The 143,318-nt window shown below is 41.2% G+C and overlaps 3 protein-coding genes across 4 annotated transcripts; 2 read left to right on the top strand and 1 right to left on the bottom strand.

The window, feature by feature from the left end:
* The first annotated feature begins 19,041 nt into the window (after positions 1 to 19,041).
* SLN (sarcolipin) lies at positions 19,042 to 20,154 on the top strand. Its single transcript, XM_080815321.1, has one exon. It carries the CDS (start codon positions 19,109 to 19,111, stop codon positions 19,202 to 19,204), a length of 96 nt encoding a protein of 31 aa, XP_080671447.1. The 5' UTR covers positions 19,042 to 19,108; the 3' UTR covers positions 19,205 to 20,154.
* Positions 20,155 to 57,236: 37,082 nt separating this feature from the next.
* On the top strand, positions 57,237 to 57,618 carry LOC308351830 (cytochrome c-like). The gene has a single exon (XM_080817773.1). It carries the CDS (start codon positions 57,266 to 57,268, stop codon positions 57,581 to 57,583), a length of 318 nt encoding a protein of 105 aa, XP_080673899.1. The 5' UTR covers positions 57,237 to 57,265; the 3' UTR covers positions 57,584 to 57,618.
* Positions 57,619 to 59,761: 2,143 nt separating this feature from the next.
* On the bottom strand, positions 59,762 to 120,922 carry ELMOD1 (ELMO domain containing 1; the record flags this gene model as incomplete). 2 transcript variants are annotated; one of them, XM_080815323.1, is made up of 12 exons in its annotated part: positions 59,762 to 61,159; positions 68,949 to 69,082; positions 70,313 to 70,363; positions 73,786 to 73,854; positions 77,175 to 77,308; positions 83,077 to 83,206; positions 86,786 to 86,883; positions 87,721 to 87,749; positions 87,893 to 88,076; positions 92,606 to 92,740; positions 99,397 to 99,498; positions 120,787 to 120,922. In XM_080815323.1, 9 exons carry the CDS (start codon positions 88,035 to 88,037, stop codon positions 60,987 to 60,989), a joined length of 963 nt encoding a protein of 320 aa, XP_080671449.1. In that variant the 3' UTR covers positions 59,762 to 60,986. The 2 variants fall into 2 exon arrangements, with proteins under 2 accessions (XP_080671449.1, XP_080671448.1); XM_080815322.1 differs by lacking the exons at positions 92,606 to 92,740; positions 99,397 to 99,498; positions 120,787 to 120,922 and having other exon boundaries at positions 87,893 to 88,166.
* Between the last annotated feature and the right edge of the window lie 22,396 nt (positions 120,923 to 143,318).

Genomic DNA, 143,318 nt, shown 5'->3' on the forward strand with positions numbered 1-143,318 from the left:
CATGCATTTATACTTTTGCTCATGTATGTATTATATAATTGTATTTTCACTGCTCATATGTAATGATATAATTTATAGAAACAGTAACACAGTATATAGGATTCTGAAATTTGCTTTCTAAAAACTTTGATGGCAAGCAATACTTCAGTGAACCACCTTGGGGGGTGTGTGTGTGTGTGTGTGTGAATTTCTTGAATTATCTATCTATCTGTCTACCCATCTATCACCTATCTCTGATTATGTATCTAGATATGGAATTAATTGCTGGGTCGTTGAGCATTTTCAGCTTTACTCTACATTGTCTTATTCCTTGCCAGAGTGGGATTCTTGGTTGTTCTATCTTCATCCACAATTCTTATGGTTAGAGTTTAAAATTTTTATAAATCTGATTGAGGTGGAACACTTGTTATCTTCATGTTTTATTGTGCATTTTTTAATTGACAATGATCATTTTTCATGCATTAATTGGCCATTAAATTTTCCTGTCTGTTGTGAATTGTCTACTGATATCCTTTGCCCATGTTTCTGTTGGGTTATGTCTTTTTCTTCTTGACTTGCAGGAATTTCCTGAACTCTGGATAGTATTTCTTTGCTCGGATGTGCAGTTTATATTTTTTCCTCAGTCTTTGGCTTGTGTTTTAACTTTGTTTATAGAGTCTTGCTTTTACAGAAATTTTGCCTTTTTATGTAGTGAAAATTAACAGTCTTTTCATTTGTAAGGAGGCTGACCTACACCCTTACACCACATCGAGGCAAGACCGAGTAAGCCGCAGTCATTTCAGTGTCCTCCAGGCTGCCGGCGAACAAGTCGTTCGGCCCAAGTAGGCTCGTGATGGGACATCTTGTGATAATTAGCAGCGGTCAGTCCGTCTCAGGTGTCAGGACGCTCTTGCCTTCTGGAAGGAGCTTTGGATGAGGAGTCCAGTCCCCTGCTGGCTCCGTTTCTAAGGCTGTGACTTTGGTAGAGGAGCTGAGGTGCGGCAGAATGAGCGGTGAACGTGACTCCCGCAGACCCACCTTCCAGCGCTCCTGCTAAGTCCACTCGAGCCTCAGGGTCCTGATATAGGAAGGAAAACGGCGCTGCCTCACAGGGCTGGATGGGGTGAAAATGCTTTGTGAGATGAGAGAGAAAAGCAACATGCCGTCATGTCTTACTTCTGTGGGCTTCGGGTTTATCTCTGTAGAACAAGAGTTACTGAAGTAGGTTTTCCCTCTGTGGCTCAACAGTAGCCTGCGATTCTGTGACTGGGATGGAAACAGACCGCCCGGATCAGAGGGGTAGCGGGCGGCCTCTGGAGATTTAGGACTCTTGGTAAGGCCACCTTCTGGCACGAGGAGTCTTACGAGGCCAGTGAGATCATCTAGCATCTCTTCCTCCCTCCATCGTTTCTTCCATTCTTCCCGTCCTCCTGTCCGTCCATCCATGCGTCTTCTTCCTCTCTCCTTCCTTCCATTCCCCGCACTTGCTATACTTCCTGGAACACTGAGTCCCACGCTTCCTGGCTAACTTCTGTTCCTTCTTCAGATGTTCTTTGTCCCTCTGGGCAGCGTCCCCTTGGAGGCTTTTCCTGACCCCTCAGATTCTGCGTGCGATGCTCTTCCCATGGGATCCCGTAGTGTGCTCACAACCCTTACCATGGCACGAGTCACACTTCCTTTAACTGTCTGCAACCCCAAATAGAATATACGCCTGGCAGCGTGGGAGGCCATGCCTTGTTCACTGCTGTATCTCCAGAGCCCATTCTAGTGCCTGGAACATAACGAATACTGAAATCCAGTTGAATGGATGAATGAATGAATGAATGAATGTATATACAGGCACTATGCCAGCAGCATGGATACAGAAATAAATAAGGCAAAGCCTTAGCTCTCTCAAGAAACTAAAAGTCTTCTTTTTTTTTTTTTTTAAGATTTTATTTATTTATTTGACAGAGAGAGTGAGAGAGCACAAGCCCGGCGGACAGTGGGGAGAGAGAGGGAGAAGTAGACCCCCCACTGAGCTGGGAGCCCGATGCGGGGCTTGATCTCAGGATCCTGGGATCGTGACCTGAGCTGAAGGCAGATGCCTAACCATCTGAGCCGCCCAGGTACCCCAGAACTAGAAGTCTTGTAGGGAGGACAGACATGCAAGTAACTACAAGGTTGTGATGCACCAACAAGCTACAGAAATGTGTTAAAAATGCAGATAAATAGAGAGGAAGGAGTTGAGTGGGTCCAAGGAAGCTGTACGAGAGGGAAGTGAACTGAAACTTGAAGGATGAGCAGGAATGTGTTAATCTGAGAAAAGTCAAGTGTGTGCCAGACAGAGCTGCAACATATTTATTCAGGAGTTTACTCAACAAATATTTGTGGAAGTCCTACTATGTGCCGAGCACTGCTGCAGGTGTGGGGGCGGGGAGTAAACACAAAGGGAAACAGCCCCCCCCCATCTGGGAGTCCCTCCCCTCCTCATCCTCTGTCTGACCCATATCGTCCTCTTCTCTGCGCGATCTTCTGCGGTGTGGGTGTTTACTGCATATGGAGTCCTATGGAACAGTCGGCATGCCTTTCCTTGATCCAAGAGAACAGGGTCCTGGCTGGTTTTTAAGTATGTGGACGTGAGGGTTTGTGTGTCTCAGTGTTTTGATCAAAGGCACACAGCTGTTACGTGAGAACGCCTTGGAAATGTAACCCGAGTCCCCGAGGGCACCTCACCATCTGTCTCAGGCCACAGTTTGAGGACTATCTTTGGCCCAACGCCCCTTGTATGGGTCAAATATTAACACAGACGTTTGTTAGAGGGAAAGAACAAAGTAAGAAAAAATACAAATGGAATGAAGCGTGGAAGAAGTTTCAGAACTCAACGTATGTGATGATGCAGGGCTTTTATAGAGATCGGTGGAAAGAACTAAGGACAGCTATAAACGGGTGAAAGAAAAATCATTAAGAGGTTGTCTTGTGCTAAGACTAGAATTTCCATTTCCTGCCAGTTTGGGGCCCATTTATATAGAGTGCTGGAAAGGAAATGATTTTCTTCATTGTCTAATTGAGTTCTGCTCATTTACCAGCGTAAGTCAACTTGTTCTTTAAAACCACCCCTCCTTCCAGCTGATTGGCCAGAGGGGTTGGCATAAGGTTTACAATGAGAGAGGAAACACAGAGAGAAGAGAGGAGAGGGAAGAGGAGAAGAGGAGAGAGAGGGAGGATAAACATGTTATACTATGCAGAAACACTGATCTATGTTTTATTTTATTTTTTAATTTTATTTTTTTACAGAGGGAGAGAGAGCATGTGTGCACAAGCAGGGGATAGGGACAGAGTGGGGGGCGGGAGAGAGAGAGAGAATCTCAAGCGGACTCCACACTGATCATGGCGTGCGGGGCTCAATCTCACAACCCTGAGACTGAGACCTGAGCTGAAATCAAGAGTCTGATACTTAACTGACTGAGCTACCCAGGGACCCCATCTGCATTTTAATCTTTTAAGTTATACATGTCCTAGTGCAAGGTGACTGATGACTTTACAACGTCCCAGAGTAGCTCTCTGCTTACCCCCATGTCTCCTCCCTCAGAAGCCAACATCTCCACCTTTTTGCTGATTCATTTCACATTTACTTAAATATTTTTTAATAACGTGTTTGCATTACTCCTTGATTTTTCAACTTTAAGCATTATGTTGACTTCTTACTATAGTAGAAAAGCTTATTTCCTTTTACTCTTCTCTCCTGCGTGTCCCAGTAGAGTTATGCCTTAATCTTATCTAGCTCAATATTCATTTTTTACATTAGTGAGGTGGAAATGCTATTCATAGTTGAGTCATGTAATAAACTGTGACTACTTTTCATTTTCTGTACAAAATTTAATTTTTTTCCCTGTTGGTAAGAATTGACATCTTTTGTTTGCTTGCTTGCTTTTCTAATACAGAAGAGTTATTCAACTCCAAATTTTTCTCATTCTCTAAAACTCTTTTCAAGATATTCAGGCAAATCAAGCCAGCAGTTTGCACTTTCCAGAAGGCGTCTCTCATGGCTGCTGACCTACTCCAGTGCAGACCAATGGCTCTTTATTCCAAGGTACCCAGACATCACTTTGCCACATCCATTCACAATTATCTTGGCATCCCCTTGGAAGTGTGGTTTCTTGGATCTCATGTCCTTCTTCATGGGTAACCCCCTCTTTTTTGTGGAGCACATCATGTGGGGCTGAACTAATGGGAGGTGAGTTATTTGAAGCCAAGCATGTCTGAAAATATCTTTATTTACCCTTTCCCTTGATGGATAGTTGACTGGGGATAAAATTCTCAGTTGGAGATAGTTTTTCTTCAGAATTTTGAAATAATTTCTCCATTGCCTACTATCTTCCAATGTTGCTGGTGAGAAATTGGACACCAATCTGATTCCTTCTTTGCATGTTTTCTTCTCCCCTGTATGATTTCTGTCTCCTGCAAGTTGCTTTTCTTCTGTTTATTTGGGGCTCTAACTTCTACTTTTTCTGCTAATATTTAAGCATGTGGACTAAAAACTGTGAAGACTCTTTGAGGACACGAGTTAGGTTTCCAATGGTACAATTCTCTATAAGATGAGCTGTTGGGGCCTTTTCTTTTCTTCTTCATCTTTTCTTTTTCTAAGTTTTTATTTTAATTCCCTTTAGTTAACATGCAGTATTACATTAGTTTCTGTTGTATGGTATAGTGATTCAACACTCACATACAACATCTGGTGCTCATCTTGACAAGAACACTCTTTCATCCCCATCACCTATTTCTCCCATCCCCCTGTCCGCTTTCCCTCTGGTCACCTCAGTGTGTTGTCTATAGTTAAGAGTCTGTTTCTTGGTTTCTCTTTCTCTTTCTTTTCTCTTTGCTCATTTGTTTTGTTTCCTAAACTCTACATATGATTGAAATCATATGACTGAAATTAGTCTTTCTCTGGCAGACTTATTTCACTTAACATAATACTCTCTAGCTCCATCCATGTTGTTGCAAATGGCGAGATTTAATTCCTTTTCATGGTGGCAATATTCCATTGTAGATGTAGACCACATTTTCCTTATTGATTTGTCAACTGATGGACACTTGGACTGCTTCCATTTCTTGGCTACTGTGAATAATACTGCTGTAAATATAGGGATATGTAAACCCCTTTTAATTAGTCTTTTTTAATTCAAAATACCCAGCAGTGAAATTGCTAGTTCATAGGGTAGTTCTATTTTTAAATTTTGGAGGAACTTCCATGCTTTTTTCCACAGTGGCTGTACCAGTTTGCATTCCCACCAAGAGTGCTCGACGGTTCCTCTTTCTCTGCATCCTCGCCAACACCTGTTGTTTCTTGTGTTTTTGATTTTAGCCATTCTGACAGGTGTGAGGTGCTATCCCTCTGTAGTTTTGATTTGCATTTCCCTCCCACATCTTTTCATCTGTCTGTTGGCTGTTTATATGTCTTCTTTGAAAAAATGTCTGTCCATGTCTTCTGCCCATTTTTTAACTGGATTATTTGTTTTGGGTTGTTGAGTTTTGGAAGTTCTTTATACATTTGGACACAAATCCTTTATCAGATAAGTCACTTGCAAATGTCTTCTGTCATTCTGTAGGCTGCCTTTTAGTTTTGTTGGTTGTTTCTTTTGCTGTGCAGAAGCTTTTTATCTTGATGTAGTCCCAGTAGTTTGTTTTTGCTTTTGTTTCCCTTGCCTCAGAAGACATTTAGTATGAAGTTGCTATGACCAATCAGAGGAGTTACTACCTCTTCTAGGAATTTTGTGGTTTCTTGTCTCACATTTAAGTACTTAAATAATTTTGAGTTTATTTTTGTGTATGGTGTAAGAAAATGGTCCAATTTCATTCTTCTGCATGTTGCTGTCCAGCTTTCCCAACATCATTTGTTGAAGATACTCTCTCTTTGCTGTTGGATATTCTTTCTTGCTTTGTCAAGAATTAATTGACCATATAGTCATGGGTTTATTTCTGGGTTTTCTATTCTGTTCCACTGGTATTGAGGCCTTTTCACTGGGGAATTCCAATGTCAGTCTCCCTTCCTCTTGGGCTGCCCAGATTCCTCAGAGAAGGTTCTTCTCATCTTTTGCCTGGGGCTTCATGTGAAGGCTTAACTTCTACTCTTCTGGAACCTGAGCAGGAGAAGAGGGGTTGGTTGGGAGATAGGTTCACCATATAGATGTATGTTCATTTAAATCCCCCTGTCAATAGGATACTTCTTTCTTTAAGTGTGCTTGTGGTTTCTCAGTCCAGAGACTCTCTCCAGGGAATAAAACTCCAGCCTTCTGCCTAGGTGGGGGAAGGGCAACTGTTGGCTGTACCAAAGCTGGGGGAAGGGAGAGATCTTGGCACCTAACAATTTCTTGAAAAACTCTCAACCGGTTCTCATTCTCCTTATTTTAGACACCCCACTTTTTATCCCCACTGCTGCCAATCTGTAGAGTCTAAATCAGATCGGCTCTTGGCTTTCTCTACTACCAGTTTAGGATTCAGCTTTCTTAGCTTAGCTAAGTTGGTTACACCCGTCCTTTTGCTTTACAGCTTCTAAAATTTATTTGCTGCGTTTTCCTTGATTCTCCTGTCCTTATGGCTTTATGTCTTTAAAAAAAATCCTCCTACTGTTATTTTAGTAGGGTTTGGAGCGGGAGCAAAATCAGATGCATATGTTCAATCTGCTTTCTTCACCCAGAAGCCCAGAAATCTTTTAAATTGAGGGTAAAGGGATGCTATTCTTATTACTGAATCTTGAACATCTATCGAAGCCAGGAAATTAGCAACCAGATAGCATAAGGATTCAAAGCTTAGACCCTGGGATTAAAACTGGGATTGAGCCCTGTGTCTGCCACTTGCTGGGTTTCTGACCTTTTGACATTTACCTAATCTCTCCTAGCCTCAGTATTTTTAAAATCTTTATAGTAGAGATAATAATACAGCCCCTTGGGGTGCCCGGGTGGCTCAGTGGGTTAAGCCTCTGCCTTCGGCTCAAGTCATGATCCTAGGGTTCTGGGATCGAGACCCACATCGGACTCCTTGCTCAGTGGGGAGTCTGCTTCTCTCTCTGCCTCTGCCTGCCACTCTTCCTGCTTGTGCGCTCTCTCTCTCTCTCTCTCTGACAAATAAATAAATAAAATCTTAAAAAAAATTTTTTTGGTAAGTGTTATAAAGGGAAAGAACAGAAGGCTATGAAGGAGAATAACCAGGGAGAATTACTTCGGGTCAGTCTGTTGGGAAAAGCTTTTAATGTCTGAGAATAATCCTTATGTCGAATCCAGATGAGTGTCAAAATGGATCAATAAAATGAACATACCTTTTAGCTATTCAAAGTAAATTAATATTAACCTATAACACATAGGTGAAAGGGATTAGAATGATCTTTTTGTCAAGTCATTTAGCTTCCCTTGGCCTTGATTTCCTCATCCATAAAACAGAGATTAGACAGAATAATCTCTCAACTCACAGCTTCTACAATTCTGTACAAATTTAGGAGGGTAAGAATATTATAAATGAAGTTAATTATAGAGAAGAGAAAAAGAAGAAAATTGTCTGGCAACAGAAGCCAGAAAAGAGTGCAGTTATTGCTTCAAAGTACTGAGAGAAAACAAATGAAAACAACATTTGATACTTGGAAAAAATCACAAAAACATTAAATGGACAATTTTCTAGTAATAGAGTAAATTTCCAGAATTGACTTAAGAATAAACAGAAAACCTATAACCATGAAAAATCATAAAATCAGTAGTCAAAAATTTCCTCTTATACTCCAAAAAGGTCACCAGGCCCATACAGTTTAGGAACTGGTAGTTCCAAATCTTAAAAAAGAAAAAAAAAAGATAAGGCCTATTTTACACAAACTGTTTCAGAGGAGAAAGAAAGAGGGAAACCTATCTACCAGACTAGCATAATCTAGATGCTAAATCTAAAAGGTTTAATTATAGAACTTGGACTGTACCCCAAACTCATAGCAGCTGTTTTATTGAGGGAGATGGGAAGGAGCATAGCATTGACGGTTCAATGGCACCTCAGCTTTATCAATCATATTTTAATTCCCTTATTTAAAAAAGACATGAAACATTATGACAAAGGTATTAAGAGTTGTTAATTTTGTATGGTACGCACATTTGAATTATATTTTACATTGCTCAATTAAAAAGTTTTCTTCTAAAAAATCTATAACAGGGCGCCTGGGTGGCTCAGTGGGTTAAGCTTCTACCTTCAGCTCAGGTCATGATCTCAGGGTCCTGGGATTGAGTCCCGCATCGGGCTCTCTGCTCTGCAGGGAGCCTGCTTCCTCCTCTCTCTCTCTCTCTCTCTCTCTGCCTACTTGTAAACTCTATCAAATAAATAAATAAAATCTTTAAAAAAAAATAAAAAATCTATAACACATTATGTTGCTGCTCAGCTTCAGTAGAGGGAAAATCATCCCTTTAAAGCATATTATGTACCAACCTAAAAAATAGCTGTCAGATCTGGTCAGTGGTAAGAAGCCTAGAATGTACTATTTTTAGATCAGGAAACCCTAAGTGGTTCGAATTACTCCAGGTCTTGTGAACATCATCATCTTTTCTCACATAAATTGTTGAAAGGTTAGAGAGTTTTGTTTATTTATTTATTATATTATTTTTTGAAGAGATTTATTTATTTATTTTGGAGAGAGGGAGTGTGTGAGCGCGAGGAAGGGCAGAGGGAGAGGGAGAAGGTCTTACTTAAGGAGAAGCCACACTGAGCTGGAAGCCCCAGCTGGGACTTGATCTCAGTACCCTGAGAGCATGACCTGAGCCAAGCCAAGAGTCCCACGCTTAACTACCTGTACCACCCGGGCACCCGAGAGGCTTATTTTTACAACATTCATTGGCCCGTGACTCTCCAGAGTTGAACAGTTATTAACCAACCCATCATTTTTGCATTCAGACATGTTTTTATTCCACAACCTTCTGTGGGGCCGTCCACTACATTCTTTACACTACCTGACTGCACTGCGTCCGCAGGGGGAGAGGTCTGATCCCCGTTCTTAAGTCAGGGAGATGGACAAGAAGGCCCACGTTGAGAGTAGGCTGGAGTTAGTAGTGGGTAAGGCTCCATAGATCCCAGCCTTAAAGACCTGGGCATGTGATGCTGGATTTGATTCTGGTACCATTGTTCATCATCAAGAATGTGAACTTCACCCGGGAGTTACAGGAAACTGCTGACACACAAAATAGTATGCTTTCTGTCTGGAGCGCAGAGAAGCCAATTCCTGCTCCGCCCTCCATGGAGGGATGTTTGGCGGCAAGCGCCGCGCGCTACAGGGTCTGTGCAAGGGAGCGGGAGCGGGAGCGGTGTGTGGGGCTGCATCTCAACAGCAGACCGGGAGAGGTTGGTTTGCTCTGGAAACTTAGCCTCCTGCTGAGAGACAATTCATCCTAAGAAAAGGAAAGTTCAGTGCCAAATGCTATTAGTGGGAGAGGAGAGCTGAGTCTGAGATGAGAAGATGCGTCTGACTTCTACGTAGGGCCCGGCTGGACTTCCCCATGCACTCATGTCTGGAGCAAGAGCAAGGAGGTGTCCCTTCGGTATTCCTCAGCCCACAGAAGGCACCCTGCCTCACCGCCCCCTCATCTTGCTCCAGAAGTGAGTGTAACTCCAGGACCGCGATGGTCAAAATCCGTGGTACCCAGGAGAGGAGGCTGCCGAAGAGAGGGGTCTTGTAGTCAGAAGCCAAGCCACGGGGTGGGGAGGGGTGCTAGGGAGATGCCAGAGAGGAAGTGGCAGGAATGTCTCTGCTTGTGTCAGTGCTCAGCGGGCCTGGTTGGCTGGTAAGGGCTTGGCGAGCATCTAGCAAAAAGAGGGGGGACCGAATGGGAGGAGACAAAGAAAAAGTTTGCTGGCTGGGTTTTTGTTAATGCCCATGGGATACCCCCATGAGGACACAGATACAACTGGCCTGAGGTGTGGGGGCCTCCTTTCCTCTTCGACACTGACACCTGAGGCCAAGAACCAGAGAAATGTAAGCTAAGAGGAGGCCTAAACCACCTCTCCCAGATAAGCTGCCCAAATTCCCAGAATATGAGCCCCTGGCAATTCCACATTACTTACTGTAAAAGTGTAAACGGTTAGGTTACTCCCCAGGGTCTAGAGCAAGTGCCCAATTGCTCTCAGAGAGAGCACATCCCTCATCCAAAAGGAAACCTAGCCTCAGCGTGCACCCAGCTAACCTCCCACATTACTGCAATGAGGCGCTTGGGTTGTGCCATTGCCTTCACGGAGAGCAGAGTTAGATTTTCAGGATTCATCACGATGTTCTTCTCTCGGCTTCCGTAAGCCGTAGCTAAAGCCCGATGTACTCGTTCACAGAGAACAAGCCATTTTGCCCGAGCCTTATTATTCGAGTTGAAATTGCAATTGTGTTATTCTGACTGACAGATTCTCAAAAGAGACTCAGTGAACTCCTCGATCAAATTCACCAGGAAACAGCAGGTTTCAAGTAGGCGTGCCTGGCCCGTCTCCCTGAACGACTCAGTAACAGCACATCGAAAGACGGCCGAATTCTTATTTCCCATCAGGAAAAATAACAAAGCCAGGCTGAAATCTGGGAGTGTTTTGAGGGCAGATGGTATTAGCCTAGTAGTAAACACATTTTTGGCTGCTTCTTTTTTCTCCCTGGCTGCTTTGTTTAATGCGCTGAAAGAAAGCTGTTTGCTTGCAGAATCTTATTATAGAGCAGAAATACGCTTGTTCCAGAGAAGAGGAATTTAATTGGTTCCAAGTCAAATGATGGTAACAGGTGTCATGTCCCCAAACCAGGATGTGAAATGGGTTATTATAAAAAGGACTAATACATATTTTTTTCCCTGGTTCTTGCTGCCACCTGATATGCAAGACGGCCTGCCCCCTTCATGTTCCTCCTGATCATTTCCAGCAGCGTGAGGAGGTGGTTCACGCGGCCCCAGGCGCAAGAGCCGCTGGCTACCGCACGGTGCTTGCATTTCCTTTGCCTTCTGCTTCTGCTCCCCTGCGCTAGTGTTTGCTACTGAGGCCTGCACAGCTGGCTGCGAAGTGCAAGTTGGTCTTGATCCCTACGGCGGCTTTTCAGCCTCCGTGACCCTTCACGGAAGGAAGGAAGGAACATTGCTGATTCCCTCGATGCCGCAGTCCGCGAGATGGCACAGGTCAAGGGAGCATCTCTCTCTCTCTGGCTCAGTGCTACGAGCTACAGACAGTTTTTATCCTTAGCTCTCTCTCCTCTAGGCGGCAGACCCCAGGCTGTAGTGAAGCAGGATGGGTAGCGTATGGGTAAGGGGCCGTGAGAGGGTGCCTCTCACCGACAGCAACGACGTCGAGGTGGATCCCAGCTGAAGTCATGATCGTGACCACACTGAAGCCGTGTGCCCCGGGGGCTCTCCCGGGCAATGGCTGAGCGTGGGAGGGAGACCAAGGCCAGCTTCTCCCTGAGAGACACGGGATGTCTCTGACACGTGACTGTGACTTGAGGCTTCCTAGCAGCCGGGTCAAACTTCCCTTAGAACGGAATTGCGGTCTGAGATGCTTCTACCCAACCTCTCGTCCATTTCCCCCCGTCTCTTTCTCTTGCCGTTTGATGGCCCTCGCAGTCTCTCTCTCTCTCTCTCCATGTTTTCTCTCTCAGGCATTTCCGCTAATGTATTTTCCCTTTGTACGTTTAGTCCCACCTTGACATCCACATCTCATGGGACCTGGCTAGCCAGATGTGTTACGTGTAGTGGAATGACCACCTATAGTTTCCCTGTTGCTGAACCACATGTAACTTTTTGATCACTTCCTTTCAAAGGAGTTTTCCGTCCCAGGTGGTGTCTAGATCCTTTGATGAGTAGAAGTGATGTCGACCTCAACTTCCCCCACTCATGTTTGCTGGGCACCCTCAGACATGTCTGGCTCTCAGTAGGAGAGGAGCAAACTGAGCCCCTTGCTATACATTCTAGAGCATCTATTATGATATTTCGTTGGTTCTATGCACAGCTAGAGGACAAAAGAAATACAAAAAACCATCCCTGCCTTTGAAATGCAATCCAGTGAGTGAGACAAATAAAATCACACATAAACCAAAAACGATTGAGAATACAGGTAATGACCATGACTTTTTCAAGGACATGGAAAGAGCTTCAAGAAATAGGGTTTCCTCTTCCTTCGGGCTTGCATTGGTGTTTGGGTTAATGAGAAAGCATAGCAGGAAGCAGTTTCTTTCCTTTTGAGCAGCTCCATGGGCAGCTGGATGTGAAGATGCAAAGGTGAGAAAGGCATCGTCCTCATCATCATATTCGTCCCCGTGATGTGCTAAGAGCTTATCACCTTTCATCAGGCCTTGCTGATTTCTTCCATCATGTCATAGACTTGGCCCAGAAGTCATGGACTGACCTGAGGTGTTCAGTTTTTGCAAAGTATAACGGTGGATGAAAATGGGGAATAACCAGGCACAAGAGCTCAGCATTGATTCTTAAAGGGTATACTATACCGAAGGATGGGTACCTAAGGGCCGAGCAGATCATCAGTATCAATGTCAGTGTGAACATTATTTACTTGACATTTTTTAAAAGTCCTTTTTTAAAGATTTTATTTATTTATTTGACAGACAGAGATCACAAGCAGGCAGAGAGGCAGGCAGAGAGAGAGGAGGAAGCAGGCTCCCTGCTGAGCAGAGAGCCCGATTCGGGGCTGGATCCCAGGACCCTGGGATCATGACCTGAGCCAAAGGCAGAGGCTTTAACCCACTGAGCTTCCCAGGTGCCCCAACATTTTTAAAAGGATTGTATTTATTTACTAATTTGGCAGAGAGAGAGAGAGAGAGAATAAGCAGTGGGAGCAGCAGAGGCTTGGAGAAGAAGCAGGCTCCTCACTGAGCCGGGAGCCCAATGCAGGGCTCCATTCCAGAACCCTGGGATCATGACCTGAGCAGAAGGCAGACGCTTAACTGACTGAGCCACCCAGGTGTCCCTTTACTTGACATTTTTGGCCTGTGGCTGAATTCTACATTAATAGGCATAGAAATAACCTCAAAAGATTTTCTGTTAAGTCTTGTTGATGGGTGGAACAGCATCTTGAAAGAAAGTTGAGAAGGAATGCGAATGCATGCTGTTAAGTCTTGGGAACTGCTCACAGAAAGGAAAGTAGCAGCAGACTTCAAGGAAGGTTAATTGAAAGGGATGCTTTTGCTTAGGCACTGAGGTTTGAAATCTGTTATTCTCAGGTTCTTAAAGGAGAGACAGTAATGTTGATTTATTTATTTATTTATTTATTTGAAAAGACCTGCAAATCCTCAGGGCTAAACTATCCCCATAGGGCTTGAATAGTTGTCCGGTGACTTCGGGTGGCTTGCATATTTTTCTGGAGAGGGTCAGGTCAAACTGATAACAAGCTAAATTCTCAATGTAATCCCACTCTCTCATGACATCACAGGATAAGCCCCTACTATGCAGAAGCTTCTGAGCCTCTGTCTGGGAATTTGTCAATGTCCCGGGCAGAGTAGTCCCTGGTACAAAGTGGATAGACTTCAGTGGGACAACCAAGCACGCCAACTGAAATGACTTATGAATAGGCAATAGGGTTTTCCCTCCCAGTTGCGTTGACATTGGCCCATTTCACCAAACTGACCGTGTTGGCCAGCTGTTTTAGAATATGTTAACATTCCCCCATTATATATAATGTTTTAGAGATTGCACAGCTAATCCTGTTTTGAACATGTACAAAATATATGCTTGTCCCCTACACACAATACCAGTCCCAAGGCATAGTATGAATTTGATTCTACGTGACTCCAAAAAGATAACGGTTTTCCAGGGATCAGATCCCTTTACCAAAAATATCTTGGGAATTTGAGATTGTGTCTGTACAGCCCAAACACGAATAAAAAGTAGTAGAAAGGATTCCCCCCCCTTTGAGTGATGAGATTAATAGCTAATAGAAATTTTCTTTATGATTTATTATTTTCAAATGCTGTTTAATAAATGTATAACTTTTTGATTGCCCCCAACATAATTTTGAGTGGTTAAAAAAAGGTACGGGCGTGGCTTGGTGACTAGGAAAACACTCCTAGCTTTTGAAACGCTCTGGCAAGGGCTCAGAGGCAAAAGACAGAAATCTGACTACATTCGAAAGGGTTTGCCAGATGGCAACACGTCAGTGCCAATGTTCGATTGAGCTATAATTAATATATACTATCTGTCACTTCACCAAGCTATCTTTTTACAAGGCATGTGGCGACAGAATGTTGTCTTAACATTATCTGTCAGTGGGTTTATGTTGAAAATGAAGAAAAGGATGGAAAGTCTTTTAGTAACGTCTCTGCAGTATGAGGCGCGGCAGGGAGAGGACTGACAATGAACACAACGAGAGGGAGAATTTTGCTGGCTTATGCCTTCTGGAAATGCATTATTTTGATTGACCCTGAATTTGGGAATTCAGAGGGGAATTTGCTCTATTATCTGTAAGGAAGGGATTTGCTGAGCAAACAGTTGCTGGGGTCCCGGGGAAAGTGTTTGGCTGATGCGCTTTCAAGTTCCGTTAAGTAGTTCAGGGCTCCATTTACCTCCAGACCTCGGGAATGTTGCTTGTAAACTCATTGTAGCAGCCTAGTTTTAGTTTGCGTTTATAATCGACAGTTACACGCTTCTGTCTCTTGCAGAGAGGTTCCATAACTCACCATTGAGCTAGTGTCCACCATGTCTCCTTTTACCCCCCGGGGTCTCTCCGAAGGACTGACTTTTGCTGTATGAGTTTGCTGCGGGATTAGCTTACTGACAGAGAGACATAAACCATGCCTTCCACAGCTGTCTCGGATGAAACTGTATATTAATGTGTAAACTTCCAAAATATGGCTTAGCTGGAATGTTATGCAGAGCAGGTGACCGAGGAGATAGCTTTCACTGCTTGGATGAAGGTCAGTCTGGAGGAGCTGGAGAATTCAGGTGCCCGTGCGCTTTGGGGTGTGCTTGGGCAAGGCAGAGAACGCTGCACATTTCGGATAGTTAAGGACACGGATGGGAAAACGAAGTTGTATTTTTTTGTACCCTCGCGTGATGAGTAGGGTGAATGGCCCATTTCAGCACTGATCTGTTAATATTGGCCTATTGCTCTGGGTTTGTGGTGTTTGAAACACATGTTAGAGCTATTCATGAAGATGTGTAAGATAAGTTTAAAATCCACATTAATCATGCCTACAGTCAATGGGAAGGGAAGACGTTAGGTCTGTGTGGTGTTCGTACAAAGAAGCAGCCGGAGGACTAGAGTCTTAGTCAACAGACGTCTATATTCCCCCGAAACACAAATAGCCTCAAACCGTTGGAGGTGGTTCCTTTGAGATGTTTCATCAGTGACATCACAGTGACTGCCACCGCCCTCAGACTACTTTAGGCCCTGCCCAGAATCCAGGAGTCCAGAGAGCCTGGGAGACACGCAGGAGTGGGAGCCTGAGGTGGAGAGAGAGAGAAGAAGCCTACAACAGCCAGGTGTGTCCTTGACCCTCTTCAGGTGAAAGCAGGATTTTTATACTTAGCAGAGAGAGAGAGAGAGAGAGAGTGTGTGTGTGTGTGTGTGTGTGTATAAGCTACAAATGAGAAACACAGAGGTGTATTTACATTTCTTAATGAAATAGGCAATACCTATTGCGTCCAGTATTTTTTAAGATGTATAGAGTATTATTTATTCTTATTTGCTTTTTTTCTTTCATCTCGTGGTATGCATTTCTCCCTTCCTCATTCTCAAAGCCTCCATTCAAAGAAGGTCAATGTCAATGCATTCAGGGCTTTCCTGGCTCTGGCAGTCACTTTGGATCATATGGTGGGACCTTGACTCTGGGGAATATTTACAACGAGGCCACAATCGTCTTTGTGGGGAAACAACAGACAAATGGAAGGTTGCTGATCTGAACATCTGCCTAACCTTGGTATAAATGTATGTGATAGTAAAGTCCATTTCCTACTGTTAGCATGAGCGTTGATTCAACTGCATTCATTACAAATTCTCACCTTCACTATTTGTGTTCTATTCATTTAAATAATATACTACACAACAAATATTCAAGTTCACCATCAAAGTGCGAGTGATAGTAAGAAGTAGACTGTAGGAAATAAAGAAGTATATGAGGTAGCCTGCCAATTCAGAGAAGACTAGATAAAAATGCAAAGAATCATAAAACATATTTTGGACAATAATTATAAGGCAGCACCTGTATGCTGTCACCCAGGTCAAGAACGAGATCATTGATGGCACCCCAGAAGTCCATTCTTGATTATCTCTCCCTTCTGCCCCACCATCTTGATTGCTGAGATAAACTTGTTTGTTCTCTTCCTTATAATTTTACCACCTAGGTCAAGATTCCTAAACAACATGATTAAGTTCCCCATTCTGGGTTTTGTATAAATGGAATCACAGTCTGTTTGTCTTTTGTAAATTCTTCTTTGGCCGGACAGTTGTACCTGTGACAGCCATCTTGTTGTGTGTTGCTGTAGTTCATATATTTGCTTTGCTCTATAGCATTCAAATGTATGAATGTACCAAAATTCATCATCCATCCCCTGGATGTTGATGAAGACCTGAGTGGTTTCCAGTTTGTGGATATTATGAAATGTGGCTGTGAACATTCTTATATATGGATCCTGGTGCACACATGCTTGAGTTTCTAAGGGCAAAAGTGAAATAGTTAGGTAATAGTTAGCATTAACAGCCTTAATAAAAAATGTGAAATTGTTTTCCCAAAATGTTGAAATTTTATACACGCTTTGTGCAGTCAGGACAGTTAGTTGGAGTAATAACTCATTCTTGTAATCACTCCAGTATCGTAACCACAATTCTAACATCTAGTTCCAGTCTGCCAGTTCTGGTTCTGCTCTAAATTGCTATGTCCCATCACGCAAACAACGTATCTCATCTCGCAGCTTCTCAGCTATAGTCATGGGAGAGAGAAAAATCGTGGTAATATTTGCCAGAGTTGTGAAGGTCACAGATCTGTGAATGTCACACAAACAGAGCTGTGGACGGCTTTCAATAACATTTTCTGAGTATGTTCCTGTTGGGCCACTCCCCATGGATCCCTTTATTTAAGAGATTAATCTAAAAAGCAGTTTGGGTGGGATAGTGATTTTGCCCTCCCTGAACTGGGTTGTTTTGATCATTATAAATAGAGTCTCTCTCTCTCTCTCTCTTTGCATATCTCTGTATTTCTCCAAAATGCACCCAAATAAATTAGTGTTTGGACCAGCACTAGATTTTATTAAGAGGGAAGGGTCTGCCTATGATTCCCATTCCTTTGACTCCAGGCTCCTGGCCTGGATTCATCACCTTCCTGTTCCTCTCTGCTCTTGTACACCTTCTAACACATTCCCTCTACTTCTTTTATCCATTTATTTTCTTCAGTTTACTTTCTCCTTCAAGCAAACCTTTGTGAAGCATTTCATTGGAATTCACTGTATCCTGAATGTGGAGGGTCGAACGATGGGTAACGATTAAAAGGAAAATGATACAGAGATCATCATTATCGGCCATTTTTTGAAGCCAGATTCTGACAAGCTACTAGTTGACACCATGTCCTTAGAACCCGTGTGTTAATTACACCAACCATTCCATAAAATGAGGAACGATCATTTAGTTGGTGTGTACAACTAATAATTCCACCCATTACTAATATAATAAACATGGTAATTACAATTAATAATTCAGTCCGGTTAGATGGTTAAAAAACGCCATTCAGGCCGAAAGCACACTAACAACACTTCCTACCCCCTGAACTCCTACCCTTAACAGATAAACAAAACACGCCTTCCCCCTAAACTTTTTCACTGCATAGTATCTAAAATTTCATCTTTAATCTTTAATTTCGTTCGGTTTGCAAACACAGACTACTCATTATGCCACATCACCGAAGGCAATAATCTCATGGATTGCATTGCATATGTTCTCGAAATACGATTTCCTGCACGTACGATCTGCACACACTCTAACCATACCATCCCTGCTCTGTGAAGTGTTTACAATATAGGCACATCCTGCACTTGACTAAAAATAGCTGGCAGAAGCCCTTTTTGAAATAGAAGTACCCATGAGGTTAACACTTGCTCTGTCAACTGAGTGCCTGTTGTGCGAGGGACTTTTGTTGACCCGGTGGGCCCGTGCCCGGTGCAGGGCTTAGAAGAGGCCAAGCAGCTGTTGCAAGACCTTCATGCAGTCGCGCGCTTGGATGGAGACCTGTGGCAGCCCAGCCCTTGAGAAATGACAGGGCCCTGCTCCTGCACGCAGATCCAAGCAAGAACAAATACTAAACCATACCACTTTTAGGCTTTATTTTGTTTCGGCGACTTTGCTTGCTGGTACCCCACATTAGCAAGGCAAGCACATACATCCTGGGAGAGAGAAAATACAATATTTTGTGTTTTATCCAGAGGATCTACATATTCATCCCAGGAAAAAAAAACTAGGACTTTGTTGGTCTTTTTGACATTGGGCAGAAAACCCAGGTTCTTATTAGTTAGGGTTCTTCAGGCAAACAGAGCTAGTAGGGTGTGTGTGTGTGTGTGTGTGTGTGTGTGTGTGTGTGTGAGACCCACATGTATATGTGAATATCGAGTCAGATGTAGGTAGATCTATGGATAAAATTGGCTTAGGTGATTGTGGACGCTGACAGGTCCGGAATCTAGAGGGGAGGTCAGCATACTGGAGACCCAGGAAGAGTTGCTGTTCTAGTCCAAAGATAGTTCGGAGGCTAGAAATTTAAAAAGAAGGTGTTGGCAGGGTTGATTCCTTCTGTGGCTTCCCTCCTTGTTTGGTAGATGACTGCCTTCCCTGCCTTCACACAGACTTCCTTCTGTACATGTCCGTGTCCTCGTCTACTTTTCTTAGAAGAACACTAGCTATTGTGGAAGAGGGCGCAACTTAGTGGCCTCATGTAAACTTAATTACCTCTTGAAAGACCCAATCTCCAAACACAGTCATATATTGAGACGCAGGGTGTTAGGGCTTCAACATATAAATTTTGTTGGGGCCACCGTTCAGCCCATAACACTCTGCTTTTCCACAGCTAGGACAGCACCCTCACGAATCTCCCCATTTTTCTTCATTACTTCCCACTAGGTGAGGACAAGCAGGAGGTCTTTGGCGTGCCCTCCAAAGTCCACCGTCCGTTCTCATCGAGCCAACTTGGAGAATGGGGATATCCACTCGAGAGCTGTTTCTCAACTTCACTATTGTCCTGATCACCGTAATTCTTATGTGGCTCCTTGTGAGGTCCTATCAGTACTGAGAAGCCATGTCACGCTCCTGGGATTGACTGCAACTCTCGAGCTGCCTGCTGGATGTCCTGAGCGCCCACTGCTGTCATGGGATGCCTTTCTCAGCACCCCAACTCACCTCTGACCCACAAGCACACTGTCTGAGGTCCTCTACTGTTAGGATCGATTGTGTGTCCTCTAAAGATGCTGTCCACAAGGGCTGTCAAGTATCTGCCAGTGAGCATTAGATCTGTTCCTCAACTCTTCCTGCAAATGTGTTAGACAAGCCACAAGGTTAAAATTAAATGATTCATGATGACGTAGAATTGTAACAAACCCCTGATCTGTCTTCCCGTACGTCCCTTCTCCCCACACTGTCTGCAGCCAAACTCTCCATCAACGCTTCAGAAGAAAGAAATGTTAGAGGAAGTCATTGTCAACCCCTATAGCTATCATGTGAATAAAGTGAAGTCAACTGCAAAATGACTTCTGGGGTTTATTTCGGCTTCTACTTGTGGTGCTGCATTTGACCCTTGGCTGGGATTGAAGTGACAAATGTTACAGTATTTCTGGCATTTGAGATAAGCCAAGATGCTTCAACTGCTGGGGATTTGAAACCACATCAATTAAGATTTGTCACATTTCAAATAATTCTGTTGACTCAGTGTTCCTCAGACTTTCCCTCTAGAGTAGTCCCAAGGACTGAGGGAGAATAAATTTCAGTAGGAGGTCTGGGGCATAGCCTGAAGTGTCCCCTTCAAGCAAAAAAATTTCTTTGAAGTCTTGCATTTTATCTTTAAAATTTACAAGAAATGGATATTGTACCCTATAACATCCCCTTGTTTGTTTTAATGTAAATATTTAAAATCATTGCCAAGGAGTAAAAGTAAGACACGAGTCACAACTCTAAGAGCGCCGTATTTCAGCTTATTACACATGATTATGCACATAGATCTAGTCTTTAATAAACTACAGTTATAACAAGGAGAAAAACAGAAAATACAAATTTACATATGTGTGTATGAAATAGACATTTCTTTTTTTTTTAAAGACTTTATTTATTTGACAGAGATCACAAGCAGGCTGAGAGGCAGGCAGGGCAGGGGTTGGGGGGAAGCAGGCTCCCCACTGAGCAGAGAGCCCAATTCGGGGCTCGATCCCAAGACCTTGGGATCATGACCTGAGTCAAAGGCAGAGGCTTTAACCCACTGAGCCACCCAGGCGCCCCTGAAATAGACATTTCTTAAACATGTTGCTAGGAGGCCCCATACTAGAGAGACCATACTTGTTCTTTCTGCCACTTCTGAGAAAAGAAACGTTGATTCACCTCGTCTTTCCGAGCTCCCTCAGGAAGGTGCTCCCAGCTGAGAATTCAGTCCATCTCTGGGGCAGTGCCTGCCTAACATCGTGGTTCTCAGCCCTGGCCGCCCAACTTATGTGCTTAGGGGTGACTTTTCAAAATATTTATTCGTGATCCTTTTCGGACCAATTAGGTAGAAGCCTTAGGGGGTAGAGCCCAGGCATCTGTATTTTCCCAGATTCCTCTAGATGATTCTGTTGTGCAGCCAGAGTCGGGAATCCCTGACCCTCACTAGAACTTCTCAAACCTTGATGTGATTATGGATCATTGGAAGTGAGGATTCTGATTTGTTCCGATTCTAATTCAGTCTGGACTGGGGCCTGAGATCCTACATTTTATTTTTTTAATTATTATTTTAAAAAATACTTTATTTATTTATTTGACAGAGCGAGCATAAGCAGAGGGAGCAGAAGAAGGAGAAGCAGGATCTCTTCTGAGCAAGGAGCCCGATGCAGGACTTGATCCAAGGACTTGGATCATGACCTGAGCCAAAGGTAGACGCCTCACTGACTGAGCCACCCAGGTGCCCCAAAAGGAGATCCCATTTTAAACAATCTTCTTGGTGAGGCTGGTGCTGTGGTCCAGGGTCTGCACATGAATCAACGCATTAGAATCACCTGGGATCTTCAGAAAACCATCCAAACTTGAGCCCCCTTCCCAGGAGTGTGCAATCTAATTGGTCTGGGGTGAACCCGAGCATTATTCTTTTTCAGAAGGATTCCAGGTGATTCTTCTGTGCAACCAATTATGAACCCGGATATAATTAAGGGAAAAATGGTTTTTTTGAAGGGTTCACAGCAAAAGTTAGGAAATAGCAGTGTATGGTCCTCAATGTCCTGTTCCTCATTTTATTTCATTTCTTTTGAGATTTATTTATTTATTTTGGAGGGGAGGGGCAGAACGAAAGGGGGAAGGAAAGCAGTGGACACCTCCCTCGCCCCACCCAGCCTTGAGCTCCGAGCCTGGTGAAACTCACGCAGGGTTCCATCTTAGGACCCTGAGATCGTGACCTGAGCCAAAATCAAGAGTCGGTCCTGAGCCAGGTGGCCCTCCCGTTCCTATGTTAGAGTCAGACTACACACAGGGATGTGCAGTCGTTAATAATTTAGTGTGCAGTGCGCCTCCTCCTAGACACGGGGCTCACGCTAAGAAGACCTCAGACAATCTACGGCTGTTTGTGTCTGTGTTTGAGAAGGTGTGTGTATGGAAGTGGAGTGGGGAGTGGACAAAATGAGTGACAAGTCTCATCACCTCAGTCAGTGCTGGTGCCGACACTTGCCAGAGCCGCCCTGTACGGAGTCTGCGGTATATGAAGTCCCGTACTGGGCACTTTCCATGTCTTAACACCATTTTGTAGATGTGGGAGCTGAGGACCACAGACCTCACTCGCCAGGGTGACAAAAGCACCATGCTCTTCTCTGTCGGGACTGCAAACAAATCATGCTTTATTATAGATCTCCAAACCATTTGATTATAAGTTTTTACCTTCACGTTCTTTAGCATTCTAGAACGTCACGCTAATGAGATAAAGGTAACAGCTGTAATTCTCTATGTAATTTCTCTGCTCTCCTGCCTTTCTCTTCCTCACTTGCTGTGACTGGATCTCCTGATGGGACCCATTTGCGGACCACATTATGGATCGCCTCTGCGGGCGTAGAACAGCCATTAGCAAATGTATCTGATTTTATCGAGGTTCGGGAGTCCTAGTCATTATACCTAAATTCCCATTTGACTTGTAAGTCTCCTTTCCCTTTTTTTTTTTAAACTTTATTTATTTGAGAGAGAATGGGCAAGAGAACATGAGTGGGGGGGAGGGGCAAAGGGAGATGGAGAAGGAGACTCCCCACGGAGCAGGGAGCCCAGTGTGGGTTCGATCCCAGGACCCCAGGATCATGACCTGAGCTGAAGGCAGACACTTCATCGATGGAGACATCCAGGCGTCCTGTAAGTCTCCTTTCATGTACAACCTTCCCTGAGGCCTCAGGTACCTGAATCATCACAGTTCCCTCAGTGTTGGCCTCACCCACTGAAACAGGGTGCTAGTTCTCCGCAACCAGAACGCTGGATCCTACTTGTTATTCCAGCTCAGGAGCTTGAACCATCACGAGCTTTAGTTTAGTTCGATCAATTCGACAAGTACCTATATGGAACTAGAATGTGTTGGGCGTTATACCACCACTGGGGATAAAATAGCTAATAAGATAGGCAAGTCCCCTGCTCAAGGAGCATTTCATTTACTGGGGGAGACAGATATATGACTGTGTGGTTATAATGGCATAAGTTCTGCAATGAGAGGATAGGGTGGGTGTTGTTGGAAGAAATTCCAGGCAGAGGGAATAGTAAGAATAGAATTTCAAAGGTCAGACAGCATGGCAATTCCAGGAAATTGAAAGTGTCATCACAGCTAAAGCACAAAGAACCTCTCCAACCAGACTGAAGTTATACCCCATGAGGGCGTGTCTCAAGGTTCTGACTGCCTCTGATATCCAAAGTTGGACTGTTTCTGGTTTTCCTCACCGTCATGCCTCCTCACTCAGTGGGAGGGATCTCCTGTCACCAACAATCATCTGAATCATGTCTGGGCTTACACAGGAACCTGACACTGGGCCTGGGAACACCTGGCCACATGTACCCCAGCAGTGAGGAGAGTTCTCCCCACTTACCATCTCATCCTTGGGATGGCTCTCTGTTGGGTAATGGTCTCTTCTCCTAATGAACCCCAGACTGCCCATTCAAGTACCTTATAAAGCTGAGCTGCTTATAGTACAGTGACAACCAACCATATAAATTTTAAAATGAGTATGGAAGTTTTCCTTCCATGTCCATTTTTTGGAACAGTTTCAGGAGAATAGGTATTAATTCTTCTTTAAATGTTTGGTGGACTTCCCCTGGGAAGCCGTCTGGGCCTGGGCTCATGTTTTTTTGAGAGACTTTTGATTACTACTTCAATTTCCTTGCTGGTTTTGGGTCTGTTCAGGTTTTCTATTTCTTCCTGGTTCACTTTTGGTAGTTTATACATTCTAGGAATGCATCCATTTCTTCCAGATTGTCAAATTTGCTCATAATATGTTCTTATAATTGTTTGTATTTCTTTGGTGTTGGTTGTGATCTCTCCTCTTTCACTCATGATTTTATTTATTTGGGTCCTTTCTCTTTTCTTTTTGATAAGTCTGGCCAGGGGTTTATCAATCTTATTAATTCTTTCAAAGAACCAGCTCCTAGTTTTGTTGATCTGTTCTACTGTTCTTTTGGTTTCTATTTCAGTGATTTCTGCTCTGATCTTTATTATTTCTCTTCTCCTGCTGGGTTTAGGCTTTCTTTCCTGTTCTTTCTCCAGCTCCTTTAGGTGTTAGGGTTAGGCTGTGTACTTGAGACCTTTCTTGTTTCTTGAGAAAGGCTTGTATCGCTATATGCTTTCCTCTCAGGACCGCCTTTGCTGCATCCAAAAGATTTTGAACAGTTGTATTTTCATTTTCATTTGTTTCCATGAATTTTTAAAAATTCTTCTTTAGGGGCGCCTGGGTGGCTCAGTGGGTTAAGCCGCTGCCTTCGGCTCAGGTCATGATCTCAGGGTCCTGGGATCGAGTCCCGCATCGGGCTCTCTGCTCAGCAGGGAGCCTGCTTCCCTCTATCTCTCTCTGCCGGCCTCTGTCTACTGTGATCTCTCTCTGTCAAATGAATAAATAAATAAATCTTAAAAAAAAAAATTCTTCTTTAATTTCCTGGTTGACCCATTCCTTCTTTAGTAGGATACTCTTTAGCTTCTTTTGAAAGAAGTTGAGTTCTTTCCAACTTTCCTCTTGTGACTGTTTGAGTTTCAAAGCATTGTGGTCTGAAAATATGTAGGAAATGATCCTAATCTTCTGGTATTGGTTGAGACCTGATTTGTGATCCAGGATGTGATCTATTTTGGAGAATGTTCCATGTGCACTAGAGAAGAATGTGTATTCTGTTGCTTTGGGATGGAATGTTCTGAATATATCTGTGATGTTCATCTGGCCCAGTGTGTCATTTAGAGTTTTTTTCCTTGTTGATCTTTTGCTTAGATGATCTGTCCATTTCAGTGAGGGGGGTGTTAAAGTCCCCTACTATTACTGTATTATTGCCAATGTGTTTCTTTGATTTTGTTATTAATTGGCTTATATAATTGGCCCCATGTTAGGGGTGTAAATATTTACAAATGTTAGATTTTCTTGTTGGATAGACCCTTTAAGTATGATATAATGTCTTTCTTCACCTCTTATTATAGTCTTTGGTTTAAAATCTAATTTGTCTGATAGAAGGATTGCCAACCCAGCTTTCTTTTGATGTCCATTATTAGCATGGTAAATGGTTTTCTGCTGAGGAATCCTTCTTTAGAAGGCAGTCTCACATGAAAAGGTAGAGGTTGGATGTGCAGTTTTATTTTCTTCCACCTTCTTCCTATTCTTATTTGTTTAGAGTCAAAAGAGCAAGATTCACAGAAAAAAGGCGTTTCTTGTTCCTTGGAGAGAGAAAGAGAAAGAGAGAACAAGCAGTGGAGAGGGAGGGAGAAGCAGACTCCCTGCTGAACAGGGATCCTGACGCAGGGCTCCCTCCCAGGACCCTGCCATCATGACCTGAGCTGAAGGCAGCCACCGAACTGACTGAGCACCCCAGGTGCGCATCCCTAGGACACAATTCTTGTGCCATTCCCCATGCCCACTAGCCATTTGGGTGCGTGAGACCTGTCATTCCTGTATGGGATCCCAGAGCCTTCCTCAGCAGGCGGGTATGTGTATTACCTCCTTGAGACCTCACTACCCAGAATCTTGTCCTGAATACCTAGAGTACCCCCATTAGGTAGGGATCAAATAAACTAAACTGGTTCTGTGCCTCTTTCCTCCAAACACATTAACCATCATTCTCCTGCATGTGTTTCATCATTTTCTTGCTTTTAGAATGTCTTTTAAAAATGTTTGGCACGGAAGACCTTTTTGAGCTGACTTATGTCTACCTGTATCTTCTTTTCTGTTTACCTGTCCCATGTGCCCCACTCCACCCCTCATTTCCCACTGTCTCTTACTATTTGTAGTTTTCAAGTATGCCATGCTCTCTTACAGTGCTGTGACCTTGTACATCTCTTCCCTTTGTCTGAACTTTCTTCTCTTTCTTTTCCTGGCTAATGCATTTGTTAAGATTGCCATTAAGTGTTATTACCTCTTGGAGGTTATCCCCAGATGATTCTCTTTATGTTTCATGCCTCACGTGTTCTTAGCTCTTATCCCATTGCATAGTTCGTTGTTTGTCTCTCTTGTTTCTTTTTAGTCCATGGGTGATGGAGGGGGGGTGGTCTCATTTCAAAGCTAAATTTTAGTTCCTAGCTGGTGGACCATCATCACCAGGTAAGTATCCATTGAATCCATCAAGAAATGCTTGGCTGGATGTAATAATCCTGGGAATAGACATGTACCTGTTTCTTTGATTAGACACATGATATCTGCTCACCACAGTATAAGAAAAGAGGGGCATGAAATCTGTGCTCTGAAAACTCTCTCACAGTAATGAACAAAGCAAACTTCCTTTAAACTTTAGACAGTTGAAACAGCTTTTCCAAAGGCAGTTTGCGTCTTTATGAAATATTCATGGGGCTTGCTTCTTTTAATCTATCTCTGTCACCACCGTGAACAGTTTGACAGTATTTAGAGATGACTCAGCAAAGCCCAATGTGTTGAGCACATATTTGAGTTCATCTACACAAACAGGGTGATACTGAAGAAATTTCCATTTTTCAAGTTGTATAAAGTTAGGGTTAAACTTCATTTATAAACACCATAGTTAAACAAAACCTACAGTCTACCTACTGTGTGTAAATAAGAGAAACTTACTTCTTTTACCTTGTTAAGTATCCATTTTCGTTCATACCTTAAGAGTGAGAAGCCTGGACAGAAAGGACAGAAGGCTCAGAAAGGACAGTTGATTAGTCCTAAGACAGAGCTAATGAGAGGTGGAGCTGAGAGGCAAATCCAGTTCTTTCCAGCTCTGACTGCAGAGAGCTCTTTTGAATCACAGGGCTGCCCCTTTGCATTATCAGATGAGTGAGTCTAGGGGAGAAGGCACAATCCCTTAATCTGGGCTGAAAGTGCCAAAGGATAGTATATATCAGAGATCTCCAGGCAAATAATTTAATTACTCTATAGGTCAATCATACAGGGTGTGTAACGTACACAACTCTATTTCCTAAGAGTTTGATACAAAGTCCTGAAATCATCTTTTCTTTGTTAGTCAACTGAGCAGTAGACAAGAAAGGACAAGAATATTGATGGGTGATTTAAGCTATTTTCAATGTGTCAGTGTTATCTATGGGGATTAAGTAGAAATGACAGCTTGTCTACAACATTAGCCTCTTATACACACTTGTAGGAATTTGTCACATGAAGATGTTTTCATCTCCCATTCATTAGATCATTTAAAAATAAAGCACTGGAAAAAGTACGGTCTTTGGATTCACAGACTATATTTTGTGTATTAACCTGTGACCCCAGATAAGTTACCAAACTTTTGTGAGCCACAATTTTCTTAGGCAGAACAATAGAGAATAATATTTTCTTTGTAGGAAGTTTAGACATTATTTAGATATCCTGCGTTTAATTAGAGTGCCTGGAAATTAGCAAATACTCATTAAACAATAGTTAATATTGTAACATAAATAATGTGTGTATAATGTTTGGAACATTGTAACCCTAAAAAAGTGTTAAAGATTTGTGGTAAGGAATTCCACTAAGATTTCAATGCTATTTCTTTTAAGAGGGAAAATGAAACACTTTGTAAAGTTTGATTTTTTTTTTTTCAAAGCAGAGGAAAGGGATAGGAGAATGGCTGATTCCTTTACTCCAAAAGAGTACAGTATTTTTCTCAAAATGCGAGGACCATTTGATGATACCTGGATTTCTGTGCCAACCCCAAAACTACTGATGGAATCTCTAGGAGTAGGGTCTGGCTTGCTACCTTTTAAACCTGCTCCCTAGATGATTCTTATTTCCCTAAAGCTTGAGAACCACGTATCTGCAACGTCCACACATGCCAACCCACACGATTTGCATCTCTAATACTATTAAGGATTTGGGTGCTGGCTGGACTCACAAGTTCTCCCAGTTTCACTTTCTCAGAGGAATCACAGAATTCTCACTCCATCCCCTTGAACTGCTAATATATGTTCTTTTTTTTTTTTTTTTAAAGATTTTATTTATTTATTTGTCAGAGAGAGAGCGGGAGAGAGAGCGAGCGAGCACAGATAGAGGCAGAGGGAGAAGCAGGCTCCCCGCCAAGCAAGGAGCCCGATGTGGGACTCGATCCCAGGACGCCAGGATCATGACCTGAGCCGAAGGCAGCGGATTAACCAACTGAGCCACCCAGGTGTCCCGCTAATATATGTTCTTGTTCCTCCTCCTCTTTACAGGGAAAGCTCTCCTTGCACCCTCTATACCCTATTCTTAATCGTTCCCACACTGAATCTATAGATTCTCTCTCAAAAGCATTTGCTGCTTTGTACCTGCAGATTCAGATGCTCTCTACACCTCTACTACTACTACTACTACTAATAGTATTTCTAAACCTGAGGTTATGTAGTGTGTTAGCTTGTATACAAGAGTTCTATTTGGATACATTTTCAAAGAAAATGTTGGAACTGTCACTCAAATTTTGAAGCATTACAACCATAAACATCAAGAGATCTTCCAAATTATGTTCCCATTTGATCCTCACCTTCTTCCTGGCAATGAGACTGCACCCAAGGCTAGAACATCAGCGGAAAGCAGTCTTCTCATTAGACCTCAGATTTTAAAAAACGCAGAAATTTGTTACGTTCTCCCTGTGTGGGTAAAGTGAAAATGACTTTTCTCAGCAGCAGCTGTTTCATCCAGGGTCTGCCTGATGTGATACTGGTCTGGTAGCAATGTTCACAGGCTCCAGACAATACTGTCTGACCCAGATCCACCTGCGAATCGTTTCTCTTCCAACCACTTACTCGCTTTAGAGTCCTCTGACACAGACTCAAAAAGGCCATGGAGGGAAAAAAAAAGTCTATTTTCAACACATGCTGGGTCTACAGTGACATGCAAAGTGATACCCAGCCCCCCCGTCCATGTCCTGCCAAGTCCTAAGGTGATTTGTCTTCTCAATGCAACCTGTCTTAAAGCCACTAACTTTAACGATGGTTCTGGACCAGTTCATTTTGAATACCACTTATGAAAGATCATATCATTGACATTGATTATTATTGATGATTAGCCTCTAAGCCATAATGTGTTCTCTTCCTGAGAACGCATATTTCACAATAGATATCATGAAATATATTTTCCTTGAAGACGTCTGTACTTGTTCCCATCTTTTCTATCTTCTCCTGATATTTTCAGGAACTTATTTTTATACCATAATGATTAATATGACTATTGACTGAGGCTGTATTTAATCTGTAAATCAATCCCCCAAATAAAAGCACATTTTTTTCTATTTACAGTGAAAAGTCAAAGCAAGCCCCATCTTTAGTCCTAGCTATATAAACCACACGACCCCTCCTCTATGGAGATGAGAATGAAGGAATATCTCCTATGGGAGAAAAGGATGCAGTAGTACCCAATAATAAGGCATGTATTTTGATAAGTACTATTTTTTATTTGCAATTCAAAGATGTGCTTCTGAATATTAGATATGATGACTTAAAAAAAAAGTAACGGGGGCGCCTGGGTGGCTCAGTGGGTTAAGCCTCTGCCTTCAGCTCAGGTCATGATCTCAGGGTCCTGGGATCGAGTCCCGCATCGGGCTCTCTGCTTGGCGGGGAGCCTGCTTCCTCCTCTCTCTCTCTCTGCTTGCCTCTCTGCCTACTTGTGATCTCTCTCTGTCAAATAAATAAATAAAGTCTTAAAAAAAATAAAAAAAAAAGTAACAGAAGTCTTTTTCTACCTGGGTGCCAATCAAAAAAAGAACTCAGTCCTTTTTTTTTTTTTTTAAAGAGTGAAATGCTGGGTGGCAGTTTTATGGTTTTATTAACACAAATGTGATATGCATACAAGCTGTCTATTCATTTTCTTCACTGCACAGCCTGGCGTCGAGACTGGTGACTCTGATTGCCAGCTGGGCTGTTTTGTCCACAGTAGCTTTGTGGTTCTTGGAGGAGACATTGTGAGCAGTCTCTGCACAGTAAGCTTTGTTGCACATCAACAGCACTTCAAGCTCCTTGACATTGTGGAGTAGGAACTTCTGGAAGCCACTGGGCAAATGCGCTTTGTTGTCTTGTTTCTTCCGTAACCAATGTTGGGCATCCAGATCTGGCTCTTGAATCTTCTGCACACCCTATTGTCAATGCTTCTGGGTTTCCACCAGTTGTGCTTAATTTGGACATATTGGTCTGACGGGTGCTGGATGAACCTCTTGGTTCTCTTTTTAATGATTTTATGCTTCACCAGAAGTCTGAGGGCAGCCATGATGCCATCGACTCGAAGCTCATGGTGGTCGGTCGGTTTTGTTAGGTGGTCAGGCCACAGCAGCAACCCCAAGACCAGAAAACCAGTAACAGATGGCTGTTACCTCCGCAGGCAGCGCCGAGGAAGAGAGGGGAAGGAACTCAGTCATTTTCAAAAAAATTTTAAAATTTGAATTATAGTTAGTTAACAGCCAGTGCAATATTGGCTTCAGAAGTAGAATTCAGTGATTCGTTACTTATATACAACACCCAAGGCTCATTATAACAAATGAAGAACTCAGATCTGAAATATGAGTTTTATATCTTACTATACTATTTAATTAAAACTGGTTATAACACTTCATTATAATGTCTTATATTTTCTGGAAAGAGAAATTTATTCAAATTTTGTTTAGCTGGAGTTTCCCTGAGGCTTTTGGAACTCTTTGGTAAAGTGAGTGGTCTTAAGCTACTCTTGCACTAAGGGAAACAACATGGAAATAGTGTTGACAAAAAATAAAGTTTCTAAAAAAGGAAGAAAGAAAGAAAAAATTAGAAACCTTTCAAATGAAGTCTTCACGTTGGGCAGCATCCAATGATGATACTTAAACTAGACCAAGTGATATAGGCATGAACTTCAATGGAGAGGCAGGAGAGGTTCCCCCACAATAATTTGGGGCTAATCTCAAACATAGGGAGTCATTTTCTCTTCACTACCAGACCGATAAATTTTCTGGAATGTTTCAGCTAGAGAGAATTTCAAAGATACTTGGCTCAACCGTGAAATTTTAGGGTGGGCAACCAAGCTTAAAAAAGTTAAGCAACTGGGGCACCTGGGTGGCTCAGTGGGTTAAGCCTCTGCCTTCGGCTCAGGTCATGATCCCAGAGTCCTGGGATCGAGCCCCACATCGGGCTCTCTGCTCAGCAGGGAGCCTGCTTCTCCCTTCCTATCTGCCTGCCTCTCTGCCTACTTGTGATTTCTCTCTCTGTCAAATAAAAAATTAAATAATTTAAAAAAAAAAGTTAAGCAACTACTCTTGATCTGTTAGTTGCAATTTGGGGACAAGAAGCCACATATCCTGATGTTTAGGCCACCAGTTTTCAACTGACACCACCAAATAATTGGATTTCTGTGATGGAATCTCTCTTCATAGGTCTCAGAATGGGGGGAGGGGCAAAATCCAGTTCTTTTAGGTGGTGGCCCAAAGAGTAGATCTCATTCTGTTTGTATGCAACTGGAAATATGTGATTATGTGGCTCCCCAAGGCCAAGTTTGCCTTGCCATAGGCCAGAAAATACAATGGGACTTCATCCTGGCTAGATGTCCAGGCCTGTCTGCACAGAATTCAGCTAAGAGTGCAGTTACCCAGAAAGTGTGGGCTCAGGGGTGTTGGATCAGAAAACTGCAGAATCTCCCAGAACTTTTCTTTAGAGTCTTTAGCCTTTATTATTATGGCTGGAAGGAGGAAAATGTCAGCAAGGGTTAAAATTTTAGCCACAGGGAGGAACAAGCAGCTCCTGTGACCTCTGAGATTTCCTACAATATCACTGGATGCTTTCCCTGAGAACTTTCTTTACAACTCAGATGCTAAAACCAGCTGCTTTCAGATATCTTTTGCTACTCTCAAGGAACATGATCTAAATATGAATCATCACAGGCACCAAGACCTTGGCTAGAAAATCTTCCTAGTGACATAGTATCCTATTCCCTGAGTGATGCCAGAGGAATTCTTTCCACAGCTTCTTCCTCAGAAGAGAGGCAATAGGGCATAGTGAAAAAAGCACTGGCTTTGGCTACCGCTGAAGTATTCATCCTGACTCAGCCATTTATGGGCTGTGTGACCTATGCTAAGCAAAATAATTTCCCAGAGCTGCAATGTCCAATCTAAAAATGGAAATAATGTTACGTACCTCCGAAGGTAGTGAAAAAGTAGAAATAGTACATCTCAAGTATTCTAATACAGTAGATTCTAGATAAATTATAACTTGTAACTATGACGCATAGGTTGAGTGTGATTACCATCTCTTTATAAATTAAGCTTGTGAGATTTACTACCCCACCAAGTCCTACACATGGATCAGAGCATGTGTGTGTTGGGGGTGGGAGTTTATATGAGAGAAGGCAAGAATAAGAAATAAGATCTGCGGCGCCTGGGTGGCTCACTCAGGTAAGGGTCCAACTCTTGATTTTGGTACAAGTTATGATCTCAGGGTGGTGTGACTGAGCACATGGGCTCTGTGCTGAGCGGGAGGGGAGGGTCTGCTTTACTCCCTCTCTCTCAGCCAACGCCCCCAAATAAATAAATAAATCTTTTAAAAATTATTTATTTATTTATTTGACAGAGATCACAAGTAGGCAGAGAGGCAGGCAGAGAGAGAGAGGAGGAAGCAGGCTCCCACTGAGCAGAGAGCCCGATGCGGGGCTCGATCCCAGGACCCTGAGATCATGACCTGAGCCGAAGGCAGAGGCTTGAACCCACTGAGCCACCCAGGTGCCCCAAATAAATAAATATTTTTTAAAAAAACAAGAAAGACCTAATTTTCACCTTTTTTACTAAGGTGTTAGTATTCTCTTTTCCCCTTACCTTTCTTGTTACTTACTTTACTGAGAATGCTTCTGTAGTTTCCCCATTAGATATGATATTTGATGTAAATTTCTGGTAGATAACTTTTACCTCATAAGGAAAATTTCTTTTCTTTTTAAAATTTCTTTTCTATTTTGAATTTGTTAATTAAAAGAATCAGGGTATGGATTTAGCTTTACCAAATGTTATTCCTTTGAGATTATCATCTAAGTTTTTTTTTCTCATTTGATCTGGTAATTAATTAATCTACTTACATTCCAGGGATATATCCTACCTGATCAGAATGTATCACTCTTTCACTGTACTACCAGTTAGGGTGGCCAGTAATGCTGGCGGCAAATATTTGCACAAAAATGTAGAGCAATAAGCAGGGCAGAGTTTATTTACTCTCCAAGGGTGGAAAGAGGCCAGGCATGGAGGGAGATGTTGGCCCTATGTTTGTTAGGCTGGGCCTTTAAAGGGATTTTATGATGTGGGTTGCAGTTGCACCCACAGGGGAGGGTTTGTGAGGAGGGTCAACTCTTGGCCAGGTAGAGCACAAGTAACAAGTTTCAGAGTTGGGGGTGGAGGGGTAGGGGTGGGGAAGCCTCTGTCCAGGGACCTTCCAGAATGTGTGTTGTGGTCTGGCTAGAGAGGAATATGTTTTGTAGTTGTCTATTTTCTGAGGATGAGGGGCTCCGTGACCTGGAAAAACAAAGAGTCAGGGCCAAGTACAGACACCCGCAAGTTTTATCAGTAAGCTCTGCTGGGGAGGGGGCTTTGAATAGAACTCTCGCTACCAGAGTCAGAGTCATAGCGGTTCATGGAGAGCTCAAGAAGTGGCTTCATACACAGAATTAGGGCCTTCATTTCTTCAGTTCTTACTCTTCTGTGATTTTTCCAATATCCCCTAGCTCTCAAGAGCAACTTTTCATGGTCCTTAGAAAGCTGGAGTTAGAAAGCAGGAGTACTGTTGTAGTTGTTGTTTTTCCATGCAGTTGCATACTTTCCATAGCTGGGTCTGGCTCAGGAACAAAGGGTAGAAACAAAAGAGGGAGAAAACAATAGAGTTTCCTTCAACACTGTTCAGATCACAGGGACTCCTTTTCTCAGTTCTCATGTAATAAAGAAGGATTTTCTCCGGGTTTTAGGTGCCTGCACCTCATCACAGCTGCTTTGTTGCAAGAGTTGTGGCTTTAAGACTACACAGGGCAGGGTCAGGAGATTAATAAAAGAAAAAAGTGGGAGATTTTCTTCAAATTCACAATCCCCTACCTGGTCCTCTGACTAGAAAATAGAGGTTTCTCTGGGAGCTAGTCTGTTGACACATGCTGTGTAGTTCCAGGATTTGGGCTTGTCCTAGAGTCTGAATTAAAAGACTGGGGTAGATAAATAAAAACCAGAAAACTCACTATTTTAATAGTTGTTAGATGATTTTAGAGAAAGATATAGAGTGAGGTTTATTCATTTTAGGCAAAAGCAGAAGTTCCTGAAGTCTAGATTTGAACCATCTAACCCGCTGACCAGATTAAGATGATAACAGATTCTTAGTGGGGCAGTGGTCTGGTGGAGCAAATGAAAACCCTTTTGGGAGAGACTCTCTCATAATCCTAGAGCTCCACTTATTTTTATAATTTCTGATATGGAATATCTGCACTCAATTAAAAAAAAGGCACATGAAGAGACACAAGAAGATGATAAAAAACGAGAAACAACGGACAATAAAGAAGACCCACAGAGAACAGACACGGACTTTGAAATAACCGCTAACATGGTCAAGGAAAAAATATATAGTTATAAAGTTGTCCCTTATATTCTGCTGCGGCTGCCTTTTTGTTTTGTTTTTCCCTGCGAAAACATTTATTTTTCCATTTGGTCCAGGTGTGGGAGAGGTCTCGCGCGTGGCTGAAAAGCTGTCTAGTGGCTGCACTGAGAGGCTCAGGCAGAAGCTCCGACACCAGGGGGACAGGAGGGGGACACTACAGGGGCCCCTCAAAGCCTGCTGGGCTCCAGAGGCTCTGGTTGTGCTTGAGAGCTGAGTCAGGGGGCCGCCATCTTCCTGACGGGGTCACCTCCTCGCCCCGGAAGTGGTTCTCCGGAAGCTCACAGACACGGGGGGGCCTGCGCCGGCAGGGCACGCCCGAGGGCTCTGGCTCTGGGCGGGCGCCCCTCACGTTCTTCTCCAGAACCACCACCGTGGCCTCCACGGCGGCCTCGGGACTACCCCCCTTTGTCGGTGGAGGCCTCGTGCGGGTCCTGGAAGAGGGCGCAGCCCCGTGTTGGGTTGGCGCCTTCCAGCGACGCCAGCGTCCTCGCGCTTCTCCTCCGGCGATCCTGAAGAAGTGGCCGCGCGGGGCAGAGCCACGTGGAGGCGGCGGACACCGGAGCCCCGAGACAGGTAGGCTGGCACCCGGCCGGTGAGCGTCGCGAGCGGGGTGCACGCGGGCTCCGCCCGGCCGGACTAGTCCTGACGTATCCGGGTGTGCGAGCTTGGCGGGCTCGAGCGAGCGCGTGGGCCGGGGCCGCGGGGAAGGCTGGCTGCGGACGGGCTTCTCGAGGTCGCGCCTGGGAGGGAGGGTGGCGGGTGGTCGGAGGCCAGACCGAGGGGCGTCTGGGGTCTGTGCCGCCCACACCCTGAGAAAGCCGGGGGCAGACGGGCCTCACTATCGGGCGCACTGCCCGCCCTTCTACTAAATGGGTTGAGTTCGCTGTATGGGAGTGTGGGGGGATCCCTTTAGAAGAAAAGAATGTGGGATGCGTGGGGGGCTCAGTGAAGCGTCTGCCTCGGGCTCGGGTCCTGGGATCGAGCCCCACACCGGGCTCCTTGCTCGGCGGGGAGCCTGCGTCTCCCTCTGCCTGCCGCTCTCCCTGCGTGTGCTCATTCCGTCTCTGACTAAATCTTTAAGGGGAGAAAAAAAAAAAAAAGGAGGGAAAAGTGTTACAAAGTCAGCGACCTTTCCAGAATAAACAGTACTATGGGCTGTCTGGAGGTTAAAGAACTAGTTAGAGTCACTTTTACTTGGCCCGTATTTTTATTTCTAAAACTGTATTTACTTCCATATTTTGAGATTTTACTTTTAAATAATCTCTACACCCAAGGTGGGGCTCAGGCTCATAGCCCGCGGATCAACAGTCGCATGCTCAATGGGATGAGCCAGTCAGGCGCCCCTAAAGCTAAATCCAGACTTTTTTTTTTTTTTAAATTATAGTCTCCAGGTTATTCGAGTGCCCTCTTTTTTTGAGAGTACATTTTCTTCAGAGAATGTTACCTTTGTTTGGTGATTTGTTTTGTCTTAATCTTCCCTTCTGTCCTGCCTCATCTTAATTTTGCAAATTTTCTTCTCCTATCCCTTGAAAAGGCTTAGGGTTCCCCTAGAGGTGGCCCTCTTACTTGCCTCAGGTAACACTAAAAAGGGAAAAGGTTTTTAAATTTACTCAAATTTGTTGCTGCAGTTACAGATCTATCATATATCCTGGTGAATGTCCACTGTCGATTTCAGTCACAGTTCAAAGGAACTGATACTCCAGCAGTAGCAGAATTCGAGTACTGTGCTTGGCTCATCTTGCTCCTGGCTTTGGGTCTTCAGGGCATGAAGTGTGGCTGTAAGAGCATAGCACTGCCACGTCATGGGACTTTGTTCGTAATAGAGGTGACTGAGAAGAGGCGAGTGTCTGTGGAGCACTGTACATTGAGTTATTTCAGAGCAACATTCTTTGAATATGGTTTCTCTTATGTAAAAACAGGTACATAACCGGAAATGCATCTCCCCACTCCCATTGCCTTTCTTACCACAGTGTCCAAACAGTATCTACTGATATATAAATTATATACTCTTTTCAGACAAATGCAGTATTTTAAATAATTTGCTGCATGATTAATTTTAATTTTTTTATCCCTTCTGTTTGAACATTTTCTTTACAGTTACATGGTTAATCATGGCACATGATGTGATTTATGTGCTTTACAGGGGCATTGCTCAGAATTTTTTCTCTCGATTGAGGTACTTCTACATCCAGGTGTCTTTAGCTAAAATCCCAAGTGATGGACACGTCCCATCTATATGTTGCTTTCTCACTTTCTTTTTAGAGGATTTTCAAACATGGGAAGGTGTGGAGTACTGTGAGCTGTCCTTCCATCTATGCTACCACCTCTCTTTCTTTTATTATTCCATTATTACTTATGAAGGGCTTATTTATGATCTAAACAAGATATAAAACCTGAGTCAGGGATGCCTGGGTGGTGCAGTCATTTAAGTGTCTGACTCTTGGTTTCAGCTCAGGTATTGACTCAGGGTTGGGAGATTGAGGCCTGCATGTAGCATCCAGCTACATGCTCAGTGCAGAGTCTGCTTGGGAATCTCTTTCTCTCTCTGCCCATTCTACTTGTGCGCTCTCTCTCTCTCTTTCACTCTCTCCACAATAAATAAATAAATAAATAAATAAATAAATAAATTTTTTTAAAAAAGTTAAACCCAAGACAAAACATGTTGTTTTTTCAAAAAACAGATGACATGGGTAATTGCAGATATAAAATGAATGACCCCAGGTGTAGCACTGGGGAGGGAAATCAGTACCCCCTAGTTAAGGAGATGAATCCTTTGCCTGGAATGAGTCTTTCTGGAAATTTCTAGCTTTACTCCTGAATTCCCTCAGGAGTTTTGGTTCATACCCAGATGTGTGAACAAATCCATACACAGCAGAGGGCGCCCCAGTATAACAATAAAGCCCCAGGGCCACTGAACAGCTCTGCAGTTAACTGGGTTTGTGCTCAGTTCTTACAGATCTGGTGATAGCTGTTCAACAAACATCCGGTGAGTGTTTATTATGTGCCAGACACATATACACTTTAGACACTTCAGACACAAAGATGAATTTGGCTCAGTTCCTGCTCTCAAGAAACTTACATGCAGCCGAGTAGGGGAGATGAGAGTATGTGTTAACTAAAAATCACAACAGCTAACATTTATTTTCCACTTACTATGCTTCACACACCATGCTAAGGGTTTTTTTTTTTTTTTTTAAAGATTATTTATTTATTTATTTGACAGACAGAGATCACAAGTAGGCAGAGAGGCAGGCAGAGAAAGAGGAGGAAGCAGGCTCCCTGTCGAGCAGAGAGCCCGATGCGGGACTCGATCCCAGGACGCCGGGATCATGACCTGAGCCGAAAGCAGAGGCTTTAACCCACTGAGCCACCCAGGTTCCCCATGCTAAGGGTTTTGCCTTCATAGTCTCATCTATTATTCATGAGATTTCTAGAAGTCAGGTACTGTTGTTATGGCTGGCACCACACTGTGAGCAGCGTTGTAACTAAGAAATAAGAGTGCTTGGGAAGAAATAAGAAAGACTTAAGTCTACTGAAGGGAGTCAAAGGGGAAAGAAATAAGACAGTGACTTTAGCCTTTCCTGAACTGTGAGCTGCTTTAGTGGGTGGACTATGTTTTATTCAGTTTTAAAACTTTAGTGCCTAGCCTTCAATAAATACCTCATGATCAAAAGAATGATGTTTGAGCTTGATCTTGAATGATGAGATCTTTCACAATATAGGAGAGAGGAAAGGGCCTTCTAGGCAGTGGGTACAGCATAACAAAGACAGTGAAATATGATTGTAAGATAGGGCATTTCAAGTACTTTGGGATGAAGGAATATCAGAGTACAAGGTAGGGAGTGAGAGAAGAAGCTGGAAAGTAGGTTGGTGTCTCAACTATGCTGTGTAGTAAGTCACCATAAGCTAATGTTATGTAACAAATTACCATAAATGTAGTTTTTTTTTTTTAAAGATTTTATTTATTTAATTGACAGAGAGACAGAGAGCACAAGTAAGCAGAGTGGCAGGCAGAGGAAGAGAGAGAAGCAGGCTCTCCACCGAGCAGGGAGCCGGATGCGGGGCTCGATCCCAGGACCCTGAGATCATGACCCGAGCCGAAGACAGAGGCTTTAACCACTGAGCCACCCAGGCACTCCCATAAATGTAGTATTTTAAGCAGTCAGTATTAATGTTTATGAGGGTATAGGGCAGTTGGGGGGTTTTGCTGATCTGGTCAGACTTGGCTGATTTCAGGTGGGCTTGGTCAAAAGTCTGTGGTGACCAAGTGGGTAGACTAGGGACTGCCTTGCCTATCATGGCCTCATCCACACATGTGGTGGTTGGCTGGATGTTGGCTGGTGGATCAAGGTGATTGAGCCTGTCATCATTTAGTAGGCTAGCCTGGGTTTATTCACTTGGCAGTGGCAATGGGCAAAGCCTCTTGAGACCTCAGCTTGTAATTGGTCCTCTGGCATTTCTGCCACTTTCTATTGGCCAAAGTTAGTCACAGGCCGGCCTAAATTCACAGGGTGGGGAAGTTGATTCCACCTCTTGATGGGAGCAGCTACAAAGTCAAATTGCAAAGGATGGGGATACAGAGAGGGATGAAGACTTGTGGATGTGTTTGCACTCAATCTCTTGTGGTAAGATCAGATACCAGAGGTTATCTCCATCTGAATACTTAGTATGGACATTATTTTATAAAAATGGGAATCTCTCAAAGGCGTGACATAGATTTGGGTTTCAGAAAGATATCTCTGGTAGTGGTACGATACGAAGTTTGGGGGGGGCAGAGATTGAAGGCAAGATGCCTTTGAGGTGGGCTGTGGTTTAAACAGAACCCACAACCTTAGTTCACTCCATCAAGTGATCAAGACCACCTCTTCTCTTTTCTGTACCCACCAATTCATTTTTCAAAGAGATTTTAGGGTTTGAATTTAAATTTGTATGCCTATGAATTAACTTCGGTGACCTCTGACTTTCTTGTCTATGTGAAATTTCCATCTTTCCTTCTCAGTGGTTGTTCCAAATGCCTTGAGGATGAAATACTGTCTAAAAGTTATTTTCTTACATAAAAGAAATACAGGTTGTGGGGGATCAAGGAAGATTTTTGAGCAAGAGAAAATGTGATCATAGATACCACTTGGAAGGTGATTGATGGAGGAATGTTGTAGTAAGGTAACCATTTGGAACCCGTAGAGATAGTTCATGTAGGAATTCATAAAGCCCAATTTAGACAGGGGATGGAGGTGGGGGATGGGAATTGGGAGTGGGAAGGGAGGGATGATCTGGAGGGTACTTCTATTCAGATGGGGAGAACGTCTGCAAATAGAGAACAAACTGATGGTTGTCAGTGGGAAAGGAGTGGGGGGATGGACAAAATGGGTGAAGGGCAGTGGGAGATACAGTCTTCCAGTTATGGAATGAATAGTAAGTCATGGGAATGAAAGGCACAGCATAGGGAATTTAGTCAGTAGTATTGTTTCTTTTTCAAAGATTTTTATTTATTTATTTGACAGAGAGTCAGTGAGCACAAGCAGAGGAGCAGCAGGCAGAGGGAGAAGCAGGCTCCCAGCTGAGCAGGGAGCCTGACCTAGGACTTGATCCCAGGACCCCAGGATCATGACCCGAGCTAAAGGCAGACACTTAACTGAATGAGCCACTCAGGCGCCCCTAGTCAATAGTAGCGTAATAGCATTGTATGGTGACAGATGGTAGCTACACTGTAGTGAGCATAGCATAAGGTATAGAGATGCTGAATCACTGTTATACACCTGAAACTAATGCAGCATTGTTTGATAAACTATGCTTCAATTAAAAAATAATATCAAGTATAAATAAAAAAGGTTGATAAATTGGACCTCATTACAATTGAAAACATGTTTTCTCCAAAGTTACCATTAGGAGAGTAAAAAGATAAACCACTGAGTGAAAGGTGTTTTCGATATGTATATCCGATAAAAGATTCATGGAATGTATAAAGATATGCCAATCAATAGGAGAAATTGGGCAGGGTATTTTTTTTTTTTTTAAAGATTTTATTTATTTATTAGAGAGAGAGAGAGTGCACAGGCAGACAGACACAGGCAGAGGGAGAAGCAGGCTCCCTGCCGAGCAGAGAGCCGGATGTGGGACTCGATCCCAGGACGCTGGAATCACGACCTGAGCCGAAGGCAGTTGCTTAACCAACTGAGCCACCCAGGCATCCCGGGCAGGGTATTTTTTTTTAAGTGAGTAGAAGTATGGAACAGGAATTTCACAAAAATATTCAGATGGCCAATAAACAAATATAAAAATAGTTAATATCATTAGTTATCAGAGAAATCTAAGTTAAAGCAAAAATAATATGTGCATCTCCCAAAATAGTTGAAAATAAAACAAGCGAATGTAATAATATCTAGTGTTAGTGAGATATAGAGAAACAATTCTCATATACCGCTGTTATGATTTAAAATTAATGTAATTACTTTGAAATTAATAGAATCACTTTGGAAAATTCAGAAAGCTGTATGTTGGTTTTATGAACCAGCAGTTTCACTCCTAGATATATACCCTGTGTCAGTGAATGTATATGTGCAATAAAAGACTTGCACAGGAATGTTTATTACAGTACTCTTCCTAATAGACTAAGATAGAAAACAATCAAAATGTTTATGAATTGTAGCATAGGTAAATTATAAAATTCAAACAATGGATTATTACTTGGCACCGAAGCAGAACGAAGTATTGGAGTATGAAACAACAGGTATAAATCTAACAAATATAACCTTGAATTAAAGAGGCCAAATACAGTGGAGTCCATTTCCTATAATTCCATTTATATTAAGTTTGAAAACAGACATACTAATAATCTGTGTTGATAGAAGTCTGCAGAATGGTGGTTCCGTTTATGGTGGTTATTGACTGGACAGAACATGAAGGAGCTCTCTGGAGAGCTGGTGATACTTCCTTTCTTGATATGAATGATTTTATTGGCTATGCATATGTAAAAATCCATGTTTTATACATTACTGTATTATACTTCAATTAAAACTTATACTAGAAAAAAGTGTAAATCATCCCAGAGGCCAGATGCATAATGACTAAAGCACCACCTTGTTTTGGAAATATTATGGCAAATTTTCCACAATGGAATAACTAAATACTAAATGGCCCAAACAGAGGTTACTCTTGTGTTAGACAATTGTACTGTTAAGCTTAGAAAATGATTAAGTTCATTTTTTATACAGTCACAGAAAGATTAGAGGGAACTTGGAGCCTGCCTTGTTACAGGGATTTGACCATAGAGAGGAAGAGATGGAGGTAAGTTCATTGATTAATGTCAGTCTTCAGTTCCCACTATATCTCCAAGGTCACCATTTTATAAAAATTAAATTTTATTGCTTAAAGAGTAATAGCTAGTCATCATGGAAAATGCATGGGATTTTCAGGGCTTTCTGGAGGAGGTAAACTTGAGTTGAGGCAGACAGTAGAAGTTAGATATAGACATGAAACTGACTCTGCCATTGATACTAAGTGTGGGACCCAGGGCAAGTTTTTACCTTCTTTGAACCTCAGTTTCCTTATATATAAAAAGATGATTGTGCCTACTTGATACATTGTGAAGGGCATACAGAAATGTTTGTATAGTAGTCAGTACATAATGACAATAGCAAATAATTATATGGCATTTACCAGGTATGGGACATTATTCTCATTTACGTTATTACTTAATTTCTCAGGTAATATAACTCATTGAATCCTCATAACAATTCTGTGATGTGGATGTTTCTATTATACTCATTTTGCATATGAAGAAATCTAGGCCATAGATGTTAAACAGCTAGCTTGTTATATAGTATGTAAGTGACTAAAAGAGAAAAGAAAGAAAAAAGTTTATTTTTTAAAATTAAATCTTGAAAATTTTTTTATTTGGGTGTAGTCGCATATATCTTTTTGAGTTAGTGTTTTTGTTTTCTTTGAATAAATACTCAGTAGAGGAATTGTTGTATCAGACAGTATATTTTTAATTTTTGGGGAAACCTCCATAATGTTTGCCATGGTGGCTGTACAAATTGATACTCCCATCAGCGGTATACAAGGGTTCTTTTTTCTCCACCTCCTTGCCAACACTAGTTATTTCTTATCTTTTTTATTTTGGCCATTCTGACAAGTGTGAGGTGATAACTCATTGTGGTTTTGATTTGCATTTCCCTGATGATGAGTGAACATCTTTTTATGTGTCTGTTGGCTATCTATCTGTCCTCTTTGGAAAAATGTCTTTTCAGGTCCTCCGTCCATTTTAAAATTGTTTTTTTGGTGTTGAGTTATATAGGTTCTTTATATAGTTTGGATATTAACCCCTTATTGGGTATATCATTTGTGAATATAGTCTCCTATAGAGTAGGTTGCCTTTTTGTTTTCTTGATGGTTCCTTCACTGTGCAAAAGCTTTTTATTTTGATGTAGTCCTAATAGGTGTTTTTTTTTTTTTTTTCTTTTTTCTTTTGTTTCCCTTGCCTGAGACAGACATATCTAGAAAAATACTGCTATGGGCAGTGACAGAAAAATTCCTGCTTGTGCTCTCTTTTAGGATTTTTATGGTTTCAGGTCTCATATTTAGGACCTAATCTGGAATTTTAAGTAAATAAGTAAATAAATATTATTATTATTATTATTAATAATTATTAAAGGAAGAAAAATGCCTGAAGCACAGGAAACAGTGTGTAAAAGGACAGGAAGTAAGAGATAGCCTAACATTGACTTACGCCTAAGACTGGTTTTAGTGGGATGTTATTGCATCATCAATCAAGCTTCTCAGTCTCCTGTACTAGAAACTGACTCAGAATAGCTTCAGCTAAAAGGAATTTTTGGTTGGATGTTTGGGGACTCACACAACGGGAGGCTGAACGAACAACTTGGAAACGTAGAACCCATAAAAACCCATGGAAATCTCAGTAGGCATTTTGGGGAAGGAACTGTGTGGTGAGCAACATTTGAAAAGAATAATACCCAACCCTAACTCAGCTGAAGCTGGCTCAAATTCTAAGTCCTCAGGATGTGTCTTATTGGTCAGTCTTAGTTACTTGCATCACTCCTGCCCCTACTTCCAGGGCCAGGAGGAGGATCTGAGCCCTTCATCTTCTGTTATGGGAAGTGGTTTCCAAAAAATTTCTTCTAAGAAAACACACACTGGAGGAAAATTAGTTCCACAAGGAAATTGGGGTATTATTAGGATGGGGATGCATATTGGAAGCTAAACAATGACCTTGTCTACTACGTGTACTAAGAGAGCAATTAAAGTTGATACTTGGGGGGCGCCTGGGTGGCTCAGTGGGTTGGGCCTCTGCCTTCGGCTCAGGTCATGATCTCAGGGTCCTGGGATCGAGCCCCACATCGGGCTCTCTGCTCAGCGGGGAGCCTGCTTCCCTCCTCTCTCTCTGCCTGCCTCTCTGCCTATTTGTCATTTCTCTCTGTCAAATAAATAAATAAAATCTTTAAAAAAAAAAAAGTTGATACTTGGCTGCCACTTCCTGTGTCATCAAACAGGTTAGTGTTCCAAGGAGAGAAAGACATTTGATTATTTTCATAGTGTCAAAAAGAGTCCTTATTACTGTTGGAAGATTTGAAAAATCTCTGGAAAATGGTAATAACCAAGAGATTATTCTTTTCATCATATGTTTGGAGACAGATATGTATATCTCCCTCATCCTTAGCTCTGACCTGACAGTTGGCTTGGTTTTTCACTCCTCTTCCAGCTCTCTGGAGAAGAGCTGCTTCTTGGACCAAAGGTAAGGTGGATGAAATACGACAGAAATTATATTTATTGCTATATATCGGGGGGTAGAGAGAAGGAAGAGAAGAGAGGGAGGAGCTGGGTGGGAGGAGAAAGAGAGAGAGAGAAGGGGAGAATTTTTAGACATGGAGGAAAGGTTAGAGATCATTAAATTTCTTTATTTTATAGAGAAAACTAAGATCTAAAGATGTTCTGAGGTGCCTGGCTGGCTCAGTTGGTGGAGGGTGCAACTCTTGATCTTGGGGTTGTGCTTGAGCTCTGGGTTGGATGTAGAGATACTTAAAAATAAATAAACAAACCTAAAAAAAAAAACCCAAAACCAAAAAACCCCAAAGACATTCTGTGACTTACTCAAGGTCAAGCAGAAACAAAACTCACATCTCCTGATGTCAACTCTGCTTTTTCTATTCTAGCACAAAAACAATGAAATAAATTCTTCCAGATTTTTTTGTGGTTTGCAGCATGATTCAGATTAGTAAACTATTCAAGCTTCCAAACTTCCAGGGATTCTCTTCTTCCCATTTCATGGGAAAATCTGGCTTGGTTTCTTTCCTTCAAGTTTCCTGTACCCTAGGGCCGGCTGTCTCCCTTCTCTGATTTATATATCAGTCAACTACATCTCGCCTGTGTGGATTTGGTCATATCACAAGGGTCATTATGCTCTCATTTCATGAGCGGTGTCTCCTTGTCCCAGCTCCTTTACCTTTGCCTCAAGGCCTAGACCTCTACATCATTTAATAGTATATCAAAAAATGCGTGAATTGAAAGTTACATGGTCTGATTTGCAAACCACCTTTGTTAACAACTTACTTCTGCCTTTCGGTACTCTTGGCCCTGCTGTCTGGGATCTCAGGCTGCTAGTGTGCCTAGTGTAGCAACCTACTGAGGCAGCAGCCATGTATCCGTCTCTTTCCTGCTATCCTCCTGAGCAGAACTAGCCTATTAATATGTCAGGTTTTTCACATTACTAGGCATAAATGGAGAATGTCTGTTTCAGATACCTATTGCTACATTATAAATCACTACAACTTCATGGCTTAAAACAAAAAACATTTTTTATTTCTCATGAGTCTGTGGTGGGGTGGTTCTGCTGATCTGGGCTGAACTTGGCTAGTCTTGGCTGGGTTTGCTCATGCATCTGCAGTTAGAGGGCAGGTCGGCAGGGCTGGTTGGGTCTAGGATAGCTTAAGCTAGGATATCTTGACTTTCCTCCACATGGGTTTTGATATTCTAGCAGGCTAGCCCAAGCTTGTCTTCCTGGTGGTGGCCAAGTTCGAAGAGTGGAGTTTCTTTTTCAGGCCTGTTTCTATCAGGTTTGAGATTGTCCCATTGGTAAAAACGAGGCATCAGGCTGAGCCCAGAGTCGGTGGGGAGAACAGAGAAATCAGAGTCAGGGAAGCATGAAGATTGGGGGTACTAGTACATTCAGTCTAGTACAACACCCAGTTAAAGTAACCTTGAAATTATCCAGGCCAGTTGCTTGTTATGTGTATATTACACATGTAATATTTAGGCACGTGTATATGTGTGTGTATAGTTTTAATCCAAAGTAATAATAGTAATCGATGGAGTAGTGACCAATGGAGTACAAATGACATTGGTTATTTTTTTTGCCATCTTCTCCCGTATCCCTACTTTTTGCAAAGGATTTGTTTAAGACTGAGTGGCTCCTCCCCTACTCTTAGTGTATACAGTTTTGGGAGAGTGGCACATGACCACATCGAGTCAATCAAAGCACCACTTCCCTCTAGTAGCTGTGATGCGCACACATCTCAAGTTGGGCTAGTGAAGAGACTCAATGTGAGGTCTTAATCTGGAGCAGGCTCCTCCACCTAAATCCTTGCCAGGCCTGCCCCTCAAATTAGACAGTGTGGAAACTGTTTCATTCACTGCCTCTGTGGAGCCAGGAGATGGAAACATACTGAGTCCTCGTGAGAGTTTTTGAGCTGCTAGATCCATCTGTATTTGAAGACAGACAGGACTCATTTTTTTCGTTTCAATTTTCTCCTTTTATTTAACTGAGTTAGAAGATTAATACATACAAAGTGCTTGGATCAGTATCTAGCAATAATAAGTGCTCAATATGTGTACTATTATTTGTTTATATCAATTTGAGTTGGATTTTCTGTCATTTGTAACTAAGTGAATCTTAACTGATGCAACTAATGAGAAAATATGATGAAAAAGAGAGCCCATTACAATAACAACAAGGAAATAAAAAATCGATATGTATTCATCTAGGAAGAAATAAGTGACCTAAGTGAAGAAAATGATGAAATGTTATTGAGGGACTAGAAGAAGATTTGAATATTGAAAAGAGACAGTAAGAACCTGGATTGGAAGATACCATGTTTTAAACAGATGAAATTTTCATAAAATAATCTGCAAATTTTTCTGTGTGTTGGCTCCTTCTCCTGTACCCTGATCCTCCTCTTCCAACTCGTCCAAATGCATACTGTATTCCTCCTTTAATCAGGGACCAATATTTTCTGATTTAATCTTTCCAGTAGTTTCTGAATATGTTTCCTCTTCCATATACCCACCCCCTCAGTTCCAATTTGGGATCCCATAATTTTGTTTCCTGGACTACTACCAATGTCCCATCAGTCTTGCCCCTTTACTTTTGATCTCTTAAATTCACCCTCAAGTCCCAGCTTTTTCTTGCAGCCTTTGAGGCCATTCTTATCCCGTCTCCCTGCTTTCTGACAACATTGAACTGCTTGTCATGCTCTGCCCAGACTGTGGTCTTTTGAGCTTGGTGTCTTTGTTCACGTTGTCCCCGGTAGTGTTATCTGCCACAGTACCTACGATCTAGTTGCCAACCATTCATTGCACTCACCTCACTGTAGTGTAATGGGCTGTTGACGTGTCTGTCTCCCGATCTGACTTGCAGGCATGGAACATGTCAGCTTTGAGTCCCGGAGCCCAGCACAGGGTCCTCAGTGAGTATTTGCTGATGGATAGATGGATGAGTGCATGGTTCCCTAGCTGTTTGGTTGCACAGGAAAAGAAAACCGAATATTTCTTCCAGGAGCATTCCACCTATGTAACAGGACCATATGCAAGTCTGCAGTGAGGTGTATGATGCTGCTGAGTGGGAGAAATAAAGAATATTCAGGGTCAAACAGTGAGATGAAAACGAATATGGTCACTTGTGCTGAAACTGTCATTCCTTGTAGCTGTGATAATAACAAGACATAAATATTCATGGTGCCATTATTCAGAGACTTACGAAGTGTTGGCAAAGGATGTGCTGTCTGGAATTTTTGCTTCAGTGCCTGAAATTATTACTGACAAAATTTTTTTTAAAGAGGAAAAACCAACATACTAATGGTCTCAGAGCTGGTGAGATAATGAGAATCTCTCAAGGTAATGGCTTTGTGAAAGGAGGGGTCCTTCCTGGCCAGCACCAGCCCAGGGGTCTGCCATCTGACAAGGCTTTTATTGGGAGTATTTATTAGGCTTGGCTCTCACTTCTTAGGCAACCTGGGCCTGTGATTTAAGACCATCCCCTCTTTCCTGCCAAAGAATATGTGCATATGTTTAGATTTCCGGAGCTATTCTTTCTCAGTGTTATATTGTTATTTACATGGAAACATTTATTGCTTCCTTTGGATTATAAATACCATGTGAATACATGGAAGAAAACCTGGAAAATATAGATGTGTATAAAATAAAAACAGCTTCTCCCACCCAAAAGTAACTATTTTGGTATATTTTCTTTCAGTTCCTTTTCTGAAAAACATAGAATATGAGTGCTTAACTGGGGGACATAGCATAGGGTTGTGTCATAGAGACCAGCACTGAGCCAGAGAACAGGGTTTGAGGCATATCCTTGTTGGTTTCTACTTGGTGAGTTCTGAGTAGGATAACTCAACTTTTCCTTGCCTCATTTTCCTTATTTGTAAAGTGTGGATTAAAATTATATCCCACAGAGTGAGTCTGAGAATTAAGCGGTGATGAATATGAAGCAGTAGACTCAGGGAGTAGCTTGGAGTTGGTGACCAGTGTTTGGTGACTGTTTCTAGAAGCTTTAGTATTAATAAGTTATTCTGTCCCAGAAGTCTCCCCATGCTCCTCCCTGTCCTCATCCCTACATCTACCAGTTGCCAAATGCCAAATGCTGTTGATTTTACTTGTTTCATGCTACTCAAATATGTCTCCTCCTCTCTGCAGAGAGGAGATCCTCAGATGCATTCACCTAGTCTCTGCTTTGGTTCAGGCCCTCAGAATTTTTTGCTTGGGCATCACAATTTTATTTGCTTCTTTTCCTGCTGCCTTTGAAACCATTTTCCATGCAGCAAGCAGAGAGAAGTTCCTAAATGTAAATCTGACCATATCACAGCCCTGTGATTGTCACAAGATTGCCATGTTTACCTCTGTGCGTGTGTGTTGGGGGGTGGTTCATGCAGGGGAGTGAGAAAGTGTATGAGTGTGTGTGTGTGTGTGTGTGTGTGCATATGGATTCTGTGGGTAAGGGAAGGAGTTCTGTGCTTTAGCTCCAGAAGTGTGGAGAGGGTAGAAAGGTGTCTGAAATCCCATCTGGTCTTGAGACCCCCTGATTGGGGAGGGGAGTTTGGGCCAGAGTGTGAAGGCACTGTCTTCTTAAGCATTTTTGGTGATATTTTACTATAAGCAGTGCTGCTGGACAGATCTGGTGACCAGGAAGCCCTGAATTATTTGTCGTAATATCTGCACCACAGCTGCAGCGGCAGCTGCCAAAACAGCAGTGAAGCCAGGAGGCTGAGCTGCCCAGCAGATCCTTGGGAGACAGCAGCCTCAAGGAAGGTTCCAGTCTACTGCCAAAGCCAAGCCTCCCTCTCCGTTGTTTGTGGGAAAACCATCTGCATGTGTGGGTATTCCTAGACCTTTTAAGCAAGCTTTTGAATGAGAGCTCTTTGTTCCTCTAAATGAGTGGACCTGGTATTCCATACCCTTCGTAACAGGGCCTTGTTTTTGTCTTTGTCTCTGGCTTCATTGCTAGTTAGGTGCCAAGGAGTACTCCATGCTCACACTGTTCTGAACTAATGGTGTTTCCTGGGTGGATCATTTATGTCTCCATCTTTTGGAACCTGGTCAAGATTCAGTCCTGATATGAATAAGAGGGAAATAAGTAAAGAACAGCCTAAATCACATAGTTTATTTTATTTTCACATAAAAGTCTGGGCAAGACAGTCTAGGACTAATAGGTCTACCAGGGTCTTCAGGGACTTAGGCTACTTCCAGCTTATCTCTCTGACATCCCTAGAAAGCAGCTCTTGTGTTTACGGTGCAAGATGGCAAATATCACATGTAATTTATAGCAGCAGGACAAACCAAGAAATAAGTAAAGGAGAGGAGAGTACATTCTGCATTTCTTTAATGGAATATTCTTAGAAGCTTCCCACAACTCCTACTTATAAGATATTAGCCAGAATTAGTCAAGCGATCATACCTAGCTGCAAGGGAAGACAACGAATGTAAGTCTTTACTTTGGGGTAGCCCAAATTAGGGGTTTCAGTCACTGTGAGAGATGGGTCCGTCCGATATTGGGGAATTACTGACATCTTCTGCTATATCTAGAAATTCTTGGTCATCTTTTGTGTACAATGGTTCAGCTCCTCTGGAAAATAATAATTTGGCTGTTTCTTATGAAATTAAATGTGCATTGCAGTCCATGTGTCCATTGGTAGATGAATGGATAAGGAAGGTATGGTGTACATATATGTAAAATGAAATATTAGCCGTAAAAAGGAATGAAATCTTGTCATTTGCAATGGTGTGGATGGAGAATGTATGCTAAATGAGGTGTTAGAAAAAGACAAGTTCTATATGATTTCACTTATATGTGGAATTCGAAAAACAAAACAAATGAGCAAAGGAAAAGAGAGACACATACACACAAACCAAGAGACAGACTCTTAACTATAGAGAGCTAATTGATGGTTACCAGAGGAGAAGTTGGTGGGTAGATGGATGAAATAAGTGATGGGGATTGTTTTCACATAAAAATATGCGCACTATGGGGCGCCTGGGTGGCTCAGTGGGTTAAAGCCTCTGCCTTTGGCTCAGGTCATGATCTCAGGGTCCTGGGATCGAGCCCCGCATCGGGCTCTCTGCTCAGCAGGGAGCCTGCTTCCTCCTCTCTCTCTGCCTGCCTCTCTGCCTGCTTGTGATCTCTGTCTGTCAAATAAATAAATAAAAAATCTTTAAAAAAATATGCGCACTAATGTTCAGAGCAACTTTTATTTATAGTAGCCAAAAACTAGAAACATTTCAAATTGCTTCAACAGGTGAATGGTTAAAGAAACTGGTATGGTTAGTTGATGCAATACTACTCAGCAATAAAAAGGAATAAACTATTGCTACGTGGAAAAACTTGGATGGATCTTAAGGGAATTATGCTGAGTGAAAAAGCTAATCAAAAAAGGTTACATACTGTATGATTCCATTTGACCATTGATTGTGGTATCACTTACACGAGTGTACACACAGGATAAAGCTGGGTGGAACCAAACTCACACAAATTAGTACATGTAACCCTGATGAAATCTGAGGTGGATTGTGTCAGTGTCGGTTTCCTGGCTGTGATATTGTGCTGTAGTTTTGCAAGATGCAACCATTGGGGGAAAATGGATTTTGGTTTATGGGATCTTCCCATATCATTCCTTAAAACTGCATGTGGTAAGATGTACAGTCATCTTAAAAAGTTTGATTAAAAAATGCTTTCAGAGGGGCTCCTGGGTGGCTCAGTGGGTTAAAGCCTCTGCCTTGGGCTCGGGTCATGATCCCAGGTCCTGGGATCCAGCCCTACATCGGGCTCTCTTTGCTCAGCAGGGAGCCTGCTTCCTCTTCTCTCTCTCTCTGCCTGCCTCTGCCTACTTGTGATCTCTGTCTGTCAAATAAATAAATAAAATCTTTAAAAAAAAATGCTTTCAGAGCTGGGATAGTAAATAAAATTAATATAATTAAAACATATTAATTCATAAAAAAAAAAATCCACAACAAGTTAACAGCGTTTTAGATGAATCCTGTTTAGATGATCCATGTATTCTTCTGCAAATAGTAATAATTTTTATTTTTTAATTTTTTAATTTTTAATTTTTTTTAAAGATTTTATTTATTCTTTTGACAGACAGAGATCACAAGTAGGCAGAGGCAGGCAGAGAGAGAGGACGGGAAGCAGGCTCCCTGCTAAGCAGAGAGCCCAGTGCGGGACTCGATCCCAGGACTCTTGGATCATGACCTGAGCTGAAGGCAGAGGCTTTAACCCACTGAGCCACCCAGGCGCCCCAATAGTAATAATTTTTTAAAAAGAGAAGCCCTCACATTTGTGTATCACATTTATGCATGCTAATTCATTTTATATTTAAATAGACTTAGGAGCACAAGTATAAGCAAGGAAAAGACCTAAATCCAGGAAATTAGCTGTGGCTTATTGTAAGGATAAGCATAACCCCAAAAGTAGCAGTTTCATAAGGACATTTAAATAGCTTTCTTGGGGCGCCTGGGTGGCTCAGTTGATTAAGCAACTGCCTTCAGCTCAGGTCATGATCCTGGAGTCCCAGGGATGAGTCCCACATGGGGCTTCCTGCTCAGCAGGGAGTCTGGTTCTCCTTTGACCTTCTCCCCTCTCACGCTCTCTCTCTCTCTCACATAAATAAATAAAATCTTTTTAAAAAATAGCTTTCTTATAATTGACTAGTATTTTAAATTGGTTTAAATTTGCCACTCTTATTCTAGATCATGGGGAAAGATTCAGATTGTTGTAAGTCAGGTGAGATTCTTTGGTTTATTTAAGACTGGCTTCACCTTGTTCTGCAAATGTTTGGTTCTCTCTCTTTTTAAAAAATTTCTTGAAAGTTTTTGTCTGTTTGGAAAGAGAGAGAGGAGTGGGACAGGGCAGAGGAAGAGAGAGAGAGAATCTTAAGCAGACTGCATACCCAGTCAAAACCGGAGGCAGGGCTCTATCTCATGACCCTGAAATAATGACCTAAGCCAAAATCAAGAGTTGGCCACTTAGCTGACTGAGCTACCTGAGCATTTGTTTGTTTAAATTTGTTTATTTAAATTTCAGTAACGTACAGGGTCATACTAGTTTCAGATATACAATACAGCGATTCACCACTTCCATACAACACCTGGTGCTCCCCACAAGTGCATTTCTTAGTTTTCTCTTAAAATAGGTTCAAAACACTTGGGTGGCAGAGTTGCACTATTCTGATATTTTTAAGAAAGATTTTATTTGAGAGAGAGAGAGTGAAGGAGTACAAGCAGGGGGGAAAGTAGAGGGAGAGGGAGAAGCAGGCTCCCCGCTGAGCAGGGAGCCGAATGTGGGACTTGATCCCAGGACCCTGGGATCATGACCTGAGTGGAAGGCAGCTGCTCAACCAACTGAGCCAGGCAGGCACCCTTGTTTCCAGCCTTCTGGGTTTGCTCTAGGAAGCACATGCCTCAGGCTTCAAATGATTTCTCTGGATAGTTGCTGAGTTGCAGCTGGATGATTTCTGTTCGGCGAGGGGAAGACTTCGACTAATATGTGAAGATTCTCTTTGCTTTCTCTCGCACATAAGAGGCTGGCCACTTAGATAACCTTGAGAACAAAACTCTGAGAATGGCCTTCGGTGAAACTATGCCTCTGGGGCAGCACCAGTTATGGCTTCTCAAGAAGCATTTGGAGTGGAATGGCAGGCCATCCTCCTGTGTCCAAGTGGATGTCTTAGTCTGGTCCACCCACCCATAGGCTGGGTGGCTTAAACAGCAATTTATTTCTCATGGCCCTGGAAGCTGGGAAGTCCATGATTGAGTTGCCAGCAGATCCATTGTCTGGTGAGGGCACTCATCTTCATCTCCTGAAGGCCATCCTCTCATTGTATGCTCGGGGAGAGAGAGGGTGAGAGAGAGAGAAAGAGAAAAGAGATTCTCATGTCTCTTCTTATAAGGGACTACTCCTATCCAGGAAGCCTTATGACCTGATCACCCCCAAAGGCCTCACCTCCTAAGACCATCACAGTGGAGATTAGGATTTCATCGTATGAAGGGAACACAGTGTGCTGAGGGGACACAGATATCCTGTCCATCACGGCCCTCCTCCTTTTCCATGTTGACTCCTGTCTGCACTTGTGAGCAGATGACAACAGAACATGTAGTCCTTCTTTGTTTTCCAGAGTAAGTTGTGGGAAAACAAAGGGAATGTTTGATTTATTTCTAAACCATTAACAGTTGAGGCTTAGGCTTTGTCAGGTTTCAGTGGAGACTGACTGGATCGATACCCTCTAGAGCAGTGCTTGTCAAGCTTAAACGTGTACATGAACCAGCTGAGGAGTGTGTTACATGATTCCTGTTCAGTGGGTCTGGAGAGGGGCTGTGATGATTCATTTCTATCAGTGCTCATGCCACTGGCCCAAAACCCACATTTGACAAGCAAGGTGCTATTTAGACAATAAGGTCTGTGAGACCAAGGATACTGTCTTGTGTCCCATTTTATCCTCAGTCTTGGCGAGATGCCTGTCACAAAGTGAGTTCTCAGTAAATATTTGCTGAATTGAATTAATGGGGGACACTGGCTACAAGGACATATTTTATAGCTTAATTTTCTGTCAGAGTAATCTCATAGCCAAAAACCTAATGGATAAATACTAACTGTAATTAAACATGTGTTTAACCAGTACTTTGGAGTTTCCCTAGCACTTTAATTAATAAGAGCTTATTTGATTTTTACTTTTAACAATAATCCTCCGAAGAGGACCTGTTATTATTTTTCTGTTATGGATGATAAAAGCAAAGTCACAGAGGGCAAGTCATTGACCTAATGAAGGCTAGCAGCAGGTATGCTGCAATATGGGTCTTCTGACTGCCAGTTTTTTCCTGCTGTACTTTGCAGAAATAGTAAAAACTCAACCAAAAGCAGATTATGTAACTGTTAGTATCATACACCTAGAGGCTGCTGATGTCCCTCTTCCATGTTAATTGCTACACACTTGGCGCAGAAGAGCTAATATATCTAAAATGTAAGTGTATGGGTGTGATGTGATGAGATTTGTCAAAAAAGAACTCACAAGCTCTCTTTGGGCTGCTTGACCCAACTATCTGTGCCTGAAGGCTCTTTTCTCTCCCTTCGGAAGGTGTTGTATCTATGCTCTCCTTCCATTAGGACCAGAGATTTCCTTCCCAAGGGCAACATCCCACACACCCCATGGTCTGCAGGGGTGGACAGTTGGCAGCCAGATCCAGACTGCCTGGGTACAAAGTGATCCTGTCAGATCACCACCTCCCCCATGGTTGCTTTCAGGCTTGCCCTAAAAGAAGGGAGGGCAATAGGAACCTGGGGTTCTTCACCCGAACTCAGACCTACAGCGTGTCTGGCATAGCACACAGGCCTTGGTATGCCTGGGGACATGGGACACACTCATATCTTCTTTCCTCTTGCTAATCCTTGATTTAGAAATGTCCCTAATAAAGTCTGTTCTGAGACCCATGCCTTGCGATGCTGTGTAATGCATCTGAACTATTGTTATGGTAGGTGGCAGTCTTAAGGACCTCCCTTAACCCACCTTGCATGATGGAGGGGGTTCAACTGTTGCTTTACAAGCTATATTTCAGCTTTCTCTTCTCTTTGCCACACTTATCTCATTGCCATAAACATTTATTTGAGAGAGAGAGCACACCTACATGAGTAGGGGGAGTGGCAGAGGAAGAGAGAGAATCTCAGGCAGACTCCTCGCTGAGTGCAGAGCCAGACGTGGGTTTTGCTCTCGTGATCCTGAGATCATGACCTGAGCCAAAACCAAGAGCTGGACACTTACGCAACTGAGCCAGGCAGGCGCCCCACCATAAACTTTTCATCTATAGCTCCTTTGCAAACCCAACCACAGTGCCAGGTACATAACATAAAATAATAGGAAGGCACTGAGTCAGGATTTTATTTTTTGTAACCCTGCCCTGACCTCTGTCCTAAGCATCTGTGTGAGCATATTGCAGCCCAGGCTCAACAGGCCCACGGAGGAACCTCACTGAAGCTTCCCACAGCGGAGCCTGGAGGTGGTGTGCTGGCTTCCAGGACTCTCAGGGGAGAGAGAGATTAGGAGAGAGAGCTCACAATCCTATCAAAATTGTTCTTTGTGTATCAAGGAAGAAATTCTAACCAAAAATGGGGGAAGTCCTGAGGGACAGTATGACAGCATTTGTGATCTGCAGTGTATGAATTCATCCTAAAAACACCTGAGCAAGAACTGTTATTTGTATATATATCAACACTTGCAGGGTAGGTTGTGTACTTAAGTTTATAATCCACCCTGCGCAGTAGAGAATAATTCCAGTTAGGGAACAACATGATGATTAAAAGTCAGGGCTTAAGGGGTTCAAGATCTAGTTGTGTCATTTGCCACTTCTTTTTTGTACCTCTTGACCACCTTTACCCATTTCACCCAGCCTCTGCCACCTGCTCTGGCAACCACAATCTGTATCTGTATCTGTATCTGTATCTGTATCTGTATCTGTATCTGTATCTGTATCTGTGAGTTCAGGGTTGTTTTTGTTTTTTTTTTTTTTTTTAGATTCTGCATGTAAGTGAGATCGTAGGGTATTTGCCTTTCTTTGACTTATTTCACTTAGCATAATGTCCTCAGGTTCCATCCATGTTGTCACAAATATCAGAATTTCCTTCTTTTTTGGGGCACCTGCGTGGCTCAGTGGGTTAAAGCCTCTGCCTTCGGCTCAGGTCATGATCCCGGGGTCCTGGGATCGAGCCCCACATCGGGCTCTCTGCTCTGCGGGGAGCCTGCTTCCCCCTCTCTCTATGCCTGCCTCTCTGCCTGCCTCTCTGCCTACTTGTGATTTCTGTCAAATAAATAAATAAAATTTAAGAATTTCCTTCTTTTTTATGGCTGAATAATATTCCTTTGGGGGCGTGTGTGCACACGCATGTGCGTGCATGTTTGTGTATGTAAAATATATGAATAAAACATGGCATATATATATATTTTTTCATCATTTGATGGACAGTTGAGTTGTTTTCATGTCTTGGCTATTTTAAGTAATGCTGTAGTAAACTTGGGGTTGCAGATATCTTTTTGAGTTAGTGCTTTCATTTCCTTTGAATAAATACCCAGAAATGGAATTGCTGGATCATCGAATAGCTCTATTTTTAATTTTTTGAGGATCCTCCACACTGTTTTCCAGAGTAGCTACACCAGTTTGCATTCCCACCCATTGTGCACCTGGGTTCCCTTTTCTTCACATCCTCACCAAGATTTTGCTGTGTGAGGTGATATCTCGCTCTCTTGAGACCTGTGGAAATCTATTTGACTCTATAAGCCTGTTTGTCTAAAAAACAAAGGAAGCAATTTCACTTTGTATGTTGTTGGGAAGATGAACTAATGCAAGTAAAGGCTAGCGTGGTCCTGGCACATGGCATCAGCACTCACTACATGTTCACTCTTGAAATGGACTCCATACTAGGACCTGTGTCATTCTAGGACTTGATGTTGTACTTGATTCTGCTCTTCTGCCATTTTGTTTCCAGATTATAGCAGTTAGTTTAAGTTCCCTGAAGAGTTAGAGGCATTACTTTGATAGAGTATGTCACTGAGGCTCAAAGTTTCCTAGGTATAGTTATGGACCTAGCTGACACTTTTTTTTCCTGTCCCCTTTTCCTTCTGTTTCTCATGCTGATCCCCACATTTCACCAACTCTGGTCTGCTCCTGATATTTCTTCAGTTTGGTTCTGGCCCCATCTGTTCACAGATCAAGATAATTTAGGGCCATGGAGTTTGATTGCTGGGTTTTGTTTCTCTATGCTGACTTTCTATAAATAAGCCTAGCCTATTCATGTGAGCTTCTCAGATAAATCTTGTGCCTCTGATCGGTCTTTAAGATGTTGGGTAATATCTTAGATATCAAAGTGTCTGTATCCCTGTGATGTACTTCTGCCAGAGGCTTCAATGTGAAGAAATCAGGTCGCAAGAGTCTGAGTTGTGGGTAGACAGTCCCTACTTATGTCTGTCTCTTGGTCTCTCTCAGGCACCTAACATCTCAGTTTCCTTATACTGTCCCAGTTCACACTGTTGTTCTAAAGAAATTATTAACAGCATCCTCTTTTTCTCTTAAAAAGTCTTGAGCCTTGAGAGAGTGGGACGTCCAGCTTGCGAGCGGACACTTTCGTTTCGCGCACGACGAAAGAGCGATTTAAAAATGGGCGATGTTGAGAAGGGCAAGAAGATTTTTGTTCAGAAGTGTGCCCAGTGCCATACCGTGGAAAAGGGAGGCGAGCACAAGACTGGGCCAAATCTCCATGGTTTATTTGGCCGAAAGACAGGTCAGGCCCCTGGATTTTCTTACACGGATGCCAACAAGAATAAAGGCATCACCTGGGGAGAGGAGACACTGATGGAGTATTTGGAGAATCCCAAGAAGTACATCCCTGGGACAAAAATGATCTTCGCTGGCATTAAGAAGACAGGGGAAAGAGCAGACTTGATAGCTTATCTCAAAAAAGCTACTAAGGAGTAATAGTTGGCCATTGCCTTATTTATTGCAAAACAAAAATGTTTCATGACTTTTTTTTATGTGTTCAATTGATCGCATACACCAGAATTCAGATCATGAATGGCCGATAGACTATTTCTTTTGGACAGTCCTGATTTAAATAAGGTTGGCTTGTGGTTAAATGAATATGATCAGCTTTTTGAACTTTGATAGTAATTCTGGTTCAGCAAGTGCTGTCAGTTTTCCCCTTTTAAAAATATGATCGGAATTGATTAGTAACGTTCAGCTTTTCACAGAGGTGGTAAATGCCATCTCTAAACTTATAGGAGATTGGTTTTATATTTAGATTTATATAACTGGTTATATTAATATATTTAAATACTGAGGAAATCCCTTCACTGTCTCAGAACCAGCAAGACTGAGCTGTGTTTCAGGTTGTGTTCATTAGCCTGTTAAAGACAAGGATTAAAGATAAGCTGGCAGTGTCCACTTTTTTTTTTCTTAACTATGCCAATTTAATTAAAATTCCCTGCATCTAAAATATTGCCTTTTGCTTAATGAAAGGCATTTTAGTGTGGTTTATGTATAATATTAAATAAAGAGTATTTAACACTTCTCATTTTATAGATGATCTAAGGTCAGATGCTTTTACAATTCAGTGTGACAGGATATAGCAGCAGACATGGCTTGTGAATTATCTACTAAGTCAGACTACGTTATAATTCAGAATTGTCTTCTAAACAGCTATTCAGAGACACAACTGTGGAAATATCATATATGTATGATTGGTAATGGTCCTTTTGCCAACTCGTTAGAAGGGTTAAAATAGAGGAGATATATCGTCAGCACAAATTTGTAAATTATGTGATAAGGCTTAAGATAATTAAAAACAAAATCACAAATAAAAAAAAAAAGTCTTGAGCCTTGGAAGATATATTGTAAGGTCATCCTACCTTTTGAAATAGGTATATATTTAAGTTTTGTCTTAAGTGGAAAAGATGGTCAGTTATCAGGCGAAAACTATTTTTTTAGTTACAATAATAAGAACTGTGATAAGGAAAGTCAAATGGAAGTCATAATTTTCAAAAATGATGCTTCAAAGAGTTTTCTTTCTGTAGCACAAATAGGAATGTGTTTTTATCATAGCAAGCAGTGTTTTGGAAAACTTGTAAGAGCCCTGCTACATAATTTACATTTTAAGTGGTCAGCCCTTGTTCCGTGGAATAAAGATAAGCAAGCTAAGAATGCTCAAGGGGAAAACACATACACATTACACATTTTTTTTTGCTTTTGAAACCTTCTCCTCTTCTTTTTCTCACCTCACTTCATGTTACTGGGTAGAACACATCTTTCACAAAGAGGTGTGAACACGAAGTCTAATAATACTCAGAACTAGAAGGAGCTGGCAGTTTGTTCATCCTAAAATTGTGCAGCCATGTTAGGATACAACAGAGAGAGATGCAAGGAGCTGGGAGGGAAAACTCTGAGCTTTGTTACCATCAACTGTCTCTACCTGAGCAGAAGAGACGTGAGCTGGTGTAAACGTCACATACTATCAAGCCACGTCAGTGACACGGGGCCATGGCGGATAGAAGGAGACAGGGTGCGCATATGGCTGACAGAGGCTGTACTGACTGCGCAGGGCACACTCACGGCTCCCAGGACCGGCCGTTTGGCAGGTTCACATGTTCTCACTCCGGAGAGGAATCTATATTCTTGTCACTCCTCACGATACACATCACGTGTTCATCAACTCCTTCCCTTCTCCATTCTGTCGAAGGGTACAGGGCTGTACTAGATGCAGTGCAAAATGCTGCCACCTGGTATGCAGCTGAGAGAGAAAGTATAGCAGTCCCCGAGGAGCTAGCTAGAAGGGACAAGGAAACAAAAGGCAGCTTAACGTTGCCTTTATCAGTTGTCTCGCAGTAGACAAACCAGGCTTTATAGGAAGTTACAAAGAGGAAGCTGGATCTTATTCTTTCATTAAAGCACCATCAGGCCTCAAGATTAAATAGAAGAAGTCTCTCAGACATGACACACTCTAATTTACACCTGAATGATGATGGTTACTCTGAATGATGGCGTGATTTATATTCAGCTCTAGGTTGTCTGTCTTTGACATTCTACCCACTCACATATTTGCATATTCAGAAGCTATACAAGCACAAAATATTAAAATGAAATCCACTATACGTTACAGTAGGATGACACGTAATTTATTCATATAATGACAGTTAGGCAGTACTCAGACTTCATTTAAATAAGCAAGTGATTACACAAATGTCTAATAATACTAAAATTGATAGTCAGAAGGTATAAAATACCATGGGTATGAAATGCCATGGTAAATACTATTCAACAGACTACAGTCATAATTCCAAACTAAATCATGGTTTTTAAAATGATTTTTAGCAGTTCTGGAATGATTTGATGTTTTTCCCCTTCCAAGCAATTTACTTTTTTCACTGATACAAGACAAGGTCATTATTTTCAAGGAGTATTAGAGAAGGACACAGCTTAGGTCCCTCTCTTGCAAAACATTTTCTTGCAAATTGTTTTTTGATGTAACCTCTTGACATTGAAAACAAACCAGTCAGCACTGGGTTCCCCAAGCAAAGATGCTTGGATCAGAACAGTGCCAGGGTATAACTCTGAGTTCAGCAAGAGGCAGGCAGTGAAAAACCTTTTGCAGCTTGAAGTATGCATACTTCTTTTCTGAGGCTCCAAGCATCATAAACTTATTTAGGCATCCAAGCCAGTAAAGATATGGGAATAAAATAATTTGGTATCCGTATGACTATGACACAGTTGCAGCTGGGGAAGGATACAATATAATTCTGTGGTTCTTCAAACAAAAACAGCACCTACCTAAATCTGCTTCTTGTAAGCCTCGTTACATTTTCATGAAGCAGGGCTGTGTTTGCAGGAATGGTTTGGCTTATCGTGTGTCTGTCTGTCTTCATTATTTGAAAGTCATATACTTTAGTGGAATGAGATCCAAGCGTAAACCTGGCCTGAAGAGCTAGCAGCAGTAGTCATGTAACAGATCAATAAATTAAAAGGCTTTCACAGAACAAGATTCATCTAAATCTCTTACATACAAAATACAGCTTGAAAAATACAGTTCTTCAATGCTGAATTATGAGGGGGAAGAACGATCTAAAAAAATAGAAAACTCTCTCCATACCTGGGTGTCAAGGCAAATGTAACACTGCATAATGCCACAATATGAACAGTCACTGGATGACAGATCCTCCAAATAGTGGTATCTGGGGATCTGGTAATTATGACCAAGAGATGAAAATACTGTACCAAAAGGCATGCATACAATCACTGTGCATTCAGTGTGTGAGCTGGGACCTAAGCAGGGACCTAACACGACAATGAGGCAGTGTTCCGGGGTATCTGTTAAAACCAGCGTGGGTGACTACATGTTGATTAAACCTTCTGAGGCAGCAAAGTGTGGACACAATGCCATGTCTGGGTTCTGCAGCTGTCTTATGATCCTCTTGCGGAATTTCTCCCGCACACGATTGAATTCCATTATGTCCATGGGGTCCTCTTCAATCCAAAACTTATGAAACTCATGCATCAAATAGCCTGTTAGAGATAAGACAGTGATAAGAATGCAGGAGGAAAAAAAAGTCCTTAATCACATTCAAAATCACTGAATGCTGAAAGAGATGTCAGACCAAATGGCAGCAACCATGGAGCTCAAAGAAGAGATCAAAATGCAGCAAATACTAAAGTTTAAAGTTTATTCTTTAAAACTAATGCAGTAGATGCTACCAATATGCAGATTTTTGCAACTGGTCCTGGAATTATTGTCACTCTTCCCAGGAAGACAAATCAGTCCCGCCATCTCTTGAATATGAATCACATCTGGAACATAATCTGAAAGGCTAACAGTGACTACTTCATCCTTCCCCTCCTGATTAAATTAACATAATGGTCTGATTTTTCAAAATTACTCCACTCAGCTTTTTTTCCTCTTGATATTTGATTTGAGTAAAGTTTTAAATTACTCTGACAAATCAAACAAATGCATTCTGACAGTTTATTATGAGACAATACAAATTGTAAATCAGCTCTCAACAACACAGACTGGTCAATAAACTACATGAAATTGTTAAGAAGACCTTCTTGCTCTGAAGCATGTCATATTCAAATACTTCTGTGTCTCAAAAGTGTTATCAGTGAATGATCTGGATTGGAAACATTTTTGGAATAAATGTTAAGTATTTGAATCTATTCACTGTGTTCTGTTTCCCCACTGTGTACCCTTCCCCCACCACATTCAGAATTGAAATGTGACTGGGTTTTAAAAAAGACAATAATAGATATTTGTATGTACTAAACCTATTACAAGCTCAGGTGTCTCATTATATATTAGAAAAAAACATTTAAGGAAATAATCTTAGTTTAAAAAACCAAACATTACAGAAGCTTTTCTTGGTTTTAGCATTAGAAGGAGCAGAATATAGGAGATGGATTCTGAAGCTGGAAACCTGGTTTGAATCCTAGCTCTTCCACGTCCACAGGAAGGAGTGAGCAGCAGAAATGATAAGGGGCACGGGGAGAGAATTTGGGAGCAAACATTCTCAATGCTAATTGTAAAAAAAAAAAAACAACAAAAAACATTTGTTTTTCTATTAATTAGCTACTCATGAGAAAACTTTTAACATAGGTCCATAAACAGGTTTTCAAAAATCCTTACCATGTCTCACTGTAATACAAAATTAGAAGTGAAACTCCTTCCCACCCCAACACACTTCCAGATACTGGTCCACTTCCACAAACACACCTGGTTAAACACAGTTAAATATGCTTTACATTTTTAAGTATATGGTCTCTCTATAACTATAGAAAGAAAGGTAGTAAGGAGAGAGAAAACTTATTTTACTTTTTTGGGGGTTTGACCATTGCATTTCTTTAAGGATTGGGTTATCTTTGGGACCTCCAAGTATATTAACTGATGTGTTTGTTTTTAATATCTCTTGATGGGGACATATAGCAACCCTCACTCACATGCCTCTGGGCCACAGCCCAGGGCCCATTGCCACTATTATGGGTACCGTCAGGGAAACGTCAGGGAACTTCAGGGAAGCCCCAGATCACAGGTATCAGCAATCCCAGGGGCTGTCCAGTCCATCTCTGCTCTGTCTGGTGCTGGGAGTCCCGGAGGCAGCATCCAGCTGTGAGCTCTTCTGGTGACAACACTGACCTTAGCCTTGTCCCATGGGTGTGAAGAACCTGATTCTTAAAGGGTTTTTCCTCACAATGGGCCAAAATCTTTTATCCTGTATTTCCTGGAACAAATTCAGTCCTTCTCCAACTCAGGTAATTGAAATATCTCTTATGCCCTGAGATTCTACCTTTTACAGGTTAAGCATCCCTGTTTTTCCTCATCATTTCTCACATGCCGTGACTGGGAGTCTGCTTACTGTTATTTGGGGTTTAGTGCACACCAAGAGGAAGTGGTTTCCTCTAATCTCAGCACCTTATTCAACCAAAAGAATTCAGTCATCTGTCCATTTCAGTGACTGTGCAAACTCCTAAAGTATCCCACAAATGCTATGGCGTACTTTCTGAGAGTGCAGACCTCCTATCCCAGATTCAGCTGCAGTGCAGTAAAATGAATCTCAGGTCACTAAAATTTAAGATCCATTGCTCTAAAAGATGCCCTCTTTTTAAGTTCCCTTGGCTTTTTCCTAAATATTACATTTTTTATGGTTTTAAGTGAAATCTATGACCACTTACAATTTCTCCTTCCAGTGCTGTATAAAACACATAATTTTCCTGACTTGGCCTCTAAGCTCAAATAAACACACTTGAAATGTTTTGCATATAGAGTCAGGCTTCTAATACTATGAATTAAAATCACACATGGTGAATTAGAATCCCATTATTATCTCAGGAGTGATAAGGTCTTTACCCATTAGACAATAATGAACAGGCAAAAGTGAATTCTTCATTAAAAGATAATTTACTTATCATTAAAAGATAATTTTAATGAAGAATTCACTTTTGCATCTTATATATAAAAATATTCACTCTTCCACAGTTGCTTGTACATTGGCAACTCATTCTAATGGTGATCTACTGTGGTACAGACTGTTAGAAGAATGCAGATTCATTTGGTGTCTCCATTTTTCTACCTTACATGCAATGACAGAAAAACATTTTGAAAGGTTTAAAAGGCAAGAAAAAAACAAAAGGCAGGCAAGGATAAGACTAGAAATGGGGTGGTTAAAAATTTGACATTATTCTCAGGATCCTTTCTCAGGATTTCAGGGTACAAAAGTGAAGTACAAGCTTGCAGATTCTCTCTATCACACCGGGAAAATAGAGATTGTATAATATGATTTTAATCAAAATGCAGAAATGGTGGCTCGGCTTCCAGGGTACATATTATAATTATAAATCTCCACTCATTTTTATAACATTAGAGTGTTCACTTATCCACTTGGTTGATTGATCAGTTGGCTTACCTGCCAGTTAACAAAAATGCAGCAGATACAAGAAAAAAGGTAGAGTTCCTGTGCTCCCCAGTTCTCTGTCTCTGAGGAGGGACACCCAGGGAGACAGTTTCAGCTAATTATGTAGTAGCTAAGGAAGCTAACAAAATGGCATGGAAAGTAGAGAGAGGAAGGTGAGCCCAGGCTATTGCTTACAGTCTCTTAATTCTTACAACAGCTTTGTAGAGTGGGTAGTGCACATATATCTTCATTTATCAGATGAGAACATTGGGCTTAGAAAAAATATTTGAATAGTGCACATTTACACAATATAGCTGGAAGCTGGAAGGGAGAACTAGAAATCAGCTGACTTTTCACTGCTGTACCTGCCGCCTTTCCTAGTGTATTTTCTTTCTCTGGATCTTATTCTTACTGAATAGCCCCTTCTTCTGAAGGTCAAAGGAAAGATGATTCTTTTTCCTCTTCTGATCATTATACTTTCCTTGTGCTCACTACACCCAGCCTTACTTCATTTCAGTGGAACTGTATGTTCAGTGGGGCTTTATATTGAATGCAGTTTTTGTAGCATACTGCCTTGGCAGTGCAGTTTTCACTGAATAATACTATAAAGTCAGAATGATAGAGCTATTATTTTCTTCTATTTCTTCACCTAGATGAAATACCTGTTTAGAATACTAATTTGGCTTTCCAGCCCAAGCCTGCAGTGTATTTGTTGTTGCTTGAATGTATCTTGGTTTTGCTTCACTGCATTCAGTTAGTAGACAGCAGAGACATAAGCAAGGACACAGGTAATTGCAAGAATATTACAGAGGAAACGTGCAGAACTGATCATGTCTGATAGAGGAACAGTAAATTCAGGGCACGGTTTGCTTCCTCTGGAGAGGCACGAGTCCCTCTGCTTATACCCCGGTTCACAGGGGGATTGCTGCTCTTTCTAAAACCTGGTGAGGGCCTTGGGAAATAAGTAACCCTATTGCATGCTACTCATTTGGGCTATGGTTGTCTTGAAAGCCTGTCAATTCAGGGACTTTAATTTTCCATTATTAACAAGTTGTAAAGTATATGTATTCTTAAATTTGCTTTGTTTTTATCTACGTTATTCGTGCACATAGTTTAGTCTCATAGTTTAACAAGGCTTCTTACAAAAAAACACAAAATCAGCAGCACCTATTACCTTAATTACTGCTTCCCTAAAGGAACATATCAATTCTGGTGCTGATTGTTTTGATGATTGATTTTTGATTATATTTGATTATATATAGCTTTATATAACACGATTGCCATTGCTTGATATTCTGGACTAGCTTTGTAAGAAGATGAAGCTGTAGCTCCCTTTCACCCATTCGAACCACATTATCACATATTTTCTAACAATTTTCTTTGTGTAGTATTACCAACTGCCCTCGCTGTTTATATTTGCTTAGTTTTCACCCACTGAACTCTAACCTATGCCAGCATCTTTGCAGTGTATTCAAACACAGTAGATGTTCCATCAGTTTCATATTCTTCAAAGAGTTTCTACCAGAGCCTTCCGATCTGTTACAATCTAGATTTATTATTCTTATCCTGCTGCACAGATAGCGCCTTGGGCTTTCCCTTCACCTTCATCCTTGATGATTCTCTTCACTTGGTTCCTGCTCTCTGGACCCCATTTATTCTTTCAGGATTACTCTCTTTGTGAAAACATATCCTTCAGGTTCTTCCTAATAATGGTACAAGGAGGTAAAATGTTTCAAACCTTGCATTTAAAACATGTTTTTATTGTTTTCTCACACTTAATTGGGAAGTTAGCCTGGGTATAGAAATCTAAATTGAAATCATATGCCCTTAGATTTTTAAAAAATTCTCTTAAATTTTTGAAGACATTATTCCACTCTCTTCTAGAATACAGTGTTGCTGTTGAGAATTCCAGTGTCATCTTGATTCCCAATCCATCATGTGGCAGCTTTGGAAATTTTTAGAATCATCTCTTTCTGGTGTCATAAAATTTCACAGTGACAGGGACCTTAGTGTGAATATATTTTAATCTCTGTTATGCTCAGGTTTTTTATTATGAAAACTCATCCTTTAGTTCTGGAAATTTTTCTTGATTTATTTCTTTAATTCCCTCCCTTTAGTGTTATTGTTCTTTTTTCTGGAAATTCCATTGTTCATATATAAGACTTCTAAAATGGTCCTTTAGTATCTTGACTTTTATTTTCTATTTTTCATCTATACTTTTTCTACTTTCTGGGAGTGTTTTCAGCTTTATCTTCTAATCCTTGTTGGCACTTTCATTTTTGCTATCTGATTTTTCATTTCTAAGAGCACTCTTTTGTCTTCTGAATGTTCTTTCTGTGGCACCTTGTCCTTGTTTCATAATTACAATTTTTTTTTCTTAATTCCTTACGGATACTAATGATACATAGTTTTGAAGTTTTCCTTTCCCTGCATAGTTTCTATTTTCTTCTAGTGGCTTTATTTCTGCTGTTTTGCACTCTCTTTCATGCTTGAGGCTTTCATTACTGTTCTTGTTATCTAGTACTGCTTATGAAATTATTCCAAAATACAGTGGCTTAAAACAACCATTTAATACACTCATGAATTCAGTGGATTGGGAGTTCAGAAAGGGCATAGGAGGGATGGTTCCACAATGTCTGAAGTCTAACTGGGTGATATCTGGTGGCACGAATCACTTGAAGGTATCTTCACTCACATGTCTGTGGGGACACAGCTGTCGGCTACGGTCTCATCTGGAGCTGTCAGTGAGATCACTTATGTATGGTTTCTCCATATATCCTAGACTTCCTTATAACATGTAGAGATCAATCCATTACACGGTGGGTCATGCCTTCAAAAGCAGCTCAGTCTCTGAGAACGAGGCAAAACCCTTTTCTAACGTAGTTTCGCAAGTCACATAGCGTCATTTCTCCTATATTCTACTGGCCAACTGACGGGTCAGCCCAGATTCAAGGGGTAAGAGGAACAAACCCTACCTCTTAATGGGAGGACTGTCAAAGAATTTGAGGACATGTTTTTAACACTGAGACATCTGATAATCCTTGGCTGTCTTAATATTTTTTACTAAATAAAAAGCCAGGGACTAAAAGCTTATTGGAAGCTCTGTGCATGTGGGTAGGGCTTTTTGGGTGTGAGCACGACTGTAGAGTGATATGGCTGGGCTGTTCCACTGGGGAGACCCAGAGGTCAGCATCTTCAGCTCTTTTCTGTTGGGTTGCTCCGACAACCCAGAGAAGGCCCTGTCACTCTCAAGACTGGCTGCTGAAGTTAGAGGAATGGGGAAGGAGAAGCCGCCTGTACAACTCAGTCCCCTTCATCACTTCCAGTGTGGTTCACCAGTACATGTACCTGATTGTTGTCAGACCAGAGGAGACCCTTTAACTCTCTAGAGAATAATCCACCAGCCTCTCCTGCGGGGCAGGGAAGGACAGAAGCTCTGTCCTAGGGAAGGGGATTTGGGCCTCTAAGAGTTTCTTAAGATATTTTCAAGCAGTCTTGCTGTTTTTGATCCTGCCTTCACCCCTATTTCCAGAGACACCTAATGCTGCTAATTCCCGAACCTTTTGGGAGCTCCCGTGGAATAAATCAGGTCGCTTCTTACATTTCCACACTACCTATTTGGGATTTGCTTTCTCGGGACTACTAAAATCAGTTATCACTTCATCTGTTTTCCAGCTTTCAAAATGAGGTTTTTCCTGTCTCATTCCTGATTTTTCCTGTCCTTGTGGGTTTATCATTTCTTGGAAAAAGCCTTTATGTTAACTTTAGTGAAGTTTCAAAAGGAGCATAATGCACACATTAATTATGCCATCTCTAACTAGAAGTCCTGATTAAGCAGACACTAAAAAAGACAAAATCCTAGGTAACATAATCACTATTAGCTAGGAGTTTAGATAAAAGAAATTGCCGTTTACTCTGTCACATTGTAAAAATGAAGTGGGGACCAGTACTCCCTTGCAGTGGATTTGGGATGAACAGCTGTGTCTTAACCATAGAGTGTAGACCTGCTTAGCAAATTAACAGAAGAGAAGAGCTGGAAGAATTTAGAAGAGAAGAAAAACTTAAATTTTCTTAGAAAATTTCTAAGAAAACCTGGGTACAAGGCCCTCAGAGCAATAAGCATGGTTTAAATGACATTTCTCCTTTAAATTGCCTGGGTTGCCTGGTGACTTGGAACATCTTTCCATGTTCCTCCAAACCCAGTCTGCATGTGGCCCATAAGGGTGTGACATTCAGGTTTTAGGATTCTATCTCTAAGAATAGAAAATACCATCCCAGGGCTCCGTCATATAGTCTCGGTTTTTATCTTCTGAAAGCTCAGTATAACTGTAACCCCGAAGGATGCCCCTCCTTAATACTTCCTTCTGTAGCAGTACTCGTGGTGGCAGGGTAAGTTATCCCATTGACAGCCCCACTGCCATCAGTATTACCCACTAAACCAGCATCTCCTCTTTCTAATGTTCACTGAACACTAACTATGGAGCGAGCTAATAAGAACTTTTTATCCATTATCTCACTTTATCTTCATAGCAACTCTATGAGGAGAGGACTCACTTTATACCTGACATAAGCAAGGCTTAGAGAGGTTGGTAAACATAGATCTGGGAGGCACCTCGGGCTGTTTTCTGAACCTGCACTCTTTAAGTGCGATGCCATGCTGCATCAGAGGGAGAGAGCTACCTAAGCCAGAAGCTGATACAGTGGATATTATGTAAGAGCTGGGAAAGAGAAAAATCCACAGTGCCTGAAAATATTACTTTAGGTATTTGAATGAGAAAACAACAAAATCAAAACCAAAGGGGAAGTTCAAAGATCCTCAAGCAGCCAAATCACAAAGATCTCTCAGCTTTGCCCCATGCAGAGAATGTTCCATAGAAACTATATTGATAATTCAGCAATAGGACACTTACAGAATGTTTGCTGGAAATGAGACAGTGTTGGAGCTTCTGGGGCAATGTTGTAGAAGTGAGTTTTTAGAGCTCCGCTCACCAGTAGATTATATGCCAGATCAGTTATATTGATGCCCACAATTGCAAACGAATACCTGCAAAGCACAAACCACAAAACCAACTGTGTGTCACATAAGCATTTAAAAAGAACCTAATTTTTAAATTACTGCAGAATTATCAGTGGTGGGTGCCATTCCCTTTCTACCCAATCTTTACCCTGAATGTTGTAACTCATTAGTACATGCCAGTAATGTAACCAAGGGAATTAAGAGTCCATATGCTTTTATGTGGTAATTCCATTTCCAAATATATGAGAGAACAAAATCTAAAATGAAGAGCTTTATACTCAAGGATAGTCATTATAGCAGTATTTATAATGGCAAAGACATAGAAACTATTCAGATATTCTAAAAAAAAAAAAAGATGACTGGTGAAATAAATTACGGTAATCTCATATTACAGCCAATAAATACTGTATTCCTAAAGACTATTTAAATTGGAAACATTATGTATGAAACAAGCTATGTTTTATTATATGCTCACAAATGTGCACAAGAAGAGGGTGAGAATGAAGTGCCACCAAATGTTACTATGCTAAGTTAGAGGAATAATATAGGGGTGATTTTTTTGTTTACTTTCCTGTATTTTCTATATTTTCCATAATCATATTTTACTTTCAAAATGAGACAGAATTTAAGTAAGTATCTTGACATTCAGAGTATATTTCCTAGTACCTCTTCTACATGGCCACCAAAAGTTAAATGGAATTGATGTCTTCAGTCTCTGGGTAATATAAGTCCAGCACATAAAAAAAAAAAAAAAAAGGAGTTCTCCATTCAGAAATATTTTTGAATGAAATGGGGCATTTAAAAAAACTAATAAAGTAAATTTATAATCTAATAGCCTGATACTTGATAAAAATCCTTAAAAAAAAAAAACTATCAGATACACTTATTTTTATTTTTTTAAGTCGGCTCCACACCGGGCCTGAACTCATTACCCTGAGATCAAGACCAGAGCTGAGAACAAAGTCGGATGCTTAACCAACTGAGCAGCCCTACCCTACCAATTATAATTCTAAATGATGATTTCTGAAAATCATTTCCATGTACTTAGAGCTTTGTAAAGATTGTTAGCTGGTCAAAGGGAAAGTAGTACCATAGAATCCCACAAATAAATCCAAAAACATATAAACAGGTTCTTTTAAAAGTCCAACTGGATTTTCATCAGGATATTTTGTCATATTTTACAGTATTCTTAGGGCATTTTTTTTTTCTGGTTCAGGTTCTGATTGACAATCTTTATATATGAAATCCCACACTCACCCAATTGCTTTATCCATCCTTTTCTTCTCCCACTCTGCTTTGCTGAATTTGCTAAATGAATGAATTAAAAAATGGATTTAATCTCTAATTGGTAATTTCTCTTTTACTGTTTATATTAAAACTGTTGACTAGATGCAGGGATGTCTATAACTCAGTTCTCAAACACTAACCAATTTAAATTTTATCAATTAAAAATCCACAGTAAAATTTATGTGGAGCTCAGAAATGGGATTATTTAAAGCCCTGCTACTTATCCCCTATTCCCTTTAGTGCAGCGGTGGGAGACAGCCCTTAAGGTGAAACACTAAAGTACTTTTTTATGAGATCATTGATTATCAAACAATACTTTCTCCATGAACCTTTGCCTGGTATGTCTCTCCTAACCAGATGCTCCCTTGCTCTTTCATAATTCCTGCTTGCATTTCTTTTGGTTTTATTTCATGACATTTATCCTATTCATTCTTATTTGTGATGTCTGGTTCACTGTAGATGCCAAATAAATGTTTATTGATGAATAAAGTAGTGAACTAGTAAAAGGAAGGAAGGCAGGGAGAGAGGAAAGAAGGATATATAGGTTTTAAAAACTCTGTTTTGACAAGTGCTATGGCATTTCCTCTGTCTAAGGTAAGACAGCTAGCTAAACCATAGCAGTTCCATTTTAGTCCATTTTGTAATTTGAGCTTCTGAATAGTCTTTGTAGAAAGGGGTCTATCACAGAAGTATTCTGAAAATACTGCTTTGCATTCTTTACTTTGTAGACTCACAAGTCCTTCCCATTCTCCCCCACTCCATACCATCAGTGCTTTGTAAACAGGAACAATGTTCCACTCCTCTTTGTGGGTAATGTAATCCTCATTTTACAGAAAAAAATGTGGTTAGCATTTGAACTAAATAACATTTCAGAACTAGAGTTATGAATATTAAGCTTCCATCTAAGTAGGGTTCTCTATAATAAGTTGCAACCACTACATTAAAAGACACTTATGTGATACACACAGCACAAGACCACAAAAGCATGATGCAAAATTGATATTTAACTGTATATACTTTCTACTCTGTACATTACTGGTGGTAATTCAAAGTAACTGCCTTTCATTCATGTTAAAATATGCCATCTCTTTTGAAAGTGTAACTGCTTACAAACCAGACAGCCAACCAGCCAAAAAGGAATTAGATTTTTACTTAAAAGATTCATATCTGAACTAAACTGAGTTAGGGGTGAAATTTAAGAAACTTTAAATAAACAAATTTATAAGCACCTATTTTCTCTTAACAAAGCTTTATAAATACACAGTGTCTCTGTATTTGTTAAAGGAAGTCTCTTTCTGCATTGGAAATAAAAGGCCAAATGACCTCCATTCATTTAATCACTTATAGTATATTCTGGACTAAATGGAATGAATCCCTTTCTTCAAAAAACACACAACAGCAACAACAACAAACAATCCAACAGGCAGAATTCTCCTCTTAAAATTGAATGTATTTATGTCCCTCAAGCTACTTCAGGACTTAATAGATGGAGGTTTACAAGGGCAATAACAGTGATGTGTATAATGCTTGCTGTTGGGTAGACAGGAGGAGTTTCCTTAGTATATATGTTGCTGCTCAACATCTGAAGTATTCAGGGCCCGACAGAACCTATGTTGCTATCACAAGTGGTCAATATATACTTATTTTATACCTTGGTGAAGAATAGTAGCATTTAAAAACATTTGGATTTTTTGTTTACTGACAGTTACCATCAATATGAAGTGATTAATATTTGAAGTTCATCTACTCAATTTTATGGTGGGTTGAGGAGAAAAGCATGGTGGCTTTACCTATATGCCTCTACACACACACACACACACACACACACACACACACACACACACGGTAGTCTCTTCTTAAATAAGAGTATTCACACATAAACTCTCAAATATATCCTCTCTGATGGTTGACGCAAGAAATAAAACTTCAAAGCGTAGCTTTGAGAATGGCTCACAGCTAAAATTTATCACCCTGTAATGATTAATCAAAAAAATATTTTAAGCTTATTGTCATTTCCCAATGGCCATTGAGGGTTCATGTTTTTTCTGATGCTCTTCCAGGAATACCTGAGTCTAGACACAGACTCCCCAGAGAGTTTTAATTGGAGGAAGTTCAGAATCTCTATATTACAGAAATATGCAATTCATAAAATACAGTTAAAAAATTAAAATAGCTTGATTTTAACCAGGTAATATCTATATCAAGAAAGAGCTAAGTGATTTTACTGTTTTTCTCAAATAAAGGTAAAGAAAATGAAAATGTAATCTTATAAATAAAAGATTATAAATAAAAATTTATAAAGTCTAGTGTAATTTAATGAACCGTAGCCAAATGAAGCTTGAATAAGTATAATAATAAGGCAGTGGGAGCAAAGTTAGCTTGTTTCTGGATTTTGAGAATGGTATGATAAAATTTTGCATTAATTTAATAAATATGAACACTAACAAGGATCTTGGTATGCTGAGGAGACAAAAGTGATACAAAAGTGTGACTGCAAAATGGTAGAACTCCTCATATGCAATAACTACTATTTTTAATAATGAAATTAGAAATATCAGTAGAAGAACAAAATTGCTCTATGCAACAAAACTTCCAAATAAAATGTCCGTCTCTGGGGAGTAGATGCGGTCAGAGCATGTGTGGTGACATGTTCAGCTATTAGGTGAAGTGCTGAACATGGGTCTCCGATCAGGTACAGCCATGAATGTAGAAAGGCCCTTTGATATTTTCTGTTAGGTTGGTCTAAGCTGGTTTTCCTTCACTAAAACACAACCTAAATATAATGAACTATAATAGATAAAAAGTTGCAAAATGTTTATTTTTTGAAAAATTTTCATGAATTTATATTTCTGTAAATTCTTACCCATACTCATTCTAAAATTAAATAAAAGCAACAAAACACAAAAGCAAACAAAAATACCTTATTTCCTCTTTAGTGACATCCCTTCATGTAATCAGTTAAAGAAAAAAGAATATAGAAAAGTAAATGAAAATGCAAAGTATTTAGAATCTAGATTTTTTACCAAGGAAAATAAAAAAGCCTCAGCATTCTGGATTTTCTCAGTTGGCCCTTGACATCATGGCCACCATTTTCCCCTCTGTTCCCCCATTGTGCTCATTTGTCTCTGAAATCTTTCTTTTAGACTCTGCTTTGTCCTTCCATGCCTACCTCCTTAATCCTCTGGACACCAGCGATGTTATATTAGTCCCTTTAACTACTCATCTCACTTGAACGGTGCCACTTTACATCCTGAATCCTGTAATAAGTACCTGAAGTTTTAACCCTCCTATTCAGTATTTGTCCAAAGGGCTCATTTGAAAGAGCTTTAAGCCCCACTTCTGGCGGCTTGGTGCTCCTGAGAATCTCACTGACATATCTGTAGAGGAGAAGTTCCTCCTACTGAAGCCATAAGCCTAATCCATCTTTTATTTTCAGCAATTACCTGCATTTTGGATGAAGAGAGTCAGAGAGGACCTGTTGAGCTGCTGCAGCGTCTCTTTCTGCAAAATACCTGTGGTTGGGGGGAAAGAAAACCAGAGCTCCATACCTGTTGGATGCATTCATTTTAATCCAGTTTCAGGCCATTTTGCTTTCAGAGGTAGACACCAGCAGAAGATTTCTACTTGTTTCAGCTCTTCCAGGGAACAGATGGCTTTTCATAATAGAATTTTCCAGATGTAATGACAGTATAATAGGGTAGTTGTAAAACCCACACAGATTTAGGAATGTATTGCTGGGTCTGAAATTTTATTTTATCTTTTTATTTTTAAAGATTTTTATTTATTTATTTGACCGGGAGAGAGCGCGAGCAAGAGAGCACAAACAGGAGGGAGGAGCAGAGGGAGAGGGAGAGGCAGACTCCCCGCAGAGCAAGGAGCCTAACCCGGGACTCCATCCCAGGACCCCAGGATCATGACTTGAGCCAAAGGCAGATTCTTAACTGACTGAGCCCCCCAGGCACCACAGGTTTGAAATTTTAATTATGAACTTCACCATTCCCCAGGGAGCTAAGATATTTGTAGTTACAGGGGTTATAGATGAAGGGGCAGGATGAGGTCCGTCAGAAGGCAGAAGCAGCCTGGATGAAGGGACATGCTGAGGGGCTGTGGCAGCAGCCAAGGGAGAGAGAGGAGGAGAGTAAAGGAGGTGAGAGATGATGCACTTCAAGTACATTTGTCTTAGAGAATATTCACGGGTATAAGAATTCTGGATGAATGGAAAATATGGTGCTAAAAGCAAAATTCTACCCCAGGGAAAAAGGGCAATGAAATTTCTTAAAAATACAGTTACATACCTTATAAAATACATCATAAAAAGTATTTCATAAAGACAGTAGCAAAATAAAATATTAGCATCTGTTACTTAATTTGACATGTATATATTTCCCACATCAATCTGAAGCATAAAACAATCTCTAGAATTTTCTCTCAGAAAATGTAACCAAAGTATTTCATTTTATATAATAATGTGGTATTTACAACATTTCATAAAAGAATAGGTGATTATCAAACATCCCAACTTTTTTTGTTTTTTTTTTAAATGCATAAGTAGTATGCTCCATTTTTAAAATTTATTTATTTCAATAAACATATAATGTATTTTTATTCCCAGGGGTACAGGTCTGTGAATTGCCAGGTTTACACATTTCACAGCACTCATCATAGCACATACCCTCCCCAATGTCCATTTCCCCATCACCCTCTCCCGTCCCCCCTCCCCCCAGCAACCCTCAGTCTGTTTTTTGAGATTGAGTCTTTTATGGTTTGTCTCCCTCCTGATCCCATCTTCTTTCATTTTTTCTTTTCTACCCCCCCAACTCCCCCACATCGCATCTCACTTCCTCACATCAGGGAGATCATATGATAGTTGTCTTTCTCCGATTGACTTACTTCGCTAAGCATAATACCCTCTAGTTCCATCCACGTCATCGCAAATGGCAAGATTTCATTTCTTTTGACAAACATCCCAATTTTTAAATAAAGGCAAAGATCTAGAGAAAAAGTAGGGAGCATCAAAAATGACTAAGGCTTAGTTTCTTCTATTTTTTTTAAAGATTTTATTTATTTATTTGTCAGAGACCACAAGCAAGGAGAGCTGCAGCCAGAGGGAGAAGCAGGCTCCCCACTAAGCAGGGAGCCCAGTGCAGGGCTTGATTCCAGGACCCCGGGATCATGACCTGAGCTGAAAGCAGATGTTTAACTGACTGAGGCACCTAGGTGTCCCAGGCTTTGTTTCTTTTAAAAATACATAGGTTTCCACTTCACAGCACTCTCCATATCACAAACCACATATGCCTGGGGCAAATAACACATTATATGATAATAAAAATAATTAATAATAAAAAATACATAGGTATCCTAACTAATAGGATGGTGTCAAAACACAAAGAACCACTGAAAAGACTCCCTTTGGCTTGAAAAATAATGACTCCATATGAATTAATTCAAACATGAAAAAAAAGGATGAGCACAGTTATTTGAATCATGATGAACATATAAGAACCGTGAATTAAGAAGGTATTTAAAAGGGTGCCTGGGTGGCTCAGTGGGTTAAGCCTCTGCCTTTGGCTTGGGTCATGGTCTCAGGGTCCTGGGATTGAGCTCCACATGGGGCTCTATGCTCAGCAGGGTGCCTTCTTCCCTCCCTCTCTCTGCCTGCCTCTTTGCCTACTTGTGATCGCTCTTTCTGTGTCAAATAACAAATAAAAGATAAAAAAAAAAAGAATGGTATTTAAAGAATAAAGTAAAAAAAAATTTTTTTTTGGTCACTATGAGAGAACTAGGGCACCAGCTCCTCACTCTGGTAATTGGCAACTAAACAGAAAAATTGAGCATCTGTCCTGCCTATATGTTAGAGAAAGTAAATAACCATAGTTGATGAGGGAAACCAAGTTTTTACAGAATTCCAGCCAACAATTGTGGGAGGAATCACGGAATGAGAAAAGCACTTTTTGTGCAATTAATTAACTGATCCAGCGAGGATCACTGAAGGATGAAATGGTTAGATAAAGGGCTGGTGGGGGACTTTACAAAGCAGCCATCAAGCCGTGATGCCTCCCATCCCTCTCAGCGTAGGACTGAGCAGGGGACAGTGGGGGCTGCCCTCGTATGTCAACCTGAACTTCCTCAGGCCTTTCCGAATACCTCCAATTTTCAGAAAAATCCAGACCATGGGACATTTTGAGGACAGCTGACCTGGGGTCTTGCGCAAGTTTATGACATTGGGGAGGGGTCAAAAGGAGAAGGTAGACAGGGAGAGACATAATAACTAAATGGAATGTGTAGATAGTCATATAGAACTGGATTGGAAGAAACCAGCCTAAGAAGACATTTTTGAGAGAGCTGGGAAATTTTAGTATGAACTGGATACAGATGACAGCAAGGAATCACTGTTAATTTTGTTAGATGTGATAATGGCACTGTGGTTAGTATAAGGTAATACTGATTTTATTAGAGCTCCAAATAGAAATGTGAGGGCAAAATGACAGTATAGGATTTCATTAACATTTCTGCCAAAAAAAATAAGCGTTGCAGGTGTTTAAAAATTTTGATAATCACTGAACCTGGACAGTATAAGGGGATTCTTAAATTTTTTCATAATACAAAATTAAAAATAAAAACATTTGAGATCCACTTCTAAAACAATGAAGTTTGCCAAAGAAAAGAAAGAGGTGTACCTTTTTAAATTTTAGGAACCTGAGTTATCAGAGGACTTCAGTATTTTCTTGGAGTTGTCTGCAAAGTGGCTTTTGGAACTGATAACTCAGCTTTGTCATTTCCACATGACCAGGACATCACTTTTTAATAGTCGACCCTTCTCCATTTTACTTACTGCAAATTGTATAGGCCCAGAAGTCCCATTCCTCGAAAATCTGTTTTAGGATCATCACCTTGAAAACCAATTTCACACCACTGCTTAGAAATCCGAGATTCCAATGGAGTATTGGGCTTCAGGAATTTCCATAACTGGCAGACAAGACAGAAAGTTAGCCTGTTGATGTAAACACAATCACTCTTTCCTATGGCAGATTTTATAATATGTTATTAGGAGGAGCTGTACAAAGCTGAATATAGATTTGATCATATTTCAATGATCTTTGACAGCAGTTCTCTCATTATGTTCTGAAGACTCCCTGAAGGGACTCCAAGACCTTTTCAGAGGGTCTGGGAGGTAAAAACTATTTCATAATGAAACTAGGAAGTTATTTGCCTTTTCCCTCTCATCTTCTCAGAGTAGATAGTGGAATTTTCCAGAGGCTGCATTACATGTGACAGTGTTATTACTCTGGAGGCTACGAAATATGTACTTGTATATTTTAGTGTTTTACATCTTTCTGTTTTAATTTCTTTTTTTATTTTTATTTTTAAAGATTTTATTTATTTATTTGACAGAGAGAGAGAGAGAGAGAGAGATCATAATTAGGCAGAGAGAGAGGGGGAAGCAGGCTCCCCACTGAGCAGAGAGCCTGATGAGGGGCCCAATCCCAGGACCCTGAGATTGTGACCCGAGCCAAAGGCAGAGGCTCAACCCACTGAGCCACTCAGGCACCCTTGTTTTAATTTCTGATAAAAAATATATCTGCATTGGGGCGCCTGGGTGGCTCAGTGGGTTAAGCCTCTGCCTTCGGCTCGGGTCATGATCTCAGGGTCCTGGGATCGAGCCCCGCATCGGGCTCTCTGCTCTGCGGGGAGCCTGCTTCCCTTCCTCTCTCTCTGCCTGCCTCTCTGCCTACTTGTGATCTCTGTCTGTCAAATAAATAAATAAAATCTTTAAAATATATATATAACTGCATAATCTCCCACAAAAGTTTCTCAAAAATGTGTAAAAGAATGAAGGTAAGGGGCAAATAGGGAAAAATTTGAGGCCATGTATTATTTTTACAGCATTATTAACAAAAAGAAAAGTGGACTGACTTGAGTTTCATTTCTCACCTGTAGCAGAGGTGAGAATAAATAAGCATCATATAACTCGATAAAGGAGGGTCACTGATGTTCATGAATAAATAGACCTCAAAGTATGTTATCATTTTTAAGAGTTACCCAAAAGAATTTTAATTCCAATTAGCATATATTAAATGACAAATACAAATCGCAAACACTATGCTATTTACTGCCTAAGAAGCTGGTTCTATTTTCCTGAGTTTTCTATGGAAATATAGATTCAACACATACTATTACTTGAGAGAGAGTGAGACCCACAGCTGCATAAATATAATGTTCAAACTCTTCTTTCTAATAAAGAGAGATGGGCACATAAGCAAATTTACCTTTTAGACTATTAATTATTTGTCTTTATTATAGACAAAGACAAACGCAAATGTAAAAATTTTCTTATTACTATTTGGACATAATTCAACTTCTATATTATTTATTCTATGATGTATGAATTTTAAATCTTACAGGTACTAGTAATATAGAAACAGCTTGCTTTATAGTGAATTCTCACATCTGACACAATATAGAACATAATATTCAGTGACAGGAAACACTAACCAAAAAAATACAATTCAAAGGATATAATATGCTTAACAGGTAAATGCAGTCTAAAGGGTGAGAGAAAAAGATCAGGGAAGAAAGTAAATCTATCATGCTTGAAAGCAAAATAGCAAACATGCATATAAGAAATTTCTTTTTATATTATTCACATGAGAATTTGCCAGTGTTCTGCATTCATCAGGACAGAAAATTTTGGGGTTCAACAGAGGAGCATTAAAAATATGAGAGAAAAGTCCTCTTTTTAAAAATTCTTTAGGAACTGATTATTGCCACAATGAAAAAAAAACAGAATGAAAGGAAACAGTTGGTAAAGCTCATCACACTCATTTAGCCAATAATTTGAAGTAACCTCAGGGCCCAACATAGTGGAATGAAATGGCAAAAGCAAACATTTGATTTCTATTGGTAGGTTATCAACCTCATTCATTAGGTGAACACTTTAGGGGAATAAAAAGTTTGAATAATGCTTAAAAAAGAAATTCCATTTTAATTATTTCATGTATCATGACGGACTAGACCAATGGCTAAAAAGTGTTCTCTCTTTTTTTTTTTAAGATTTTATTTATTTATTTGACAGAGAGATCACAAGTAGGCAGGCAGATAGAGAGGATGAAGCAGGCTCCCCGCTGAGCAGAGAGCCCGATGTGGGGGTCGATCCCAGGACCCTGAGATCATGACCTGAGCCGAAGGCAGAGGCTTAACCCACTGAGCAACCCAGACACCCGAGAGAGAGAATCTTAAGCAGGTTCCACGCTCAGTGCAGAGGCTAATGTGGGGCTCAATCCCATGACCCTGAGATCATGACCTGAGCTGAAATCAAGAGTTGGATGCTCAAGTGACTGACAGCCAGGAACTCCTATTATTTTCTATTAAGTACGTGACTGCACCTTAAATTTTCACTTTATTATTAATGTGGTTAGAAAATGTTTAATAGAAATGTCCATGTGAATAACTCATATGAACAGTGCTATATGAACATAAAGTAATGTTATTCAGTTTCATCTCACCCTATATTTGAACGATCATAAAATCCAGATTTTTTTATACTTTAAGACTATAAGCACTGATAATGGTCTCCTGTGTTTATAAATCAAAGCACTTAAACAATATGGCAATATATTACCAAAGTCTCTAAATCAAGGGATGGTAAAATTTGTAAAGGGCCAGATAATAAATATTTTAGGCTTTGGTTGCCAAATGGTCACTGCTGCAATTACTTAATTTTGACATTGTAGTACAAAAGCAGCCACAGGTAGTACACACATCAATGAATGGACATATTCCAATAAAACTTCGCTTACAAAAATGGGTGGGAGGCAAGATTTGGCCCACAGGCTTTAGTTTGCTGACTCTTGCTCTAAACAATTTATGAACTAGGTAACAAGGGTATTATTACCCATTTTAAAGATAAAGCAGCCTAAGATCAGGCCTTAAACACAAACCACAGGGGTGCCTGGGTGGCTCAGTGGGTTAAAGCCTCTGCCTTCGGCTCAGGTCCGACTGGGATCGAGCCCCGCATCAGGCTCTCTGCAAAGCAGCGAGCCTGCTTCCCTTCCTCTTTCTCTGCCTGCCTCTCTGCCTACTTGTGATCTCTGTCTGTCAAATAAATAAATAAAATCTTAAAAAAAAAAAAACCACCAACCACGGGCTAGCCTTTTGAAATACAAATGGGAACAAGACATGGTTTCTCCCTTGGGAGGTAGTGTAGTGCAGTAGCGAGGAGCCCTTTCTAACACTTCACTGCCTGGCCTCATTTTCCTCACCTGAAAATGGGGATAGTATCAGTATCTCACCACAAGGTTATTGTGACCATTAAGTGAAATAATGCTGTAAAACATTTACTGTGATGATTAATGTGTGCTAAATACTCAATGTTTTATTATTATTGATTTTATTATCCGACTTGGGATTTGAATTGACTAAAGAAGAGAATAAAGATCCCATTCCTAAGTGTTCTTGGGGAGACTAAAGAAGATTTCAAAATTGAACGAGTAAGGATTTTAAAAAGAGCTGGCTTTTTCTGTGAGAATAATAGGTAATAGAGGGAATCACATGGGCAAATATCTGGGCATATGGGATGCACAGCCTGTCGCGGTCAAGGTGAATGACAGAGCATGGTGGATACAGGAGATACAGCTTGCAGAAATAGAAGGGGTCCTAAATGCCATGTTAAGTAAGATGCATGGGATTTCTTCTGTCAGATAGAGGAAATCTGAAGTTGTTTTTTTTTTTTTAAGATTTTTTTTACTTATTTATTTGACAGAGAGATCACAAGTAGGCAGAGAGGCAGGCAGAGAGAGAGGGGGAAACAGGCTCCCTGCTGGGCAGAGAGCCTCATGTGGGGCTCGATCCCAGGACCCTGAGATCATGACCCGAGCCGAAGGCAGAGGCTTACCCCACTAAGTCACCCAGGCGCCCCTTAAGTTTTTAACCTAAGGAATAACGTGACTAGATAATCCCTCCAGCAATGTTTTAGAAGATGGAACGTAGGAACCTAATACTTAGTGGCAGAATTATAAGGCTATTATAATAGCCCAAGCTGGAGATAATGTTAGAATAAGGTGGTGGGCATAGGAAACATTCAAGAGCTATTTTGAGGGAGCTCTATAGTTAAGGTTTAGTGATTTTGTAGATGCATAGTATCTCCCCAAGTAGATTGCAAGATACTTGAGGGTAGAAAAGATACCTTTCCTCAAAGTGCTTAAGGCAGCAGTGGACAGCCCTGGCTTTATAACTTACTAGATGTGTCGATCAGAATCTGGACTGAAATCCTTGTTTGCTCAGCTGTAGATACCAACCATCACTTTGCTTAACTCTTATAGTTGTGCCAGTAAAAAATAACACATACAAACTCAAATCATGACCACAGATAAAAGGTATATCATAAAAGTTCTTGACTTTTAGTATCTAATGAGCCACAGTAATTCATGCATTCACCCATATTTGTTGAAAACCCACTATGTGCGGCATTCGTACAACAGATCAACTCACATGGTGCACAGCAGGCACCTGGATGTCACTGACTCTGAAGGCATCACGGCCATTCTGATGCATTCTTCAGCTGCCTGTGGCCACTCTGTTAAGTTTTCTACCACTTTTCTCTTTCATTCACCTCTTATTTCTCACCTTGAGGTCATTTTAATTGAACTTGACTACTTCTATCAGAAAATACAATAAAAAAGGCAATAACGGGAAATGAAGTTCAGCCAGTAGGTTAGCTAAATTTAAGCAGAGCAGAAAGGGAAGAAGAAAAACTACTTCTAAGAACGACTTTCTTTAAATTTTAGAGATTCATATCAGATATAGCACTTAGCAGAGACAAGTCATTTGTGTAAGTATTTCCATACACAAAAGCATGGACTTCTTCACACAAAAATACAGCACTCTTTCACACAAAATTACAGCTCCTATTGACATTTTTTTAATGAGATAAAGCTAAGGCAGCTAAACAAATGTTTTCTTGCAAATTTGTTAGTGTCTTTTTGTATTCTAGCAAAGGACAAGGAAGCACTCCATCCTAAAAAGCATCTATTTTCAGGAGTGAATTTAGAAAATATTTCAGATGAGTAGTTCTAAAGGTTGGGTCCTAGTTTCTTAAACTCCAAATTCAGTGTTTTGAGGTCAGTTTTTTTGGTGTTTAATAATGCACATCAGATCATATAAGATATTTAAGGTTTTACTTTGACAGCCAGAAGTATTTACAAGTGCATATTGTTCTTCTAACACTTTTAATAAACCAGATATAAACCTTAACCTCCTCTTCTGATACTCTCCAAGTTACATGAATAAATAATCAGCAATAAGATCTTAGGTAATTTCCCTAGGGGGCTATTGCTGAAGCAGAAACCAACTTTATCTTCTTTGATGTCTATTAAAAGTCATAAATGGAAATCCCAGGTCACTCTTTGACAAATGCTCTTTTTCCTACTGGCTTACAATACAGTTAAACAGCCTAAACCTAAGCCAGAATATGAGCATTCACAGAAATCACCTCTGATGTTCTCTCAGATTTAAAAAAAAAAATGGCTTTACATTTAGCTTCCCACGTGAATTTTCTAATGAAGAATTTACCTCCTACATCTGAACCAACAAGCAAAGTAGGCTTTGCCAACCAGTTCCACACCCATGTCTTATTCATCTTTGTACCCTCCCCCTTAGAGCAGTGTCTAGCACTTAGCCGGCGCTTGGCAGTGCTTAGCTGACCTAAGAAAAGCACAGAAATGTGTTCATGGTCTAACCTTCAAAAGCATTTCTTCGTGTTGGGGGTTATCAGAATCATAGGGTTCTCTGCGCAGTTTTTCCACATCTGCGATAAGATTTCTGTAGCCAACTATTTGCAGAAGGCAAGCCTGAAGAGAGATTCCCAACCTAAGATATTTAAAAACAGAAGAAACACACATGAGGAAAAACAAAACATGTATTTTGGCATTTGTTCACTTGATGTGTGCACAATAGGACTTTTCCATATTTATATAATATTGAGGAAATTGCTCCTACAGGATGTATTTAATCGAAGCCCAGTTTCTCTTTTCTTTTTATGGACATAGAACCATATTTAGTTTACTCAGAAAAATAAAAGAATGCTACTTTTCCTGCATTGGTCTCACAACTACTTCTTACTTGAGTGGAGGAGGCATAGTTTCTTACTGAAGCTTCAAATGGACAGTTGTAGAACTTGGCTAAAATTTACCTTTTGTTCTGGCCTTTTCTTAAACCAAGTTGTAACAATATGGCTTTAAAAACAAGGGATCTCTTAAATGCCAGTGACTTAAGTAAGATGTAGAAAATATAGGTGATAATGTGTGTGTAAAGAGAGACTGCTCTCAGGGGCACAGTGGAAGGAAAATTTCAGAACAATATCGAAACAAATACAAGAAAACCTATGCTTGGGAACATCCCTGACAGATGAGGCAATGCCAAGAGAAAGAACTCACTACTTCATAAAATTTCTCATCACATTCTGACTGCTCTATTTATCTGAATGCTTTTTCCTATGTTGAAACAAAACTTGCTTTCCTTATTACCAAATGGTTCAAATTTTGTTCTCTGAGCAAATTTATTTCCAACTTTCTCTGCCATGACTACTTATTTTAGTAATTCTTTCTTCTAGTCTGATCTTTAGGCTTAAAAAAAAAAATCCTGGATTCTTTCAGTTCCCTCTCATGGGACATGGGTTTCTCATGTTCTACTCTCTTGCTCAGTCTTCTCTGAATGTATTCTGTTTGGATAACAGTCCCCTTAAAACAGATCACCAGAACAGAAACAGTCTGGCAAGTGTGATACACAGAGGATCACTACTTCCTGTGACCTTAGTTTGATTTTCTCCCGTACAACATAGCAGATAAAATAGGGTCTTTTCAAGCACTCACATAACAACTTTATCAAGCAGGTGACTAAATAATCACCAAAATCCTTTTTTCATACAAGCTTCTGTCATGTAAATATTCTCCTGTACTTGTGTGATGGCATCTTTAAATCTGAAGGTAGTATTTCACATTTATGTGTTCCTGTTGTTTCTTTATAGCCATTCACTTTTGTGGCTCAAAGATACTTAAATGTCGGCAATTTCATATGATTCCACTCAGGGTTACTGTCCAATATGGTCCTACTCCCAATTCACACTAAATTTGAGGATTTTTGTTGTGGTTATTATAATCATGAACATCTTTTTTTTTTTTTTGGAGGAGAAAATAAAATGTTTAGAGGTTAAGTCTAATGCTGGGAGTAATAGAGAATTACACATTTTAGGACTGTATACCTACTCCACATATTGAGCACAGGGTCAGATAGCCCAAATACTAAACTTAAACTGAATATTCAATTAAATGGCCCTGATAATTATCTGTTACCATAGCACCAAAAAACCAAATGAGATACTTAAATTTAGGAAAAGAATAGAGTGGCTCTGGTTGCCCAGGGAATCAGTGTATGACTGAGAAGAGAGTTGATTTTGAGGAAGAGAGCAAGAGAACTAAAACAAGAAGCAACAAGAGGGGCCAATTCCATTTTCCCCCCATTTTTACTGTAGTAATTTTTCAGGTGCATAAGCAGCACTTAAAAAAATGTAATTAAAACAAAATGTGGTTAAAGATTATGGCAGCAGCCCAAGTGTCCATCAATAGGTGAATGGATAAAGATGTGATATCTATGTATATCTATATAGATGTATATAGATATATACACATATATACACACACACAATGGAATTTCAGTCATAAAAAAGAATGAAATCTTGTTTTTTGCAACAATGTGGATGAATCCAGAGAGTATTATGCTAAGTGAAATAAGTCAGTCAGAGAAAGACAGATATCATATGATTTCACTCACATGTGGAATCTAAGAAACAAAACAAACAAAAACAAAGGGGTAAAAAAAGAAACAAACCAAGACACAGACTTTAAACTACAGAGAACACACTACTGGTCACCAGAAGGGAAGTGAGTAGGGGAATAGGGGACACAGGTAATGGGGATGAAGGAGGGCACGTGCTGTAATGAGCACCAGGTAATGTAAGGATGTGTTGAATCAGTATATTGTGCATCCGAAACTAGTATAACATTATATGTTAACTACGCTGGTTAACGGTAGTAATGGGTTGATAAATTATAAAATATTTCCCCTAGCCTTCTCTTTTTCCTGTTTTTTTTTTCCAGAAAATTATTTAATTTAAAAAAATTACATTTTGTCATGTCAGTCTAGAAAACACTGAAATCCATATTGAGATGTAAAAACACAGTCTACTGCCTATAAGGGTTTTTTCTGCCCTAAAGGAAATCAAAAGAATAGATGGCAAGGAAATGCTTCTGAATGAAACATAAAACTTTCATAGAAGAGACAAAAAAGATTTACTATTAAATCTAATCCAATCTCCAAATACGATTGTGAGTCTAATATATCCCTCATGCCCAACTGCAGTCTTAAATTTTTGGTTCAACTTAATTTAAAATGAATTGCCTTATATCTTCCCAAAGAAATAAAGTATATGTCAGAGGTTTCAAAAAGACATTTACTGTATAATTAAATCACCCTTAACGACTGAATAAGGAAAAGACAGCTAATTAGCTGAAGTGTCTGCAGAAGAATGCTATGGAGACCATGCAGAAATGGAGTTTTGTGATGAGCCCCAATTAGCTAGTACCCAGAATTCCTCCAAGAGACAGACCTATACAAAGTGCACTCTGAAAGGCCCTTCAACTACAGCTCCCTGTCTTTGGCAATTAAAAGCCTTTCTCAGAGATAACATGAAGTTCTCGCCTATGCACATTTAAAAGACAATTTGATTGTTACCTACCTAAACTGTCTCTAAATATATCTGCCTACGGGATTTATTCTACCCAACATCCTTAGCCCAAAATTTTACTGAAAAACTCCTGCACCCAATGGAAAATATAAAGCTAATTTTAAACGTCATGTACATTGCCAAATGAATTTTAATATTTCCAAGATGAGATGACTAAATTACAAAGTTCTGAAGTCTTCAAATAAAAACCATCTCTCCCTCCCACACATGCCAGTCTTCTTGACAAGCAAGTAGGAACAGTCTCCAAGATTATCTGCCTGTCAAAACCTGAAGGGATATTTTTGAAGGAGCAGAATCAGCTTAGGCACATTTACAACGTGAACATTTACTGTCGTGTAAAACAGACATCGCACGGAGCAACAGTTGATAAATGGGCTCCCTCGATTTCATCTTCTGATATCAGGGCATCCATCAGATTTCTTAGTGCAGCTCAGAAGCATAAACATAAATGATAACAACTAGAGAGTTCTGCTCTTTACAAATATGAAAAAGGCACCTTATTTTTTTATTCTTCACCTGAAAACCAAATACATTGCAGATGATTGTGACAGGGACAGAGGGAGAGCACGCTAGTGAGCTAAGCGTTATAGAGACACTAAGTACATGCCATGTGTTTGATGTTTACAACAGCATAAATGCATTCTTACTGTGGATTTATGTCAGGGTTAATTTTTTTCAGCTCCATGATGTCCTCTATAGTTTTCTCAATGGCATCAGGGTGAACACTCACTGAAGTTTGCAGCAGCTGGAAGACACATTTCAGTCAGTTCCCTTGTCAAGAGCATCAGTGGCTTGAGTGGGGTCTTAGATGGGGCTTCAAGTATTTGCTTAGAGCTTCTAAATGAGACTAAACTATAGCTAAACTAAAAACAAAAATTGGTTTCATATTCGAATTCTAGTAAATTAGACATTTTCACAATAGGGGAGGTAGTTCAGTTTTCCTGATTAAGGTAATTAACGTAAAACAGAAATACATAAGTTGTTTTTTTTTTTTACTGTTTTCATCTTTTTCAAGCTATTTATATTGAAATATTATTTTATTTTTCTTATCCGATACACATGGTTTCTTTGTTAATGGGCAGTATGCCTATGACTAAGTGAAGAACATGGAGGATATAGTCTAAAGGTTGCCAAAATTATAATTTTCAAGAATCTTGAAAAAAGACCCCCGATTTTCTCTTTTATGTGGATGCTTAACTGTTAAACGAGCTAGCACGGTGGCTTCTCTGATTTTCTTGGGAAATCTTGAGTATAAAGTTCAATGATCTGGATATTAAAGAAATGCCAGAGAGTTAACATTGCTCTTATTTTCAAGGACTATTCATTCTGTGATTTGGAAAGTATAAAAAAGGATTAATTCAACAACGAAGTCATAAGTGCATCATAAATCTGCCTAGAAATTCACATACAGTAGCTGCTGCCATGTCAAAAGTAGAGTGGGTTGCGATGGGCAAACCACTCTTTCTTCTCAGCTTGTACAGCCATTGGTATATTTTTCTTCCTTAAAATGTTTATTTTTTGACAGTGGAGATAAGCCTCCAAGTGAAAAGTTGCTGTAAAATATAGAAGAAACTTTACTTACTTTACTTTTTGAATCCCTCAGTGATGTTTCTGTAAAATTAAAAACAATTTTAAAAAGTCATTCAAAAATTTTCCTCTACAAGTGGTTTAAAATTACTATACACAGATAGAACACACTATGTCCACAATCCCACCAAGCTTACATTTTGTTTACTTCTTTGTTTCATGCTTACCGATTTTCATGGTTCTGGAAGCCCCAGGCTTGGTACTGTAACAGATCCGTTGCAATTCACATCTTCCAGTCAGCTTCCTCATTACAAATTTTAGGCAGCGCCACAAAAATTTACAGTAAAAATACAGGCACACCTGGAACAACATTCTGTCAAAGACAAAAGACAGCACCCTTCCACTAGAAGTCTGGAAGAGAACAGAGAGCAGCCACCACCAGCAGGAAAAGCCCGAAAGAAAATCAACCATTAGACTTCTGGATTTACAAGCATATTTCATTTTCTAATCCCACGTTATTTTATTTGGCGAATCTACAAAACCCATTATTGGGAGGGAAGCCCAAGGTCTGTGAAGGTGCACCAACACTGCAAGCAACTCCGGAATGCTCTGTTCTAGTATATTTGATATTCCACAAACTGAGGTCACGTGAGGCTCAGCCAAGAATCCTTTCTTTTTGTACCTTTGCCTAAAAACATTTTAAAAATAAATCAGTACCTTGAAGACAGTATCCTTGTATTTTAGAAATTGTCTGTCCCTTAGTCTTGGGGGAAGAACGTGCTGTGGCCGCTCTTGTCTTCTGCCTCTGTAGACAGCCTCTCGGCTAGCCTTGGTCCATTTCCAGGCCCTCCTTAGTGCTTTGCAGGGGAGTGGGAGCACTATTTTTATTCTTGCTCTCATTCTTTCCCTCCTTCTCTCTGCTTTCCTTTAAGCACTGTTGTCCCCCTAGAGGACTTGCTTGTGTAGCAGCCGTCTTCTCTGCTGCCCAGTCCCTCCACTTCTTGGACTTGCCGGAAGGCCTCCTCATCAGTTCATTGAACGCATGGATTGACCTTTAGTTTTCCAACATTCTCTGATTTAACCTTCCCCAAACTGCGCCTCTTAACAAGTTTGTTCTTGGCTCCTGCTAACAAAGTTTTCTTTGTAGCACCTTCTATCTCACTCCAGTAATTCCTCACAAACTATGAAATGTATAGTCGCCAATCCTGTACTTACAACATCTTTGGCACTGACTTTTATTTTTAATATGTCAGTGTCCTCTACTTCATAGTACTGCTTAGAGTCTCAGAATGACTCAAGCTACACCAGTAAAGAGGACTTCTCATCTAGGAGCTTATATTCAACCCATCTTCCCTTCCTACTATGGATTCCTAAGAGGCAGAATTCTTTATATAACTTCTTATTGGTGTCATTTCTAAAAGAGGTTTCTTTTTCACAAATGTTCACTAATTCCCTCCAACTCTAACATAAGGTTGTCCAGGGTCATTCAGATTAATGAGAGTAGTTAACTAATAGCCTTAGTCATGTGATCCATCTATGAATATGAACCAACACTTGGATTGCGTTCCTTTGCTTAATTGCTCTGGCCCTAATATCTTGGACAGCCTGTGTTAAAAATAAAAATTCTAATAGGCTTATTTGTACAAGGGCATGAGATCTATAGCATATAAATGCAAAGGGAATGGAGGAAACAGTAAGTAACCAAACTGCTACACTAAGATAACAGAATGGAATCCTTTGTAGGCAATAAAATTATGTTCTAGAAGATCTAATATATGAGAAAATGTCATAATATGCTTAACAAATAGAAAAAAGATTAGAAAGGAACACATATGAAATGATCTCTTTTTTCTTAAAAAAAAAAAAAAATCTAATGGTGGGGCACCTGGGTGGCTCAGTTGGTTTAATATCTGACTCTTGAATTCAGCTCCGGTCATAATCTTAGGGTCTTGAGAATGAGCCCTGTGCCAGTCTCCGTGCTGGACATGGGGTCTGCTTAAGATTCTCTCTCCCTCTCCTTCTGTCCCTCCCCACCTCTCTCTCGAAAGAAAAAAAAATTGTGAGGTATGAACAAGAAGAAAAAGATGTAGAATATGCAACAAAAATGTTAATAGTGGTATTTCTAGGTAGAGGAATTATGAGCACTTTTAATTTTCATTTTTGGCAAAGTATATTTTCCTTTTTGTATAATAAGTACATTTTATTTTATTTAAGAAAAAAGGTTATAACAATTAAAATGTATAAAATGATCACCAAAAGCCAATACAAAAGTGCATATAAAATATCAATGTGAAGTCAGATTCTGCTGAAAGATAAAAAATGGATTTACTATCTCATAAAGTCTGAAATTCAACTATTTTAGTCAAATACATCCTAAAATGTATTAGGAGGTTATCAGGTCTTCTCCCCCCCAAAAAGGTAACCTAAAAATAAACTTGGAGGAACACTTTTTTTTTTAAAGATTTTATTTATTTATTTGAGAGAGAGAATGTGTACACAAGTAGGGAGAGGGGCAGAGGGAGAAGCAGTCACCCCGTTGAGCAAGGAGTCCAGTGTGGGACTTGATCCCAGAAGGACTTGATCCCAGGACCCTGGGTTCATGACCTGAGTTGAAGGCAGACACTTAAGCAGCTGAGCCACCCAGGGGCCCCAGAAGAACATTTTAATTAGATGAGTGAGAAGTTTTACGAAACTTCAGCTTTCTCTCTTGGAAAAAATTTTGTTTTTCCATCTAGTAGATAGCTATGCCAGAAGAAAAGACTGAGCAATATCTTTGTTAACTGGTCACCAGCCAAGTGGTAGTGATATTACAGGTTAGCTTTATGCCTGTTACTAAGTTGAGGGTAAAATCTTTCTATGATCTGTCCTTATGGTGCCTGTGTAGTTTGCCTAGCACTGGGGCCACCTCCACAGACGAAGCCTCTTCAGTTCGTGTCAGGACTCTCAGGACAATCAGGTTCTTGTAGTACCAAATCTTCCTAGACCAAAGGGTTCTGATTATTGTTTAAGGAGTATCTTTGTATTTACTCTATTTAGGTACAAACCATCAGACGATTTTACAGCTTAAATTAAACTAGAAAGTTTCCCCCCATGCAGCTTCTCCATCAGATAGATCCATACAAAAATGTGGCTTGAGGCCTAGAAGTGTCCTCCTAGGGCCAGGAGATGTCCAGGTGTACCGTGGCTTCTAGCCCATCTATAATTTCTCCCACTGGCCTCCTTGCACATGAGAAGAAAATGCCTGGGGAGCTGTTTTACATTAAGACAGCCTTACATAAAAGGAGAGAAAAGAGAGAAAAGACATCAAGTTCTGTTTGCTTTTCTCTTTTCTTTTTTTCCACTTCCCTGAGGATGTTCCTGTTGTCAAAGACAGGGAGACCTAGTGGAAATGTACAGTGAGGGATTCGAGATGCTGCATCATCCCTCTGGGCTCATCTCTGAAGTGTATAGCATCCCTCTCACACTGTCACAGAAACACTGCCACAAACTGTGCACAGGAAATGCCCATTCACTTGCGGAGTGACATTTATATACTGCTTCTTTACTCTTTTGTAATTTCTGGGCCAGTTGTCCTGATAATATTAATTATTAAGGATATTATTTTAATATTTTTCCTAATGGGCCAAAATACCCACAAATATTTCACTAAAATGCCAGCTCGCTATGCTAGGCACTATGTTTTCTTGCTTTGCTGGGTACTTTGTGTTTTTTTTCAAGCCAGAGCATCAGATCAAACAATGTTTTGACAGATATAATTTATTTTTGCATTTAGATCATAAATCTAAGGCATGGTCAGAGATGGAAACACCAGCGTTGCCCTTTACTTTGGAAGCCTTGTTTTGATGAGAGTGACAATATCCAACTTGATTCCTCATGAAAGGGCCAGATCAGCAAAGCCTCCCTATGAGCGGCTCAGGATGGCTGTTCTTCACCATAAAGTGTTGCCAGGGGCTAACTTTTTAAGTTTTTGAATGTGTTTAAGTCCCTAAGTTGTAAAGTTTTTGAAAAAAAGTTGAAGGTCCAGAGGAGAATAAACATGATTAAATGTTTTGGGAGAAATTTGGGAGAATATTTTGTCATGTTTACCCTGAAAAGGAAGAAATTAAGAAATGGACCATGAAATGTTCTTAAGTTGATTAGTGGTTGGTTTGGGAGGAAGGAAGGAAGGAAGGTGCTCTTCTTAGAGTAAGAATTATAGCCACACCCTCTCTACCGTCTGAATTCTATTAAGGGGTTTTATAATTCTGCTTGGTCTGTCTTCCTGGCCTAAATCACCAAAACGAGAGGCTTACTTTTAATTAGGGGAATCTTTTGCTTTTTTCCTCTATAACATTAGACTTATTTTCTTAGTTCTGATGGAAGATTCTCAACTCATTACTGAAAAGATCTACATTTGGTAGGAACAACAGTAACATTCTCAAGAGTACTGGGAGAAAATACTGATCACTATCCCATGTTTAATAATTCCATGCATAGACAGCAATTTTTGTTTGTTTCTCTCTTTTTTTTAATCACAGTATTTTGATAGTGTTCCAGAAGGACTTATTGTGGCTTCCCAACACAATGCCTTGCACAGGCACTGAGAGAAACTGATTTAATAATTAGAACTACTTACGCATGTTTTATTTCCAACATTTTCTATTACAACTGTTTATTAATATGCTGCTGAGTAAGGTTTATGGTAGAGTTCATAGCAGTGTTTTTCCACAAGGCAGTTATGATCACTTCTATTATTTAACATTCATTCTCTGGCTTGAACCAGAATAGCCATCCAGTGTTAATTATTCAAAATGGATCATATCTCTAACACCAAATAAAAGCCAGCTCCTGTCTTGTGGTGCTTTGTTAGAGGAATCCACACAGCAGGGATGGGGCCTCTGAAATGGGAGAATCACCCAGAACCATGCAGCCCCCTGCCTGCGGGGTGGGGGGTGGGGTACCTGTAGTGCAACACTACTCCAGCATCTTAAATTTGTTACTGACGTCTTCGTTTGGAATAATAAGAGAAAAGGTGGCTTATTTTGAACAGTTTCAGTGAATTTGCTAATGAAACTTAATTCTTGCTTGAAGAAATCCTGTAACAAATAAGAAGTACACTACTGGTGAGGAAGGATACATACAAAATAATCACAGTTCTTGGTTCAAACCAGAGTTTCCTAAATGAAACATTTTCCATCTAAGTGGCCATAAAGAACAAAAAACTGGTCAACGTTTCCAGCATTTCATGCATTTTCTGAAATGATATTTAAAAAATTTTAGTTGTTCTATTGGGAGTTCCTAATTAGGGGCACTGGAAATCAGTTGGGGATTAACTTGTCATTAGGGGTTTGGCTTTGTAAATGGGCCCCTCTGTAGAATAAGCTAGCTACTACTAAGATAGGCTGGACAGGACCTGATGCATGAACTGATACTATGATATCACAAAGAACCATTTGTGGGCCTCTGGAAGGACAAGAGTGTTTCCCCCCACCGAGCCACGGTGAGGCCCTGCCCTGTGCCCTGGGCATGAAGATCGCACTGCCTTTGAAAAGTAGTGATATAAATTTACCATGGATTGACACCATTCCACATTCTATTGCTGGAGCAAAGGGCACTGTTTTTACATTCTAGGGAAATTTTATCTGAGGGCTTAGAGAGCAGTAGCTGACAGAGGGATAACTAAAACAATAAATAAATTCATGGTTTATCCTTTTCATTTCAAAGGAAAGGAGGCACAGGCTTATTTTGATTTATTGATGATTCCCTACTCTACTAAAAAGATGATGCTTAAATACATACATTTTACAAGATTTATTTTTAAAATTCAGATTTTTTGTTTTACTAGTTGGAGAATACTTTCATTGACTTATTTATAAGGGAATCAGCAAACACATTTACTTTGACATTTGAAAAGTATTTTTAAAAAAGAAACAAAAAAATAAATATTTAAACATAATCTCAAATATAAAGTTTTATTGTAAATAAAAATATTTTTAAAAGAACCCAAATTAACCAAATCTATAAATAAAGTCATAATCCACAGTGGGCCTCAAAATCTTCTAGAGGGGATAAGGAGTGGGCCTGTTACTGTTAGAGATTCATTTCATGGAGAATGTTCTCAGTATTATGAATATTTTAATTTCTGTTGAGTAAAAGACCTGGAGTAGCTGAAGGAAGGAGATTTGAAATGAATTGGGGAGAAAAATGAAAAGTGATCATTGACATGTAGTTTACTTATTCCTTCACTAAACTGAATGAGTACAAAATGAGAACTTGTGTAGTACAGAATGGGGTGGGGGGTTATGGCAGAGGGAAGAGGTAGATCAGAGCCAAAAACTTAGTGTCACTGCAAATCCCATGCCACCCTTGTCCACAAAGAACTTACAGTCTAGTAAAAAAAAATGGTAAAAACAAAAACTGTGATAATTCTATAAAAGAAATGGCCCAGAGTGTTAGAGAGACAGAGGAGAGAAAGTACCTTCCTCTGAGATTGGACAGGAAAGCCAGCCTCCACGACCTGATTCTCTTAACAAGGAGGCAGAAACAACATGGAAAATCAGCATGCCTTCCTCCCTTCATACAATAGTTCAGCGAATGAAATTCAAACCAACACTTATTGAGGGTCCCTGGCTTTCATTTATCCTGCTCATGCTCTGGAGGAAGAGCTTCCTGAACAGTGAAGTGGCTGGAAAGTCAGCCTTGAAAAGCTGAGGGAAAGCAAAGGGGCGGGAGGGCAGCTGCCAACAGTTGTGCTCTAACAGAGGCAGATGGTGAGGCCAACCACAGGAAAGTGCCCAGGAAACTTTTCAGGTTAACATATTTCAACAAGGATATGGAAACAGTTTGTTGTTGTTGTTGTTTTCTTTTAACGCAGGGAACAAAATAATTTAAAATATTATGTATGTGTAGATATACACAGGTGCTCATGTGTGCACGTGCATGTATATAAATACACATGTGATCTACACGCATGCATGCGTGTGTGTGTCGTAAGAAAGAGAAAACTCTGGCTAAAAGTACCAGTCTCCAGGGAGAGAGGTATTTGGATGCTCAGGCCCTAAACCTTCCTCCTTTCAGGACTCTGCTTCTCTATCTCCTAAGCTCAGTCATCATCTCTCAAGCAGTGTTAACCAAGTTCTGGAACAACTACATGCATGACTCTACACATCTTCTGCCCTCTAAAAGCAGTGGATGGGGCGCCTGGGTGGCTCAGTAGGTTGGGCGACTGCCTTCGTCTTGGGTCGTGATCCTGGAGTCCCGGGACTGAGTCCCACATTGGGCTCCCTGCTCAGCAGGGCGTCTGCTTCTTTTGCTGACCTCTCTCCTCTCATGCTCTCTCTCTCAAATAAATTAAAAAAAAAATCTTTAAAAGCAGTGGACATTGGTTGGTGCCGAGTGGAAATACTGCCTGATTAAACAGGGAAGTGTCTGGAAGCCTGACTTCCATTCTGGCCATTTGCCACCATGAGCTGTGTGACTTTGGACAAGCTACTTTGCTTCTCTGAGTCTCTGCCCTCTCATTTGTCAGGTGAAGGGAATGGACTAGCTTTCTGGCTCTAGGAGAAGGCTAGACATGTGTCACAAGGAAGGCAAAATGAGTTTTCAACCGACTCTCCCTTCTCTTCAGGTCCCACTGTAGGTCTGGCTGAAAAGGTTACCATGCTCCTTGGCTGTGTTATACCGGGCCTGCAAAGATCTCTGAGAACTGCCCCAAGTTTATCTTTGCCACTTCTCTTTCACTCATCCTAAAAAGGGTCTGCAGCCAATAAACCTGGACCACCTGCTGCTTTTGGCAGCTGGTCACGCTTTCCCAGCCTGTGTTCCTTCCCAGCGGCTTCTCCACCCCCCGCCCCCAGCCTCTAACTTGAGTCCTCCCTTGCCTCAGCCCCACCTCAGCAAAGCCTTCCCTGAAAACTCCTGCCACAAAATGCCTATGGCATGTCGTGAGCACATTGCCACTTACACCAGAGTTTTGTATGTGTGTGCCTCATCTCTGTAGCAAGTAGTAGGTTTGCAGCAGAGGTCCCCTCATATTCGCTTTTGTGTCACCCAACACCTCACAACAGGCAGAGTGAGGACGTAACACGGTGCAGAAACGATGAGAAACAGCTCTGGAAGTCAGACAGGCCTGCCTTCAAATAGCTGCACCCCTGGATGAGTTATGTAACTATGCTAAGTCCTCTTGCCTTGCTCTGTACAAAGGGATAGTAATCCCTACTTTGTTACAATTGTTATAAAGAGGAAATAAAAATTAAAAATGTGGATACTACTGGAATTATTAGCAATAAGTGCTAATATGAAATCAGTGGACTGAGATATTAATCGAGTTGAATGACTTAAAAAAACACTTTACAGATATTTTTGCTAATTGGAAGCCTTTATTTACCTCATGATAACAGTAAAATACTCTCCCCCCCTTCATTGCTTTATAGCCAGGAACTGGTTATAACTTTGTTCTGTTTCTCAAAATTTCTCCCACGGAGGTGTGAGCGTGACAGAGGCTTTCCTTCACTTTCTTCTGCCTGAGGAGGAAGGTGCGCAGTGAAGTCTATGGCCAAGAAAGTGAGATCCCGAGGTTGGCATAGTTGGAAGCAACTGTTTACATGGAGTGGCTTAGAAGATCCCTTTTGTTAGAAAATTTCATAATGTTCTGATAACTGTAAAAAATATAATTTCAGGGGCGCCTGGGTGGCTCAGTGGATTAAGCCTCTGCCTTTGGCCCGGGTCATGATCTCAGGGTCCTGGCATCGAGCCCCACATGAGGGTCTCTGCTCGGCGGGGATCCTGCTTCCCCCTCTCTCTCTGCCTGACTCTCTGCCTACTTGTCATCCCTCTCTCTCTCAAATAAATAAAATAAAAAAAAAAGAAAAAATATAATTTCAATTAAAAAATCCTAGCATGGGAAAAGATCTTGGTATAAGTTTTAAGCCATCCCTATTATATACATCAACGTAATTAAAATTAATGAAATATATAAACTAAACCCTAAGCCTCAGTTCTATGTGGGGCTCAAGTGCCCCCTCCTTTTCTGGTCATCTATATAAATACACTTTCTTCTGCATTTTATCTTTGTATTCCCTTAATGCAGATCATGGCTAAAGTCACTAGATGACTACAGGTTAGTATCCTGTATCTACTCTTAATTGCAAATATACCCTTCAGCTTGGTGTACTAATCCTGTGACATTTATTTCTAATATTTCATGTAATTTTTTAATCAAATATTTTCTCCACTCTGCTTTGCTCTGAATAGCTATGCCATTAATACACTGATGACAGTTACACTGATGGCAGAAGTGAGCTAGAAAGAGCAGAGTGTGGGTATCCGGTCACTTAACTGGGGATTAAAATCCATTCTTTCCCCCAACCTCGTTTAAGATTAACCTCATTTCTTCTGGAGCTGTAAATGAAGCATTTCATTCTAGAGCAACTCAGAGGTTGACAGATTAACGACTCTGTGGGCTTTTAAATAATACTGAATTCTTCTCAGAATCAACTCCTTATTCTGCATAATGTATTTGCTGAGCTCAGGAATAAACATCTAATTTTTTCAGGCTGTGTTTACATAACCTCCTCTTTGGTTCAAATGAAAAGATTGCTGAAATTGTCCCACATCTGTGCAAAGGGAATACAGGGGGAAAAAAGGCGATCTAAATGACCCAATAGAGCTTGTAATTCAGGGTAATTCTCCTTGCCCTCTTATCCTTCCGATTCCATAAACACCAACATATAGTGAATATATACATTATGACTTAATAAAAAGCACTAAAAACACCAACATATAATGACTATGCACACATTATAATTTAATAAAAAAGCATTAAAAACACAGACTAGGGCCAAAGCAATAGTCAACTTGGGACAGTGATTGAGTTTCCTTTTATTATTTCAAAACCAATGGTCAATGAAAATCCTCATTTTCTTTCTTGATCTGTAATCTGTTACCCTAGCTTCTGTTTCATATAAATGATCGATGTCAAGTAATATTTATAAAATATATGTCTTGAGTTGGAAGAGAAGGATTTGTATCAGAACATGGACCTGACTGGGATGTGCTAGTTCTGTTCTTCTTGGTGCTGGCATTTGGGAAGTCACAGCAGGTTTTTACCAGATTGGTTCTTAGTCCCAAATACAAATTAATTACAAAAAATCTTCTCATCTCTACTAGACACAGTGTTGTAGCTATTCAGCTTAATAGAAGACTAACAGAAACAAATGCTACTATTTCTCCTAAAATGGCTGGTTGTGAGGCTGCTCAAGTTTTTCTAAATGAAGACTTTGAAGAGGAAACCCAGTAATATGAATCTTGCCCCAGACTTTACCATTAGCATCTCCCCCTTTTTGAAAGGAGACCCTGACCTCTAAGCTTCACCTAACACTAAAACCGTCTGCAACTAAAAGACACCATGTTTCCATTCAGGAGGGATTAAAAAATACCAATTTTTCATGAATGTGTGAGTAAATAGATGGGTTAATTACCATGGCAACCACAATCATGTCAGATCAGTATTTTGCTGGCAGATGTCCAAGTGATTTTTCAAATATTGTCCTTTTACACAGCTAAGACAAAGAGGCTGAGAAATATTCTGTACAATAAAACAAAGCTAATTCCTGTAAATGGTTTAACAGTGACCTCCTGAGAAGTTTCTGTAATTCTAAAACCAGTAGCCCCACCAAAACACAGTGACTCCCCCACAAACTGATTTAGGTGTTCCACACACAGTGATGCAACCAAAAGCAGTGAGGAAAAGAAAATCTTAAATGGCAGCCACTAAAAGAATGAAATCATTTCCTAAAAGAAGTGAGCTGACTAATTATTTGCTTAGAGAAAACAGCCACAGCAAGGGGCAAGAATGTGTAATAGAGGTAGGCTATCCTGAGAAAAAGAAACTCAATATTCTGGAAAGTATATTATTATTTTTTAACTTTTGGGACCGGAATAACTCTATTTTATAATATTTTAATATGTAAAATTTCTCTGGGAATTTCATTAATAGATTGTGAATGGCCATCAAATACCCTTAAAAATAATTATAATTATAGTTCCAGTCAGATGGCTTTCAGAACAATACAATATCACCATAGAATACACCAGCATATATGTTACTCTACACAGCACAATCTTGAGGGAACCAACAATTCATGCAGAGTTCAGAGGCATCAAGGAAGCAGGAAGAGCAAAAGCTTAGAATATGAATGTGTGTGTGTGTGTGTGAAATATATACATTTTTACCATAAAATGGTACATTTTTGCATAAAATATATACATATGCATAAAATATATACATTTTTTTTACCAAAAAGGAATGTTTGAAAATGCCCATATGAATGGCCAGCCAACCAAAATCTAAATTAAAGAATATTTAAAATTACTTTTTCCAGGAAAATGATTCTACACAAATTATACTGATTCCTTGACTACTTAGCTGATTCCTTAAACCTCGACCTTAAGGCTTTAGAGACACATGGCATCCAGATTGTCCAAAGTACACCTGCCCCATGCTTTCGTGCCTGTGCTCTCTTATGATCTCTGGTAATCTCCTACTGGTAAGTGCTCTCTTAACATCAGTATTCAGATAGGGCAGCAGAGGAAACTTGTGACCAAATTATTCTTAGCCAAAATACAGTGCTATTTTATGCAATTCTAAGAGATCTGGTTATAGGATTACAAATAGTGAACAGAACTATTTTCCTAACTCAGAAGGAAGTTTCTCCATTTTAAAGGGCTCAACCAGGGAACCATAAGTACTTACCTCAGGAAGTGCTTCATTGTGTCTGTTTTGATTAATTAGGTGTTGTCCAAACTATCCTCAAGTAATTGCTTCCAAATTTGCCTTTGTCAGAGTAAATGTAAGCTGTGGGAAGAAATTTAATATATTTACTATTAATGGGGCTAGGCATCCCAAACCCAAGATGATTGCTTACCTTAGTAAGCAGGTAACATGCTCTGCACCCAGAACATGATCAACTGGACTGCTCACATAGCATTGCAGGCCCGTGGATGGAGATTATAGCCAAAGGCTTTCACTTTATCATTGCATAATTAGTCTCTCATTGTAAGTCCCTTGCTGGAGAAAGAATTCATTTCATAAGCAATCTCTTTAGTAGTAAGGGTTTTCTCTGTTTTGCATATTATTCCTATATTTTGAAGAATAGTATTTTTAAGAAAAATAGAAATGAAGAATCATGAAATTAACTATCCTAATTTCTAGATATCTGGTGGTCTTAAATCTGGCAGCCTCAACTTTCCAGAAGTACAACTCAAAAATAACTAAAAGCAACTGGTAATGTCTTTAAGCTAAAAATTTGATGTGGAAGAGCCAAGTACTCCAAATGTATGAATGCTATGTCCCCACCCCCCTCCCCTTTTGGCACTTTGAACAAAACAGTAACATTTTCTTTTTTTTTTTTTTTTTTTTTAAAGATTTTATTTATTTATTTGACAGACAGATTACAAGTAGGCAAGAGAGGCAGGCAGGGAGAGGAGGAAGCAGGCTCTCCACGGAGCAGAGAGCCCGATGCGGGGCTTGATCCCAGGACCCTGGGATCATGACCCGAGCCGAAGGCAGAGGCTTTAACCCACTGAGCCACCCAGGCACCCCAAAACAGTAACATTTTCTATTGCCTAGCACTTTGCAGTTTATAGTTGGCTTTTGCAAAGTCTATGGGCTATTGGTCTTCCTCCTGACACGGAGGTTGCCAGAAGCTGCCTACAAAGCAGCAGGTTGGGACAAGATGGAAAGCTACAGACTAGAGAAAACAGAGTGACTGGAAGTGACTGAGAGATGAGAGGCGACTGAGAGAAGAGATGGAACCCCAGTATGTAGGAGTGAGGTGAGGAGCTAAGGGTGCAGACACATGGCTCGGGGTACAGATACCACTACCAACCAGCACAGCCCACGAGGGGGGCAGCTCAGCCCACATAAAGGCCAGGTTTTTCCTTTAATAAATATGCTTTTGTAACTGTTCCACGAATGCTTGAAAAAGAGTATCTACACCTCAACTTAAGATTGTGGTTGCTTCTGGGAGGCAAGGGAAGGGGTCAGGACTGGGGAAAAGGCCATGGGGAATATTGGCCTTTGACTTCATGTTTTACTTTTTACATATATCTGAAGCAAAACAAAGGGAAAAAACATCTGCTTATTTTGGGTGGTGGGAAGATATATTAGTCTTTGTGCTTTTGTGGCTTTTAAAAATGAATCATGTTTTGTATTAAAAAAGTGTTAGTACCTACCCAGAGCCCAGACTGTGGTTTTGAATACAGTTTACAATGAAGGGAACCGGGACTCCTTGAAGAAATGGCTGATTCTAGGTCTAGGCCTGGGAATACACAAGGTGGGCCTGAAGTGTCTTGTTCCAGAAAGAGGGAGTGCTTGGAAGACAATCAGCAATGTGTCAAATAAACCCAGGAGCCAACTGAAAAAGTTCTTGATGGACAAAGCTGGAACTATTTAAGTACAAAAAAATAAAGTAGTATTGGATTATTGCCCAAAGTAGAAAATAAATATCTACGATTGCATACTGAAATAAATAAGTAAGGAATATATATGTCTCTAGTACAAATGAATTCCAAATAATTTATGTGGACACTCTGGCCTCAAGGAGGCGGAGCCTAACTCCTAACCCCTTGAATGTAGGTGGCTGGACATAGTGTAGTGACCTCCTGACTACAAAATGGAAAGGGGGGAAATGAGTAACCCTGTACTAGAGAAAACTGGCAGATACTACCTCAGCTAGGTGATCAAGGTTAACATCACAGCGGTAAGTCTTACTGACACTCTGTACCCTTGATACGAGGTGATAGAAATGGCACTTTACCTCTGTGGTCCTCCTTCTCCAAACTCATAACCTGGTCTAATCATGAGGAAAACATCAGATAAGTTCTTACTGAGGGATACTCCACAAAATACCCAATCAGTATCCCTCATAATTCTCAAGATCACCAAAAAGAAGGGAAGTCTCAGAAACTGTTCAAGGCCAAGAGGTATCTAGGGAGACACGGGTACTACATGGAATGTGGTTCCTGGATGGGATACTGAAACAGAAAAAGGACATTTCGGTTAAAAACTAAGGAAATCTGGGGGCACCTGGCTGGCTAAATTGGAGGAGCATGTGACACTTGATCTTGGAGATTATGAGTTCAAAGCCCACATTGGGTGTAGAGATTACTAAAAAATAAGTAAACGTAAAAAAAAAAACCTAAGGAAATCTGAATAGCATGGATTTAGTTAATAATTAGGTATTAACATTGCTCTATTAGTTGTGACAAATGTATCACATTAATTTAAGATGTTGACAATAGGGAAAACCGGGTGCCGGTGCAAGGGAACTCTTTGTGTTGTAACTTTTCTCTAAATCTAAAACTATACTAAAATTTAAAAGAAATGTTAGTACCTACTCTGCTCTAGACACAAGAGTTAGGTACTAGGGATGCAGGGTGAACAAGTGGGCATGGGTTCCACCCATCTCCTTGAGGGAGAGAAAAGAGAAGATGATAGAAACAAATGGGTGCTTAACCACAGTATTACAAGTGGAAAGAGCTGCTGTGATCGTGAGCGTGGGAGCTGCGTACCTTAGATATAGGGGTCAGGGGCAGACAGCACATGCAAAGTCCTAGAAGCGGGAGAATACAAAGCGTGCAGAGGGGAAATGTTCTCTATGACCTAGTTGTGTTCAGTGAGAGGGACAGGTAAAAAGGGATGGCAACATATGGAAAGGCAAGAAAGTCTCAGAAGGCTTTGTAAGCAATATTAAAAACTTTTGAACCTCGATCCCATGAGCCGTGGGGAACTACTGAAAGTTTTCAGACTGAGATGTGACATGACCAGACTTCTAGTTTTAAAAAATATATTCTGATTGTAGTGTGGAGAATGAGTTAGATTGTGTTAGAATTGTAGGCAAGGGCACCATTTAGAGTGTTGTTACAACAATCCAGGCGGAGATACTTAGTGGCCAAAGAAGGCAATGGACACAGAAGTGTGATGAATTTGAGAGATATTTAGAATGTAAAATCAAATGGACTTTTGTTAATTTGCTGGTTAGGGAACACTGAAGGAAGAGGAGTCATCAGACATTATGCCTGTCCCTATGGCTAGATAGTAGAATCTTCCACTAAGATATGGAATTCTGGAGATGCAGCTCTAAGGGTCTAGGTGTATTTGGAGGTGTTCGAGGTATTCTGAACTTGCAGGGTCAAGTGGTGGTGTGGATATCCATGGATCTGAAAGTCAGGAGAGAAATCCTGGGTGGAGACAAAGATCTGGACTTCCTCAGCATATAGATGGTAATTGAAACCACAATCCAGAAGGAAATACTAAATAAATAGTGTATACAATATTTCTTGCTCATAACAATTTTTCTTTGTCATTAGGTTAATAAAATAGAACTTTACTACTAAGGCAATAAAGAATGAAATACGTTTCAGAAATGTTTTATCAAGATAAAAATAATTATATTCTTAAATGGTTTAATTTGTTATCTAGAAAACTGGTTTATCTAAAAAAAATTTCATAATGATGTGGGATAAGTGAAGTATTGTAATACTTCAGCTTCCTGCTATCTACATAAGTATTCCTGAATCTATCCATTCAAACAAAACAAGACAGAACCTTTTTGAATTCTTATATGCTAGCATTGTGCTGGGTAGTATAACGTAGTTTAATACTGCAAGGGAGTTTTACTATTTAAGGGGAATTTCAGCAAATACGGCAGTGTGTGCATGGTAGTTAAGAGCATAAGTTTTAGAGACAGAGAGTTCATATCTGGGATCTACCACTTGCCAACTGGCTTTAGACAAGTTGTTTAACCTCTCTAGGATTTAGTTTTCTCCCTGGTGGATGGAGAGAGAAATTATAACTACCTTGTAGGGTTGTACTAAGACTTGAATGAACCAAAGCATGTAAGGTGCTTAGCATAGTGACAGGTGTACAATATGCACTAATTGAGTTGGTACTAGTTGTTAGTATCAGTATTTTATCATTCTTACTAAAGACTCTTCTAAAATAAAAGGTCATTTTGTCAAGGGAAGAATCACTGAAGAGACTATTTAGATGAATTCTGGTAAGTTGTGACCTAAACCGGGACACTGACAGTGGTGGTAGAGAGAAGTGAACAGAAGTGGAAAGTGTTCAGAAGGTAGCATCATCTGGACTTACTGGTTGGATGGGAAAAGTGAAGGGATGGAAAATAATAATTAGGTCCAATTATCTGTCCGCCAAACAGGAAACAAAGACAGCAATTAGTTCTAATTATTTGTCCCCCAAAGAGGAGACACCAAAAATGGCTTTGGGTGGAAAGCCTGTATAAATGCTCTTTAACTCAGTGCTTACTGGATATTCATTCAGTAGCTTCTTTAAATGTTTTCTTAAAAAAAAAAAATTATTGCTTACTAAGTTTTTAAAATCTGGCTTTGTTTTAAAGGAGGCACAAATTTGTCAGTGTCCTAGTTGCTGTTAACTAGACAATCTAGTAAAGATAGGAACATGAACAAATAGTGTGCAAAATATGATACTCCAAGCCACTGTGATTTAAAAAAAAAAAAGTCTTTTGAGTTGCCTTCCCCCTAAGTGGCGCTGAGTTAATCTATCCCTTTGTGGCCAAAGCAGCATTTTTCAAGTGCTGGGCAGGGCCAGAGTTCAGGGAGAATTTGCAGCTGCTTCTGGTCTGCACAGCATTTTAACAAAATGGTAGGCCGGATAGATTCTCAATTATTTTACACACCAGCCTGTTGACCTTAACTCAGTTAAGTCACTTGGCCTTCTTTGTATCTGTCTCACTACTTGAAAAACACTGATATTAACTGTATTATTTATATAAAGTTCACCCTTTTCTGGTCAGACGTGAACTCTAATGCCACCTGCTTCGCTGCATGCAGGGACAATGTGGGAACTGCTCTTGGGTCGTCTCTTCCCTCAAACTTCCTCTCTAGAGGGGTTTTTAACCAGGTGGACATTGGAGAGGGCACGTATTGCATGGAGCACTGGTGTGGTGCAAAAACAATGAATACTGTTACACTGAAAAAAAAAAATTCCCTATTTTAAATCTCTCCTGTTGTTCTGAAGTGCTGTGCTTCCTGTTTCTTTCCCCTCTGGACTCCATGCTCCTTTAGGGCACTGGGGAAGCCCCAGGACCTGATACAATGCCAGGCACATTGGGGTCTCAGGAGGGATTTGTTGGAATGAACTCTGCACCCTTTTAGAGCAATGCCATTCTTTAATAGCACTCTTCCATAGTAGCACCAATAAAACAAATGAAAAATCTCCCCACTGGAAGAAAAAACCCTGCAGATTTTTTTAAACCAAAATAAAAAAATATGATCATAACGTGGGTTTCCTGATCCTCCCAGTTTATCTGCAGTGATTCCTCTCCACATGTATGAGTCCACTACCCAGACCTGTTCCAAAGGGAAGGATCAAATGACTGTGTTTGATGCATCAAACACCTCCGAGATCAGTTGACACTTCAGTGCTGTGTGTGGGGTTATGTCCCCTTTGTAGTTTTTTTTTTTTTTCCCAGCTGGGAGGAAAGGGGAAGCAGGCGTGTCTCTTCGTTTGAGAACTCATCCTCTCACCTGGTATCAGGGAACCTGCCCTGCCTCCTTTGAGTGAGAAGCCCCCTAAGGCTCTTTGTAGAGTCTCCCAGGGTGACCCTACCTCTTAGAAACCAATCTATCTATTGAGCATCCCAGGGAATGAATTAGACACTCAACTAGAGGGAAGAGAAAGTCCTTTCCATAAAATCATAATCCCTAGTGAGACTAAAAAATCGATGTTGTATGTAGCTGTTCAAATTCTGACTAAATCCTCTATAACAACCAAAATGCTTGTGGACGCAAAATGTTTATATGTAATTAAAAGACAATCTACAAAGCGAACAGTGTTCTGCTCTCATAGCTTGCCTAATTTAGGATTATCCTAGTTTAAAAAAAAAAAAGTTGTATGGAACACATTTAAAAAGTAAAATTTAATTTACGTATTTAGCCTCAGCCTAAAGCTTTTTGTGAATAATACCTAATATTTATGAAGTGCTTTCTCATATGCCAGGCAATATTCTATGAGCTTTGTTTATAGTAACTTAACAGTCATCCTATGAAGTGAATAATAATTATTATCTCCATTTTACAGCTGGGGAAATTGAGACACAGAGAAGTTAAGCAACCTTCCACAGTCACACAGCTGCTACTGGCAGACCTGGGATTCAAAGCCTTGCAGCCTGGCTCCTGAGGCACTGCTATTAATCACTCCCCTGTGCTGCCTCTGGAAGCCACTGAAGTAAAATTCTGGAGTGACGTAGGAGTTGAAGAAATGAATAGTGTACTCAGATCAAACCCAAACTGCAGAGCTGGGGGTAATCAAAGCCTGCATGTACATCTGCACTTGAAAACTAAGGGTTCCTCTGGGAGCTAACTAGGGGACTCTTGCATAATAAGGGTTACCATTCCACTAAAAATTAACCTCTTTCCTTTCCCGAAGCAAACACTGCAGATCTGAGTTTCCCAAAGAGAACGTTTTATGGGAAGTTACACAACAGAGCCCAGTGGGTGGGTTTTATATCCTCTCTTGAGGCCACATTTCCAAGGACGTATGAGTCCTTGGTAGTATAATTCTGAAATAACTAATAGTAAAAGTTCCCTTCTCCTCAATGTTTTTTTTTTCCCTTGGGGAAAATCCAATGAAATCCAAGCTCCAGGTTTGTGTGGTGATTTCATTCTCCCTAAATTATTTTTTGAGTCATTGATCAGTGTGGCAGGGTCTTCTCTGGGTTTGCTTTCAGTCCACCTCTGTGTGTTTTAGTTTTCATAATACTTTACACCTTCTTTTTTGCAAATGAAAATACTTACTTTTTTTTTTCTATACATAAAATATACCTAATGGCTGGTAAGATACTCCACATCTACCTAGAAGATATATATTAACTTGAATGAATTTTCTTGAAAACATTGAAAAGCAAAATAAGTTCCATTCTCCTTTAGATTTCCCTAACTGCTTCTATTGTTTTCTTTTCACGCTACAGCACAAGTAAGGAGAAAAAAAATCAAACAGTTCAGTGTTAAAATGTGTAATTATAGTCTGGAGATGAAAACACATTCCATTCCCCCTCCTGAATTCAAAAGACAAAGTTTGGACAACAGTTATTAGCAGTAGTGAAAAAAAAAGTCCGCTTAGCAGTTGCGGGGTGTGCACACCAACAACTTCACTCTGCATATGATAAAGTTGAGGTCAGCAGTAGTGAAATTATTTGCCCCTGACTTAATTTCCTCAGTTTGAGCCTTCCTTCTCATTTCACTTGAAAGAAAAAATCAGAGGTGCCTGGGTGGCTCCGTGGGTTAAGCCTCTGCCTTTGGCTCAGGTCATGATCTCAGGGTCCTGGGATCGAGCCCAGGGGGGAAGCAGGCTCTTCCCCCCTCTCTCTCTGGCTGCCTCTCTGCCCACTTGTGATCTCTCTCTCTCTCTCTCTGTCAAATAAATAAATAAAATCTTTAACCCACTGAGCCACCCAGGTGCCCCAATAAATAAAATAAATAAAATCTTGAAAAAAAAAAAAAGAAAGAAGAAAACAATGACAAGTTGAACCATAAGGTCCAGAAATAATAACTTTTATAGTTTTCTCCCTTAAAAATACATTCAGTCAAAAGCTGCTTTCGGGACAACTATCACATGATCTCCCTGACATGAGGAAGTTGAGATGCAACATGGGGGGTTAAGGGGGTAGGAGAAGAATAAATGAAACAAGATGGGATTGGGAGGGAGACAAACCATAAGTGACTCTTAATCTCACAAAACAAACTGAGGGTTGCTGGGGGTCGGGGGGGTTGGGAGAGGGAGGTGGGGTTATGGACATTGGGGAGGGTATGTGCTATGGTGAGTGCTGTGAAGTGTGTAAACCTCGCGATTCACAGACCTGTACCCCTGGGGATAAAAATACATTATATGTTTATAAAAAAATAATAAATAAATAATTTTAATTAAAAAAAAGCTGCTTTTGGTATCAGAAGAAAGCCTATGGCTGATTTGGTTAAATCCCATTTATACTCTGTCTTTATTTACAATGTCACTTTAAACATTTCCTAAAAGTATTTGAGACAATAATAAACCCAAGTAAATTACCTTCACCTATGGGGCAAATGAGGCAGTTTCCCTCTGGAAGAGTCTGTGTACCTAGTGAGGACATGAGCATCCAGTGAAGTCGCAGTGATGACATCCCTCCCTCGATCAGTCAAGGAGAGATTTGGGATTCTTTTTTTTTAGATTTTTTTATTTTTTGATAGAGATCACAAGTAGGCACAGAGGCAGGTAGAGAGAGAGGGGGAAGCAGGCTCCCCGCTGAGCAGAGAGCCCGATGCGGGGCTCCATCCCAGAACCCTGAGATCATGACCTGAGCTGAAGGCAGAGGCTTAAACCACTGAGCCACCCAGGCGCCCCGAGATTTGGGATTCTTGCTCGTGTTTTCCCACGCTTTCTTCAGCGACAGCTATATGTCTGGGGGGACAGGTAGGTAAAACAGAGAGAAGGCAGCTATTCTGATAAAGGCCAAACCTTACAGATGTTTGACGCTAAGGTCATTTTAGGATGTGATTACTTGAGAATTGCTCCCAAATGAGCACGTGTCTGTGGGAACACCAGCAAGAGGACAGATGGCGGTGGCTGAGGAGTGGCTGGTAAGCCACCTGCCACGTGAGGGGCTGGGCTCTGGCTGAGCCGACCCACAAACAACACAAGAAGGTGGGGGTCATTTTTTTAAATCTGGTGGGCCAAGCATCAGACTCAAATCAGGTGAACAAATAAGTGCCGATTAGCAAGTTTAGGGAATGGCTAAGCTTGCATCATGCTTCCTATTTTCTCAAGTCCTGAGAAGCACTATGTCAGGGAACCCCAGATGGATGAGGGACTCAGTCTTCAAAGGATGTAGCACAGTCACTCACCATGTGAGATAAGAAAGGAGGGGAGGGCAGGGCAGGGAAGGAAAGAGAAGGGAAAGAAACATTTCTAAGGCTATTTTTGAGCATTTGAAATCTGTATACAATGCCACTTTTGACTTTATTACAGGTATGCAGATGAGGGAGAGAGCAGGCAACGTGAAAATTCACCATCCTGGAGAAATGAAAACTCTTTCAGATCATGCATTTACATTTCACACATGCTGGTCAGCATGCCGCGTTGGAGATATAATGTTCATGTATAACATTCTCCCTGAGGCCACATTCCAGAACTTTCCTCCTCTGGCGATTAGCTTGAAAAATGCTCTGCTGACACTCACTAAAATGACAACTAGGAAGGTTTTTTTTCCTCTTTCTTCAGGAATCAAACACTCTTCCAGGGTTTATTTTTGTGATTTATAGCAATAGAGGCCCATGCCAGCCACAAAATTCAGGGCTGCCTGCAAATGTATTTATGATCTGCTTTAAAGGTACAGTGATTTCTGGCTTTCACTGTGGTTGCCTACATGTCTGTACTGTTCTCATGGAGGGAGTAAAAGGTGGGGAAAGCAGAATTGATCAGAGTTGTCTTTCATCTTTAAAAGAGTAAGGGAATTTCAAAATCTAGGTATTAATCCATTTTAACACAAAAATACTCAATGTAGATTTTATTCATTCTCAATTATATATTTGAGTTTTAAAAGTTAAATTCCTAAATAAAACCATAATAAAAGAATGATACACTTATGTCTACATAAAAATTAAATGGATATGATTTTGCCAATCCAAATTGATGCTTTTTGTAAAATTTTCTCTTTATATAGTGAAAATATAGTGAGGGCATCTGCTATAAACGTTGGACAGGGAAGCGAATTGGAGCATTTCCAGGGGCCTGGCGGCAAACGGTACCCTGCCTCTATATGGCAGTTGCTGACCCGCATCACATAGATAAGATAATAACATTCACTGAGGACAAGTAGATCTTTTAGGTTAGGCTTCTGCAACAATTCATATTGTAAAACAAATTAAAGAAAAAGTTTTAAACTCATTTTAGAGCTATGACTTGATGCACATGAATTGATAAATGTTTGCTGAGTGAATATTATTTTATTCTCTCCAGTGGTATTTCCTCAAGGCCATCAAGGGTAGAATGCATCATGTGTCATGTGTCCTTAAGGGAGAATAAAATGCTGCTAATTAAACTGTGATACAACCTAATTTCAGTGGTGGGGGAAAAATCTTATTATCAATGAAATAGAGTAAGACACTGAAGCCTACCACTTATTTCCAAATTCCAGGCTATGATGTTTCTGCAGAAGAATCCATTGTTGATGATAAAGAGGACTAAGGGTCTGCAGAAAATCACACTAGGGGATTCTTATTCCCCAACTCAAACATTTCTATTCAGGTTACACCAGGCTGAGGACTTCCATGATATGTTATAGGTTGATTACATATGAGCAACTCACGTCCTTAACTCACTGGAGATCCTCCCAACCCCTTACTGCATAGTCTCTGGGCTCTGGTTCCCTTCCCTATCATAGTCCCTCCAGTATACACACAGCATACACAAATCACACACAAATGTTCTCACACATACATGGGGCTCAGCACAACTTTCTTATTGCTACCATTCTTATGCTCTCACCATAAACATCTCAGGAGTGATGAACATGCCTTATCTACGCAAAGAATGAATGAGTATGGAAATGCTTGGTTGAAGACAGAGCATTATCTAGTCCAAGATCCATTTTCCTGTCCTTACTATAGCTGATATGATTTCATGTGGTGCTGCTTCTTGAAGGGCCTGTTTTTGGTCTCTGTGATCCCTGTTCTCTTGGTTCCATCTCTTTCACATTCTTCTTCCTCCTGCCTTTTAAACCTAAGTGTTCCCTAATGTTCCACTCTTGACCCTTTTCTTCCCCTTCACCTCTTCTAAGTGACCTTCTCTTTTGGGGTCTCAATCAGATCCAACAAATGACTTGTCCAAGGCCAGACAACAAGCTGGTAGGAAAAGACCTCAGCTCTTATTTCTAGTCAGTAAACATGTTCACTTATTATGCTCAGTTCTTTCTAGGCAGTAGAGACACAAAACAAACAGGATATAGACTTTGCCCTCCAGGAGTGGGAAACCTAGTAGATCTCACACATGGAGTCTAGGGCCTTTCTGAAGTCAGTACAGAAGTTCTGAGCTGCTTCAAATGAAAATACATTTCAGCCATGTCAGACTAAACCAGACTATCCTCTTAGGCAAGGCTTCCTAACCAGTCTGTCAGTATTATGGACTCTTCATGGATGTGTGACAAGATTCTGATCAGTGATTATGTGAAATTCTCTCCCTCTCTTTTTAGGGGGGGGTACATATAATTTACAATAGTATGTGTTAGGTAGAATATTTTGCTAAGAAGATTGTATGAGTAGGTTAAGAGAGTATTAATTTTTACTGTGGGTTAGGAGATAAGAGAAGTAAGCAAAACAAGCATGGCAATTGTGTGAGTTTACGTAAGCAATATGAGATCCTTACTACGTAGTAATTCTCTCACTATAATTATTGCTGGTGTATTTAATAGTATTTTACATCTTTAATTCCTTTTAAGTGTGCCCTTAAAACTTGTGTCATGTCACTTCCATTTAAACGTGGCAAATAAAATGCATGAAATCCCACCAACATGAGAGTAAAGAAATAAAAAAGGCATAAATCTATAAGGCTGAGGACAGCAGGGGAATACATGAGATATCAGCAGATTTCTAGAGTTTGAAAAGGATAGACACGTGGTAATTGACTTAGCCTAATTGATGAAGCCTGCAGTGAGGGAAGTGACCCAAAGGCAATACAATTTAGAATACAGAATCTTGGTTATATTCAGGACTTAGCAATGCCCAGTTCCTCCAAAAGTGTAGTGTAGGATGAAGTCAACACAGGAGGTTTGGCTGACATTTTCCATAAGGAATAGTTAAGATCTCTTTCCCCATTCTTTGGAAGCAAATATAACCGCTCTCTGTCCTATCAGAAGAGGTGAGATTATTCTTGCAGAAGGTGATCTAGAGAGGCTCTGAACTTTTGGTTTATACTGGGTGGCTCAGTGGTTAAAGCCTCTGCCTTCAGCTCAGGTCATGATCCCGGGGTCCTGGGATCAAGCCCCGCATCAGGCTCTCTGCTCAGCTGGGAGCCTGCTTCTTCCTCTCTCTCCGCCTACTTGTGATCTCTGTCAAATAAATAAAATCTTTAAAAAAAAATTCTTTCCCATTTAGATTTTTATACCCAGCCAAAATACTAAGTATGAGGTGAGCATGAAGACCATTTTGGACAGACAAGCCTTTCATATACCTCCCAAGCATGTCTTTTTAGGAGTTTCTGAGGGAAGCATTCCACCAAAATGAAGGTAGAGAATGAGAAGACCTTGGACCCAGGAATCAGAAGATCCCATATTTGAGAAAGGTAAAAGGAATTCTCAGGATGTTAGTGAGCAGGGGCTTAACAAAGGATGTCTTCATGAAAAAGGTGAACTGATATATTACTTGACAGATAATTATGTACTGTTTTAAGTGACAGGTATTACTCTGATAATAACAAAAACTTTAAAGATGACACACAGAGGATGGTGCTTCTAGCCTCTGGAGGTCCAGTGTCTAAACTCTGTGAACCCATAGAGAAAGACAGAAAAGAGAGAAAGAGTGAAAGATAAACTAAGGCTTAAGGAACCAGAGCACTGCCTGCAACAAGTGGGTGGATTCAAAAAGCCCACCCTACTTCTAGAACAGTATTCAACTAGGCCATAAGCTGCATGTTGAGGGCTGGAGGGGACGTAGATGTAGAGGCACTGGAAATCATCAACAGGATGGTCATAGAGTTTGGGTCAACACATGCTGACATGGTTCGGTGTGGCTGTGCCCATTATCTAATAGAATGTCCAAGTCATTTGAAATAGTAACTATGAATCCTCCTTTTGGGAATGAAAATAAAAAGGGGATAGATATGAATTTTCTGAAGACTGCTTTGGAAATGGCAAGAATAGCAGTATATTTGTAAAAATTCTCATCTGGAAAACACAGTCATGAGAAAACTATAGAATGGAAAATCAAGATCAATACTACTCCAAAGCTGCAATATAACCTACCAGCATCATATTAATTTCTTCAAAAGAAATCCGTGGACATGGAAGTGAACCTAATTTGGTTTTCTTTTTAAAAAACTCCAAAGATAGGGCACCTGGGTGGCTCAGTGGGTGAAGCCTCTGCCTTCGGCTCAGGTCAGGATCTCAGGGTCCTGGGATTGAGACCCGCATCGGGCTCTCTGCTCAACGGGGAGCCTGCTTTCCACGATCTCTCTGCCTGCCTCTCTGCCTACTTGTGATCTCTCTGTCAAATAAATAAATAAAATTTTAAAAAAATCCTTTAAATTAAAAAAAAAAACTTACAAAAAAAAGGAGCCTTCAACAAAATTGAGAATCACTATAACCATAGGGGCATGTTTTACAGCCAAGCAATGATGTTTAGCACCTGACTTTGTTCAGAACAGAAGTTAGAGGTAAATTTATTGCTCTTTAACAGCTTTGGGAGACTACAACAAAAATGAACAGGAATTTGGTATCTAACCCACACCACTTCCATGACTGACTTGGTTCTCTTAGGAACTTTAAATCTTCTAGAGCCTCCATATGGTGTTAGGTGTTGCCATTAAAATATTTACTGATACTGGGTGGCTCAGTGGGTTAAGCATCTGACTCTTGATTTCAGCTCAGGTCATGATCTCAGGGTCATGAGATGGAGCCCCACTTGGGCTCTGCCCTAAGCATGGCGCCTGCTTGAGATTCTCTCCCTCTCGCTCTGCCCCTTCTCCCTCCACATTCTCTCTTTCTCCCCCCAAAAAAAAAAAAAAAAAAATTTAAAATATTTATGGAGCTTGTTTCCTAGTGGTTAAAATATTTAATGGTTTATATCAGTGATGTCTTATATTTGGTGAAATGTGGTAGATGGGTTTAGGAGAAAAAAGTGGCAATTAAAATATGATACACTCTAGCAATATTTCCTAATTTCATGAATGTTATGATGAAAAAAAAAAAGGCGTCTTGGAATTGATGAAACACAGTATTTTCCCAAACAGCATTCTTTCTTATTCCGACCCTTTATCCCCATGCTAAATCAATCTTCAGAGTCAGTAAACCCACAAAATGATATCTGTCTCCATCTTGTTTGACAACCTCCTCCTACTTGTCCCCATAGCACTAATTTGAAAACACCAGCTTCGTGTGCCTCTTCAAGGTGCCTTATTCCAGAAATACCCAGAAAATGAATAAACATTTCCTTTTGTGCTTTTCAGAGTGCATCATGTTCAGTAGGCCCTAGTGACTAATATGCCAGCATGAGCACGGACGTGCACCCTCTAACAGTCAGGATTTCTTATCACAAGGAACAGAAACTAGCTCTGCCTATTTTAGCCAAAAAGGAATTTGTTCTGAAGGTAACCCACAGACTCTCTGGGAGGGCCAGAGAACTAGGTTTAGAGGTTATGTGGCCAAAAATAACCCTTAAAATGATGGCATGGGGCCGGTCCAGTAAAGACACCTCTCCTGCTGCCACCAGGTCCAGACTCCAGAGCAGGCCCTGCTGATCTCCCAGCATGGGGCAAGGGGTGTTGTTGTCTGGAGCACCTGCCACTGGGGCAGAGTCTGGGTCACGGGCCCTGGATGCAAACATTATATACCTAGCATTGTAGCTCCTGTGGTGGGGTTGGGCTCTGCCTCAGAATGTGGGAGAGCCTGCAACATGGGAAAGGGGTTCAGATGACAGTGTTCAAAAGGAACAAGTGTCCACTCGACTCTAAAGAAATACTTTCAAAAGCCAAAACACAATGCAGAGGAGTACACACCAAGTACATGGAGTGAGCATGTTTGCCTTCCATCTTTGTCTAAGTTGATTAGGTGCACTGTGCAATTTTATATTAAAACCTGGACCCATGCCTATTTTATGGCTATTCAAAATACATATCATTTTGAATTAGGAATTTTACTTATGATCTTAGATAATGAAAGCATACTTGGATATGGCCTTTTAAATTTAACCCAGTGGTGGTCACAGAATAGATGCACTTCCTTTAAGTGATGACTGATTAATTATCTAGGGAATAATCATTAAGAAAAAAAGGATAAGGATAGATATTCACTATAAGTCCACAAAAGGATATGTAATAGTTACATGTTACATAAATATTACCGAATTAGGCTAAATGAGACATTGGCAGACTCACGACGTATAGGTGCGTGGAAGCTCAATTTAAACTGCATAATCAGATTTAGGAGGTGCTTTTAAGGTCATGTGAGCCAGCGTCCAACCCAACAAAGGCAGTCCCCCTTGTTATATCCCTGACAGGTGGTCCACAGTGCATCGTTTTGAGTATAGTATATTGTATTGTTTGTTTCTGATTCCTATTCACCTAGGAATCTCACCAAAGATAGCATTAATTTCTTTTGTCTTGTTGGTTAATACTCAAGTGACCTAAAACTTTTTTACAACCCAAACTGTTAAACTAGGAATTCCATTCCATGTCCTTGGGCAGCTGATTTTAGAACCTAAATGAAGCCAACATCTATTCTTTTGAAACATAGTCTTAGTTTCAGCCCTTGCTCTGGGCTCAGGGATATCAAGTTTAATAGTGATTGTCATTCAAATTCACTAGTGCTTTGAGCTTTGCATCATTAGCAAACCTAACATACTTACAGTCTAAGTATGCCTGAGTTGATAAAACTGTAGAAATGTCAGGGTCAAGGCAGGCCAACACAAGCCACCTTCTATGTTGGCTTCCACACCTGTGAACATTCTATGGGTACAGCTGATCAACCCAGCTATTAGACCACATCCTAGACCTCATTTCTGTGTCTCACCCACAAACATTACTCAAGAGCCTCGTTTACAGATGTGCTCCAGAAGGATTGTGAGGATGTAAAAATCTGATGGTCTGGCTCTATTTTAAATACTCTAGTTATCTACAATTCAAAGGAGCAGTAGGAGACATTCCTGATACAACACAGAAGTCTTCAGTGAAGCAAAAACTATGACACCCAATCCTTTTTGTAAGTCTTGATTTTCGTATGCTGGGTTTATTTACTGTTGGGCTACGTACACACTGTACATGAGTCAATATCAAAGTCAAAATTCTACATAAGGCATTTTAATATAGGCCTTAAAAATAATGATGTCCATAATGTGCATTTTAATTATAATAACTTTGATAGATGCTTATTGCCATTTTAAAAGAATATATGATTTAACTTCTTGAATAAAAACAATTGTTTTAAGTTTTTTGCTAACTTAAGCAACCAAAGAAAATCTAATTAAAATTAAAGTGTTCTACTGGAATGTAGAATCTTCAGAAAATTTGGCTTCTAAATTCTGAAGTCTGGAACATTCTTATTCTTCTAAAAAGGAAGAAATGTATAGTAAATTCATTGCAGGGATTGATTTACACTTAAAATATTTATAATGCCTACTGGTGATGTAAAAAAAAGGGGAGGGTGGGAAGCCGAGTTTATGATGTCATTGATATTTGCTAAGCCAAAAAGCAGCTGTGGGATAAATAAATTATTAGTTTCACCATGAATGAGTCCTTCAAAACACATGGCAGCTTTTTGCCATCTAGTTGTACAAGAGAAATAGGAGGGAGAGCTACAGCAGCTGAAATGAGCTCTTCTACTAAGCATTCTAATTAACCAAGTCCTAATACCAATAATTAAAATGGAAACTACATTTAAAAACTATGTAAGGACCTTTGAATTCTGCAGTTATTAGCTTGTTTGAGACTGATTTTTTAAAGGGGTTTAATGAGCTCCTCTTAAGCATTTACCACAATCATCTCGCTTTGTACCAAAAAAGCAAAAAATGAAACAGAGCAAATTGTGATTATTTCAGTGGTGTCTAAAACAGCAGAGGGTACACAGACAATATACAAATTGTCTAATTACCCTGAAGATGAAGTTATTTGTCCCTTAAAACAGTAGTAACAGCTAACATTTATTTTATAGACAGAGGGTTGGAGCTGGCACCGTTTTCTTTTTAAATGCGCCTATCTTTCATTTTCACACCACAGAAACTGATGTAAAATAAGACTTGCTTGTGGTCAGCGTGATTGCGCTTTCTCCTGGGATGCAAGAACACACTGTCTTCAGATTCTTTCAATTCACAGTATTTACTGAGGATTTAGAATGCCAGCAGAGCACACGATTTCCGTTAAATCTCTCTTGGGTAGTAGTGCACGTAAGCCGTCATTGGAGACCACCGCAGTAAGCCTTCCTTTAATAAGCCATATCGATGGGGAATCTTGCTCAAAATAAAATCCATGGTCTAATTGCCTAGGAATTTTAGTAAGTTCAGTATGTCCTCGATCACTTTTTTTTTCCTCATCCACTATCAGAATTATAAGGCAAGACATGTTTGGCAGACACTACAAAGAGGAACAGTACAAATACTTGAAATAGAACTTTTCATTTTTTGCTCTATTTTTAAAGGATAATCCTTTGATCAGAAAGACCTGAATTAACCACTTCATGATGCATTTTAGCACAGAGTAATTTTTATGATTTTTAAGACTTATTATAAAATATGAATTGGAAATTTAACCATCTGGATACTCAAACATATGAGCCTTTTCTGAAGATGGCCCCTCAGATAACTAGATTTGTTGATAGAAGTGCTATCTAGAATGGCACTCTGTGTCCTTTGCTTGAGACTGACAGATTGGAATCTTCGAGTTCTCTGCATGGACTGTACTGGTTTGATCTTCAGCTTCTCTGGAAACTTCCTGTGCTGATTAATAGTGAAGGCACCCACTGGGTTTTCAAAGATGCAAATATAAGTGGTGTGCTATTTTTTGGAATTAATTGCATTTAGAATATTCTGAGTAGGTACTCTCTGGTACTACAAGCATATGGTCATTTTCACATAGTGCTATTTCTGTAAAATCTCCATTCTTAACACCATCAGAATCTGCTTCCTTAAAGATAGCTGGACAACATCAGAAAATGATGGCAAGTTAGTATCTTTTCCTGCTTGAGGCAGTAGATTGGCTAAAACCAAAACATCTGCTAATCCTATGTCAGAAGTTTGTGCCAGAAGCAACTGAATATTGATCAGCAGCTCCAATATTACATTTAAATATCTACTTTCACACGAAATACTGTAAAATGCTATACTCCAGTGTTACTTGATGACAGTTTATCTGAGGAAAGCAGGATGGAAGTGGAACCATGAAGCAGGACTTTAAGTATTAGTCAGAGGGCAGGCCGATGCTTTTTTAAATGCAGGGAGATGCATTCACCCAGGTACCATTTAGTGAGCCCTGCACTTGTCCCACCTCTGCTCCCTCCCACCAGCAACTATGTAAAGTCTCTTTTCGCATCTCCTCCTCACTTCCTTGCCCAACAGGCCACTCTGTCCTCTAACTGAGGCTATCAAGTAAAACCCTTCAACTTCTGGCTCCCATTCACTAGGTATAAACCCAGGGGTGGTTTTCTTCCCAGAATAAGGATAGGATCTCAAAGCCAGATCTGTCAGAAGTGCTGGTCATCTCACTCCCCGACTGGAGCTGCCCGCAGAATTCAGTGTCGATCCCAGGCTCCCCCCACACACTTGGCATAGCAAGTTTCAGGTCTCAAGGTGTGGGTTCCCCCTCATACACCCACGCCGTCCCTACTCATCTTCACAGCTTTGGCACCTCTCCCTAAGCCTAGCAAGCAGAGGTACTCAACAATTATGTGCTGAACTGAAACTACTAACTTTTAAGCATGAGTTATTTTCAATAGCTTGAACCAGAAATGAGCTTGTCCCAGATTGTCTGCAGAACAGCATCTGACTCCTGCTCCACTTTATTTTCAACCCATAAGTGACCCAAAAACGAGGAGTGAGAAAGTTCCAGTGACTAGAGTTGCTAGATAAAATACAAGCTGCTCCATCAAAACTGATTTTCAAATAAACAACAAATATTTTTTTAAGTATAAGTATGTCACAAGTAGTCATGGGGCATACTTATACTAAAACAATTATTCATTGTTTATATGAAATTCAAATTTAACTGGTCAGCCTGTATTTTTACTTGCTAAGTCTGACAGTTGTACCAGTGACTCCTTAAAAATTCTAAAGATGTTTCTTTAGAGCCCTTGGAGGTTTGTGTCCTAGTTCTGCAAACTTCTCACTTGGGCAGATTTTATGTCTTTTAATGCAGCTCTGTTTCTTTCTGAACATCTCAGTAGCATGCTTTAGGAAATGCTGTTTACTGTACATAATTTCCATTTATTTTGCTAATTTATAGAACTCCTTTCTAATATCTGTTAATAATTTTAGCAGAAAGAACACTGTAGCATTGCTCAAAATCTCTTGCAAAGCTGATATTCATCGTTATTACTATGCCTGAGTCAAGTCCTTTCTACATATGTTAATAATTTTTAAAAATTTCATATTTTCAATTAAACCAGCAAAACACAAAACACAATATTGAAAATAAGTAAGTCTTTCATTTGGGGATTTCTTTTCTTCATTAATCAGGCACCATGAAACGTGCTGTCCTCACTCACAGGCTAGGTAGGGGGAGGCAGCCTGGCAGGCGGAGGTGGGGCCTGTGATGTAACTGCAGCGGGTCTTTGTTGGTGAAGCCATCCCTAAAGGGGAAACGTCTGTAAACCCAAGCGCTTCAGCTTCAGTGTGAATGGGCTGGCAAGCAGAAAGAGCTGCCTCTTAGAGTTTCCTGTAAATCTCGGAGGCTTGAAACCCTGGTCAACAGAAGAATTCCTCACAGGTCCTTAAAAGACATACCTGTCTCAGTAAGGAAAGCAAAAGCAGGTTTCTGCAAACGACTACGGCCAGAGAGTGCTAACTGCTGCATGCGCCGGGCTGGTGTACCGAAGGTGATGGTGCAGTGGGAGTGAAAGGGACAGCTTGTTCCGATCCTGAAAGTTTCCCACATTAATGCGTTCTTCTTTCCGTGTTCTTGACAGTGATTTCTCATTACTTATTCCCATGAAAGCATTAAGGAGAGAGAAATACCTCCCTAAGGAGAGGGATACTGGAGTGTACCTTCCTCAGAATTTCAGCCGGACTAACCTCAGCTTCAACTTCGAGGCAGAGAAGGACGAAGTCCGCCCTAACTACTGGGTGTCACAAGAGGATAATGAATTAAGACGTTTAGCCCAACACAAGCACGGTACCTGCTTTCCACCATATTGGCAGCTCCAGTTAAGGATGGTTGTCAAGCTACCGGCACAACACGCACACACTGCAGAGATGCAGAACAATGCCTGGAAGCCTGCCCAAAACTGGTCTCTCCAAAGGACACACTCAACGTATGGGACCATGCCAAAACTCCCTGGGGGTTAGTAGCGGCATTTTCCTAGTTGGTGCGAGAAAGGGAGGAAATTTGGAAAGCTGAAGGCACGGGGCTGCTACCTGGCTGTGCAGAGCATCAGGGCTGACAAACACACTCATTAAACTTGATCCGAAGCAAGCGAGCCTGTGAGGTCGTTTCTGAAATATTCATAAGGCGTGTTACCGGACTCCCACTGAGAGGTAGAGCAGGAGCACGCACCCACACCGGGGAAAAAGGCACTCACAACACACCCCACCACCACAATCTGCTGCCCGTCGCTCCCCACACGCCTGTTCGAGTCTACCTGCCCGGGAAAGAGATGCTCTCGGAGTGAGGAGTTTCCCAGCAGTTGCAGGAGCTCCTCACACGGCCCCTCGGGGACCGCAGCGCGGAGGACCCCTTGCCCCGCAGCCCTGCAGCGCCCCTGGGGCCCAAGGCCGCGGCGCGGGGGGTGGCAGGGGTCCAGGACCCGGGAGGGCCACTCGTCGGGGCCAGGCCGCCCGTGGTGTCCCCACCTCCCATGTTGGCCTCTGCCAAGGATGCCTCCTCCAGAGCCCCCGTTCGGTTCGGTCGCTAGGTGACCCGCGTCCGGGCCGAGACGCAAACGGCCTCCCGCGCGGCCCCGCGGGTGTTAGTTCGGGGGGTGCGCAGGAGGAAAGGATGACGGTCCTGGTTGCCCCCGAAGCCCCTGCACCGAGGCAGGGCGCACTCTCATTCCAGCCCCTCTCTGGCCACAACCCTGACCTCTCCGCTGCGCCCCAGACGCAACGCAGCTCGCACGGTGCTCGCACGTCCTCGTCGCCACCTCCCTGCTCTCCAAGGGCATTCGCCCCTCGCGCCTCTGCCCCTCCGGGGTCGCCCCCAGGCGCGGCGACTCACCCGGACCCCGGCGGCGGCGGGAAGCTCAGCAGGTCCCGGCGCGCGGCGGCGGGGTCTCCATGCCCGCCCTCCGCAGGCGCTCGGGCTGCGCGCTCGGCGGCGGCGCTGGACGCGGTCCCTCCTTCCCCCGCACCGCGGCTGCACAGGGTGGCCGCGGCTGTCGCACTGGCTGCGGGCGCGGGCGGGGCGGAGGCGGGCCAGGAATCTGGGTCGCGGGGAGCGGAGCGAGCCGGGAGGCACCCGGGCGGCCGGCGGCGGGGAGGCGACCGAGAGCAGCCCGCGGAGGGCGTGCGAAGGCTTCCCTGGGAGCGCGACGCGGGCGGCGACTGAGCATGCCCAGTCCCCAGCCGGGGGCGCGGGCGCGGGGCCGGGGGAGGGACCGCTGCTGGGGCCCAGAGCGGGGCCGCGGCCGCGGTTGGCCCGGTTGGGTCGCGCCCGGCGGATCTGCGGGAGGTCCGGGGACCCGGACACCTGTCAGTGTGTCCGGCAGTGAGGGGCAAGGTGTGCTTCTCGCTTGCTTCCCAGAGAATTGTCCAGAAGGCAAAGTTTGCTTTAGCTCAGCTCCGGCCCTTGCGGCCTCACAGACTGATTCCCGCAACCCAGGTACGCACGCCCCACCTGCTTTCCTGTGTCGGGTACCAGCCTCCTGGGTGCGCGGGCAGCGCCCGCCTTTCCCGACTCCTGGACCTGCCGGGTCAAGTTCTCCAAGAGCCAGCTCTTTAATTAGGTGTAATTGAGAGATGCTGTCAGTCCTCCCAGGTCACATGTCTGCATTTCAACCAGGGCTTCGAAACAGTATCTTCACCCCGGGGTTAATTGTAGTGGATGGATGGTACGCACCGTGGTCGGGGGCTATTTTAGGGCACCTTGCTTCACGGTGCAACAGGAACGGCCCGGAATGACTCACTTAACACCCTCCGAAACCCGTGCCTTTCAGTGGTGTGGCGCTTCACGCTGAATGGAGAACGTTTTCTCGATATCCAAGCAAAACGCTGCTTACGTTAGAGGCAGCACGGGGTCAGGGAAAGAGGGTGAGCCTCGAGGTTGGCCTGATCTCAGTTTTATCTACCACCCGCATTTCCTAGCCATGCTGCGCCTCTGTAGCCTGGACCGTGGTGATCCCGACCTCTCTGGATTGTTGTGAGGCAAGGAGGCAGAGCTCTTGCTGTGCAGTAGACGTTCGCCAAGAAAGCCTCTGAAAGTTCCACGTCGCTGGTCTGTTTTCACGACAGGTTGGGTTAGTGCTGATCTTGAAATGGTGACCATTTGTAGTGTTGCCTCTTCACATTAAGTAACCTTGAACTTGGGTTTTTCTAACTTTTTGGTTAGAAAACATTAGCCACTGTTATCTTTTCTTTCAGCACTCCAGTTTCTTCCTACTTCTTTGAATAAACCTCTAGGAAGGAGCTAGATCAAGGCCATATATCTGGGCAATTTGCTATGGGCAGGATTATCACCATGGGAAGGATTTCACTCCATAGTCTTCTAAAAGTAGTTTAATTGACTTGCATTCCCCCATGGTCCTTGTTTCACAACTATTGAACAAAGTAAGGTATGGAAGGAAGTTTTCTCTGCACTAATACTGTCCCACTTTTAAAAAGTATCGATGTTCAAAAAGTAAACTTCTCAGAGGCGCCTGGGTGGCTCAGTCGGTTAAGCATCTGACTCCTAATTTCAGCTCAGGTCATGATCTCAGGGTGATGGGATCAAGCCCCAAGTTGGACTCTGTGCTGGGCGTGGAGTCTGCTTAAAATTCTCTCTCCCTCTCTGCACCCCTCCCCTGCTCATTCCCTCCCTCTGAAAAAAAAGTAAACGTCATTAGCTCCCAAACATACCATTTTCTTCATGACACTTTGCCTTTATTTATGTTATTCCACCCTTTCTGGAACACTCTTCCTTTTCCGTTCCGCTTCACAAAGTCCTGCCCACTCTTCAAGCTCAACTGCCACCTTTTTTCCGAAGACTGCCCGAAACCCCACGGCAGAGTTAGTACTCGGCTGCCCTCCTTCTGTCTGCATGTGTCACTGTCTGCTGGCAGTGTCGAAGCCATCTAGAACAATGTCCCCAGCGATTGTTATGTCCAGGCACCATTCCAGGCACCAGGAAGATAGCAATGCACAAGACAGAAGGGGTCCCTGCCCTCATGTAACTTATAGTCTAGTTTGAAGAAGATAGGCAATAAACACCTGAGCGATGACACAGGTCATGTATATTTTTATCTTTGTGTTATTCATCAGATTAATGTACATAGTCTAGATTCATCCTTCCAAAAACAGTAAAGATATTAATATTGGCCCGAAGCCAACCAGACTACATGGACATGGATCCCTGCCTGGTTGTTGCTGAAGCAATGATTTTTTTTTTTTTAAAGATTTTTTTTATTTATTTATTTGTCTCAGAGAGAGAGAGAGAGAGCGAGCGAGCACAGGCAGACAGAGTGGAGAAGGAGAAGCAGGCTCCCTGCGGAGCAAGGAGCCCGATGTGGGACTCGATCCCAGGACGCTGGGATCATGACCTGAGCCGAAGGCAGCCGCTTAACCAACTGAGCCACCCAGGCGTCCCTGAAGCAATGATTTTTACTCCTTTCATTTGACTCCCTCAGCTACAACAATCCTAGTCCCAGACCATTCTAGGTAGTACAATCCCATATGAAGAATGGAAGGGGTGGGGGAAAGCCAGAGAGTTTAGTCCCTTCACCAAATTATATCCTTTCTCTAAAGTCAAGGAACGGCGTTTCCATTGGTTGGATGCAACCTGGATTCCCAGCTCTTCTGAGTCCCAGGCCTCTCTTCCAGGATCACGCACCACTCCTGATCCCTCCCCTCTCATGATCTTTGGCCTCTATTTATGTCAATAGTTATTTTCTGTTGTACGTCGTTTGACTGTTTGGATCTATCTGCTATCTGAATAACTCAAACTTTTTTCTCTGATTCTCTTATTGTCTGATTGTGAGACAGACTCGGCATCCCTTAGAACCAACTTTTCCAAAGCATACGTGTATACGTGTATTCCATAGCAATTAGTGACAGCCTTGCCGCAGTTTAATGTTTAGTTCCAGGGCAGGATCTCATTCATTCTGATGTAGACAACACATAGCAGATGACCATTATCCAATGGATCCCCAGTAAAAGGTTGTGAAATGAATGAAGGAGTGTATGCAGGTTCTCAACTCTTCTTGCTTCCTCAGACTATAGTTCTTTTCTAATTACTCTATCTACTAACCCTATGATCTGGCTCAATTTCACCCTTTTCTATTCTCCTAATTTCCCTCCTGCCACAAAACCACAGATGTCTACACCTCAGAGTAGAGAAAACCTTAATTCATTAAATAATTTGTGTGTTATAATGAAAGCTGCAACCTATTATCTGTAAATCCATATCATTCTTGATTCCTCTGGTCCACAGCAACTATCTTTAAAACTCCTTTCTCTTTTCCATATCCCCCACCTGCCATGTTTTGAACAATGTACCTCTGGCTCTCCCCCACTGCCCTGGAGAAGAGTGACCACCAACGGCCATCACCCTAGGAATTAGCTCATTATGGTGAATATGTCCTCCTGCCCCCCCCCCCAGTCTCTATGAGTAGACTATTTTCTTCCATCTTTATTCACTCTCTCCTGGCTATCACCAGCTTTTCTCTCTTTCTCTTCTCTCTCTCAATCACCTTCCATCTTCTAATAAACCTACCCGGAGTTTTTTGGGAAGCCTGATTTGACACCCATGCCTCTTTAAGATGTCTAGAAATGACTGTCTAGTGTGATGCTCTCAGGAGTTCTTTAAAGAAGCCTCATCAGCTCTTTCCCATCTCCAGACATTTCCTTTGTGCTTCATCATGGTTACGGTTACAACTGCCAAGCTTGTAAGTACACCAAGATGTGTGACCTCATGCTCTGCTAACTGAAAAAGCTTTTCTAAATATCTCCATCATCAGACATCTGTTATCTGTTAGTAGAGTACCAACTAGGCACTGCTCAAGGGAAATTGCTCTGATACGCGGCATTGTCACAGGCAAATAAGGCATTTCTCACCAGTTAATCAACACTGGAGCTCTCTGACTAAAAGTATAGTAGGATGGCATACAGAGAGGCGTGTAGAATTTCAGGTTAGCCACCTTGTTTGGATGGATCCAGGAAGTCCTTATGGGTTTCCAAACCACAAGGATCCTTGCCCAGGTAGTTTGGCAGCAATTAATTGTTACAATGAAGGAAGTAAAGTGTTTGGTGACACTTGTTACAGCGATGTCACATAATGATAAAGGACCAGACTAGACACTCAAGGATCTAGGCTTCACTGTTTTTCAGTCTTCTGTCTAAAGTAAGGATGACAGTGAGCATATCTACCTCATAGTGTTGCTGGAGGAAATACACAGATGATTTGTAAAGTGCTTAGCATCGCGGCTAGCCCATAGTGCTCAATAGACGTTAGTCATGACTCTAGCTCCATTATCTCTGGATAAAAATTGTATTTAACAGATTACTACGGGATCAGTGGAGGTGGCAGCTGAAGGAACTGAGATCATCTGCTGGAGTGTTTAGAAGTAATGGGTAGGGAGGGTCCACAGAGGAGCAACTTGTGCCACTAAAGGCTGTCCCAGTCACAGCAGTAGAGCTGAGGAGGGAGAGGACGCTTGCTCTGTCGTCTCTGGGATTCCACTTCAGCTCATGACACAGAGTCTGGGTCTTTTGCAGGCAGGTGGGTAGGCTGCCTTGCCAGGAGATTTCTCACGGAACATCACCCTTTATTTGAATAAAAACCTCCCCACCCAGAGGTTTCTATCTTCAGCAAGGTTTGATGGAGCAATGGGCAAGTAGGAGTTTCCCGCCTGGGTCATTTTGTGGGGTGGGGTGGAAGTCATGGCCCATTTACTTATTTTTAATCTGGCTCTAGTCCTCATGCTGTGACTTGAAGAATTGATAGTAGGAGATGTATGTATTGTGTATATTGGCTTCATCATGAGACCGGAAAGGCAACCTCTGGGCTTAAAAAGTATTGGGCCTTGTCTCATTTTGCTTAATTGTTGTGTAAAGTTTAGAAATTAATACAAGGTCATTCTGTTTTCCAATAGAATGGAGTTCTGGGTATAGCACTAATGTGGCAGTTGGACCCAATATGCTTCCTAAGATCTATACTGATAAAACTGTACCCGGGATTGTAGGAGAGTTAGTCATCATGCTAGAGAATGCTTGAGACCAAAGACACTAAGGCTCTGAGACACGCTGCCTCGCAGGAGTTCCCAGGATATGGCACAGTGAAGGCTTTCTGGGCCTCAACCCTGGAAAAAAATGCAGTCTACTTAATAATCATTAATTGAACACCTAGTGTAGACAATGTGTTACACTAGATACTGGGGAGACAAAGATGGATAAAACACTGTGATCTTGAACTCATATCCAAATAGAGGCAAAAACACCTCTGTACACGCCCGTGCGCACACACACACATACACACACTAGTGTGGGTCTTTTCTCCAGGTTTTTGCTAATATAGGATTAAATCTCTACTAAACCTCGTTCTCCTCCCCTTTCAGTCACCCTGTCAGACTCCTCTGGGGCTGGTTTTTGTTTAAGGCGTTGTTGCCCCCTGACAATGTAGGCCAAAAACATCTGTGAGTTCTGGTGCTCAGGCCCCCAATCTTGTCAGCCAAATCCAAGGGAGCTTAGTTAATCTCTGAAAGATGGCAGTCCTGCGGGAATCCAAGAGCAAAACAGCAAGGTAAAAGTTGGACTGTTTTGTGGCTGACATTGTGGTTGATGCTCCTACTTGGAAATTTTAATGAGCCCAGCCTGCAGTGACCTTTACTCATGGTCAGCCTTGAGCTGGGGCCTTAACGTTCAGTAGGTAGCAGCTTCTACACTAGAATATATTTAAGGAGCAAATTAACGTTTTTGAAGTTTTTTTTTTTTTTTTTTTTTTTTTGAGGACGGTCACATATAGTGGGTAGGAGAAAATTTAGGCTTCTCTGGGTCTATGAAAACTAGGCTCTAATACAAATTAAGAACCTATGTAATTTCTTCCTGAGAATTTATACTACTTAGGTTGCACGGAAACCCTTTGGTGAAACTCTGGAAAGACAAGTCATCTGGTTGGATGCCACGATAAACTTCCAGGATAATTCAAGACACCTAAAAAAACAAATATTTTCCATGGACAACAAATAAAAAAATGCACCTATTAAAAATGACACAGCCCAGAATACATAAAAGTAAATGGGAATTCCATTCACTTTGTGGACGGTGGTGGGCTAGACATTGCTCCGGACGACATTATTTCCCTTGCTGTTCGAAACCCAGCCAACTTCTAGATCTCAGTAGCGGTGTAAGGGAGGCTCAGGCCTGTTAAATTTTTAAATTGCTCATTGCTGATCCCCGGGTTGGAACCATGCTCAACATGGTTTTAGGTGGAATAGTGAAATTGCCTGTACTGCTTATGGCAACTTCAAAGACTGCTGAGGGCTAGAACTCATGGCTCGGTGGTCAGACTTAAAGGAGTCAGTGTGCAGCGGTCTCAATAAATATGCAGCTGTGTCCACCTCCCTCCTGCTCTTGGCCTTGGCTAGGAGGGCACATGCAAGAAGACTGTGGCCAGCGTGGTGGAAGAGTGGCTCCTTGTTTCTCATTCACTGGGGAGAGCTCCATTCCTAGGAAAAAAAGGAAAGTTCTCATCACTAGAAAGAAAATAGTTTTCCATTGGGGGAAAAAAAGAAGTGAGTGAGGGCCAGGAGGCATATGGAAAATCTTAGATTTGTACTTCTCTCAACAATTAATTTCACATATAGTTTTCATTAAAATAATTTTCTCATGTTATGTTCTTTACATGGTAAAGCTACCAGTGGAGAGCATTTTGCTGACTTTTGGGAACACTCTTTGTGGATACAGTGAACATTTTTGAATTAGGACCTAGTTTATTTTAAAGAATTCTGGGGACACCTGAGTGGCTCAGTGGGTTAAGTGAGCAGACTCTTGGTTTTGGCTTGGGTTGTGATCTCAAGGTCACGAGATTGAGTCTGGTGTGTGGCTCCACGCTCAGTGAGGAGTCTGCTTGGGTTTCTCTCCCTCTTCCCCTCCCTGCTCTCTACTCTCTCTTTCTCTCTCTTAAAAAAAAAAAAATCTGCTGGATGTATAGCTTAGAATAAGAATTAAAGATTACTTAAATAATTAAATATTAAATTATTTTTATATTTTTATTTATTTTATGATTTATTATTACATTTCTAATTAAATAATTAAAGATTGAAAAATCTTTGGCAAAATTTTATTTAAAACAGATGGCTTGATCATGTTAAACTATTGAAAGGATACAACTAAAACATTGTAACAACTAGGTATTACACAATATAACGTTATTGCAAGTTTTTCATTCCAACAAATATAGGGAATTTATGGGGTTGTTTTATTCCAAACTATTTTCCAATAAAATATTCACACATGTTTACCCCACATATATATTGTAGCATTTACCTTAACCTTGAATATACTGTTTACCTCATAATCAGCATCAAACCTAAAGGCTTTTTTTGTGTGTGTGTCTGTGGAACAGAAATATTCATTATTATTTCATAACTGAATAATTCTGATTCTTCTGAAAATTGATATAATTCATTCATCTTCAAGTGAGGCAACACTGAATATCAAGTTTGTTATAAACGTTGGTGTTTTAAATTTATTTTTTCTTCAGAATCTACCAGCTTGTTGTTTTAAGAGAGAATAATATAATAAAGTGTGGCTTTCCCCATAATATTTATCTATATGGTGGAGAAGAATTTGGTTTAAGTTTTAAGTTTTGGTGAGGGTTTTGAAATGTGTTCATGAGAGGTGCCTGGGTGGCTTGGTAGGGTAAGCCTCTGCCTTCGGCTCAGGTCATGATCTCGGGGTCCTGGGATTGAGTTCTGCTTTGGGCTCCCTGCTCAGCGAGGAGTCTGCTTCTTCCTCTCTCTCTCTCAGATAAATACATAAAATCGTTAAAAAAATAAAATGTGTTCATTAATTAAATCCTATGTTAAGTGACCCATTAGCAAAAAATTCTGTACTAACAAGCTAAAAAGTAATCTTCCTGACTATGTATTTATTTAAAAGCAACATATATCACTCTCCACCTCATTTTGGAAATCTGAGTTGGTTTAATGCACTTTGAGTAAATAAGGGATGGACGGATGGGTGAGTGGATGGATAAGTGGACGAATGGTGGATAGATGGAGAGGAGGGAAGGATGATAAATGAATACTGTGGACAAGGCATTCATCTGTCCAGAATGTTGAGACTCTCCAGATTTCAAGTATTTTCTCACTGTCAGATTGTGTTTCAGATGATGAATCTCAATTCTTGGTTCAGGAGCTGTGTTACTATATACGTGGAGATATTTCTCCTACTTACTTAATATGCAAACTAAAAACTAATATTACCATGACATCCTGTCTTCATGCTGGATTTATTGACTGCTATGTGCCAGGTTCTGGTGGGCAATGGGTATGTGAAGATAAATACTGTGGAGACCAGCCCCCCAAATAGTAGCAATCTAGTATCAAAAAGAGTCATGGAGACAGATACTTTTAGTGAAAAAGAGTAAGTGGCGGATTGGAGAGATGGACAGATTCTGGAAGGGAGCCCACCGGAAGGAGTGTCTGAGTATATCCCTCTTTAGTAATGTCTAGCAGTTTCCTACACATAAGGAAACTTTTCCACCTGAGAGCGTGTCTCCTTGTAGCTCAGTGGCATGTCACGACAGTGCCCTGTGACTCAAGCAGTGTGGGTACACAGCTCCGGAAAAGGCTGTAGCTCGACATTTCCTATTTAAGTCTCTTAGTCACAACATAGAGCACTGTGGAGTGATGTGCCTCTGTAAGTTAGACTTTTCAGCTCTTGAAATTCCAGATGACAGCCAGGCTTAGAGTACCTGTTCTTTTGTTATTGTAGAAAGGGATGTCCTCTGTGAAGCTTCTCTGAGATTCAAAAACATTACTAATAAATTCACAAGTAACTCTCAACTAACATGACAATGGGGGCTCTCACGTCTCTGATTTAATTGATTTCTGTGCATTTGGGAATAAAGGAGATGAGACATTTGTGTTTGAATACACAAGGAAATACAGCCCTCTTTTAAAATCCCTGTTTTGTTTGCTAGATCACTCTAGCCAGTGTTTCCTTAGAGCTAGTATGGAAGGAGCCGCTACAGATGGCCAGATTATCAACACTTTTTAAAGGCAGAGAAGCAGCCAATGGTAAACGGAGAACTTTCAATGCTGAGGAGTTACAAGTAGGTGAACCAATATGTCTTTTTTATTTATAACATCTATCCTTTTAGGAAAGTAAAACACATGCATTAGTTAAGTAGAGGAGAATTCATTACATTTTTCCTGTTCCCTGTTCCACTCTCATGTCTAGATCAAAGTTAAATAGTTAAATAGAATAAAATTCATTATATTTTTCCTGTTCCCTGTTCCACTGTTGTTTCTGGGTCAAAGTTCTGCATGACTGGGTGCCTCAGATACAAATGTGAACAAGCACCCCAAAATAAGAAAGGAGGAGGAGAAGTTCCCAGGGGAAAAATCAAGGTGGCGACAGCAAAGCCATCATTCTCAAAGCATCAGCTTTAGGTGAAGGAAGTGAGCCACAAAATTAACCATAAAGGCTTTGTTTTGTTGTTGTTCTCATTAAATTGGCAGAAGAACCCGCTAGCAGATTATTCCTAGTAGCTCAGTCCTCATGGAACATGATTCCATGCTTCTGTGATGAAATTGAACTATAGACATTTCCTTCTGTGATCAGAGAATTTGCTAAGAAAATCCCAGAACGCCTAGTTGTATGGAGGGTGCCATCAAAACTGTGGGTGATGTTTTCATTCTCGTTGAAATTGGCTTTTGTTGAATGGGAGGAAAGGGGCCAGGAATACTTGGAACACGAGTTTTGCATCAGAGTCGGTTGGGTAAATATTTCCCCAATAAACATGCCAGAATATCACCTAGGCCTAGGAATCCGAATCCTTGGGGTGTGGGGCCCAGGCACGTATGTGTTTGAAAACTCTCCCAGGTGACTCCAATGCACACAGCTGATTAAGAACCACACACTTAGGACATAAGCCAACTTCTGTAAAAGCATGAACAGGAGCTCGTTTGTTTTATATTTTATTATATTCCTGCCATAAAATCAGAAAATGTGTATGCTTCCCCAGGCTGAACCTTCTGAACACGCCTATTGTGAATAGACTATAATGTGGTTAGATCCCCTTTTTTTTTTTTTGCCTATGTGGAGCTAGTCCTTAACTAGCATGACAGCAAGGGCATTTAATAGGCACTCCAGAGAGAGAAGCAACGTTTGCCATCACTTACCATTAACATTTATTAGGCGCTGGTCGGCATGGTGAGGCCACCCGAGACCAGGCCAATTCACTTACAAAGGAACATGGTGTAGCAGATGGGAATGGGGGAAAAGTCTTAAAAGCAAAACATTTGTTTAGAATCTTGTCCTATCTTGTGCTTGCATTCTGTCACTTCATTGTGGTCACAGACATAAAGGTGAGTCCTTTTACCATTCCCACTTTAAAATGAAGAACCCGAGACATGGAACGGTCAAGGTCACGAAGCTGGCAAGATTCCAGGCAGTCTAACTGCACCTTTGAACGACCAGGTGATATTGTCTCTAAAGTCATGGCGTTGACTAATTTGGTGATAAGAAATAGAGTACATATTTTATGCGGCTTTGTCTCTTAGCTAACTATAAGTCAGGACAGCCCCATACCTAGTGGCAACTTGGGGTGAGTTTTAGAGGAGAGCGAGGGAAGAGTGCGTATCTGAGACCATGCACACCTCATTCTCCTGCTGCTCTCGCTCTCCTCCTCCCCTTTGTCTTTTCCCTTTCTTCCTTCCATCACTTGGCTGTCTGTCTTTTGACATTACCTGCAGAAATTCTTAGTGTTCTTGGGAACCCTCAGGTATAAATAGGCAGAGTGGGAGAAGAAAGCTAAGTGTTATGCCAGACAGGGAGACACAAGGGAGAACCCTATATGGAAGGGAAAAGCTGAAAGAAGCAGGGATGTATCCATGCGGAGTGAAGGAAGGCGTGTCCCGGGGGCCTTTTCCACCTGTTAGGACACCGATTAGGGTCCTGAAAAGCTGGAAGAAAGGGAGGTGGTTTCGTGTGTGAAATGAGAGAGCTGGGGAGTGCAAACCAGGGATGCAGTTCAATGCAAACACAGCCGGGCTGTTTCATCTCTGCAGACGTGGAGGGCGGCGGCAGAGGCCGGGCTGGGGAAGGGAAGCACAGTCCTTGGACAGAGATGGACTGTTACCTAGTAAGACTCGTGTCCCATGTAAACATCAGTGAAATTACAAGACCCTATTATGTTAGAGTGAAATGGACCTTTGAAATATTTGAACAAAGTAATTCTAAAAAATTTTAGCCACAGAACCTGGATAAATGGTCTCTACGTGAACCCCACAATGTAAGACCAATAGAAGCAGATGTGCTGTCTGTACAGTGGGCTTGAGTCAGGTGTCCGTCCCCTCTCTCCCTTCCCAGTGTGCTTGGTGACAACCTGACGCATCTCTGAGAAACCCCAAGGCTGAGAGAAACGCAACTGAAAAATCAGGAGTTTGGTCTAAAGGCCCCATTTCACAGGAAAGCAGTTGAGGTGCAGAAAGGTGACGAGACTTGCAGGAATGCAATACTCCTCACTTGTGCCCCCGGCAGTATGTTCTCGAACTTACCTCTGGGCCTTTCCACCCGTAAACAGAACGGAGCCACAAACATGTATTAGCACTATTTACGTGCAGTACTTGATCCTGGAGGCAATCATGTAAGATATAAAAGTGTAAGGTATGGCCCTCAAAGAGTTTATAGCCTAATTTTCCTTACTGGTAGGCTTTCCTGAAGATGGTTTGCTAGGAGTTTCAATAATAGTCTGCTGTTGGATCCCTTCTTTGTCATTATCTTGGGATGACCTTGGGTTGCTTGCAGGTCACTGATAAGTCTGCCCTGCTTTCTGCATGGCCCGAGCTCTGGCCACACTGGAGGATGGATGGCTAGTTCTGCATCTTCCCTTTGGGGTAACAGACCTTGCCAATGGTACCCGAAGAGGTCCTGTCTCTTCTTGCTGGTGGCTTCTCCTGGTCTTAGCTGAAATCAGTCTAACTGAATGTGCACCTGAGTGCATATGTATCTTTCAGGCCTTTATGCCCCTAAGGGGTGGAGTGTTGTTTTTTTACAACCTAATTTGCAATTAAGAGCATGAGTGACTAGCACCTTACCTGTCCCTTTCAGGCCCTGACTACCTACCCCTCCTCCCCCCGGCACCACCACCATAAAACACTGTGGTTCTGTGGCATCTAGACCAGCAGTTATTCTGGGAGAATGCTGCTCTGAGGCCTTAGTTACATCTCCTTCTTCACCAAGGAGGACCACCTCTTAAAGACCCAGCACATGGGACGTCTCATCACAGCATGGCCTGCCTCACTGACATTTCGACCCAGTGGAATTACAGAAGTCCTGGCTAGCTATTGGTGTTGACCTACCTTTTTCTATTTTTCTAGGCCCTAGAATCTAGACCTGGACTCTTCTACTGACCACATGAAAATCAGGCTGAAGGTCTTTAGTTTCAAGAGGTAAGCAACCTGGGGCACCTGGGTGGCTCAGTGGGTTAAAGCCTCTGCCTTCTGCTCGGGTCATGATCCCAGGGTGCTGGGATCGAGCCCCACATTGGGCTCTCTGCTCAGCGGGAAGCCTGCTTCTGCCTCTCTGCCTACTTGTGATCTCTGTCAAATGAATGAATAAAAATCTTTAAAAAAAAAAAAAGAGGTAAGCAACCTGCTTTGTGAGTAATAGCCCCCAGGACGGCATTTATGGAAAAGCCCTGACAAATCTTGGGGGAGAAAAACAGTGCTGGTGAGAGGGAAGCAGTAACCCAGATTTTAAATTCAAAGCTTTGAGGTCTTTCACCAATTGAAATTGGAATGCATTACAGCAGAGAGGAGGTCAAGCCCCAACTGTTGATAGGAGACCTGTGTCAGCTGTGGGAGTCTGAGAATCTTCCAGCTCTATGTCCTGTGTACAGCAGGGGTGGAGATGGTTCAGCTCCATAATAAAGGCCTGACAGCTCTCTTCCAGGTGGGCTGCTTTATGTTGTCCACTTCAGGCATTTGTGTATGACTTGGGACTCTGGCTTCCTGGCCAAAGGTTGGTATGGTTATTGCCTTGTTTGGGGGCTGGGGTTACATTTACCCCCTTCTAATAGGCATGGACCTTTGTCAACCTTGGCTACATCTGTTGTGGTAGACTAGTGGCTTTAGCCTCAGTCTCCAGGTCCGTATAGGACCTCACCTAATGGATGACATCCTTAGTCTCCCCCATAGTACTTTTGGAAGGAAGGTGGGGTTCTCACTGTGTTTTGTGGTTCAAGGGCCTGGATCACGGTGATCAAAGTCTGAACCTCAAATTCCTTAGGAATGTCTACGTATCAGATTTCCTTGGAGGATCCCCTGTCCTGTTTGTGCCAGAAACAAAGCAAGGGTGCTCTGGATGTGGAGCGTTCTGCTTTTGCTCACTTCCATCTTTACCTGGGGGCCATCTCTGCCAAGCACCTGTTCCAAACCTGACTCACCAGGAGAGTACAACCTTGAATCTTGAAGTGAAAGGGGAAATGGTTGAGAAGAGTGTTTTGGACTTTGCAGGAGCTGTGCTATGTATCTGAGGCTGAGCACCAGATCCTCTTCCTTCAGAGAAGGATGGGTGACTGATGTCTTGCTTCATCCTGGGCTCTGGACCAGGCAGACAACCTGATAAGATGCTGCTTTAACCAAAAAGTATGACAAAGGGAAGGAGTGTTCCTGACGCACATCTTCCCTCAGGAAATAGAGATGATTGCAGAAATCTAAGTGTTTTGGTTTAGAACACCAAACAGAGGTTTTCAGCTCTTCTTTAATTCGTGGTTTGACCCCCTTTCTCTAATGTCAGCATTTCTAGGGACGTAAAACTCCAGCCATCACCTCTGTCATAGACTTGGCTAGAAGAACTAACAACCATTCTAGATCATCTTGAGGCTAAGCCATGCTTTATAAAATGGCACAACCAAGAATGCAAGGCATTGCACTAGAAGTGAATTCCTTACTGTAATAATCTTTCCTTGTGATGATTAGGTGTGACCCCAGTCCCAACAACAGTCTTTTCAAGCTCCTGGGAAGAAACAGTCATTGGCCTTCTTTTATGCAACTAATTGACCCCTTGGTTTCATTCCTTATACATCATTTAGGAGCTAATGGAAAGGGGGCGTTTGTGACCTGCACCATTGGACTGTAACTGTGCTCATGCATCACTTGATTGTGGCTCAAGAACCTGAACTACCCCCAAACACACGATTGGTTGTGCGTTGCCGAAATACCTCCTACCTCAGACCTGAGTCCTCCCAGGGGTGTGCCTTGCCACCATTCCAAGAACTGGCAGAACCAGAGGCCCAGCCTAGATTGTTGGCACTGGCCCCTGTTGCCAACATTTTTCGTTCCTCGTCAGATTTGTTTTTCTGCTTCGTTCCATAACTTATGGCCCGAATCCCTTGTCATCATTCTGCTTCTTATTGAAATGCTGCGGCGTCTCTGTGATGTCTAGTTGACTCTTCTTTGTAGAAACTGGGCTAACTTCTGGGAGACCCTCTGCAACCCTGGCTTGGTTGATGTCTGCTCAGTATGCCTAACCCTTCCTGTTGGGACGCTGAATGGGAGAAGCCTGGGATCACTTCCGTGACATGGCACCTCCTGAAGGCTTCCAGACCAGCCAGGAGCCTTTAGTGATGCCAGAGCACTGGGGGGCAGGGTCCTGATTTCCAAGTATGGGTATTTGCCTGGGATTGTTATTTATTTTTATTTTTTCCTCTAAGTTCCTGCTTCCACTGCTGCCATCTCCTGGTTGGAGGTGCGTGCTACATGGACCAGGATAGGGCTTTGTGCTTCCTGCATTTCTTGAGGTCCTAGAGACCCATTTGTTTAACAGTTTACCCTCAACTCCTTTTGTTTCCTGAATTCCCAGTCAACGCTTGTCTGCCTGCCCACCTCACCCCACCCCAGTCTCCTTGGATTAGATCAGAACTAGTTAACACGAGGCCACTGTTGCAATAACAGTCACAGCTCTGAAAGAGCATTTAAATCTATGGAGGAATTTGTGATAGAAGGGATGACCTAAGAAATCTGTCAGAGTACTTAAACCCCAAACAGTTATTTAGGCAGGCACGGAAAACATTTTTAAACTTGAGATCATGGTCTACCCGAATCACCACCTCAATAATTCAGGTTCACCAAGTTTCTTGTTTCAAATGATATTTCAAAGCTATCTGTTTCCATTATGGTGTGTTAAATTTCATGAAGAGCTCCATAATCAGTGCTAATTAATTATTAATTCCTCATCCTGAGAATGTCAACAGCCTTCCTAGAGATGTTGAAAAGTCAATTCTAGGCCTAGTTGACTTCCTCCTAACCATGGTCTCCGAAGCCATGGTCAGAAATAGGGATGAAAGTTATGGGGACCAATCTTATTTCTGTTGATGAGAGCTAGAACAACAGAAGAGAACAAGACAATTAATACTGCTTTTTAAAAAGTTGACAAGAGAGCATCTAAACTTGCAATTAGGATTCTGGACACACTATCTTTATTGAAGGTTAAAAGTTACACTGTATAAATTATTCCTGCATGTGCTTGCTGAAAAGATGCAACCATTTAAACAAAACATTTTTCATGTTTGTCAAGTCTGTGTTTGTCTCATAATGCTTGGACAGGCTTTAGAATACCAATGGACATCTTCCTGCAGTGGTGTCCTTGAGCATTATGTGTAAGCTTGGAGAAGGAGAGACCCTGGGAGGCACTCCTGTCTCTGTCACTAACTGTGTGATCTTGGGAAAGTCGTTTCATCTGGTGGAGCCTCTGTTTCCACATTTGTCAAACTGAGAGCATAAACCTAACTCCTGGGGTTGTTTTTGTTGTTAGGGTTAAATAATAATGTACGTTTAGTGTCGTGCTTGCCAAAAGATAATAGATGGATACGTTTTAACATATAAAAGTGAGCTTTTTAATTCATGTGAGGACACAGACATGAATGTGAGTCACTCTCTTAAAAATGTCTCCTATTTAACCAGCTTGCACTGCATCTTTAAGTCCCAGTTGCTACATCTGTAAAATGGGATATGGAGATGACAATAATTGGGATTGTTATGAGAAAATACATTTTACAGGTTCTATAATAATTTGATAATCTGAGTGCTGTACTATTTGGTTTCTTGGTCCCTCGTACCTTATAAAATGAAAACGTTTCACCTAAAATAAAACCTCCAAATATTAGCACCCTGGCCATTCGTTATTCTGGGGAGGTTTTTGAAGAGCTCTGTGTTGATGGATAACATGCAAAATTTTTCTTCGATGGTTGAACATTTGAAAAGCAGCAGGAGGGCTTGTTAAACGTGCAGAATCACTAGGCCCTGGCTGCAGAGATTTTGAAATGCACCCTGTAATCCACCGGGGTTCAGAAAAGCTGTGAAAACTTATATTTGCCTTTAGTTGGCTGCTGTCTAGTGGGGCTTGGAATTCTGTTTTCACCAGGTGCTGCTGATGGCGGCCAGCCTAAGGCCCACCCTTTGAGAAACGTGACCTGGGCCTGTAGCCTCTAACGTGCAGTTTGCACAGCTGAGCGTAGCTGGAAGACGTTGAAAATTCTATTTACAGTTTCATGGAGAGCAAGTGCGACTCCACTCCCAGTTGGTGTGCTGGAGGCTTCATCAGGTCTGCGTGTCGGGTTGTCACACGTCGCAGACTTAGAGAGCTACTCTAAAAGAAGAGTGGAGTGGGAGTTCTCAGGCAGAGGATCTGCCTCTGGTGCCTTCCCTCTTTTGCTTTAAGCGAGGCATGCTTTTGGTGCCTGGTAAGTTGCTTACATAATCCAAAAACTATTTTTTGCAAAATGGACAAGTGGGTTAGAAAATTCTAAATTCCCTACAGTGGAGGTGAATAACAATGATTCCAGCCGACCAACAGAAAGTGGCAGAACTGATGCTTCTGGCATGGCAGAGGTCTTTGTTAGCCGTAAACAAAGAGCTAAGACCATCTAATCAGCTCTAACAAGAAATCCCCCCAAATTAGAAATGATCATGAAGATGATATGAAATACGGATTTACGTCCAGTGCAGTTACTGATGAAGCTGGTAAGCCTCATCTCTCGGCACGGATCTTTTTAGTTTGGTGCTTTTTTTTTTAGAGATTAAGGATGGTACGAAGCCATCAAAGTTAACATTTTTAAATGAATTGTTTATACATTTTTAAGGTTATGTGTTTTAAATTCTTTTAAAGGGAAACATTTTTAAAAAGTTGCCTCATTTGACCATAATCTTTATAAATCACAAATCCCAGTCCTCTGGCCACAGCAAAGATTTTTCTGTACCCTGACTTATCTGCACTTTATTCTTTTCTGTCTGAGAAGTATGCTGCAAATAAGTAATCATTCTGTGGAGCAGCAGGTCTTCAGCCTCAAGGATAAGTAAACCATTTTGTGTGGGGGGAGGGTGGGTGTGGGCATTAAAACATTAAGTTTTTAAAAAGATTTTATTTATTTATTTGACAGACAGAGATCACAAGTAGGCAGAGAGGCAGGCAGAGAAAGAGGGGGGGAAGCAGGCTCCCTGCTGAGCAGAGAGCCCAATGCGGGGCTCGATGTGGGGCTCGATCCCAGGACCCTGGGATCATGACCTGAGCCGAAGGCAGAGGCTTTAACTCACTGAGCCAGCCAGGTGCCCCAAAACATTAATGTTTTACAGGTAAAATCTTACGTTTCGCACCTGACCAGAAAAACCACCAATCCTCCAAGCAGTGTTTTTATGTTTTATATAACACATTGAAGACTGGCCCCTTTTCTTTTTTTCTTTCTTTCTTTCTTTCTTTTTTTTTTTTTTTTTTGCCTCTAATTACTGCACGGGAATTCTTTCACCATATGACTTACAAAACTGCAAACTTTTCATTGAATTTTTATCACCAAAGCATGAATAATGGATTCGGTTCTGAAATGTCACTGTGAACATCAAATGGTTTTACATAATGCATTCTTGCTGGAGTTTCAAGAAGACAGCAATCCGGGAAGCAGCAGAGACAAAAGTTTGGAAAGGAAACTTGTCATTTACCTAGGAGGGATAAAATAAGTAGCAGAAGAATAAGTGGAAAGACTGAGAAATGAAAGTTGTTTTTTTTTTTAACCATAAATAGGAAAAAAAAAAAAAAGCAAAAGTAGTACACTTGCCACTGAAGACAAGTGGGGAAAAAGTCAGAAGGTAGCCAAAAACAAATGATCTGGGTCAGGAGGAAGGGAAATTAGAAACCTTCTAAGATTAGGAATTAAGTCTGAAACTGCAGTGAAATGATTTCACTATTTGGAACCATTGTAAATATATAATAAGTCTCAGGGACTATTGGGAACATCTTTGATATTTTCTGATTGAGGATCTTGAAGAAGAAACATAATGTTATTAAAATTCTACCTTTCAGTGCTTTATTAGTTTATGACAGCACCCATCCTTCCAGTGTCCCTTTCTCTTGGGTTTTGGGATAAACCCAGCTGCATGAAGTGTTTAACCCTCTTATGGAATATGCTGTTACTTGTCTACCCAACAGATGTTTTCCTGTTTTTCTTGCTGATAGAACACTGAGTTTACTTTCCTCCAGGTAGAGTGTACTCTTTCAAGGTCTCTTGATCACGGGGAGGATGGGCCTCATCTCAGCCTCATGGAACTAAGCATGACTAGCTGAGAGCAGCCTTGGCAATCCCAACCCCTTTAGCTAGTGATTGGTCAGAGGTAAGCATGTGTCATAGTTTCCTATTGCCGATGTAACAAATTAGTGCAGTTATTATTTCACGGCTTTGTAGGCCCTGAGTTTCGGTTGGTGTGCTTGGTTTTTTTGCTCTTTTATAAGGACAGAATGGCTGTCAGCTGGCTGGGCCCTGACCAACATTCTGTGGGAAGGATCTGCTTCCAAGATAATACAGATTGTGGGCAGAATCCAGTTCCTTGTGGTTGTAGGACTGAGGTCCGCATTTCCTTGCTAGCCTGTCAGCTGGGGGATGCTTCTAGCTTCTTTTTTTTTTTTTTTTTATTTTATTTATTTTAAAAGATTTTATTTATTTATTTGTCAGAGAGAGAGAGAGCGCGAGCGAGCATAGGCAGACAGAGTGGCAGAGGGAGAAGCAGGCTCCCCGCGGGGTAAGGAGCCCGATGTGGGACTCGATCCCAGGACGCTGGGATCATGACCTGAGCCGAAGGCAGCTGCTTAACCAACTGAGCCACCCAGGTGTCCCGCTTCTAGCTTCTAGAAGCCTCTCTCCAGACCCTGCACACGGACTCTTACCTCTCTGAACCAGCAACAGTATGTTGAATCCTTTACACTTGCAGTCTTTTTTATTTCTTCTGCTCGATCTCTCTTGCTCTGGCCAGAGTAGATGTTCTGGTTTTTTGTTTGTTGGTTTTGTATTCAAACCTTGTTTGAAGCAGCCCACAAGCTGTATACCAGACTATAGACACTGGCAGGCCAGCTTCATTGTACCTTTTCCTCCTTTAACAACCACCAAGACCAGTGCTCTGATCTGATGGGAAAGGGAACCAGAGGGTTGGATATTTTATTCTTAAGGAATTGCATGGTTATATTGGGCCCCTAGATATTTTATTTTGAGGTCTGCAAACTTCATTATTCCTGCATATTCACAGTTTCCAAAGGTTAGAGTGTGGATATCTTTGGGGGTCCATTATTCTGCCCCCTGTAGTATTCAGCCCATGTATGATCAAAGAAACAAGAAGGAGTCCATTGGGAACTTCATTTCCTGGATGAGAAGGCAGAGACTCTTCTCCTTTTTTCCAGCTAGAGACACTAGTATGGGGACAAGATATCTGGAGCAACTGTAGCAGCCATCTTGTAATGAGGAGACGTCAAGAATGAGGACAAAAAGTCAACGTACAAAGGGTGGTGGAGTGGGAGGAGTGGGAAGCACCTGGGCTCTTGATGACATTTTTGAACAGTAGAACCAATACCAATGATGGCTTTTGTCTGGATGGCTTGTCAGTTGAGGAAAAATCACTTTTTTTTTTTAGAGCAGTCTGTCTAGTTTTCTGTCACTGGCAACTAAAAGCAATTCTGAATGATAGGTTGCTCCTAGCCTTGATTTCTGGACCTCTACTGTAGGATAGACCTCTGCTTTTCTGTGCTTAAAATGTTGTATTGACTAATCTGATTAAATTAATTTATACTGTAATTCACAATAAGCATCTTCACACCAATCTTAGCTTCACCTTGAGACTGTGCTCAGGATTACAGAGTCCAGGAAGGGGGTCCAGGGGTCAGAAAACTATAGCCCATGAGCCAAATGCTACTGGCATAAGCCAGGGGAGCTAAGGAAGGTTTTTAGATTCTCAAAGGGTTGTTTAAAAACAAAACAAAACAAAACAAAATAAAAACAAACCAGAACAAAAAAAAGAATATGTGATCAGAGACCATGTGTGACTACAAAGTGGAAAATATTTATTATTTGGCCCTTTATAGAAAAATCTTTCCAACCCCTGCACCCGTCATCCAGAGGACTGCTCCTACTAAGAAGCTGAGATGAATTTTGCTAAGGAAAAAGTCGTTAGGACAGTATTTAATACCTTTGAGAAATTATTATAGATCACCACGTAAAGCTTTTGGCACAGGTGAAGATGAATTCTACCTTCAAATTAAGTTTCTTTTCAGCTCAACATTTATTAGATTTCTATTATTACAAGACTATAGAAGACCCTGGAATTACATAATGAATAAAACAGGGCCTTAATGTAGCTGAAAATCACTTCAGGGAGTCATCTTCTCTGGGAGAAACGATCCATGCAGTATTCCAAGCAAAAGAGAAGGGCCTGTATAAAAAGGATTTCATGCAAAATTTTTATGTATCCACCTTTTTCTAAGTATTTGGAGGCAAGGATGGACAGTGTGTGGTTGGAAATTTGTGCCTGTAACTCAAGACGAGAAAGGTAGAAAAGGAATGAACAACCATTTAATAGATATTTTATAGTAAGTAATTATTACATCAATCCCCAAAGGCAAGTGCTATTCTGTAGTTTCTGCACCAGGTCATACCCCAATGCCCATATTGTTTTCACTAAACCAAACTGCCTCCCAAAGGGAAGTCACGGCTGAAGATAAAAGATTAGGGACTGAGGGGCGCCTGGGTGGCTCAGTGGGTTGGACCCTCTGCCTTCGGCTCGGGTCATGATCCCCGGGGTCCTGGGATCGAGCCCCGCCTCGGGCTCTCTGCTCTGCGGGGAGCCTGCTTCCTCCTCTCTCTCTCTCTGCCTGTCTCTCTACCTACTTGTGACCTGTCAAATAAATAAATAAAATATACATTAAAAAAAAAAAGACAAGGGAATGATTCATAAATCCCTCAAACTCTGGGGCAGCAGATGGGGAAAGACTATAGAATAAGAGAAGAGGGTCAAACAAAACCAGAAGGATTGCTTCTGTTTAACTGTGGAAAGATGAAGGCAAGCTAGTGAAAAACTAAAAACAAGTGATCAGAATATATAAAGAGAATTAAGATAACTAAGGTAGCTTCATGGAGGCTAAGAAATTCAAGTTTTAAAAGCTTTAGTACCTTCAAGCAGGGTGAATAAGATGAAATAGTTGAATTTGGCCAAGAGGAGATACTTTACATTGTTGTCCAATTTGCTAGCCATTAGCCACATGCAGCTATCTAAATTTAATTAAAACCAAATAAAAATAAAAATTCAAAATTCAGTTCCTTCGTTGTACTGGCCACACTTGAAATGCTCAAAAGCCACATATGGTCAGGTGGCTACCATATTGGACAACTAACACATTTCCATCATTGTAGAAAGCTCTGGTGGAGTGTGTTTCTGAATGCATCTAGCTGTGCAGAAGAACAAAATGGCGAGACTGAGCAGGTTTTCCCTTATACTCTCTCAGGTCGTTGGCGGTGTGTGTTTTATCTAACCTCTCCCGCTTGCACTTGGCTCTTCACTGTTGCAGTTCAGCCTCAGCCTCATCCTCTGTTACTTGGACTATTGCAGTGGCTGCCTATCTGCCCCCCAACTTCTGTACTTGCCTCCTTCTAACCTGTTCTTCAGGGGCCATTTTCCTAGGCCAGCCAGCCCCAGCTCTTACTGCCAGTCCACTGTGACGGGGTGCGCGCATGGGGGCCCTGCATGGATCGGCACTCTAGGAAGTGATGTCCTCCTCACTCCCGTTTCCTCCCCTGCACTCACACAGCTCACAAAACAATGCAGACGGAATGGTGACAGTACATTCACGTCCATCATCCTCTCCCGTGTCTTCTGGTCTGTTACCAAATCTTTTCCCTTTCCTTCTGCCACTGCTGGGTCCTACTTAATAGTTTATTACCTTGTATTTAAGCACCGCACCAGCCTGTTAGGCTTCTTTTTTTTTTTTTTTTTTTTTTTTTTTTTTAAGATTTATTTATTTATTTATTTGTCAGAGAGAGAGAGAGAGAGGAGCGAGAGTGAGCACAAGCAGACAGAGTGGCAG

Source organism: Martes martes, assembly GCF_963455335.1.
Source record: "Martes martes genome assembly, chromosome: 10".
NCBI lineage: Eukaryota > Metazoa > Chordata > Mammalia > Carnivora > Mustelidae > Martes > Martes martes.

Coding starts and splice junctions, on each gene's coding strand:
- LOC308351830 (XM_080817773.1), top strand. CDS start 57,266: ATGGGCGATGTTGAGAAGGGCAAGAAGATTTTTGTTCAGAAGTGTGCC.
- SLN (XM_080815321.1), top strand. CDS start 19,109: ATGGGGATATCCACTCGAGAGCTGTTTCTCAACTTCACTATTGTCCTG.